At 40.7% G+C, this 144179-nt stretch overlaps 1 protein-coding gene, 1 long non-coding RNA gene and 1 pseudogene across 4 annotated transcripts; 2 read left to right on the forward strand and 1 right to left on the reverse strand.

Annotated features, from left to right (window-relative positions):
- Nucleotides 1-18205: 18205 nt before the first annotated feature.
- Nucleotides 18206-26519, reverse strand: TGIF1 (TGFB induced factor homeobox 1). 2 transcript variants are annotated; one of them, XM_042962298.1, is made up of 4 exons: nt 26146-26519; nt 25711-26034; nt 20074-20300; nt 18206-19273 (listed from the first exon to the last, which is right to left on the reverse strand). In XM_042962298.1, exons 2-4 carry the CDS (start codon nt 25724-25726, stop codon nt 18698-18700), a joined length of 819 nt encoding a protein of 272 aa, XP_042818232.1. In that variant the 5' UTR covers nt 25727-26034; nt 26146-26519; the 3' UTR covers nt 18206-18697. The 2 variants fall into 2 exon arrangements, with proteins under 2 accessions (XP_042818232.1, XP_042818231.1); XM_042962297.1 differs by lacking the exons at nt 25711-26034; nt 26146-26519 and adding an exon at nt 24445-24586.
- Nucleotides 26520-27854: 1335 nt separating this feature from the next.
- LOC107180293 lies at nt 27855-79553 on the forward strand. Of its 2 annotated transcripts, none has more exons than XR_006209971.1 (5): nt 27855-28328; nt 29024-29156; nt 72674-72806; nt 73400-73665; nt 79469-79553. It is a non-coding gene; the product is annotated as an uncharacterized LOC107180293 (long non-coding RNA). The 2 variants fall into 2 exon arrangements; XR_006209970.1 differs by having other exon boundaries at nt 29024-29091.
- A 10010-nt stretch (nt 79554-89563) lies between these two features.
- LOC102970931 lies at nt 89564-90014 on the forward strand (annotated as a pseudogene).
- Nucleotides 90015-144179: the final 54165 nt, after the last annotated feature.

Genomic DNA, 144179 nt, shown 5'->3' on the forward strand with positions numbered 1-144179 from the left:
GAATTTGTGTGAAAGTTTTATAATCCAGGAAAAGCCTATCTATTAAATTATATTTGTCAATACCTTAGAAATTATTGAGCATTTCCCCCACACACTGATCTTATTTTTTAAGATTTCATTTTTATGTAACATGAAGCTCAAACTCACAAGATCAGAGTGAGCCAGGCATTTATAAGGTACGTCACAAGCATCGGTTTCACCGTTCATCAGTCCGGCCCTAGTTCAGGAGCCGGGGGATTTGCCTCTCCACCACCACTGAACCTGCCTTGTTTGGGAGTGCACGAGTTGGGATGTCCACGCAGGGCCCAGTTTGTTTGGAGTTGTATTTTTATTTTATTTTATTTTTTAATTTTTTTTAAAAAGTTCGTTCAGTTTTTTGAGAGAGACAGAGCGTGAGTGGGGGAGGGGAAGAAAGAGAAGGAGACGCAGAATCTGAAGCACCCTCCAGGCTGTGAGCGGTCAGCACAGAGCCGGATGCGGGGCTCGAACCCACAAACTGTGAGATCATGACCTGAGCTGGAGTCGGCCGCTTAACTGACCGAGCCACACAGGCGCCCCCGTTTGGAGTGCTGTATGCAGGGTGAGCCATGGGCAGTGTGTACTGGCAGCTGAAGGGAATGGCCTCAGTATCACAGGAGGGTGATTGTCTCCACAGCAAAGCCCAAGATCAGGTGCAAATGGTAACTTGCGTGGCCTTGGCTTGGAGATTTCCAACTGCCTGACCCTTTCTCTTCTACATCCTTGTTTTTTTGTTTTTTTTTTTTATTTTTTTACGTTTATTTATTTTTGAGACAGAGAGAGACAGAGCATGAACCGGGGAGGGGCAGAGAGAGAGGGAGACACAGAATCGGAAGCAGGCTCCAGGCTCCGAGCCATCAGCCCAGAGCCTGACGTGGGACTCGAACTCGCGGACCACGAGATCCTGACCTGAGCCGAAGTCGGACGCTCAACCGACTGAGCCACCCAGGCGCCCCATCTTCTACCTCCTTGTTAACACCTCTCATCACCAGCTCCCCCCAAACCCCCCATCCCCCAGGCCACCGTGTCTTCCCCTCCCCATGGCAGCTGTGATGGCACCTCACCTCACTGCCTCATCTTACCCCACCCGCCAGACTCTTCTGCTTTCAGCTACTGTTAGGGCATAAACCCAAGCCTCCCTGTTCCTCTCTCTCTCTTTTGATTCTCAAAAGTGTACCTTGACGGTAAAACCAATGAACAAAATGTACGTGTGTTTCTTTGCACTTCTGCCATCACACGCCTCATGGTCCTCAAGCCCTGTGGATGCTTCAGGCTAAACCCAGAAGAAGCCACACAAAAAATTGTGAAGGAGAAAAACACGTAAAGTCTTATTCTTTTTTTTTTTTTTTTTTTTTTTTTTTACACAGATAAATGTTGTTGTCTCCATTTACACACGAAGGCACTTTGAGGAGCTTCCAAAGTGGCTGTACCATATTGCATTTGCCACCAACAATGATAAGAGTTCTATTGCTCCACATCCTTGCAGCACTCGGTGATATCACTGTTCCAGATTTTTGCCATTTTAATAGGTGTGTAGTGTTATTTCATATTTGTTTTAATTGCATCATTTGACTGTTTGAAGTCCAGCTTGGATACTTCTAGGTGGTGTCATGGACTGAATTGTGTCTCCCCAAAAATGTGTATGTTGAACTCCTTACCTCCAGTGTGATGGTATTTGAACATGGGGCCTTTGGGAGGTAACTGGGATTAGAAGAGGTCATGATTGGATGAGTGCCCTTATAAGAAGAGACACCGGAGGCCATGTTTGTTCTCTCTCCCATGGGAAGACACAGTAATAAGGTGGCCATCCGCAAGCTGGGAAGAGAGGTCTCACCAGAACCTGACTACAGTGGCATCCTGATTTTGGACCCCTCAGCCTCCAGAACTGTAAGAGCTATATTTCTTTTATTTAAGACACTGTCTATGCTATTTTGTTATAGCAGCCTGAGCTAAAACCAATGTATTGTAAACATAGGAAACGATTGGTTCATCTTTCCATTGGCTGTAAATTAGTGCCTCGCAGAAAAAACTAATGCAAACTTGGTTGAAAATACATTAGATAAAGATGATAAGTTTTAAAAAATTATAAATGAAAAATGCCATGTATTTCAAATCATGTATCTAATAAGAGGTTAATATCCAGTATATATAAAGAACTCCCACAACTTAGCCACCACCAAAAATGAATAACCTAATTTAAAAATGAGCAAAGGCCTTGAATAGACATTTCTCCAAAGATATGCAAATGGCCAATAAGCACATTAAATGGCACTCATCATCACTAATCATTAGAAAATGCAAGTCAAAACCACAAAGACACCACTTGTGCCCATTAAAGTGGCTACTATCAGAAAACAGAAATTAACAAATGTTGCTAAGGATGGAGAAGAAACTGAAACTCTTGTGCATTAGAGATGAGAATGTGGAACGCTGTAGCCACTATGGAAAACAGTATGATAGACCTTCAAAAAGTAAAAAATAGAATTACCATATGATACAGCAATTTCTCTTCTGGGAAATACCCAGAAAGAATACACAGAGAATGGAAAACAGTGTCTCAAGGAGATATTTGTACAGCCCTGTCCAAAGAAGCATTATTCAAAATAACGAACAGGTAGAAGCAACCCCATGTCCATCGACACACAAATGAATAAACAAAATGTGGTAGATACATACAATGGAATATCCTTCAACCTTTTAAAAAAGGAAGGAAATTCTGACAGGCTACAACATGGAAGAACCTTGAAGACATGATGCTAAGTGAAATACGCCAGTCACAATCAGGCCAAATACTGTGTGATCCTGCTTAAATGAGAGACTTTAGTCAAATTCATGGAGACAGGAAGTAGAAATGCTGGTTAAAAAGGGCTAGAGGCAGGGGGAATGGGAAGCTATGGCTTAATAGGTACAGAGTGTCAGTTTTGCAAGATGAGTTCTGGAGATGGATGATGGTGATGATTGAGCAACAACATGAGCGTGTTTATTGCCACAGAACTGTACATGTAAAAGTGGTTAAGATGGTAAATTTTATGTTATATGTATTCTACAACAATTCCCAAAAGAATGAAATGTTATCACATAATAACTAAGTGCTCTAAGAAAGAATTACTCTTTGGTGAATGTCTACAGGGTCTTTAAAAAATGCTCTACCCGTAATCTACTGTGTTTGTACGACGTTTATGGTTTAGGAAGCACATCAGCATCTACTACCTCATTTACCCTTACAAAATCTCTGTGAGGCAGAGAAGGAATATGTTATTCTCATCTTAGAAGAAATTGACGCTCAGATAAGGTCATGGAGCTAGGAAACTGCAGAGTCAGCAATGAGTGTTCTGTCTCTAAAACGGGAGCCAATCCACTCTTAGAAGCACGTGGCTGTCTCCAGGGGCTTATGGTGTGTCACAGGACAGGTGGTTTTAACTCAGTTGGTTCATAAGCCTCACCAACTGGCCAGTGTCACAGGTTTGTTTTTCTGTATAGCCCAGTTCACTTTACTGCACCTTATGGTCAGAGACAGTGGGTCTAACTCTGGCCAACAGGATACTCTTTTTTTCCCACTACAAGAAACAGACTCTTTTTCTTTCTTTTCTTTTTTTTTTTTTAAATTTCTTTATTTTTGAGAGAGAGAGAGAGAGAGAGAGAGCAAGTCAGTGAGAGGAAGAGAGAGAGAATCCCATGCAGGCTCCACACTGTCAGCACAGAGGCCGAAGCGGGACTGGAGCTCCCCTGAAATGGGACGTGAGCTCACCTGATGTGGGGCTCGAACTCATGAACCGTGAGATCATGACCTGACCCAAAGTCAGATGCTTAATGGACTGAGCCACCCAGGCACCCCTCAAGTGGATACTCTTAGCAACAATTCTATATGGATGAAAAATTTGGATAGACATTCCCTTACTGCTACTGGGAAACTCCAAGCGCTTGCTGGAGATACGTGAGTGTTAGATGTGCAAGAGAATCTGAGCCTTGGACAATGCAGCCAGTTATAATTAAGAGGCAAGGTAACTAGACCTGGTTTAAACAATAAAATAATTTCATAGGCTCCCATAAGTGCCAAGTTGAAAAACCATACAAGCCCCAGGTTTAGAATTCTCTACAGGTTTCTGGTAGAATCAGGGCTCCTGGACTCCACTCACTTGCTTGGGCCCTCTTTCAAGCATTGGCCTCCTCTGCCTGTCACAATGGCTCAGTGGACACAGCCGTGGTCTCATTTCCACACATGCGGTGTCCAAGAGGAGAGACTGGCTTTGTCCCAGCATGCCACGCATGACTTTCATTCTGATCAGACCAGTAAAGTGCCATGCCTCAGCCAGTCATTGAGGTCAGAGCAACAAGTTCACCAAGAGATTTAGCTCAAGTCCTGTGCTTGCCTCTACAGGCTGGGAATAGTCACTTTTCCCTTCATCATATGGAAATGAAAAATTTATGCCATTAGAAAGGAGAAAGGGGAAATGGCTCCCAGGGAGGAACCAACAAGTATCTACCACAGCAAAACTTCCCAGGCAGCGTGTTTTGGCCCAGAGAGTGACCAAGTAAGGTACACTGAGTGCTCAGCAGGCCTTAGAGCCCCAGGCAAGGTTAGGGGCAGCTGGGGTTCCCAGGAAGGCTCTCCAGCCTTGAGCTGAGCATAGCAGTATATGCTACACAACGTGACCGCTTTCTATGTCTGCCATGATAAGAAAGGATTGAGAAATACTGGACTACCAACTCGTTTTGATGGTTCTCAATCCGTAAAAGCAATTTATCAACCAAGTTAATAGATTTAAGCAAGCTTCTCCTGAAAGTACTCTTTTTGCGAACTACAATCCTATCTTCAATTTCCATTTCCAGAAAAGGTTGTGCAAAAACTAGTTTGGATACCACCTAATCTAGATTTGGGTCTGAATACAGGGTAAAGTAGGAGCCCCTGGGTGGCTCAGTTGGTTGAGTGTCCGGCTTCAGCTCAGGTCATGATCTCGTGTGAAACATACATCAGGCTCTAAGCTGTCAACACAGAACCTGAGTGGGATCCTCTGTCTCCCTCTCGCCCGTGCTGGCCTGTGGCTTACTTGTGGTGAACCTTCAACATACACTGACCGTGAGACATAGAAGGAAAGGGAAAGAAAGGGTAACCCGGATTTCCTTTCCTTCTGTGGTTTCACCCAGACCTTTAGCAGCATTGATGGAACCTGGCTCTTCCTCACTTCCCTCATCTTTCCTTCGTTCCAGAAGCCCTGGCCATAGAATCCAGGTGACTTTCCAGTTAGAAATAAAGTCTAGGGTAGGAAATACGGAAGTCGAGCCAGGGCTATTCATGGACATGCCATATGCAGTTGCACAGGGCTCCATACTCAGGACAGCCCTGTGCTTGGTTTAATGCTCTTTCTAACCACCTTAAAATTAGGGGTGCCCGGGTGGCTCAGTCAGTCGGTCAAGCGTACAACTTTTGATTTCGACTCAGATCATGATCTCACGGTTCACGGATTCGAGCCCTGAATGAGGCTCCTCGCTGAGAGTAGGGAGCCTGCTTGGGATACTCTCTCTCTCCCTCTCTCTCTGCCCCTCCCCCACTCGCGTGCTCACTCTCTCTAAATAAGTAAATAAACTTTAAAAAATTACTTTAACCATCTTAAAATTCTTAATGGTTGTATGCCTTTGAATTTGTGTTTTGTAAGTCCAATGAGACAGCAGTGGATGTTAATGAGCAGAGGAGTTACAGGTCGCATGTGTCCTTGCCGGCCCTTTCTCATGTAGTCAGCAGTCCCCTGCCCCAGGAGCACGGGATGCCAGTGGACTCACTGAAGATCCCTACTGGAGATAGCAGGAGATCAGGGAGACCCAAAGTGGGTGCCGGTTAAGGAGCTTAGGTTTACAACCGAGTAGCAGGAAGGGCTCACAGCCCCAAGAAGCCGTGTTTTCCATTCGAGCCAGAAAGAAAGCAGTGGTATTTGAAGAGTCATGAATGAATAAGGAACCCTATCAGGTACTTTTCTGCTCTTGTTACTTCCCTGTCTTAGCCAACCACTTACTTTGAAGATAGTGACATTAAAGGAAAGGGAAAGGAAGGAAGACCCAGAGTTCCTTCTCCTTTCAGGCCTTTCTTGTTCAGTAAGCCAAAGGTAGAGAATGTTGGTAGGATGTGGGCACATTAAGAAGTGGAAAAAAAAAAAAAAAAAACAGATAAAAAACAGATTAGCTACTTTTACACAGCATTTCCACTCTTCCAGTTACCACAGGATATATGTGCATGTAACAGGCTACAAAACAGAAACGGTGTCATCTGGGTGATTCTGTATATGTTTTACTGTTTCCATTTAAAGCGGGCATTGCACCCTATAATGATGAACAGTAAAAATTCATGCTAATAACTTAAAATTGTAGTTTTTCTTTGCCTAAAATAATATTAAATGGCAAATGGAAAACACCGTGACAGGACAACAGAAAGGAAAACACGTTAGATTTCAAGTAGTTTTAATGGTATTTTTTTATTGTTCTTTGAAGGGGCCCCACATGTGTACTTTGCATTCGGCCTTATGAGTTACGGAGCTGGTCCTGGCTGGAGCCCAGATAGCTGTACTTGAAGGCCTCCCACCAGGAGATCCCGATGCACTGCCAGAGTATAGAACCTGGTGTCCCTTTCCCCGGCTTCCTAGGTCTCTATTCTTGCCAGCCCGCCCCCCCCCCCCAACCCCCTGCCACCTTTGCCTCATAGAGTCCTGAACACAAAATAAACGTTCTTTGTGCACACAAGTTGTCTGACCTGCATAGCTGAGACTCCCTTTCTCTCAAGTGACACTCACACTGTGCTTCAAACATCCTTAACGTGAAAGTATACAGTTTGCCCAGCTATTCTGAAAGGACAGCTGTTTTATTTTTTTTTTTTTTATTTTTTTATTTAAAAAAAAATTTTTTTTAACGTTTATTTATTTTTGAGACAGAGAGAGACAGAGCATGAACGGGGGAGGGGCAGAGAGAGAGGGAGACACAGAATCTGAAACAGGCTCCAGGCTCTGAGCTGTCAGCACAGAGCCTGACGTGGGGCTTGAACTCACAAACCGCGAGATCATGACCTGAGCTGAAGTCGGCCGCTTAACCAACTGAGCCACCCAGGCGCCCCAGGACAGCTGTTTTAAAAGCCCTACATCCTAGGGCGCCTGGGTGGCTCGGTCACTTAAGTGTCCAACTCTTGGTTTCAGATCAGGTTATGATCTCGAAGTTTGTGAGTTCGAGCCCTGTGTGGGCTTTATGCTGACAGCACAGAACCTGCTTGGGATTCTGTCTCCCTCTCTCTCTGCCCCTCCCCTACTCATTCTCTACCTCTCTCTCAAGAATAAATAAACATTTTTTAAAAATAAAAATAAAATAAAAGCCCTACATCCTAATTTGCAAGGCTTCACATTTTTATTCCCTGGAGTCTTAAGGTTCTTTCCTATCCGGTTTCCAAATGCCCCCCTGGATTCTTGCTAAGTTTATAATAATTACAGTCATTTTCTTAATCAACTATAGATTTTCCTGGAGCTCTGTCATCCTCAGAAAATCCTTAAGATCCTCCAGGCTCTCTCTCCAGTGAAGAGCAAACGTGACCATTGGTCTCTGGCAGGGCAGGCCTGGTGCTCTGCACCCCTCTTCTCACCTCCACCTCCCTCTCAGGGCACCCCCCCTCCTATCCCCACCTCCCCTCCCCACCCTGCTACATCACTTATGCCAAAACAAAACACTTGGCCTCTCCAATTTAATAGTTTCACATAGATTTTCTCCTCCCTACATGGAAACATCATCCCTGAAAGGCAACGTTTCATCATGTTGAGACCCCAATGGTAAATATGTATTTATTTATTTATTTATTTATTTATTTATTTATTCATGAGACAGAAAGAGTGTGAGTGAACAATGGGCAGAGAAAGAGGGAGACAGAATCCCACCAGGGGCAGAGAGAGAGAGAGAGAGAGAGAGAGAGACAGAGAGAGAGAGAGAGAGAGAGGGAGAGAAGTGGGGCATTGACTCACCCAATGCGGGCCTCGAACTCACGAACCCATGAGATCATGACCTGAGCCAAAGTCGGATGCTTAACCAACCGAGTCACCCAGGTGCCCCCCCCAATAGTAAACGTTTTATTTGCATTCCGTCACACAGTAAATCCTTTACTTGTGATCAATATCTTGCAGACCTTTTACTGATTTCAAATAAACTACAATGTTTTCAGATCTATATGTATTATTGTTTATGTCCTTAGAAGGTTAGTGCTTTCAGAGGCTGAGCAGATCCTCTATATAACCTACCCTCTGCTTTACCGGTGAGAAAACCCGCTTCGAGAAGCTAGTGTTATGCTGGCCTAGTACCACACTTAGTTCCTCTGAAGTCCGGCTCAGTGCTCTTCCACCTGTATCAGGGGGCAGCTTCAGTTGTGTATCAAAGTCACAAAAGGCAAGAAGCCTGTGGGTTGGTAAAGGCACTGGCACCCAGTGGGGTGGCGCCTGGCGGGTCCAAGGGGATGGAAGCTCCCGGCTCCAGATTCTTCTGGACCTCACCCAATGTACCCCTTCATTTAGCTGTTCATCTGTATCCTTTATATTGTCCTTTATAACAAGCTGACAAAGGGGCACCTAGTGGCTCAGTTGGTTAAGCATGTAACTTCAGCTCAGGTTATTATCTCACAGTTCATGAGACAGCACAGCTCTGTGCTTACAGCTCAGAGCCTGGAGCCTGCTTCAAATTCTGTGTTTCCCTCTCTCTCTGACCCTTCCCCGCTCACTCTCTGCCTCTGTCCGTCTCTCTCTTTCTGTCTTTCTCAAAAATACATACACATTAAAAAAAAAATTATAATAAGCTGACAAACAAATTTAAACAGGGGGATAAAGAAAGAGAAAAGGAGAACAAAGAGCAAAGAAAGAAGAGTTGAAGGAGAGACATTGTCCTCAAGTAACTAGGGAATGAAGCAAAAGCAAGACATTCAAGAATAGACAAATGTGGGGCGCCTGGGTGGCTCGGTCGGTTGAGCGTCCAACTTCGGCTCAGGTCACGATCTCACGGTCCCTGGGTTCGAGCCCCGCGTCGGGCTCTGTGCTGACAGCTCAGAGCCTGGAGCCTGTTTCAGATTCTGTGTCTCCCTCTCTCTGTGACCCTCCCCCGTTCATGCTCTGTCTCTCTCTGTCTCAAAAAGAAATAAACGTTAAAAAAAATTAAAAAAAAAAAAAAAAGAATAGACAAATGAGGTTCTATTTGACTAGTTATTGCTTCTAGTAAAAGACCAACTGTGGTATATTAAAAATATTCTCGGGGCACCTGAGTGGCTCAGTCGGCTAAGTGTCCAACTTTGGCTCAGGTCATGATCTCGCGGTTTGTTGGTTCGAGCCCCGCGTCAGGCTCTTTGCTGATGGCTTGGAGCCTGGAGCCTGCTTCGGATTCTGTGTCTCCTTCTCTCTCTGCCCCTCGCCGACTTGTGCTCTGTCTCTCAAAAATAAATAAATATAAAAAAATTAAAAAAATAAAAAATAAAAAAAAATAAAAAAAAATAAAAATATTCTCTGGAGGATAAACAAGGAGATGAGGGGAGTCAGTTTTGGAGAAGTCACATCACATAACTTGAAAAGGTTAACTAATAGACGACCCCAGTTTTCTCCTCTCATCTCAATGACCCCGAAAAGTCCTTCTACCTCCAAGAAAACAAATTATGCCTCTGTTTCTGTCACTGTCATCATACATTTAGCTTTGTTCACCAGAACAACAACAACAACAAAAATCACAAAAGGCAAAATGAGATCTCTTCAGAGTATTTCTCTTAAGCGAACCCACAGGAAAGAGAAAGCAAATCTCTCTGGATGGTCAGCCCCTTAGTAAGGAAGAACTGGTGTTATTTTGAACTTCGCAGGAATGGAGGTAGAAATTCAAACCGCTTTGTCTGAGAGACAGAGGATGAATACCTTCTTCAGCAGGGCCACCACTCTCTCTAGCCTACAACCTGTTTCTGAAGCTTTCACACCACTTTTCCTGAATAACAAGAGAGAAGAAAGGAAGACGGCACTAAGAGTGGGGGAAGGAAATTGAACGGCAGCTATTGTAAGAAAGGCAGCCAGGAGGTGGGAAGAACAGGAAGGGTGGAGTTGGCCGGACCAGATCAAAGGCTGCAGCTGGTATGGGAGCGTTCACCTGCCAGGAGGCAATGTGGAAGCCGGGACTCTGAACCCGGCCCAGGTAATGGTGGGTGTGGAGAGGTAGATTCCTTCTATCTAACATGCACTGACAACATGTATTTGTAGGTCAATCTGCTTTGCTCTAAAACTTTTAAGGGTTTCCACTTTAGGTATTTATTTTGACCAGACGTAGAGGTGAAACCCAGGCTTCGCGCGATGCCAAGTAACTTGCTTGAGACTTCACAAGTTCAATTTCTCTTTCACCTACACCCCCACTTGTTCTAAAATACCTCCCAATGCAATGTCAAAAATAGAGCATTTTTTAAGAATCCAAAGGCAGGGGCACAAAATCTTGGAGGCCAAAACTGTATGGGCTTTGAAAGGGCAATGAAGCCCAAGGGTAAGTCTTATCTTGTAGTTGAGTGTCAAAAGGCTGAGAGATCAACTTAAAAAAAGAAGACCAGGAATGCCTGGGTGGCTCAGTCAGTTAATCATACGATTCTTGATTTCGGCTTAGGTCATGATCTTGTGGGTTCATGGATTTGAGCCCCGTGTTGGGCTCTGTGCTGGCTGTGCAGAGCCTGCTTGGGATTCTCTCTCTCCCTCTCTCTGCTCTTCCCCACTCACGCTGTCTTCGTCTCTCTCAAAATAATTAAATAAAAACTTTAAAAAAATAATAATGAATAAAAATTTAAAAAGAAGACTGGATGTTATCTGACCATTCATGCTTGAGGTGGTGAGATGCTCTTGAAATATAAATATGTCTTGGGATCCCCTGGTAAGGGACATTGTTATGTTTGTAACTCAACGCTCCCAATCCACTGTCAGAGTCCCAACTAATATCCACATCTGTTGTCTGTGTGTCATCTTCATGGACAGAATCTGTCACATTTACTAGCTGCTTTACTGATAACAGAGTTCCCCTAAACTGAAGTATTACTTCCAGCATCAGGCCAGCAGGCATTGATTTACATAATCACATAAATGTCACTGCAAATGAGCCCAAGAAACCATTTGCAGAGATTGAGTTACAAAAAGGAGGAATCCCTGTACCTGGATGCAGGTTTAACAGTATGACAGTCAGTATAATCGTGGAAAACGCCCTTCAAGGAAAACATGCTGTTATGTGAACCCAGTGGGCAGATGTAGAGACAGGAAGGCTGAGATTAGAGTCTGCTTTACAGTTCTTTTGAAGTTTGCGGAGCCAAGTCGGGAAGCCAGAGAGGCTCTCGGGGAGCTGATCAAAGGTACCTCTGCAGTTCACGTTAACACGGAGTTGGTGAATCAGAGCGCACCTGCCTGTGAATAGCAACACGTTTCACCAAATAAAGTCAACGTTTTAGTCAAGCTTCGAGGTGGCAGTCCATTAGAAAACTTGCACAAAGTTTTTTCCTGCTATATCTTAGGTTCTCTGAAAGGGAAATAATGTTCTGCTTTGTTTTCTTTGCTTGGAGGTATTTATTTTAAAGCTGATCTTTGCCCCCTGGTGTGTACCATTTAAGACCTCTGGCTCTAATCAGCTTACACGGCCTGGCTTCAAAAAAGGTGATGTTTTTGGGTTGGAGGAGAGAAGAGTGGAAAGGCACTGTCATAAATCTTCACTTTCCATTTAAAAGGAGTGTTTGTTACTTCTTGAAGCTATGCCTTCATCCCAGAGAAGTCTTAGAAGACTTAATTTTTGTACAGAGGAAATTGAAAGGAGCAGCACAGAGTAACTATAGACACTAGGATAAGTCTAAAGTTTCTGAGTCAAAAAACAAAACAAAACAAAACAAAAAACAAAAAATCACTCCAAACAAACACGTACTTAAAAAAAAGTAGTAGCCCCGAGGTTGCAGGCTCAGAAAGCTGATACTTAGAAAGGGAAATGAAATGCACTGAATCAGAGATTAGGTGTCAAGACTTACACAGAGAAGCTATAAGACCGATTTCTTGGCATTGGAGAGTTCATTATTTCAGGCTCCGGCTAGTCTTAGGATTTAGGAAATCAAGAGGATGTGTCAATTCCGGCAAGTCTCCCTGAGAAGCAGAGATGGCCAAAGGGTAAAGCAATGGGTGTCGGCAGGGAGTTTGATAAGACAGCAGAAAAATAAATTGAGGTACTTAGAAAATAAAAGCTGCATGTGATCATCTGCCAAAGCAGCCATCAAATCTTTATTGAACAACAGTATGATAAAAATGGGACAGTTCCAAGTTCTTTCGTTTTAGGCATAGTGTGTGGAAGGAGGGAGAGCTTTGCAGAATCACCTAGTGAATGCAGGCTCTATTAGCCAGTAACCACAGACAAGTTGAATTTGGGTGAGTCCCAGTTTCCTTAGCTGCATCATGGGAATAACCTCTCCCATCAGGGTTGTAAGGACTAAATGAGATATGCATATAAACTGTCCGATAAGTATTACAATACTAATAAAGCAAATAATATATAGTGTTCAGTAAATTCTGTTCTTTTTCTTTCCTAATTAATCTCACATTTTTCATTGTAATATTGGGTTTACAGATGATATATTTATAGAAAACATTACAACTGAAAGGACTGTTGATGAGTAATGTTCTAGACTGTGGAGATTTACTATACACATAAGCTGGGGGGAAATGTTAACTAATGTAATACACATTAGCTTTTCACAGAATCATTTGAGTAAATCAAATTTCAAAACAAAAATCATTGGCAAGAACTTTAAGCAACGAAACATTAATGATCAGATAGAGTAACAAGTCAAAAGGTAGCAAGACAGATTTTTTTTGAAAAAAAATATGCGACAAGTTAAATGACTATCTTTTGCTTATCTATTTATAGTCTGTGAAAGCCCTATCCTCACATTAAAATTATAGAATTAATTTATAATATAGTTTATAAAACTATATTAAAAATATATGCAATAATTTGAAATAATGCAGCTCTTCCAAGAGCTGAATTTGTCCTTAGATCATAAAATAGACTGATCCAATCAAATGTGAATAGATTCAAGTTGCAGTAATTTTATTTATAAAAAAAATATTTTGAGATATTAGAAAACAACAACAAACCCAAGCTTCCTAAGGTAACAGTTTTCTTCTGAAACCCCTCTACGGTTTCATTTTCCTTACCTGTATGCTATTAGTTAAATGTCTGTCTATAAATACGTTCCCAGTGCTCGGGGCGCCTAGGTGGCTCAGTCAGTTAAGCGTCTGGCTTCAGCTCAGGTCATGATCTTGTGGTTCGTGAGTTTGAGCCCCGCGTTGGGCTCTGTGCTGACAGCTTGGAGCCTGCTTCAGATTCCGTGTTTCCCTCTCTCTGTGCTCCTCCCCCACTTACTTGCTGTCTCTCAAAAATGAATTACATTGAAAAAAAAATTTTTTAATGAATTTACAAATACGTTCCCACCATGGGATTTGGTTTCATTTGCAAGTCAACCATACAGTGCTTCAAAGCTGGCATGTTCTATTAATGTCATAAAACATTTCACTCAAAAACTGTTTCCTTCACATTTGATGAAATCCTTGTAGTACCTATTGCTGTATTCATCACTTTATCATGCTTTCCTTATTTATTAGCTGTTCTTTTGTGACCATCAACCATAAATTGCCACTATTTCTTCGGCCACAAAGTATCTGTTGAGTATTTTTTCAGTCTCTGAATCATAAAACTCATCTCAGATGGCAGTCCATTTTTGTTAGGGGTCAAGATTCGACATATCCTTCTCTTAATGAGTTTAATGAGACCTAAACCTGATTTCGGAACATTGCTTTTTACTCTGGCCAATTTTCCAGAGATAAACTTTATTTTTTCATTTGATACAAATGCATGTTCATCTTCCTGCAGTATTAGGACTATTTGTTAGTGGCTTAGTTTTACATGTTGCAAGGACTGTATTTATTATACTATAGTATGAACCCAGTGTCAAATACCAAATTACGTTAAACTCTAATTGCCCAACTTGACCTAAATGATAATTCTTCATCAAATTACATTTTTTTTTACAAAAATTGTCTAATATTTCAACAAAAAGAAAAACAGTAATTTTCTTAAAGTATGGATAGAGAATGAATTGTCAACTCCTAGTGTTCTACTTATGTAGAGAAACAGTGGCTAATAAACCAAGCCACAAGTTTTCGTTTATTTGTTTGGTTTTTAAGCTTCCCAGGTGATTCCAATGTGCAGATAAATTTGAGAACTCTTTAAAGTAACTACAGTAAAATTCTAGTTTCTAGTAATGGTGGAGCCATTTCTTTTCTTTTCAGACTAACTTCCCTATAGGCAATGATAGCAAAATGTGAACAAAAAATTAAACAGAAAGCTATTGGAGGCCTGGAGAGTGACCTAAAGCAGGTAGAAACTAGAGGGTTGTTTACCCTTACAAGAAGGGAACTTCAGGGGATAAGACATGCAAGCTGTGGCTTGCTGCCTGAGGGCTCTCCTCCTCCTTCAAAAGGCTAGAAGGTGGCAGAAAACTGCAGCCTCGGTGGCCTGAGATATTAAGGGCAGAGTTGGAGTTGGCAGAGCAGATGGAAAGTTAGGAGAGGAATCCTGGAAAGGAGGGAAAAAAAGGAACAAATCTCAAACTCTGAATCTAAACTGTCCAAATCCTCGGTCGGCTTGTGCAGGGAGATCCCAGTGCACTCACTTGAAAGGCAACAGCTGGAAGCTGAAAGAACTGATCAGACATTTGAGCTACTATTTACTACAGGAAAAACAGATTTTGAAGTTTCAGCCCAGCCAAATGAACGGCCTGCCAGAACAAAAATAACATTCTTTAGAGGAATGTAGCAGAATCCAGAATCCTTATTAATGTATCATCTATAATGTCCAACATATAGTAAAAAATCACCAGACTAGCAAAAAAATAATATGACCTTTCCTGAAGCAAAGGGCAGTCAGGGACTCTGATTATGACATGTTAATTAACAAATACTTAAAGCCCCTATTATAAATAGCTCATAAGAAAATATACTTGTAATTAATAAACTGATGGGGAAATCTCAACAGAGAAATAGAATAAAAAAGAACCAAATGAAAATTATATATGCAAAAAATATAGTAACTGAATGAAAATTCACTGGAGACAGTAATTAGTGAATTAAAAATACCTTCATACATGGGGCGCCTGTGTGACTCAGTTGGTTAAGCATTCCATTCTTGATTTCAGCTCAGGACATGACTTCAAGGTTCCTGAGGTAGAGCCCCTGCATCAGGCTCTGTGCTTACAGGGTAGAGCTTGCTTGGGATTCCCTCTCCCTCTCTCTGCCCCTCCCCCACTTATACTCGCTCTCTCCCTCTCTCTCTCCTAATAAATAACATTTTTTAAAAAACTTAATACAAATTATTCAATTTGAAAAATAAAGAAATAAAAGAATGAAGAAAAACAGCCTGGAGACATGTAGGACAATGTTAAGTGATTAATATAAATCTACTAAAGCTCTAGAGAGAAGAAAGCAGAAAAAAAAAAATAATGGCCAAAATTTCTCAAATTTGGTAAAAAACAAAATAAAACAAAGCATCAACCTACAGTTTCAATAAGTTCAACAAACCCCAAGCAGCACAAACAAAACCATACCTAAGCACATCATAATCAAACTGCTAAAATACAAAAAGAGCCAGAGAAAGACATTACATACAAGAAAATAATGATACAAGTGACAAATTGATGTATCATCCCAAACAATGGAAGCCAGAAAACAAATGCCTTTAAAGTGATGGAAAAAAAACAAAACAAAAAGCAAAAACCATCAACCCAGAATTCTATCTTTAGTGCAACTGTCCTTCAAAGATGAAAGTAAAATAAAAGTTATTTTCAATGAACAAAAACAGACAATTTGTCACAAGCAGGCCTGCACAGTTCTCAAGGAAATTCTTTAAGCTGAAGAGAAATGATAACATGTCTTTTGGATTCACAGGAAGAGCACCAGAAATGATCAATATTTAACAAATATAAAAATCTATACACATTCCCGTTTCCTTTAATTTTCAAAGAAACGTGGGCTTGTTGAAAACAAAAATTAGACCATTTTACTATCAGATTATGTATCTAGCTATAATATACATATAAAACAAAAGGACTGAATGAATTATACTGTTTAAGTGCTATATTTTATATGAGGGTATATAAGCCCTAAATAGATTGTGATAATTTAAAGATGTATATTGTAATCCCCAGAACAACCATTAAAAAAGAGTATAGTTTATAAGCCAATAGAAAAATTAAAAGGAAATACTAGAAATATTCAATTAACCTGAAAGAAGGCAGGAAAAGAGAAACAGAGGGAGAAAAAACCTAAATGGAAAGTAAATCCAAACATATCAAAAATTATATTAAATATATGTAACACTGTATGTTACCTAACTGGAATTAAAATGAAAACTTAAAAAAGGAAACAAAAAATTAAAAATAAATCAAGTATACACACCAAGTAAAAGGCAGAGATTGTTAGCTAGATTTAAAAAAAGCAAAACTCAACAGTATCCTATCTAAAAGGGATGCACTTTAAACACAAAAACACAAATAGCTTAAAAGTAAGTAAATGAAAAAAGATCATGTAAATACTAAGCACAAAATTCATTTCTATTTGGCTTCAACAGTTATGTGGCCTTTTACACTTGGCATTCCAGTTACATATACCTGTTTTGGTTTTTTTAATGGTTTACATTTATTACACACCAGTTATTATCAACCAGGATATATATCAACCTCAAGAGGGAAAAAAAGCTCAAATAAAACAGGCAGTTTGGGAGGACCTTTTTTTTTTTGTAAACCTTTGGGCTTCATCTGAGCCTTGACATTTTTCTTTTAAATCACTCCCAGGGTTCCTTCTCTCCCCCTGCTAGTATGATTAATGAAACATCTTAACCGGGGAAGTCTTTCAGGATTTGCTGGTCTCCCTTATCTGTACTCAAAGAATTTCAGCCTTTGATCTAGCTGTTAGAGCAGGTAATGAGTCTTAGTTTTCTTTGTTCATTTCATTTTTATTTTATACCTTCCTTTTATTTACTTTACTATTCTTCCTTCCTTTCCGTTTTTTTTTTGGTTTATATCTATTTCTGTGCCCCTGAGGTAGCTGGCACCAGCCCACTGATGGCTCAGCACAGGCTACATCACCACACCTTCAGCTCTTATTTTTTTACACCTCTTAGTTGTCCTGATCCATGTTTCTTTCCTACTTACAAGCCTTTGAGTTTAGCTCTTTCTACAGTAGGGACTTCCTTAATAGGTTTACAAAGTTAGACACACTTAAATTTGGAAGTTTTTCCACTTTCTTTCAACAGTACAGAGGCCGTGACGTTCTCTCAAAGTTAGACAATTCATAGCTGGAGCAGGGCTGGAAAGTACATGACTATAATAACAAAGAAACCTCATACTAAGCATGACTCCAAAGAATGGTTTTGTGGCATGTGACAACTCTGGTCAACCATGTAAGTGAAAGGAACACCACCAATTCCCTTCTGGCTATCCTGGCCTCGTAAGTAATTGTCTATCCCAACAAACTCCGCTTGTGTATGGCACCAGTTTTCACCAACTGTGACCTTACAAAACAAACCTCATACACTAACAATCCCGTGGAAGACAGAACCCCACTGTTTTAATCACTTAAGAAAATGCTTTAGGTTTTCAAAGGTGATTTCCGTACAAATTAAGGCTATATTTGAATGTAGAGACTAACCTACCCGTACCAGTTAATAAAGATTAATTTAAAGGGTAATGTGAAAGAGGGGAATGCTGAGGGACTGCTTGGGTTGTTTGCTTCTGAAAACTTAAGCCATAATCAGGTGCTTCGAGACCTTGTTTCAACACCGGCCACGTCCTAAAATATGCAGGACAGATCACCAAGGGATTTAGTGGTTAGCTAAGCACCGACGGAATGATTCATTTCAATGTGTCATTCAGTTTTAAGTAAAGATTTAAGGGCCTGCTTATAGCTCCTATCAAGAGTAAATATCACACATCCTGTTTATACATACTAGCTTGTTGTCCACGGTTCTTCAAAGAGCTGGTGACACCCCCTAAGTCACACTCCACCCTACCCCCAACTTCCTGCTCATTGGGTGCTACATTCCTATTCCTTTTTAAGTACCTCCTCAATAAAATACTCTGCATTACAGTAAATTTTAAAGAAAATATTTTATTATGTCATGAAAAAAAGGTGTCAATCAACTAGATTCATACTTGTTTGAAAAAAACTGAAGATTTATTAATTAGACAGTATGTGGGCATCCTGTTCCTCGTGGGAATGAGAAGATGCTATAGGTTCTCTAAGTATTGCACAGTCTGGGGGAAAAAAAACCAACAAAAAAAGGGAAGGGGGGAGAGAGAGAGAGAGAGAGGGAAAAATCACATGATCTTGGGAACCATCTCACATTATGAATAATCTACCAAGAAACATTTAAAAAAGAAAACCCTTTGTTTCTACAGTAGCTTTGAGTTTATAGTTCTTGGAATGACTGTATTCCACTGAAGACATCTCAGTAACAGGAAGCTTCACTTTAGCAATCCCATGTGCAAATATTAATAAAAAAATATATAAAATAATGCAGTTCATCTCTTGCCATCACCCCGACAATCATAACATTTGTGAAAATTGTTTTGCTTGAAAAAGGGTTAAGCTGTAAGTTTAGCCTGAAGCTCCATCTCTGCAGCCCGTTTGAGTGCAACATCCACTAGAAGCTGAAATCCACTAAAATCCTGGTTGAGGTCCGGTGGAGTAGGGGGAGGAGTGTTGAAAAGACCACTCTGTGTATTTGTACTTGGTCCAGATTTACACGTGTCCTCTGGGTACATGAGGGAGGTGTCTGTAAAGCTGCTGGCTGCTATCTGCTGTATATCTGTGTTTTGTCCCACACCAACTGGCTGGCAGAGAGAGAAAGGCACGTCCTTCAATGCAGTCACAGTGGTATGACAAATCACTGATGGGCGAGCCAATATTGATCCTGGGGATGATGACTTGGGGGACAGTGGTCTCCCCAGGGCTGGGTTTGGTCCAGCTGAACAGGAATGAAACGGGCTCTCCTCTAGAGCTGGTATGAAGTTTTTGATGCCCATTGCTGACTCCACAGAGCTCGCTTCAGAAATCTTGGCCCCACGGCGGGAAATTGTGAACTGATTTGGATCTTTGCCATCTTTCCTCAGCATGTCTGGGAGGAGCCTGCGGCGGGCGTTGATGAACCAGTTACAGACCTGAAACCATACAGGTACGCTTTAACACTCAGCAAACATGTTCTGAGAACCTTCTGCGGGATGCCTAATTGATCTCTCTCTCTGCATTAAAGAAGGCGTGAAAAGGCTTAAATCGGAACTTCCAAAGTTACTTCAAGGTATTTGAGCTCAGCCAAGAAAAGAGAGCTGCTTCCTGCCATAAACCTCTTCCTTTTCTAATACAAATTCCCTTTTTCATCTCATCATCCTTAAGCCTTTTCAGGAGGAAGAAAAGGATAAAAATTCTCAAATGTCTGAAAATGATTTTAGGGAGAGAAGTTTACCCTTTAACGCTCCCCCAGAACTAACCTATTACCTACTGCCCCAGCATTTAAGTTAATCAACTACAGGAAAACTTTTCCTGTATGAAAAGAGCCACTCCTCCCGGTTACTGATTTTTCCCAGTTCAAATGACTGTGTCAACAGGCATAACATGAATTACCTCACTGAAGTCTGTCCTTGTTTAAATATCAAACCAGTTTCCTGGGCAATAGAGACAGATTTAACCTCCTCTTTATGTTTGCTGCATAAAAGAAGGCTCTTTTAGGCATTAAAGGAAATGTTGTTTGACAGATGACTGTCAAGTGGTTTCTGTTTCTCTAAATAGCCAGTTATTAGCTTTCAGCACTATAAAGTTTATAAGAAAAAGATACTCCTTCCTTTTTTTTTTTTTTTCAGTGGGGAGGCATTTCATGATTTGATATACAGGAATGCTATAAAATGACTTTGGAAAGGAAAAGAGACAACCCATGTGCATACACTTCCTGTTCCTTTTTCCTTACCTGTAGTGTAGACAGGTGTGTTTGTTGGGACAGTAATGCTTTTTCTTGCTCCGAGGGATAGGCGTTGTATCGGTGCTCATACAGCCAATCACGGAGAATCTGAACAGACTCTTTGGGCAGGTTGCCTCTGCGCCTTCTCTTGCCTGCACCAGCAGAAGAAGAAAGGTCCAGGGGGATATCCATGTTGTCATCATCCTCCGTCTCACTGCCGGACGCTACCACAACACCTGGTAAAGGACAAAGGTCAGCCATCAACCGCTTTTCTCAGGGGAGCACCTACGGCAAAAGCTTCTCTCTTGACCATTGAGTGTGTAACCATGTTTTCTCAGCTGCCAAGAGCCAAGTACAGGACCAGTGTCTTCCGTCTGGAAATTTCTGAGCACATGGCAAAGCCTCAAGCGTAATTTGACTAGTGGCACATTACAGATTCTCCACCAATTGTTAGATGCCCTCTCATACGCACTTTCCTGTAGAATTTAACTTTTTACATTCCTTTGGAATGATGCTCAGAAAAGTCTAGTGCAGCAGAGACAGAGCTGCGCTCAAAGTGAATAGTCTGTCACACACGAAACAGGAAAGGTGTTAGAGCAGATGGAATGTGTCTAGCCACCTTCTCTGAGGTCATTGCTAACTTAGGAAAAACAATCCAAGTGTCCTAATGTACATTTTAAATGCTATTCTTCCTCCTTCGTTCATTGAGGATTTTAAATAAAAAGGCAGAGTCATGCATTTTTTCCATGGCTATGAGGGGAAAAAAAAAATCACAGTTGGTATTCTAAAGGCAAAATACATTTAACATTTTCTGCGAACTCCATGGTCATTTCTTTTTCATTGCTACCTACATTTCTTCAAAACTTAGGCAACTACTTTTCACAGACAGCATTGGTCAACCTTTTACTAAATACAACCAATCACTGAAGTTTTCAGTTTCGTTACACAAAAATATTTTTCTACTACTAGCACTTGAGTAAGAGGTCAAAAGATACCTCAGACTGATTACATTTTTAAATTCCTATAAATTTCAACTGGCAGTTTAATCGGAATCTAGAATACTAGATACCAGTAAGTAGAGTTCAGTCTTAAATTATTACATGACAAAGAAAATGGAATACGTAATCCCCAGAGTTAACTCCCTTTGTAAGTACTTTAATCCTACCAGAAATTTTAAGAATTCACAAGCCATAGAGAATATTTGCATCACATATGATAGACTGGGGTCAACAAAAATTCAGATCTGGCCCTTAACATTTAAACATAATTTTGAACTTCAAAACCACAACTGGCAATTCTGAATGACTGAGAACTCTGTTTTGAAAACAATCTAGAATTTTTAAAATGTAAAAGCATACCATGCTTAGAAATACCAGTATTTCTATATAAAGAAAATTAAAATAACACGAAATGGAAAGGTACGCATTCTTGACTTTGTAGAGGCAACTCAGAGTGGTTTGCCCTGATAAAAAATAAAAACAATGTTCCCCATAGTGATAACCCATTTGATGCATTAAAAAAAATTTTTTTTAACCCATCCTTTTAAAGCATTTGAACACTCAAAAAGCTACTCATTCAAAGATTTGTTTATGAGCTGGCGCACAATTAATTGAGTCTGACTTGGTGACACATTTTTAGTTTTGGACTGCAGGGGGCAGACGGTACTGGAGGGAGTATCCACAGAAAACGCAGGAACCTTCCAAAGACAAAGTAAAGCAAGTTCTAACAAAAGAGTAGGATGATCTTGCAAATTCACTTTAGCTCAAGGCTTAACAAATGGCTATCAATAAAACACACAAGAATCCTAAATTTTAACCGCAGGGTATTTGATGTTCCCCTTCCCAGAAGAAGAAACTGCTTTAAAAAAAAAAAAGTTTACAAAAAAAAGAGGCACATTTAAAACTGAAACTGCTTTCACTGTGAAGATGAGAGACTTTTAAACCCTTTATTGAAATTTGGGTAAAGAGCTATTAATAAAAAAAAAAAAAACCTTAAGAAATTATAAATGAGTTCCTGTTTTACATTTACTTTGATAAATAAAGCAATCTAACTTTTTAAAAATGTGTCAAGTAATTGAATGACTAAGGCAAATTTAAATAAAGCAATTTGTTTAAACTCTTCAACGTCTGAAAAGCCAGACATTCTTCTGGAGGCTATAATCCCCCTCCCCCGCTTTTAAACTAGAAAAAGTGTGAAAATTTGCTCATTGAACAGTGGTGAATTCCCAACTGTAAGCTGGTAATAACAAAGAGTTTGAGACAAACAAACAAACAAAAAAAACTCTGAAGCCTGCCCTTTGATCTGCTTGTTTAGTTTGACAAGAAGCCTGATCTTTCAGAATAGGTTAGTGACACACAAAAGCAGGTTTCAGTTAAGCAACGCTAAACTGCACTGCGACTTTACTCTGTTCTCAGTTCATTTAAATAAATGAATGCCAGGCCTCTGGACCTCTTAACAAATATTTCCAATATGTGCACAAAAGCTGAAGTAACAGGAAGTTAAGACTTCAGCTCCTTGGCCACACCAGCTGATATTTCACGGCAACAAACCACGTTTGCTGCTGTCAGGACTGTTTTCATTAAAACTCTCCCTCCGGATTGTGGCTCAGCTTGGAAAAACAAAAAGACTTTTCCACGTTACTCATTTCCTATTGTAACAGAGCTTTTGAAAAGTTTCCCGGTTACCGCCTGTTTCCAAAGGTCCTGCTCTGCTTACACTTTAAAAAATGTGGTGGTGGGGGAGGGAGATCACAAGCCTCTTTTACTCCATCCACATACAAGGAAATGTTTAGAAAGCCACAAGATGGCCTATGGATCCCACAGCTCTAAAAATCAATCTTTTCTTATTAGGAACTGGGGGTGGGGGGTGGCGAGGGAAGGCCAGAGACACAGTGGTTGTGAAGTTGGACTTTTAAAAATATCTAGAAGAGGCTAGAGAAGAATCTACAAATAGGAATAATCGAAGGAAAAGTTCAAGCGTACAATTAGGAAAAAGGAAACCTAACCTAACAACTTTCCTGATCAGAGTATCTCAGGAGATGCCGCAGAAATCGTGGTTAACACCCCAGGCACAGACTCCAAGGTGCGCTGGGCTGGACCCAGCCAGCAGTAAGCAATTCTAAAGCAAGAATTCCAAATTGTCAGGAACTAGGTGCAAAAAGACGTCGGGGATTTTCCTCACGGAATCGCCTTTGCTTGTTCTAAAGCTATTTGCTGGGTGAGAAGATCTTTTTGGCACCCTCAGCTTTCTAAAGACGAGATACTATTATCACCAACCAGGACGAAATCCCCAGCTCTGCGATGGAGTTTAAGGTGCTTTTGTTTTCAAGAAAACTTGAAAAGATTTTCACAGACTTTTCTAAGAGACTGCAGTCCAACTCCACGAGCCAGGCGGGGCAGATTTCTTCCCGGGTCCTGGCTGAGCAGACCGGGAACGCGGGCCCCCTCCGAGGTCGTTTTAGGAAGGGGGCGGGGAGGCAGGACGGAGGAGGACTAGAGGAGAGGGAGGAGCCCGGGAGGGAGGATAGCCAGGGAGCTTTTGTTCTTGCGAGTTCCGCAGCCCCAGCTGAAATCGGCCCCTCCAACTGTACAACCTGAGGGCTTCGGGAGTTTCCGATTACAAGAAGAAACTTAGAAGCGCGGCCGTGAACCCCAACATTCTGAGGGGTCTGCCCGCCCCCCCTAGGGTTTGCCGGGAAAACCTAAAAAGGGAAAGAAACCGGGCAATCTCAGCAGTCTCGGCTCCCCCGCACGAGCTCGGAACCAGTCGCAAAGTTTCCCCTCCAACACGTCACCTTTCATTGTTTCCGTGAGCCGGCGCTCAGGAGCAGGACCGTGCGCCCCCGGGACCGCTGACCCCTAATACTCCCAGCCCGCGGCCGGAGAGTCCCAGCCTCGTTTCTCTGCTGGGGGGCGGGGGGAGGGGGGAAGACCCGGAGGCATCCGAAGGGGGCTCCGGGGGTGGCGGGACGAGGAGCGCCGGGGCAGAGTACCCGAGGGGGCGCCCCGGGGAGGACCCGCCAGGCTGCTGAATACCTTCCCCACCCGAGCCCGAACAATGGGGGGAGCCCGCCCCCGGCGGAAGCCCAGCTTTGCTTTCGGCTCACAAGAACGACTTTTCCAAAACAAAACCCCCAAACCCCTAAGTGACTCCCGTCAGTTCCACTGGGAGAGGGAGAACGCCTTCCAATAGGGATCTAGACCCGTCAGTCCTTGTTGAGGTGACACAGCCTACCAGACACCACTTTGGGCGCTCCCCGCACGCGTTTCTCACCGAGCCCTGTTTAACATCCGAGCCTCTAAGCCCCCACGTTCTCACTGTCCCCCGGAGAGGGGACGCTGGGTGTCCTACCCCCAAATACTGACTACCCTGGGTTTTGACCTTCGCTTTTACTCTCGCTGGGAAGGCACGGGTTGGGAAGCTCCGCGCGTTGGGAAGCCACTCGCCCAGCATGAAAGGTACACAACACCAAGATGAAAACGTGGCCGAGGGCACCCTCCCGGGTTGAAGGCCGCCCCATCAACAATACTGGGTTTTCACTATATCCGCTGGACTAGTCTGAAAGAATGTGGAGTTACAAAAACTCGGGGACGCTCCTGGGCATGCGCAGCAGCGCCCCCCCCCCAACCCACCCCCGCGCTGGCTTCCCTGAGCGATTAACTTCTGTTTTGAACCACTCCACATAAATCACAACAGAAAAGCCAACTCTGGCTCACCACGGAACGTTCGGGGTACCTCCCAGCCAGGGACCCAAAAGTTAACTTCAAAGGGGAGTTAACATTCTTTGACCTTTCGGGGCGGTGGGTTGTTTTTTTTCTTTCTTTCTGTGTATTTTGTTTTTAAACCAGACTGACGGCAAGTTTTAGTTGTAACGCTTCCAGGACGCTTCGTGGAAACAATGACAGACTCACTCTGTGCACTTACAACCAAGCCTGCTTGTCACACTTGGACTCGTTCTGACCACACGCCGCTTTAAGCTGTTTGCCCGCAGTCCTAACTCTTCATCTCGCCCCAAATTCATCGTGGGAAAACTTTTAGAGGCTGGGAGTTTTTACAAGTCTAGCTTTCCAAAGCTACCGATACCCGAGGGCGGTTTGGGGGGCCAGAGGCGCATTCTTTCGATTGTGAAAACACCCCATCCCCAGCGAAGATCGTGCCGGGGCCCAGCTGGGAGGGAGTGGGGGCCCGGGAGCCCAACTTTCAGACAAAGGCGACGCCGCTCGGTGGTCCCGACCGCCCCGGGTCCAGCCCGGGAGAATCGGGGCAGGGGTCCCCCCGACCTGGGCCCACACCCCCGCTCGCAAGAGCCAGAGAGAAGCCACGCGGCTGCTCCGCGGAGCGTGGGGTGGCGGCTGAGACAATGAAACTTGGAGGCGCACAAACAAGGCGCTGAGCGTGTTTCTTGACAACGTGCCAGCAGCGTGGAGAGGCCCGTCTCCCCACAACAGCCCCTCGTGTTGTGTCTAGAAGGAAAACAGCAACTGCCATTTCAGACGCAGCCTCAACAAAGAGAACGGCCGCGGTTTCTGCCTGAGAGCCCCGGGCTGAAAAGTCCACCAAGTCACTCTCGCCCCAAGCCTGGCGGGGCCCCGCGAGCACGTTTCCCCGGACCCGCACCCGTGGCGCGCACAGCCCGTGGAGTCTTACCTTTCTTGCTTTTCATTCTGGAGCTTCCCTTCCAGCGCTAGGCGATGCTGGGGTCTCGAGGGGCCAAGAGCGGGGGTGGAGGGGGCAAGCGATTGTCCTCCTTCCCCGCAGACTCTCCCCTAACTTATAGGACGCGCTCAGCCGTTATTGCTAATCAAGGCTCTCGGATCCCAGGCGCTCGCTCCTTGGGTGGAATTCAAGTGACACTTGGGCTTCCTCCTGTCGGGATCTTCTGGCAGTCGTCCGGGGGCTCTCCTTCGCCCAACTCGCTCCCCTCCCCACTCGTCTCCTTTGTTCCCCGCTCCTGCTCGGCGTACCTCGGCGCTGTCAGAGTGAGAGAGGCGAAGAGGGAAGGTACAGGAGGTCCTGCCTCCGCCCCCAGCCGCCCGCCCAGTCCCCCGCCCGCCCCGCTGCTCCTCCGCCCCTCCCCCGCACCTTCCAGGCAGGGAGGCCGGCACCGAGAGCCCCGGCCGCGCTGCCTCACTCCGCGCCTGGCTAGCCGCTGTCACCCGTCGCTCGTGGGGGCTGCTGAGCCCAGAAACCCGATCCTTCCTCCCTGCAGCGCGCACGCCGCCCGCATCCCTCGCTCGGCGGCGGCGGCTGCACCAGCCTAATGCCTGGGTTTCTCCTTTGGGCCTTTCTTCCTTGGGCTGGCGAGGGTGCGTTTGGTTAGGAAATTGCAACAGATGGAAAAATGCTGCCCCCTCCTCCACCCCAGGGAAGAAAAGGCTTCCCTCTCGTTTTTGACAGCTGCCCCAAACTCCACCGTCCCTCTCTAGCCGCAAGGAGAAGACAGCTGCTTCTGATTCAAGGGGCGGGGCACCGTAGGAAAAGTATTCAGGACAAGAACCAACTTCTTCCAGAATGCGCGGCTGCCATTGACACGCGGGCGCGGCGCGTCGCACCCTGCTCCTCCCGGGGCTCTTCCTCCAACAGCGACGGCGGGGTGGGGGAGGAGAGTGAGACACAGACACCCCAGGCGAATGTCTGTTACCCCGGGCTAAAGCTGCGAGTTCCGGAATGGATTGCACGGCAGTTTCAAAATCTAACACGTTGCGGACAGACACTTGTCATGCTCACATGCTCTTTAAAAGTCTCAGCCTGGGGACTGCCCGGGCGCGCGCCCGCCTGGCTGCAAATCGGCCTGAAACCCCCACCCTCCGACCCCGGCAGTGCCGCCTTTAAGGGAAGGGGGCGACCACACTGGGGCTGCTCATATGTTTCGATAAACAGTCTACTTTTAGGACTTAAACCCTGTTAGGGGACCCTTTCTCCCCTCGGGTAATTTCAAACAGAAACTAGCCATTGAGCAAACACATGTTCCTGTTAGTTTATTTTGGTTGAGAGTTAGGACTCCAACAGGAGTTCCTTGATGAGATTACCCTTTTAAAAGACCAGATGCTGTTTGGCTGATTTCAAGAAACGCCTGCCCCCTCCCCGCCCTCTCCACTGGGTCTAGTTTTCGCGTGTGTGTCCCGTTGTTTTGAAGTAAACGAACTGTCGCATGCCTCTCTAAGACTTTCCCCATCACTTAAAAAAAAAAACAAAAACAAAAACACCCAAACCGTAAATAAACCTAGTAGAGACGTCAGCGCCTGAGTCTGCCTCCAGTTTCGGCTCTGTGCTGTTTTTGTTTTGTAACCTCGATGGAGAAGCCGGCAGGAAAAGCTCCGTGGAAATAAGGTTAAACCCGAGAAGGGCTGAGGCGGCCAAACGATGACTAACTAGACTTTGGAGCCTCTGTTTCAGGATCACACTGAAAATTAAAGCCAGCCTCCCACCCACTCGCCCTCCCAAAAAAAAGACACCTCCGCCTCGAGAGTGAATTAAGGCCAGAGTTTACAAAGCTTGGGTGGTTTTACCAATTACAGGACTTAAAATGAATAAACAAGGAAAAAAGCGTCATTCTAAGAAGGCAGCAACCTTATGACTTTTTTTTTCTTCTGTGGTTTGCCGACTGCTCGGCACCTATGAGAGCACACATCTAAAACGGCAGAGGGGGGGGAAACATGGTCCTAGGGGAAACCACCAGCCTGGAAGCTAGTCTGCAACTTGCTGGAGCGCAGTTCCTTCCCTGGGCCTGGCTGGAGATGAATCAGCTGCTGCGCCCGAGTGCGGGACAGATGTGGGGCGGGGAGCGAGCGGGAGGCCGCCCGTTAGAGGGCCGCGGCGTCCTAGCATTTGAAGGATTGTTTGTTGCTGGGATTGGTGGCTCGGATCCGTTGGTGAACTGGAGAGGAGGGAGGAGAGACGCAGGAAGGAGGAGTCGGGGGCCGGCCGACGCTGCGACTCCGCGGTCTGAGTGGCAGGAGCCTAGTCTGGAAGCGGGCGGTTACTGGGGAGACGCTTTGTTTGCTAACTTCGAAAGCTGCTTCGGCTGCCTCGGCGGCTTTCGAAGCCACTCAACAAAACACGCCTTCGGGTCGGCTTAACCCTCCCCCTGCCCGCTTACAGAAGCCCGGCACAAAAATGTTTCCGTCGGCGTGCTTATCCTTGGCCACGCGGTGGCTCTCATTAGGTACACAAAGGTATCTTTTTCCTCGTCGAAGTGAGCTTGGCTAATTACTGCGATTCTCAGGCAACCGGGATGGAAACCGAGAGTTGAAGCGACTTTATAGGTAGAAAGCAGACTTTACAGGGGGAGGGGGAGGGGCGGGGAGAATTAAAAGCCTCTTTCAAATTGCAAAGAGGAAAAAAAAGCCGAACTTTAAACTCTCTTGCTGGAGGTCCGGCTTGATCCGGCCAATGCTCACCTTTTGCTCGAACGAATCCTATCAAAACTGTTATTAAATCTGGAGAGATGCTCCCAAGAGGAACACGGGCACCATTCCGTGTGAGGGCTCTCCAGTGGATTCTCCGACCTCCATCCCCACCCCCAACCCCACCCCCATGGCCTGTCTCAAACTTGTTTGGGGCTTTGGATTGTTGTTGCATTCTGGGAAGAAAGTGCCTGGAGTCTGCATAACAGGGAAGAAAAACAGCCCAAAAAAGTGGGCTCGGAAAAACCAGCAATTGCTTAGGATATTTTTTGTTTATTTGCTTTTCTCAAGGTGGAAAAACAAGTTTCAATTCTGGCTCTGTCAGTCCCTTTATGTCCCAGGCAGGGCCTCTCCATAAAACTGTTCCAATGACTTTTGAGTTCCTTTTCAGTGCTAAAAGAAATGATATGGATTCGCTTTTGCTGCCTATTATTTGCTGAATTCATATTCATGTTAAATTGGAAAATTATGTGAGTAAAAGTGAGAAAGTGCTTTCGTGCTGGAGAAAGCTGCCGATAAACGTTTTTCACCATTATTTATTTTTTTCCCTCCAGGCACACATAGTTCCATTTGGTGTCATCTTTTGAAGCTGCCTCAAGGCCAAGAAAAGACACAGAGTTGTGTAAGTTAAGTTACTCTTCACAGCCTGCAAACCCTTCAAAGGCAAAAACTCAGAAACTTAGAAAGGTAAATGAGCCAGGAAAGTGTGTCAATATGTGCAGTTAATTTTTATATCTATACCAGGTCTATCAAGCTATCAGAGAAGTATTTACTTCATTCATCTACTGAACAGCCATTGATGGGGCACAGTTTCCCTCCAGCAAGAATGGCGTCTCACAGTTGCTGGACCCCTTTGGCTTCTAGTTTCTGGGGAGCAGATACTTTTATGAAGTATGCACACTGCAGGGCTCCAAACACCACGCTATAATCATCTTTTCACATCTCAGGTCAGAGGGTCTTGGGCTGCTTAAGGGAGAAGTTGGCCATTGTCTTTTCAAGGGCCTGGGTTACAACCATCTTGTGGTGATTTTATCTATCAGGATTTCTCTCCTCACCTCAGTTACATGAATAATGTAAAACTGTGCTACTACTTTTGTTTGTAATCACTTTTCTCCTGGGCACTTCCTTTCTCAGTCTTTTCCCCTCTCTAGTCCAGTCCTCATTGCTCACTACCTACAGGGGGTTTGGAATCAAGGGGGCAGAGCAAAAAGATTATTTGTGGAACACAGCTTTCCCCCCCTTTATTCTCAACAGCATGGATCTGTATTGTGCTTTCCAGTTTATGAAACACTATTTTTTTAAGTTTATTTTTTTGAGAGAGAGAGAGCGAGCCGGGGAGGGACAGAGAGAGAGAGAGGGAGAGAGAGAATCTCAAGCAGGCTCTGCACTGTCGGCACAGAGCCTGATGTGGGGCTGGAACTCATGAACTGCTAGATCATGACCTGAACCGAAACCAAGAAGGGACACTCAACCGGCTGAGCCACCCAGGCACCCCAGAACACTTATTTAAATTATCTCGTTTAATACATGAACTCTAAGTGGGTTATTTTTTACCCCTTAAAGTCAAGTAACAACAAATATAACAGAACTGAAAGGTATAAAACCAAGTGTTGAACATAGATTATTTGGCTTTAAATCAGGTGATCTCTGTCATTCTTTGGAGGGGTGAAAAGCAGAGACTGACTAACCACAGATTACACACCAGGGCCTCCTGAATGGGGGTGGGGAGGGAGTGGTGGGGGGGGTGGTTCTAAAATCCCCCTCTTCTCTGAAATCTATCTGTAGTTTTGCAAGCGGCTGTCTTCCAACCTGCCTGCTTTTTGTACTTTTCTTTCCCTTTCCCCATTTTTAAATTAAAAAAAAAAAGTTATTCTCAAAACTTAAGTAAGAAAGCCATACAAAGTGAAACATGAAAGCTCTCTTACTTGTCCCCTTCACTTCCCCTAGGCACACATGTGTAGGACACACACTGTTACTTTTTGTTTTCAAGTCCCCTCCACCGTGGCTGGGCCCACTCCACTCTGCTATAAGTCTCGCTGTTTTTCACCAGTCAAAATTTGGCTTAAATGTCACCTCAGAGAAGTCTTCTGTGACCGCTTGACCTGAATTTAGGTTCCCCCCCACCCCCACCATCTAGTTCAGGGTTTCTCAACCACAGCCCTATTAATATTTGGGGTTGGATAATTCTTTGTTGTGGGGGCTGTCCTGTGCATTGTTAAGCAGCATCCCTGGCTGCTAACCAACACTTGCCTGTAACACCCTCCGCACCAAGTTGTGACAAATAAAAACATCTCTAGACATTGCCAGATGTCCTCCAGAGGGGATGGAAATGGTGTGGAGGAAGGGAGGAGGCAGGGATTGCCGCCAGTTGAGAACCACAGATCTACGCTCAACTGTTTCTTTGTTTCTTGCATAGCCACAATTTTTAATTACTTTGCTTATTTGACTATTAACTTGTTTATTTTCCTCTGATTCCCCTACTAAACTGTATGCTCATTATTAAATCTTCATGCACTGAGCACAATGCCTCACACATCATAGGTACCCAATAAATATTTATTAAACAAAATAATGCATGAAAATGAGGCTCTAAGGGGGTGCACCTGGCTGGCTCAGTCAGTAGAGCATGTGACTCCTGATCTCAGGGTAGTGAGTTCAAGGAAGGAAGGAAGGAAAAAGAAAAAAATTGAGACTGTAAGAATCATTAATAAAAAGAATACAATCATTTATTAAATATAGCATGCCAGGGAGTATGCAAACACTTCACCTATTTAGTCTTATTTATTACTGAAAACAATCTTAAGACGTATTCCTTGTTATTACCCCATCTGACAGAGGAAGTTGTTGGAGTCTGGGGAAATGACATAATTTGTCCTGTCATTCTGACCCCCGGTCAATGATCCAAACAATAATGATATTCTGCAATGTTTTTTTCATTTATGTAACAATTTGTTTAGTGATGAGTATTTAAATAATTTCTAATTTGTGACTAGTTAGTCAAATTATATTTGAAATATAAAAGCTATAAAAAGGTAGTCCAATTATATTTGAAATATTTAGCAATTGAGAGAACATGTGCATCATCCAATTCGAAGGAACTCCTCCTGATTGTAAACTCCTGTGTCTCAGCAGAATGTCAGCTTGTGTACAGATCTTTTGGGGCTTGAGTCCCTTTGTAGGAGTCCCTGGGTGGTATGGCTGGGTCAAAGGCATGTGCATTCAAAATTTTCATAGATATTGCCAAATTAGCCCTCAAATCATCTTCCCTATTTAAAATCCCACCAAAGGGATGCGAGAAAACTTTTCTCTATGCCCTCAGTAACACTGCATATTATTAATCAATTTCATATTTGTCAATCACCTAGGCAAATAAATGGCACCTAATTTTTATAAGGTTTACATTTCTTTGAGAAAGTGAGCACATTTTTGTGTATTTATTGGCCATTTTTATGTCTTCTTTTTTCCTATTTATGACTTGTGTCAAATATTCTATTGTATTGGTTATTTTTATGTTCTTTTTTCTTCTTTTTTAAGAAGCAGTCTGTTTTGGGGTTAGCTTTAAAGCTCATCTAAAAAGAGTGAGTTAATGTTGAGGGAACAAGGTTAGGTGAAACAATAATGAAGGGAGGCAGCATGTCTGTTTTTAAAAAATATATATGTTGTTTGGAATAAGTACCATATTTATGCAGTAAGAATAGGAGTTCAGGAATATCATATCTGTTTTTAACATATTCCCTTTCTCCCCTTTCCATCAAAAGGGTTAATCTATTCACGTGTTTCCATTTTATCACCATTACCTCTTCCCAACACTGTGGAGGACCCATTTATAATAGCAATAAAATGATGAAATATCTAGGAATAAATTTAACAAGAAATATGTGCAAGTTTTATGAAGGAAACTTTAAAACCCTACTGAGGGACATAAAGGAAGCCTTCAGTAAAATAAAAGATATAATTTATTCTTTCTAGCAAGATTCAATAGTGAAGGTATAAAGATGTTTATTTTCCCCAAATCAATCTTTAAATTTAAAGCAATTTCCATTAAAATACCAAGAGGATTTTTAAAAACTGCCACAGTTCATCAAAATAAAATAGCTCATAGGGCGCCTGGGTGCCTCAGTCGGTTAAGGGTTCGACTTCGGCTCAGGTCATGATCTCACAGTTCGTGAGTTCGAGCCTGCGTCGGGCTCTGTGCTGACAGCTCAGAGCCTGGAGACTGCCTCGGATTCTGTGTCTCCCTCTGTCTCTGTCCCTGCCCCACTCATGCTCTGTCTCTCTCTGTCTCTCAAAAAATGATTAAATGTTAAAAAAAAATTTTAATAAAATAAAAAAAAACAAAATTAAACAGCTCACAATAGCCAGGGAAATGCTGAAAGAGAAAAGTAGAGATGGAAGCCCCTCCAGATAAAGTATTTTATGTATGTATGTATGTATGTATGTATGTATGTATTTATGTATGTATGTATGTATGTATTTTTAAAGTTTATTTATTTTGAGAGAAACAGAGACAGCACAAGCTGGGGAGGGTCAGAGAGAGAGGGAGAGAAAGAGAATCCCAAGGAGGCTCTGCACCATGAGTGCAGAGCCGGACATGGGGCTCGAACTCACAAACGGTGAGATCTTGACCTCAGCCAAAACCAGGAGTCGGACGCTTAACCCACTGAGCCACCCAGGCGCCCCTAAAGTATGTTTAGAAGTTCATAGTAATTAAAATGTAAAAGTTTTGTACTGAGAATAAAAAAAAAAAGAAAAGAAAGAATCATGAGACAGATTAGAACATATACAGAGATTTAGATTTTGGCAAAGGGGTCTTTTCAGATCAGGGATAAATTGAATGAGGGCAATTGACTACCGTCAGTTAAAAATAAAGCTGAATCAAAAAAATAAAAATAAAAAAAAAATAAAGTTGAATCTTCCATCTCACCTTCTTTAACAAAAATAAAATTCACCGGAATCAAAGATTAAAATGTTACAGTAATTAAAAAGGCACCTACACATGTTCTAGAACAGTGGTTCTCCAGGCATAGTGTGGGTGGCAATTTTTCCTCCCAGGGGACATTTGACAGTGTCTGGAAACATTTTTGGTGAGCACAACCAGAGAGCAGGGAATGCTACTGGTATCCAGTGTAAAGAGGCCAGGGATGCTGCTAGGCACCCTCCCCGCCTAGGACAGACCACAGCAAAAACTCCCCTGCCCACAGTGCCCAGGTTGACACAACCTGTTCTAGAAGAAGACATAAATATGATCTCAGAGTGAGAGAGGCCTTTTTAGTCAGGCTGTAAAATCAAGAAACAATAAAAGATATAAACATAAATAAACTTAAATTTCAGGAAAAATTCCATACATTTTCCAAAAACAAAGAAAATGGGAAACAATGCTTGCAGCTCATGTCAAGCACATGACCAATTTACCTAATTTATGAAAAACTCATACAAACTGTAGGAAAGAAGAAAGAACTCTGCTTTTCTTTTCTTTTTTATTTTTTTAACGTTTATTTATTTGAGAGAGACAGTGCAAACAGGGGAGGGGCAGAGAGAGAGGGAGACACAGAATCAAAAGCAGGCTCTGCACTCTGGGCTCCGGGCTCCAGGCTCCAAGCTATCAGTACAGAGCCCGATGCGGGGCTTGAACCCACGAACCGTGAGATCATGACCCGAGCCAAAGTCAGACGTTTAACTGAGTGAGCCACCCAGGTGCCCCAAGAACCCTGTTTTTAAAAAGTTGGGCAAAGTCTGTAGATAGGCAGTTCATCAGAAAAAGGTATTCCAAAAAAAAAGAAGAAAATTTTATGTGGAAGTCATTACAACAATGAAGTAAATTAGATTGAGTTGATATGGAAAGATTAATAAAATATATTGATAAGGGTTTTGTTTTTTTTTTTAGCAAGACAAAACAATTATTCCTTTTGTATAAAGTATTTCATGCCTATATATTTTGGAATGAAACTCAAATATTAAGAAAGTATTCACAACGGCTACTTCTGGAGGAAGAAAGGGAAGGGAATATTATGCATCATAAGGGGGCTATTACTTTTTTTCATCTTGTGCTTTTTTTGTACAAGCCTGCGAAGAGAGAGAGAGAGGTAAGATTGAGTTAGAGAGGCAAGCATGCAATCATTGACTGGTGCAGAAGGCCTACATCATTTTATTTTACCTTCACTTACTCCTTCTTCAGCACTCTTGCTTTCTTTATGTATGTCTGCATTTCTCACCTGTACTTTCCTTTTCTCTTAAGAACTTCTTTTAACATTTCTTGCAAGGCAGGTCTACCATCATCATTTTTAATGACTAAATAATAGTCCATTGTGACTGTAGATATCATTTATGTACCAATCCTCCTATATTGGACATTTAGGTTTTGTTCTGGTTTGAGGTAGAGGGGATTTTTGAAGATCCTGTATAGAAATAAGCAGGGATCTAAAATAGGAGACTGAAGTTGTATTTGGGGCCTTTAAGTCTGGGTCTTTGGTCCAGGAGCCATGGGTGGTTAATCATTAGCAAGTGTGAATAACCCCCAGTGACACCCTGGGAGCTCATTATTCATTGCCTTTTACGGGACATAATAACAAAGGCTGTCAAACCATTTACATTGTTGAACTGGATGACCAAATCTGCAAAATTAGAAAGATTAATCCTGATGCAGGTAATTTTTACAGAAAATTTGGCCAAGCATTACAGCATGTAATGTAAATGTAAAAACAGGGCAAGATGCTTTTCCACAAACCAAATTAATACATGCTATCGGTGTACGAATAGAGTCAGCATATCCCCTGAAAGGCATGGAACGTTTAAGTAAAGGCTTTCTCTTCTACTGGCATATTTGTAAAAGGGAACAATCTGTTATCTCCTGAAGTGTTTCAGCAGGCCTCCACAGGATGTCATGAAAAAGCGAAAACAATTCTTCCATATTACCTTAAAAGGCAGGAAAACATATTCATGTCCACGCTACTTAGATATACTTTATTTTTTAAACTTAGGCATATTTTATTTTTCCAACCCGTTTTGGAAGCTGTCCTCAGCAACACACTTACAGAGTAGATTAGCAGGGCTCCTCTTCCAGGGTGAAAGAAATGTATAAATCATTCCCTATTTGGGGGCGCCTGGGTGGCTCAGTCGGTTGAGCTTCTAACTTAGGCTTAGGTCATGATCTTGTGGGTCAGAGTTTGAGCCCCGTGTCGGGCTCTGTGCTGACAGCTCAGAGCCTGGAGCCTGATTTGGATTGTGTCTGTCTGTCTGTCTGTCTGTCTCTCGCTCTCTGCCCCTCCCCCACTCATGCTTTCTCTCTCTCTCTCAAAAATAAACATTAAAAAAAAAAATCAGTCCCTATTTTTCTCTTCCCTTCTGCTTGTGCTTGGCAACAATGCACACATGTGTCTACTAGTCCTGAATAAAAATTTTTAAAAGACCTGAAAAATAGCCAGGTGACCTCAGAAACAAAGACTTTGTCATGACTAGAATGTCGTTGTTTTGCTTTTTTTACTTTCTATTATGGAAAATTGAAATATGTCTCATATGGAGATCCCAGTGTAAAGAATCCCCAAATACCCATCGCCTAGATGCAACAATTATCAACCCAAGGCCACACTCTTGCTTCATCTGTGTCCTCACATACTCCCTTCTCTCCTGTATTATTTTGAAGCAAATACCAGACATCATATCATCTCTGGATAAGCTCTTACAGTTAATGTTCTGGCTGGCAACTCCTTATTCCCTAGTTTAAATGGTTTGTTTACTAATGGGACTAAGAAGTCCCAGAATTATGCCCTATTGTATTTTCCTTTCTAGCTATTTCTGTTCCTATGGTTAAACGTTCTCTTCTTGCCAGGGAGAACAATTACGTTTTATCCATAGATAGTATTTTAAGGCTTTTAGCTCTGCTAGCCTCTTTTAGACCAATAACTGAGGTAAATTTTCTTTTTTGGACAGTCCTACCCTCAAATACTTATTTCCATTTCTCCTATTTGAACAGTCAGACTGTGTGTCCTGACTTTTTTTGGTTCAGGCAACATGTCCACCAAATCAGTATCTCACTTTGAGATCTCTAGAAATACCGTTTTATTTACTGACCCTAAAGAAATGAATTACTTTAAAAAATTAATGTCTACAAATGATTTTAGGGCCAATTATTTCCTCTTTGGGTACTGTGTGTGTGTGTGTGTGTGTGTGTGTGTGAGAGAGAGAGAGAGAGAGAGAGAGAGAGAGAGAGAGACAAGAATAGGGAGATGGGGGAGTAAAGTCTAGAAAGCTTTGATACATCTAGTGTGGAGGTGTTTTCAGCCAGGACAGCCAGATGGTAACATGAAAACACACATGGGCCTTATTCCACAATGTAGAAACATAACATTCTGACCATTAGATTTGAAAACAGTAGTATTTCAGATAGCTGAGCTGTTTTTACTTTCTTCCTCCCTCCCTTCCTTCTCTTTCTATCTCTCTTTGTCTCTGTCTGTCTGCCTGTCTCTCTCTCTCTCACTATTCTTGGACACATTATCCCTCATTGGAAACCAGCAATCTGTGATTTGTTCTAAATATTTTGTACTTTGCAAGAATCCCATTTAGTTTTAAACATTAAACAAAGCAACCATTTCAAAAAATGTTCCAGATTTCATGAATTAGGTTCACTTTATTTTCATCTAATAAAGTCCTATGTTCATCTACCAGCTTCTTTATGGGAAAGAGTATAGAAAAATCCTACACAAACTTCTACTTCATCAGTCACTGGTCGCTTCTTATTTGTCTGATTGCAAAGTGCATTTTTCAAATGGATTAATTATTCTGTAACCAGTGCGCTTTGCCTTCTGTTGACATTTTGCGGAGCCTCCAAGAATTCTTGAGACACCCCCCCACCCCCAACCCCCAGTCTGAGATACAAGCCCTTCTGTGTAGCTTTGGAAATCCAATTCACAAAATAAAGCCCCGTTTTTTCATACTAATGATACTGTTTAGGAAAATTTCCTTTCTGACAGAACTTAAATGTACATTTGTTTTTCCCATTTCTCGCTCTTGAACCTCCCAAAATATGTATCTTATTTTGTAAATTGTAACTTGCATGAAAAATGCAAAAAAAAAAAACAACACAAAAAAAACAAAAACCAACAAAACTCACCCTCTAATCCAGTAAAAAAAAATCACGCGAATTTAGTTTGTTAGACTTCAAGTTGGGTAAAGAAGATTTCACGAAGTTATTGTTAAGGAATCTTTATCTGGTAACATGTGGTCTAAGCTAGGAAAAAAACTTACAATCCTGGCAGGGGAAGTTGACATTCATTCCTCATGTATTAGCCCATGAGTTGTAGGATAGAAGCCTCCCCCCGCCACCCCACCTCCAATCACACAGAGCAGTCATCCCAGCTACAGATTGCTCTTGAGAAACAAAGCCTAGAAGGATTGGGGGACATTCAGGAGTTTGTACTCTTTCTTCCACATTAATAAAATTGAAGATTTATTTTCTTTTACCTCGGGGTCTCTAGAGCTACACTCTAACCATCCACTCCAGACATTATCCCAATGGCATAGAAACAAATCAAAAATAAAATTGGGTACTTTTAGGATTCAGCTTCATTTGTTATATCGTCTGTTTATCACCCTAAATGTAAATAATGCCTATACCCACGCTGTGAGATTATGCCGCCCTCTCTCTTGCAATTTACTGCAGTGAGCTTGGACTTACTTTTATCATCATAAACACCAGTAGGTGTTATTTTTTAAGTTAAAGACCTTGGTATCAGGTTCTAGGTGCAATGAGAGGTTCTGCATGGAAACTGAAATAGTGGTATTCGTCACTTGGCAAACATTGGCAAAAAATGGCAAATATTCTTGATTGTTCACTATGTGTAAAGTGTTAAGCTGGTTGATATGAAAGCTAAGCAAGTGAAGAACAATAGATAATGTGCTTGGGAGTTCAAAGGAGGAGAAAAGAGGAGTAGTGCAGTGAATTTCAAAAGTGGAAGAAAGTAGGATTGGCAAGGATTTGAGGAAAAGGAGGCCTTTTGTTCAAAGCTGGTGAGAGAACAGCTCACCAATGTATGTCTGAAGTCTTAAAAATGGGTGCACTCTTCGGGGGATTTATTCTAAGGTTCAGTGGTCTAATTTGGCAGATACAGAAAGCAGGTTCGTGGAAGGTAAGCTTTGAAAGGTATATTGAGGTCAAACTGCTAGACTGAGGTGGGGGTACGGGGCCTCATTCTGTAGGAAATGAAGACCTTTTGGCAACACTTCTGGAAGACGAAGTTCACGGTTGTCTCCAGAATGAATCAGAGGCAAAGAGTCTGGTTATTAGGCTTTTAAAAAATTGAAGGCCTGACATTTCATTGTGGCTGTGAAAGGGTACTTGAAGTTTCTAAAAAATAAGACAAGATTTATTGTGCCTTGATATTTGATGCTGTACAGTGTTACTATAAACACTTAAAGCATAGAAGACACTTTACCATTGTTTATACTATTAAAAAAATAATGAATAACCTAGATGAGAACACGAGCCTACTTCAGGCCAGGCTGGTGCCAGAATTCAGACTGCCTAAGTCGGCTATTTTACTTTGCTTTAATTTTCCTGTTCACACTGCAGAGGTCAAAGGGTGCAACAGGGAAAGGCTTGCAAAATGCTTGATTTCTCAGGGTCACCATCCTTGGGATGGCGGCAAGCAGGCTGTTGGCTCATTACTGTAGTGACTGAGATTACTTCCTGAGCCAGCTCGTAACTATTATTTAAATAGGCTGTTTCTTACTGTGATTGGCAAGATGTTACAAGATCCCTGGTCCGGAAGGAGGCTGTTCCTTAAATGTTTTGTTGAATGAACCTGCAGTCTGTAATCAGTTCTGGGGAAGGAGCGCTGGTGTTGTGGGGTTAAAATATAAATCTGGGGCTGTCAACCCTCATTCCCTTTTTTTGTATGTGTGGTAAAATGCACATAATGTAAAAATGACCATTTTAAGCAATTTTAAGTGTACAATTCAGCGGCATTAAGTACATTCACAGTGTTGCAACCAGCACAGCACATTTTCCTTGATACTAAGCTGAAAGTCCATACCCACTGAACACTAACCCCCATTTGCCCCCTCCCCAGCCCCTAGCAACCTCTATTCTACTTTCTATCTGTATGACTTTACTACTTTACTACTTACATGAGGGTATAAGTCAATCATATAGTATTTGTGCTTTTGAGTCTGGCTTAGTCCACTTAGTATAATGTCTTTAAGGTCCACCCATGTTAGAACATGTGTCTGAATGTCATTATTTTCTCATTTACTTTTGTTTTGTGATTTTTTATTTTAATATACTTTCAGCCTTATCAAAAAAAAAAAAAAGTAGTAAGAATAGTACAAAGCAGGGGCGCCTGGGTGGCTCAGTTGGTTAAGCATCTGACTTCAACTCAGGTCATGATCTCGCGGTTTTTGAGTTCGAGCCCTGCTTCAGGCTCTGTGCTGACAGCTCAGAGCCTGGAGCCTGCTTCGGATTCTGTGTCTCCCTCTCTCTCTGCCCCTTCCCTGCTCTCTCTCTCTCTCTCTCTCTCTCAAAAATAAACATTAATTTTTTTTTAATTTTTAAAAAAGAATAGTACAAAACACTCTCATATACTCTTCACCACCCAGGTTCTTTAGATTTGGTTCATTGTTCACACACACACAATCATTTCCCACATATATATCCATTTTCCTTGAATGAGTTGAGAATAGGTTGCAGATATGTTACCCCTTGAGCACAAAATACTGCAGTGTGTATTTCCTAAGAACAAGGACTTCCTCTTACAGAATACAGTTATAACATTAGGAAACTAACATTGATATAATGCTATTACCTAAAATATGGACCAAATTCATATTTTGCTAGTTGTCAAAGAATGTTTTTCATAAGAAAGCAAAAATTTCTAGACTTAAGACCCAATCTAGAATCACACATTTTATATAGTCAGTATATCTCTTCAGTCTCCATTCATCTGGAACAGACTGTCTTGGTCATTCATGACTTTGGCATTTTTGAAGAGTAAAAGCCTCTTATTTTCCAGCAGCACACTCACTTTGGCATTTTCTCATGTTTCCTCATAATTAAATTGAGGCTGGGCATTTTAAAAAATTTATTTAAATCCAAGTTAGTTAACATATAGTGTACTAATGATCTCAGTAATAGAATCTACTGACTCATCACTTACATATAACACCCAGTGCTCATCCCAACAAGTGCCCTCCTTAATGCCCCTCACCCATTTAGCCCATCCCCCCACCCAACACCCCTCAGTTTGTTCTCTGTATTTAAGAGTCTCTTACGGTTTGTCTGCCTCTCTCTTTTTATCTTATTTGTCCTTCTCTTCCCGTATGTTGATCTGTTGTATTTCTTAAATTCCATGCGAGTGAAATCATGTATCTGTCTTTCTCTGACTGACTTATTTCACTTAGCCTAATACACTCTAGTTCCATCCATGTTGTTACAAATGGCAAGATTTCATTCTCTTTGATTGCAGAGTTATATTCCATTGTATATATTTACCACATCTTCTTTATCCATTTGTCAGTCAATGGACATTTAGACTCTCTCCATACTTTGGTTATTGTGGATAGTTGAGCCTGGGCATTTTTGACAGATGTATCACAAAAAGTGACATTATGTCCTGCTCAGTACATCATATTAGGTGGCACTTGATTTCAATGCTGACTTGTAATGTTAGCTTTAATTATTTGGTTAAGGTGGTGTCTAATCCATTATGATTCTAGCTTGAATCAAATATTACTGTCATATTTATCAATTTCTCACACCATAATTTCTTTTACATTTATTTGTTGGCATTCTACTATTGTTGGCATTCTACTAAGAGCTTTTCCTTTCCCCATTTTTTTGCTTGCTTGTTTATTTATATCAATATAGATTTGTGGAGTCCTTCTATTCAGTGGGTTATAACTGATCACTGTTATTTTGATGATCAGATTGTCTCCTATTTGGCCAGTGGGAGCTCCTCAAACTGACTCCCTTATCCTTTTGACTTGACACTGTCTTTTTTTTAGGACTTTCTTGTTTTTTGGTATGGGACCCATATTGATTTTCAGTGACCTGGCCCTGGAATCAATCATTTTTCCAAGAAATGCTAGTTATTTTCAGTAGAGAAAGTATTTAGAAACCAAGACCTGGGCTCTAAGTGTGCTTAGAACTACTGGAGTGTCAGTACTTTTAAGACCTATGAGAGGAGGCAGAGATAGAATGCACACAGAGACGTGCATGCACACATCCACACTCACACACGCACCCATACATATACACACCCATATCCACATACAGAAAACCATGAATTCGTACTGATACCTTCAATTTCAATCCAACACCACAGGACTCATTCCAGTCCTCCTGGTATTCACAGTTTTATGCTCTTCTCTGACAGGGAGAAAACTGTGTCCCCTTGCTCTCAAGGCAATTAGCACATGTTCAATTCTGGAATACATCAGCCACACCTCTGTGAAGAACAAACCTACTATTATTTCTTTTTTAAGTTCATTCATCCATTTTGGGGGAGAGAGAGAGAGAGAGAGAGAGAGAGAGAGACCACAAGCAGGGCAGGGACAGAGAGAGGGAGAGAGAGAATCCCAAGCAGGCGCTGTCAGCACAGAGCCCAACATAGGGCTCTATCTCACAAACTGAGATTATGACCTGAGCCAAAATCAAGAGTCCGACACCATCCAGGCACCCCCAAACCTAATATTATAATTCAATTTTATTTATTTGTTTGTTTGTTTATCTATTTTAGTCTGAGGGTATAAGGTCAAAATACTGCATTCAAAAGTTTACTTGAGTTAGTTCTCTATTCAACCCTCTTTAACATGACTGTTATTCTTTTGAAATACATTTAGGTTTATTTTTGAAATTCATATTCTATTTTATGGTTGCCCCACATTCTTTTGACTCTATCATCATTTTTTTTTTGTATATGAAACATTAGCATGGTTCCAAAATCAATACTAAGTGAAAAGTTTACCTAGAGAAGGGTCAATCCTGCAGGTTCCTCCTACCATGTAGGTAACCCCACTAGGTTAACCCAGATTATTGGTTTCTCGTCTTTCCTGTGTTTCTTTTTGCAAAAAAATAATTAGATATATGTATGTTTCTTTATTATACAATAGACAGTACACTACAGATCAGCAATTTTCAAACTTTTTAGTCTCAGGGTCTCTTCACGCTATTAAAAATTATTGAAGAAACAAAGAGCTTTTGTTTATGTGGGTGACATCCATTATATTTACTGCATTAGAAGTTAAAATTGAGAAACTGTAAAAACATTGACTAGTTCAACTAAAATTAACAGTAATAAGCTCCTAAAATGTAAATATATCATATTTTTTGTGAAAAATGATGCCACTTTCTCAAATAAAAAAAATAGAAGATGGCATTGTTTTATATTTTTTTGCAAATCTCTTTAATGTCTGGCTTAATAGAATACAGCTGGCTTCTCTGCTTCTTTAAGTGATCTCTTGCAGTATATTGTTTAGGTAGAAGCATATAAAGAAAACCTAGCCTCAAACAGATCTGTTGTTGGAAAAGGGAAGAGTATTTTTAACAGTGTTTTCAGATATTGTTCATGTCCTCTGATACTACTCTAAACACAATAGTGATGAATGAAAAAGTTATAAATATGGCATATATTAATTCAACTATATCAATAATCACTTTAGGGGTGCCTGGGTGGCTCAGTCGGTTAGGTGTCTGACTCACTCAGGTCATGATCTCACGGTTCGTGGGATCGAGCCCCACATCCCCACATCAGGCTCTGTGCTGACAGCATGGAGCCTGTTTGGGGTTCTCTCTCCCTCTCTCTCTCTCTCTCTGCCCTTCCCCTGCTCACACAAGCTCTCTCTCAAAATAAATAAATAAACATCAAAAAAAAAAAAAAAAGAATATGTTCTGGAAATCACTCACTATCAGTTTATAGATATCAACCTTACTATTTTTTTTTTTAACAGTTCCAGAGTACTCCATTGTATAGGTGTACCATACTTCAATTATTTTCTTATGTTTGGACATTTAGGGTGTAATTACAAATAATTTTGCAATGAACAATCTCATGCATATTTGTTTTCATGTTACTGAAGATGTATGCTGAAGATAACTTCCTGGATGTGCAATTGCTGTGTCAAAAATAAATACGTGTCTGTTTTGTTGGATATTGCCAAATTCCAGTTCACAATGCAAATACCAATTTGCATTTCTACCAGCAATGAATAGGAGTTCCTGTTTCTTCCCAACCTCACAACAAACTATAATGCAGAAGACAGACACATAAATTAATGATATATTAAACCCATAGGCTATCTCTGAAGCTGACACCAACCTTTTCTAAGAAATTTCTTTTCAAATACCAGCCTATTGGATTAAGTAGACCCTAGTCAAAGCTGGGCCAGATTCCCTATTCTGGAAACTCTGGAATTAGAACAGAGGTCCCATTCTGTCTCTGTTAGGAAATGATGTAAAAAGTTGGGGTCAACTCAATCACATTGGGTCATATACCAACCAAAGCAGAGAAAACTGGTCTGTAGAAGCATAGATGAGAATAACCTCATTTCCTGATATCTTCTCTAATTCCCATTTTAGATCCTGCAAGGGCTGGTTGAACTTAGATTCCAAGTAGATTATAGTAGAGATTGGATTATAGTAGAGACTTGCTACACATTATTATTCCCTGATATTGTTGCTGATTGGCTACTTATAATAAAAAAGAATCACAATGAAGGAAAAGAGTTACAATGCAATGAGATATGATAGTTGATCAGAAGCTTGCATTAATTAGGCTATAAGCTTTATTTGCTCTAACAAAGACCCAAATAAACATGAAAGAGATGCATTTCTCTCTTTATCAGTTTGAACATAAGCACTCCAGGGCTAATACGGCAACTCTGAGGTGCTGAGGGTCACACCCCTTCTATTTTGTTATTCCACCCTGGCTGCTCTCTTGTAACCTACAATGCCTACTTCAGCTCTTGCTTCCTCAAGAGAGGAAGGAATAAGGGAGCCATGCCTATTTCTTTTAATAGCTTAAAAATATATGGTATATATGAATTCTTGTCACATCCCATTAACTAGAAGCAAGTTACATGTTCTAACCCAGCTATGCTAAGGAGGTTGAGAAATATAGCCTTTGATGGAATGACCATATGCTAATCTAAAATTTGATAATTCTATTGCTAGAGGGAGAGGGGAAAATGCATACAGTCTCAGCCACAACCCACCCACGATAACCCAATTACACACACTCAGCCTTCTTCCTACATATAAAACACACTTGTCCCCTGTTCAAGTGAAACAACCCAAATTTCCATCTGGCCACTGCATTCAGTTCAAAATCTAGGATCTCTGTGACATGCATTCCCCCATCAGGACTCTCTGGGACTGTTTCATGTGAGCATCTTCTGAAAAACAGATTATCTGTCCTCCCCACCTCCACTCACCAAAAAGAGTGATGAATTAGGAATGGGATCCTAAGAAACTTCTTTTGGAAAAACAAAGAAAGGGAAGGAAACAGCAATCATTGAACGGCAATGGTGTAATGCTTGCTAAGGCGAAAGGCTCCCTGCACTGGCACTTAAGTGTGTTTCTCCATTAGACTCGAGCTCTGCCAGACAATCTCCTTCTTTATTGCTCACTGTGGCCTTCAGCTTTGCCTCTGAAAGGTTCTTCCATCAATCATGCTTCATAGCCACATCTGAAGTGGTATTGAAGGGTAATGCTCTTGTGTAGGTTCAGTTGTGGGAGCCCTGGGGATTGAAGAATTACTAGTTCTTGAGGGCCAGTCTTGTGGATTCTTAATACATTTCTGGTATATTTCCTTCCATTCAACTCCATGGTCAAGTAACCACAACCACACATCATGTCTGGAAAGCCCGAAGAGTCTCCTCTTTTACACACATGGCTCACACCCGCACTCAAAATATGATGGATAACCTGATGCTATGTGAAGCAACTGGCTTAGGTTGGGAAGCAACCAAACTTTATTAATCTGGCTGGCTCCTGTTGACTGGTAAAGAGCACATGAGAAAGGTTTCACCAAACCTCCCTCCTTAGAAATGTATTCCATTTCACTCTGCTTTCAAACCTAACTCTTGCCTGGACTCATCCCTCTCATAGGACTTAGCGAAAGACAGAGAGAGCAGTCAACATACATAAACATTCTGACCTTCCTCAAACACTTCTCCTCGAGCTGTGAGCCTGACTGGATGAGCACTGCCTTCCAAGATATTGCAGGACATAATTTGTCTGAAATTAATACAGCTACTGCCGCTTTCTTTTGGGAGGGTTTAACATGGTATATCTTTCTCCATCTCTTCACTTTTAATCTGTCTTTATATTTAATCTTACAGACAACATATTGCTAGGTCTTGTTACTATATCCACGCTGACAGTCTCTCTTTTAATTGGTATTTTTAGATCATTCACATTTAAAGTGATTATTATTTTTTTTTAATAATGTTTCATTTATTTTTGAGACAGAGAGAGAGTGTGAGCAGGGAGGGGCAGAGAGAGAGAGAGGGAGATACAGAATCCAAAGCAGGCTCAGGCTCCAAGCTATCAGTACAGAGCCTGACACATGGCTCCAACTCATGAACCATGAGATCATGACCTGAGCTGAAGTCAGACACTTAACCAACTGAGCCACCCAGGCACCCCTAAAGTGATTATTGATATAGTTGAATTAATATATGCCATATTTGTAACTTTTTTATTCATTGTTCTCTTGTTCTTTATTTTCATGTGGGGGCAGGGGTGGGGTTTGGTTCTTTGTTTTGGTTTGGTTTTTTGGTGTCTACACCCAATGTAAGACTCTAGCTCATGACCCTGAGATCAAGAGTCTAGTATGCTCCACCGACTGAGCCAGCCAGGCATCACAGCCTTCTCTGATTTTAACTGAGCATTTTATATGATTCAGTTTTTCTCTCCTCTCATAGTGTATCAATTATAGTTCTTAAAAAGAATTTTTTAGGGGTTGGGGCGCCTGGGTGGCTCAGTCAGTTGAGCGTCTGACTTCAGTTCAGGTCATGATCTCGCAGTTCGTGAGTTGGAGCCCCACGTCAGGCTCTGTGCTGACAGCTCAGAGCCTGGAGCCTGGTTCCAATTCTGCGTCTCCCTCTCTCTCTGCCCCTCCCCCGCTCATGCTCTGTCTCTCTCTCCCAAAAATAAACATTTAAAAAAATTTTTTTTAATAAAAAAAGATTTGCTCCCTGTCTCAAATTTTCTGCAGTTTGAATATAATATGCCCGTGTGTATGTTTTTGTTATTTATCTCGTGTGGTATTCTGTGAGCTCCTGAATCTGTGGTTTGGTGTCTCATAAATTTTGGAAAATTCTCAGCAATTATTAGTTTAAGTCTTTTTTCTGTTTTTTCCTTTTTTGGGAATTGCAATCACTATATGTGACACCTTTTGTAATTGTCCCATAATATTTGGATATCCTGTTACATCTTTTTGATTCTTTTCTTCTCTTTGTTTTTCAGTCTGGGAAGTTTCCATTCACATATCTTCAAGTTCACTGATTTCTTTTTTCATGTGAAGTCTATTGATGAGCCCATCAAAGGCATTCTTCAGTCTTCATTTCTGCCGTAGTGGTTTTGATTTCTAATATTTTGTTTTGATTCTTTCTTTGAGTTTCCATCTCTCTGCTCTTATCTGTTCTTAAGTTGTCTCCCTTCTGTATGAGACCTCTTGACATATTATTCATAGTTATTTTAAATTCCTGGTCTGATAATTTCAGAATCTCTGTGAAATCTAGTAGCTACATTAAAAAAAAAAAAAAGTAAAAAGAAACAGGTAAAATTAATTTTAATAATATATTTTTACTTAGCCTAATATATCTAAAACATTACTATTCAGCATATAACCAATATAAAAATCATTATTTAATTTTATTTAATTTTTTTTGCACTAGTTCTTTGAACCTCGGTATGGGTGATGATGATGACGATGATTTTAAGATTTCATTTTTAAGCAATCTCTACACCCAACATGGGGCTTAAATTCACAACCCTGAGATCAAGAGTCACATGCTCCACCAACTAAGCCAGCCTAGGACCCCTTCAGTGTATATTATTAACTTATAGCACATCTCAAGTAGGAATGTCATTTTAAGTGCTCCATGGCCACATGTGGCTAGAGGCTACCATATTGAACAGCTTGGTTATAAGAAATCTCTCTTTCTTTCTTTTCTTTTTTCTTTTTTTAATGTTTTTATTATTATTATTTAATTTTGAGAGAGAGAAACAGAGAGCATGAGTGGGAAAGGGCAGAGAGAGAGAGAGTGTGAAGCACAGAATCTGAACCAGGCTCCAGGCTCTGAGGCTGTCAGCACAGAGCCCAATGCAGGGCTCGAACTCATGAACCATGAGATCGTGACCTAAGCCAAAGTCAGGTGCTTACCACCCAGGTGCCCCAGAAATCTCTATTTCTGATTCTTGCAATCTGAAACCACAAACTCTGTGATGAGATTAATTTTTATTTATTTTTTTAAAGTTTATTTACTTATTTTGGGGAGAGAGAGAGAGAGAGAGAGAGAGAGCAAGCATGAATGGGGGAGGGGCAGAGACAGAGGAACAGAAAGAATCCCAGGCAGGCTCCCAAGAGAATCCCAAGCTGTGCAGAGCACTGTCAGGGTGAAGCCCAACATGGGGCTCCATCTCACAAATCGTGAGATCGTGACCTGAGCCAAAATCAAGAGTCAGATGCTTAACTGACTGAGCCACCCAGGCACCCCAAGACTAATTTTTTTATTAAAAAGTTTTTAATGTTTATTTATTTTTGAGAGACAGAGACAGAATATGAGTGGGAGAGGGGCAGAGGGAGAGGGAGATAGAGGATCTGAAGTGGGCTCCATGCTGACGGCAGAGAGCCCAATGTGGACCTTGAAGTCCTGAACCGTGAGATCATGACCTGAGCCGAAGTTGGATGCTTAACTGACTGAGCCACCCAGGTGCCTGCCCCAAGATTAATTTTTTTATATTATAGTCAAAAACATATAATATATGTTTAAGTTAGTCAAAATTATAGTCAAAAACATATAGTCAAAACATATAATTTAATTATAATTTAATTATAGTCAAAAACATATAATACAAAATGTACTGTCTTAACCATTTTAAATGTACACTTCAGTGGTGTTCTGTATACTAACATTGTTGGGCCATCAGTCTCCAGACCTCTTTTCATGTTGGAAAACTGAAACTTTATACCCATTAAACAGCTCTCCATTTCCCTCTTCCCCAACCCCTGGTAACCACCATTCTGCTTCCTGTTTCTATGAATTTGTCTACTGTAGACACCTCATATAAATGGAATCAAAACATATGTGTCCCAGAAGTGGGACTGCTCGATCATATGGTAGTTCTACTTTTATTAATTTTTTGTGGAACAGCCACATTTTTTCCCATAGCAGCTGCATTACCACTGACAGTGCACAAGGGTTCCAACCTCTCCACATCCTTACCAATACTTTAATGTTCTGTTTTTTTAATGTTTAATAGTAGCCATCCTCCTATCAGTGGGTAGAACATGACATGATGTGGTATCTCTCACTGTGATTTTGATTTCCATTTGTTTTCTCTTTTTTAGGTAGGCTCTATGCCCATGTGGGGCTTGAAATCAGGTCCCTGAGATTAAGAGTCACATGCTCTACTGAATGAGCCAGCCAGGTCCCCCTGCACTCTCTAATGATTAGTGATATTAAGCATCTTTTCATATGTTTGTTGGCCATTTGCATATCATCGTTAGAGAAATGTCTATTCAGGTCATTCACCCATTTTTTAATCGAGTTTATTGTTGTTGAGTTGGAAACTACTTTTTATATGCAGCACATACAATCAGATGCATGTTTAGGGTAGTCTCAGGTGGATTACTAGTCTTATGCATTGTATTTAGCAACACATAAGATCGACACAAAGAAAAAAGGATCATAGAAAGGATATAAACAAACCAACAAAAAAACAAAATAGAAAGCACTCTTCTGATCTAACACAACCATGGCCCTCTACATCTGGTATATGGCAGTTCTGGTTGCCAAAGGTCAATGAAGAGATAATTAAGCTCAATAAGGCCCAGAGATCTGTGGAATGGGGAACCAACTAAAGCAGAAGTTACAATCTGGTCACCATTTTCATCAATATTTCCCTATAGCACTTTAAGTATTTAAGACATCTGGAATACATTTTGTTATTTAATCTAATTTTGTTGTTTTCCAAATGGTTATCCAGTTCTCAACATCACTGACTGAATAATTCATTCTGTCAACCATCCTAACTTGAAAAGCTACCTTTTTTTATATGCTTAAATCTTATATGAATTTGAGCCTGCTTTTGGTATACCCAGCCTACTCCATTATTCTTGTACCACAGTATTACAGTATTTCAACTATTGTAGCTTTATAATATCTGAGGGAGCATCTATTAATTGATTCCTTCTGAGTTTTAGTAATAATTCCTTCACCCTCAATTTTAGCTAAACATGTATCTATGGCTGGCAGATACAGATCACAGCCTGCCTTGATCATAGACTGGTGTGGTGTGTGACCAGGATGAAGCCCATAGAGAATGGAAATGAAGTGTGCAACTTCCTGGTCATCTCCTTAGAAACAAATGTACTTGTTCTGGAGTCTCCTGTGGGCTAGAATAGGGATATGGAGGTTAGCCAGCTTCTACCAAATGGAAAGGATATTAACCCAGATAATAGCAGCACGAGGTGAAAGCAATCTGTCTCCCTAAATAACTGTGGAATACAGCTTCATCATAACACTGGACCTTTCACCTTGAGACAGTTTGGGGAGATTTAAAAACTCTTCCATCTTATTTGAGCCCTATAGTTTGTGTCTCTTTGCTTATAACCTAATTAACAAATGGTTTTAAGAATAACTTTTTTTCCTATTCCAAATGTAATCTATATCAATTGTAGAAAATTCAGAAACCAGTAAACAAATATATACTGAAAATTAAAATGTAAAAAAAAAGAAAAAAAGAAACCATTGAGTGAAAAGAAGAAATACACATTTCCACTTCTTCATAATTACGCAGACACAATTATTACAAAATTAAATATTTGGGGGTGTATATTTCTGTTTGCTGTGGTGATTTCTAAAGTGATACACAAATATATAGACAATCGATATTTATAGTCACATAGTTATAGGGAAATGAATATATCTATATACAACAAAAATGGGATTTTACTCCATATGTTGAATTGTGATATACTTTTTTGCACCTGACAGTGTATATCATGAACTTCTCCATGTTATGAAATATTCCTCTCGATGTAGTATAATTTATTTAACAGAACATTCATCATTGGACATCTAGATTCTATAAATTTTTAGCCATCTTAAATAATATTGAAATAAAGACTTTTGTAGAAATATACTTGTGTTCATCCATGATGACTCGGGATAAATTACAACAAGTGAGATTTCTCAGTCAAGGAATATGGAAAATTCTATGATTTTTTTTTTTTTTTTTTTTTTTTTTTTTTTACATGCACTGTCAAATTTCCCTTTAGAAAGAATATGGAAGTGTAGTTAGAAGAGTATCACTTCTCTTTGGCCTTTCTGACATTAGGTATGGTGAGTTTTTAATTAGCAATTCCTCTTTTTTTGTTGTTGTTTTCAAAGATATTTTAAAGGGAAGTTGGGAGAGACTTCAATGGTGTATGTTGGTAAAAGGAAATTGTGGGCCTAAACAGAATGGGTGTTGAGGCCTAAAGAAGACACAGGGATGGGCCACCTCTTTATTTAATTTCATTGATAGAGCCAAGAGACCACTACAAATAGTATCACGAGGAAGAACCAAATAAAATCCATGGTAAACAGGATCACTAGTCCAACTGGGGCTAGACTTGGAGATGAAGCTTAGCTACAAAGCCAGGAAACTTAGGGGAGAGGGGAGAGGAGAAGGTTTGAAGCATGAGGATCATGCTAGAGTGGCATGGAACATGCTAGAACAAGTGAGAGTAGTTCCTGAATTAGTAGTGTGGTAGAGAGCATCAATTCTAGACTCAGACTGTCTAGCTGCACAATAAGCGTTAGGGATTATTGTTATCATTACTGCAACTGACTAAGCATCATATACTCATGTCCACCGAAGGTATGAGGGTTCAGGAACATTTAAGAGATGATAACTATTTAATATTTTACTATATAATTATGACCAATTCAGTGAAGCATGAAACAAACATAGGAGACATAACCCTCAGAAAGGAGTAGACAAATCTCATTTTGTATAAACGATATGATTGTGTATTTAGAAAACCTAAGGGAATTAATGAGTGCTCAGGAATGAACTGTGTGACCTTGGGCATGTTACTTCATCTCACTGAACTTCAGTTTTTTCATTTATAAATTAGGATAACAGTGATAAATAACTAGAGGATTACTGTGAAGATTCAACAGGAAAATACATGTAAACACAGAATATAGTGCCTGCCATCTGGCAACTGTTCAGTACTACTATAATTTTATCACTTCTTATTGTTATTTTTATTATGGCAACTATAAAGGACAAATTTTTAGTAGGATAGTAACTTTCTTGTATATCATCTATAAACAGCTAAACTGTGATGGAGAGAAAAGTCTCTTTTTATAGTATGAAAAAAAAACCTTATAAAATTCTTTATGTAAAACATACTAGACTCTATGAAGAAAATTCCAAAATGTACTCAGAGAAAAATAATAATCTGAGTAAGTGAATGGAACTACCATCTTCCTGAATGAAAAAGCTCAGTATTATAAAATGTCGGATTTAACAAAATCCCAGTCAAATCTCAATTTAAAAGGGGCACCTGGGTGGCAGCATCTAACTGTTGATCTCAGCTCAGGTCTTGATCTCAGGGTTGTGAGTTCAAGCCCCATGTTGGGCTCCATGCTGGGCAGGGAGCCTACTTAAAAATTTTCAATTCAAGTTTGGGGACAGAATTTTACCCTAATGATCCTAATCTCTGTGTTGGAATGAGTGGCAAACAAGATGAGTCTGGGGCAGTAATTAGCAAACTTGATTGCATTAAGACCCAGGTTGCAAAGGATAAAAATGTTCACTTGCTACATTATACTCTTTCTCTCTCTCTCCCTCTCTCTCTCTCTCTCTCTTTTAAGATTTTTATTTTTAAGTAATCTCTACACCCAACATGGGGCTCGAACTTACAACCCCATATCAGGGGTGGAATGCTCTAGGAACTCAGCCAGCCAGGCACACCCACATTTTCCTCTATCAACATGAAAATAGTTATACTGATTCAATGAAAAAAAAATCTCTTATTCTTCCTACCCTATTAAAAAATGCCAATGAGAAAATAAACATTTCTTTTTAGTCACTACCTTCTTGCTATCTGGGGGTATTGAAGAATTAAGAATCTTTTATCCCTACATTTCTGTGCTCACCAAGTGACATTCAATGAAATTTCTCTTTCACACTGGAAAAAACCTTGTAAGGTAGGGTTTATTTATTATCAGCTCTACTTTATAGACAGAAAAACAGATACTCACCGAATAAAGCTTGACCATGCCAAAGAGTGAGTCGCTGGCAAAGGCCAGAATTCCTACACTCCATTGACTATAACTTTCTCCGTGAATCTAATGAGCCAGACCCTGTGCCTGATACTGCGGATGCAGACCTCGCACACCTGGATCCTTCTTGACCCAGGCTCCTCCTACCCCTGTGGACAAGGGCAGGGTGAGCCCCCAGGGCAGCGACCTGGGCACCTAGCTCCCTCCGTGAAGGGCGGTCTCTTCCACCAGGTCCTGGCCTTTCCCTGCTGAGGCAAATCCTTGCTGTCCTAGAGACTTCTTTCCTCCTTGTAACAGATAAAATGTTTTTGAACGATTCCTGGCCTTTGTTTCCTTACGATAAGCTGGTTTCTGTTTCCTGAACTCTTTCCACCCTGGGGCAAGGGCGAGAGTCACCTCCGGAAGAAAGAGGATGTGATGAAGGGGAATGTTCTGTCAGACAGGAAGAGGAGGGGCAAAGCCTGCCCTTTTTCCTAGGGTCATTGCAGAAGGGGGACGTATTGCAGTGCATGTTTAGGCTTGTTGCGATTTTCTTTCTGGGCTGAGCCGAAGTCACACACTGTGGTGGGGACAGAGGAGAATGGAATATGGGTTCCCAGACTGCTGTTGGTTCTCAAGAAGGGTCACCAGGGCCAGACCTTCCCGTAGGCGGGTCCCAAGGGGGCAAACTTGGGAGGACCCACTGGGGAGGGGCTTACCTATAGGTGCAGAGGATGTGACTGTAGGGGAGAGAGCCCCTGGGCACTTGACTAGCAGCAGACTTTACAGAGCACGCATGGGACATTGTCTCTGAGGTCAGAGGAGGCCTGGACACTGCACCATACAAGCACCTTTTATCTGGAAGACATCAAGAAAATACGTAAGTCCTGCCGGTTTCCCCAGAAGAAGAAAAGGTGGATGAGACTACATTTAAGAGATAAGAGTATTTTAGGGACGCCTGGGTGGCTGAGTCCATTAGGCCTGGGCCTCCTGATTTCCCCTCAGGTCATGATCTCACGTTGCTCATGGGTTGGGACAGCATGGAGGCTGCTTCAGGTTCTCTCTCTTCCTTTCTCTCTGCCCCTCTCCCCTCTCTAAAGAAATAAATAAACTTTAAAAAAGAGAGAGAGAGAGTATTTACTTAACCAGATAAAGATTTTTATCAGCCCTAATGGGAAGCTGAACTTTGAATGGACCAATTGTTTACACTGAAACAAACCTGCATAATTGGGAAGAAATGGAAATATTGTAAAGAAATAAAATCAAGCTTTCCTCTTGATACCTGAGAAATGAAAAGGGCAGAGTGGGAGAGGGAAGTCAGCTTGCCAATGAGCAGTCAAAAGGAAAACAAACTTGAAATTTTTTTTGCACATCTGAGTTGTATACTTTCACAGTCTTGCTGCATTCTGTTTCCTCCATGTTGTAGGAACTGAAAGGTTGCATTTAAAATACATTGGGCCTTTGGGAGCCAGGAGCATACACACAGCTCATGGATTTCAGGATGATTATCACTATCTCTAGAGAAATTAATTACTGCAAAATAGCAGTTACCACAGTGGTTACTTATAGGTTTCTTCTGTGTGTGCAATTTATTACAAATGTTGGGGTGGGGCGGGGGCGGGGGGGAGATCATTCAAAAGGAAAAAAATAAAGTTACTGCCTCATGATAATTGACCATAGCTTTCCTGGTCAATCTATAAAAAATATATCTGTGTAATCCTCCATCAATATTTAACCTAATTAAATGAACTCTTCTGAGACTGTGTCCTTCTCTCTTCTAGGTAATAAGCCTTTGTGTTTTTATAATGGTCTAGAATTTACCTTTTCTATCTGATGCATCGAGTTAATCTTGTGACATAGGGGGAAAGGTACCATTATCTCCATTTTACAAATCAGGAAATCATCAAAGAAGTCATAGGATTGCTCATGGTTGTAGAACCATCATGTAAATAAGAGAAATAATGTGCAAACCCGGGCCTTGTGCGTGCTAGTCCAGTGTTCAGCATCAGTGATTTCCAGGAAGTTATTTCTGGAAACTTCTTCCTCTCAACATGTAAGACAGGATTGGATCAGCCATTCTGATTCAAATGGGAATGAGGTAGAATCTGGGGTCCTGGCTACTCCCTCCCACTCCCTGGAGTGCTTCCATGGAGGTGTCCCTGCAGCACCCCAGGACTTCACTGAAAGCAATCTGAAAACCACTGCCCTGCACCATGCTTCTCCCAAACCACTTCAGCCTCCCCCATTTCCAACTATAATTACTCTGTTGAGAACACAGAGCCCAGCATCAACTTGTGAGACGAGTAATTTGGGGCGCAGAGTAAATCGCAAAAATAACAGTATGGTGAGAAGAAACAGACCAGCTGAATTTAAAGACATAGATATTGGGGCGCCTGGGTGGCTCAGTCGGTTAAGCGGCCGACTTCGGCTCAGGTCACGATCTCGCGGTCCGTGAGTTCAAGCCCCGCGTCGGGCTCTGTGCTGACAGCTCAGAGCCTGGAGCCTGTTTCAGATTCTGTGTCTCCCTCTCTCCGACCCTCCCCCGTTCATGCTCTGTCTCTCTCTGACTCAAAAAGAAATAAACGTTAAAAAAATTAAAAATAAATAAATAAATAAAGACATAGATATGGTTTAATTGCCCCTGTATAGTATACCACCATTGCTGTCAGCTCAAGTGCCTTGGGGCAATTGATTGTTGAAATATTGTGACCGTCCATGATGCAAGCATTCAGCTGCCCGGTCAGAACTGAGACTAATGAGGACAAGTCTCCTGGTGCAAACATCCGTTGCCCACTAAGGCTGTGTGCCCTACAACTGAATGAGAAAGTGGGGGTGGTCAAGAGAGGAAATTCTACAAAAGGTGACAGCAGCAAGACTGTCAACAGATCCCTCTGACCCGGTTCCCATTGAGGCTGGCCACATATGAACTCCATACAGTAGTCCAAAGGAGTATGCCGATGAGGAGAAGAAGGCCTTTTGTCAGAAACTCTGTCCCAATCCAACCAGTCGTAAAGCTGCTTCACAAGAAAGGAGAGACTTGGGGCTCTGCGCACATTCTTGGTGACCCCACTCCTGGACAAAGAATTTCACAAAGGAACTCTTTGTAGGAGGACTCTGTCCCACCTTGTGCCTACCACCTCTGAAAACATAATTTTAAAATGTTTCATTATTAAAATACATCCCCTAACTTAAAAATAAAAGTCGAATTGTAGAGAAGGGTTAATAAAGAACAGCAGTCCCCCCTCCAAGAGGGAAAGTTCTTTTTAACTATTCTAGTCACTTCTATTTTTATTCTTATGGTGATCGCCTCATTTCTTTAAATACTATATTAACATTGCTATTTCTTGATGTAGTATTTTCTGAAATTATTTGTTGACTTCCTACCATGAAAGATGAAGATTTAGCTTGGCTCTCTTTCCCAATAGATTTGTGTTCTTTTTTTTTTTTTTAAGTTTTTATTTTAATTCCAGTTAGTTAACATGGAGTATAGTATTAGTTTCAGGTGTGCAATATAGTGATTCAACACTATCATGCATGACCCGGTGCTCATCACAACAAGTGCACTCCTTAATCTCCATCACCTATTTCATACTCCTCCCCTCCTTCTCTCCTCTGATAACCATCAGTTTGTTCTCTATAATTAAGATTCTGTTTCTGGGTTTGTCTCTCTCTTTTTTTCTTTGCTTCTCTGTTTTGTTTCTTAAACTCCACATAGTGAAATCATATGGTATTTGTCTTTCTCTGATTAACTTATTTCATTTAGTATTATGCTTTCTAGCTCCACCCAAGTTGTTGCAAATGGCAAGATTTCATTCTTTTTAATGCTGAATAATATTCCATTGTACATCTATACCACCTCTTTTTTTTTTAATTTTTTAAATTTTTATTTATTTATTTTTGAGAGAGAGAGAGAGAAAGAGCAAGCAGAAGAGGGACAGAGAGAAAGAGAGAGACACAGAATCTGAAGCAGGCTTCAGGGTCTGAGCTGTCAGCTCAGAGCTTGATGCGGAGCTTGAATCCATGAACCATGAGATCATGACTGGAGCCAAAGTTGGACACTTAACCAACTGAGCCACCCAGGTGCCCCTATACCACATCTTCTTTATCCATTCATCAGCCAGTAGACAGGTGGACTGCTTCCAATTTGTGTTCTTATTTTGAGTTCCTCTCAGTTACATTTATAATTATATGTTTTAAGTTATTATTATTTATCTATTTTAATTTTTTTTAAGTTGGATCCACACCCAGCATGGGGCCAGAATTCACAACCCTGAGATCTAGAGTCAAAAGTTCCACTGACTGAGCCAGCCAGGAACCCCCTACATTTATCATTTTATTTTATTTTTTTTTTCAATTTTTTTTTCAACGTTTTTTATTTATTTTTGGGACAGAGAGAGACAGAGCATGAACGGGGGAGGGGCAGAGAGAGAGGGAGACACAGAATCGGAAACAGGCTCCAGGCTCCGAGCCATCAGCCCAGAGCCTGACGCGGGGCTCGAGCTCACGGACCGCGAGATCGTGACCTGGCTGAAGTCGGACGCTTAACCGACTGCGCCACCCAGGCGCCCCTACATTTAATTCATTTTAAATGAGCACCTTCATTTCTTGTTATGTCAGCTATTGACATTATCTCTTTTCTCTCCATTTTCTTTCACCTCTCCTCTTGATTTCCATCACTCAAGTCTGCCATATATACTTTCATATTGTCAATGACCATGACCTTTACATTCTGCTCTGAAACTAAAGTTGACTCTTGAACAGTAAGGGTTTGAGCTATGCAGGTCCATTCATATGCAGATTAAAAAAAAATACAGTACAGTATTATAAATGTCTTTCTTTTCCTTATTAACTTATTAACAACATTTTCTTTTCTCTAGCTTACTTTATTGTAAGAATACAGTGTATAATACATACGACATACAAGACATTTTTAATCCACTGTTTATGTTACTGGTAAAGCTTCCTGTCAACAGTAGGCTATTAGTAGTTAAATTCTGGGGGAGTAAAAATTTTTACGAGGGTTTTTGACTGCATGGCAATTGGTGCACCTAACCCCCACGTTGTTCCAGAGTCAACTATGTAAGTAAATCTTTAGATTAATTCGAAGAGTTGAAAATCAGTTAACTATGTTTATTATATTATAACAAGGACAGATGCTCTTGGTTTGCCACCTGGCATCCATCCCATCCTCACTTGACAGAACCTAACAGGACCCTGAGTTTTTCAAGTGTCTGCCCTCATCCACTTAGCCAAAATTTCCAGCAGAGGTCAGCTCTATTTTCAGCCAAACAAAGGATCCCACGTGAGCTATTCAGTGTTTCTCAAACTTGAATAGGCATCAGAATGACCTGGAAGGCTTGGTAAAGCACAGCCTGCTGAGCTACATTCACAGATATTCTGACTCAGTAGATCTGGGGTGTGGCCCAAGGATTTGAATTTCCAGCAAAATTCTAGGTGATGCTAATTCTGCTAGTATGGGGACCTTACTTTGAGACTCACTGGTCTAAGTGAAGCATGGTCATTGCATTAATTAGGATATTGCTCTGGCTGTTTAATAGTGATCAGAATTAATGGACAGAAGTTCATTTCTTTATCACATAAAATTCTAAACTAGTAGGAGTGTAAGCTTAGCTTCATGAGAGCACCTTGGTGCCAGGTTCCTTCTGTCTGTTGCTGTCATCTCCTTAGGAATTGCCCTCATCTTCATGTTTGAAGCTGACTCGCTACCACTAAACCTTTGTGCTTGCTGAAGGGAAAGCATGAGGCAGTGGAGAGCATACAACTTTTTTTTTTTTTAAAGACTTTATTTTTAAGTGATCTCCATACCAAATGTGAGGCTTGAACTCACAACCCTGAGGTCAAGTTGCATGCTCTACCGACTGAGCCAGCTAGTCACCTCCATACAACTTGTTTTCTTTTTTTTTTCCTTTTAAGTAGGCTCCATGCCCAACTTGGGGCTTGAACTCATGACCCTGAGATCTAGAGTCACATCCTGTACTGACTGAGCTAGCCAGTCACGCCTCACCCCCCGATTATAACTCTTTTTTAAAGGAATAATCTAGAAATTGCCCACACGTCTCCAATCACATCCTATTGGCCAGAACTTAGTCACATGGCTACACGTAGGAACAAGGGAGGCTGGGAAAGGTGGCTCCTACTTTGGTGATTATGTATCCAGATAAAATTCACGGGAGTTCTATTATAGAAAGGGAAGAAGAAGAGAATGAATATCAAGTAGCAATTAATCTCTCCAGTAGTGGTTCCATTCTCCTTTCCAGCAATTGTTTCAAGGTACACATGACACACTTTTGGCCAATTGAGACAAGAAAAGATGTCAGGTGAGGACTTCTGGGAAAGTTTTCTTCTCTCCAGGAGAGACATGGCATCTTCTCTGGGGTTCTATCATGTTGGTGTGAACCTTAAAAAAGAGCAGTGGGCATCTTGCTACTGAGAGAAGAGCCAGCTTTTGAATAAAGCTTACAAAGTAAAGCTGGCAGAGGGAAAGATGGAAAGAACATATGTGCTTGATGAAGACCCAGAACCACTGGGTTAACCAGTCAGCCTGAAACTTCCCTGCCTACAGTGCCCCTGTTATGTCAGATAAAAAATTCCTTCTTCTTTAAGCCACATTGGTTTTTCTATAGTTTGGAGCCAAACCATCCACATGAATAATGTGGCTTTCTAATTGTTTTTCTTTCTTTTTATTTTTGCATTGTTGGCATCTTTGTATTAGCCTAAAATCACAAAGTTAGTATGAGACACTCAGCCCCTTCCCTTTTTCCCCAGATAATTTCCTCCTAGCCTCTTGCTTACTGGCCAGGTCTGCTACCCAGCTGTCACCCTGAGACTTCCCTTAATTGCTTTCCTCATTGGAAACCACCATTTCCTGCATGCCAGTGCTTTTCCTTGGCTTATTCCTTTGTCTTGCAGAGGCATATTGCCAAGTAACTTCCTAAGAAAAGATGTGGGAAGTGAATTTTCTGAGTCCTTGCATGTTGGGATTGGTAGGCAGATTGGCTTCCTTCTCAGGTATGGCCTCTCCATGCATCCTTCAGGCTGGAATTACCTTCACTGTGTTTCTCTGGTTACAACTTTCTTCTTTGTCTTCCAGAAATTTATTGAAAGATTTAGATCACCGATGGCCCTTTCCTCATCTCTTGATTGCTCCTCAATTATACCTCTTTATTTCTTTATTGTCATTTTAATGAGGCCTTAAGAAAAAGATCACATAAATATGTCATTCCTCCATCTTGAAGCAGAAGTTTTATCCCCTTTTAATAAGACTAATAAATAATTCAGACTTTGAAACCAGGTCATTAGATTGGATAATTCACGTTTCAGTATTCTGTGAAAGAACATCATCTTACTATTTCTCAAAAAAACACTTTTTTCAGCACGGTCAAGATAAAATTAAATGAACAAACTGTATTTGTCTGGGAATTTTCACCCACTCACTTTCCTGAATTTTCTTCAAATTACAATCAGGGAACTAGAGTTTCTACTGCCTATTTTCCATTAGTTATGAAAAAAAAATTTTTTTTTTAACCATTACTGCCAAAAGTGTGGCTGAACATCCAGGTCACTAGAAATTTACAGTTCTAAAACGTGTGTGTGTGTGTGTGTGTGTGTGTGTGTGTGTGTGTGAAAATAGTTTTTCACTATTCAATTGAAATTCAGTATTTTTTTCAATAATTACATTGAAAAGAAAGAAAAGAGCTCTTAACTTTCATAAACACGTCAAATAAACGTAAGAAAAAGCCCATGTCAACAGATAAAATGGAAAGAACATGTAAACAGTAATATCAAAATGATGAATATTAATGGACCACTTAAATGAGCTCATATGTAAAGGCTGCAAATCAGCCTTTCTTGAGAGCCTACTATGTGCTTTGTAACTTTCATATGTTTCATGATAATTGCTCTCAATCTTGTGAGGATCTTATTTCTATTGCTAAAGAAACAGACTAAAGTAATTACCTTACATAAAGTCACACAGGAAAGAATTGGTTGGGTCAGGGTTCATGTCCACTTTTGCTGAACCCCAAAGTCTGTGCCCTTTGCACTTCATCATTCCGTAACATAGGTGAGTGCATCCATTCCAATCTGTATTCATTTCCTAGGACCTTTGTAACAAAGTGCCACAGATGGGTGTCTTAAAACAACAGAAAGTCATTCTCTTACAGTTTTGGAGGCTAGAATTCAGAAATACAAGGTGTTGGCAGGGTTGTGCTCTCTCAAAGGCTCTTGGAGAGAATCCATCCCATGCTTTTCTCTTAGCTTCCGGGGTCATAGGCAATCCATGGTGTTCCTTGGTATACAGCTGCTCATCACTCTGCTTTTTTTCTTCTGTGGTCACATGGCATTCTCCCTGTGTGTGTTTGTCTTCAAATGGTCATCTTCTTACAAGGATGTCAGTCAGAATTGATCCAGTACTCCCCACCCCCCCCACCCCCTGATCCCCAGCTCAAGTATGACCTCATCTTAGGTATTTATTTAATAATTTACGGGGCGCCTGGGTGGCTCAGTCGGTTAAGCGTCTGACTTCCGCGCAGGTCATGATTTCGCAGTCTGTGAGTTCGAGCCCCGCGTCGGGCTCTGGGCTGATGGCTCCCAGCCTGGAGCCTGCTTCTGATTCTGTGTCTCCCTCTCTCTCTGCCCCTCCCCCGTTCATGCTCTGTCTCTCTCTGTCTCAAGAAAAAAAAAAAAAAAAAAAAAGTTAAAAAAAGTTAAAAAAATAATTTACTTATTTTATTTTATTTTATTTTATTTTATTTTATTTTATTTTAATCCCAGTTAGTTAACATATAGTGTAATAATGGTGTCAGGAGTAGAATTTAGTGATTCATCACTTACATAGACACTCAGTGCTTATCCCAACAAGTGCCCTCCTTAATGCCCATCACCCATTTAGTCCATCCCCCAACCCAACACCCCACCAACAACCCTGTTTGTTCTCTGTACTTAAGAGTCTCTTATGGTTTGCCTCTCTTGCTGTTTTTATCTTATTTTTCCTTCCTTTCCTCTATGTTCATCTGTTGTGTTTCCTAAATTCCATATATGAGTGAAATCATATGATATCTGTCTTTCTCTGACTGACTTATTTCACTTAGCAGAATATACTCTAGTTCCATCCATGTTGTTGCAGATGGCAAGATTTCATTCTTATTGATTGCCAAGTAATAATCCAACTAATTATATTTTTAATTTCCAAAGGTCACATTCTGAGGTCCAGGGAGTTAAGATTTCAACATATCTTTTTGGGGTGACACAATTCAATCCATAACATTATATAAGTTGGGTTTTCTCCTCTATAAAGGCTCTATTTCAACCATTTGCTCATGAACAAAGGTAGTATTAGTGTTGAGGAAGAAAAGTTTTCCATTACCCTTCAAAGTTCTTTTGGCTGGTCTAAAAATTAAGTTGACATGAGACAGGTTAACAGTAGCAAATAAAATTTGATTTCTTATGTACAGAGGCTCTATAAGAATATAAGGCCCACAAGCAGTTAGACAATGGAGGCTTCTATGACTTCCAGAGCTAAGGACAAAAAGGTAGGGGTGTGGGACCTCAAAGGGAAGACAATTCACAGGAAGATAAAAAAGAGTAAATATTTGATAAACAAATGTTGGCTGGGTCACACAGGAATAGTTGGACATAGAAAGGAATTTTAACAGACTTTGCTAAGCTTCTCCTTGTCTACCATACCTACTTTATATACACTGTAGTTATCCATTACAATAGCTCCTTTCCAGAAGCAGGTCCTCTAACTAAATTCTTTCAGGCAGTTAGGGGGAAGATCAAGGGTTCTTACTGAGCCTTATGTTTTTTTGTTTGGTTTTTTAAATATCAGCCTAAAATAATCCATCTGCCAAAGAGACATATTGCAGGGTGGTGATTTTGCTCCCCTACATTAGCTAAAAATTCTAACATAAAATTAGCTTACACAATATTCTAAAAATATGGTAAAATTATTATTGAAAGAAACCTGATCTGTAAGTGTTAAATCTGTATTAGAATCATATTATTGAAATATTTCATTTCAATGGATAATTTTTATTTGTGTTAAATTTTTCACACATTAAAATATACCCAGGAGTTATTGTTATCACATTAGAAGTAATTGAACTACATTAATTCCTCCAAAAGAGTCTCGCCAAAAGTGATTTCAGGGTATTTAAACAATGCATTGTGATGACAACTAGGTCTTTTAGAATGTAAAGATTACCTTCAGTATACTGCCCTTTTTGTAGACTCTGAAGCATGACTAAAATAAGTGTGGAGCTCATCTCAATGCCAAGTCTAATTATTATCACTTAAATATTTAAAGTTTTATTGTTTCATTGCTGATGGTTCTTCCAGAAACTTTTAGCTGCTCATTGACACTAGATGTACGTGCTGTGTACTAATGTTTTATTTCTTTGAATAAACAGTAGATTTTTTTTGAGAGAGAGAGAGAGAGGGAGCACAAGCAGGGGAAGGGCAGAAAGAGGGGGACAGAGGATCCAAAGCAGGCTTTGTGTGGGCTTTGCATGGGCTTTGTGCTGACCACAGCGAACCCGATGTGGGACTGGAACTCAAAAACCGCAAGATCAGGACCTGAGCCCAAGTTGGATGCTCAGCTGACTGAGCCACCCAGGTGCCCCTGCATAGATAGTAGATTATACCAAAGATTAAGACAGGGGTATTTCACAAATGCAAATAAATAAAGGATGATTTTGATGATTAAGGTACCTACTGTATTCTTTATAAAAGGGAATGTCTACGGAATTTGAATTCCCCTGGCTGGAACAATGATCTCTGTAGACTATAGCACAGGGCCCCTTTCAGGTGTCTAAAATTATCAAGAGGGACAAAGTCATAGTTGCAAAAGGGCACACATTTACATGTGCCTTGCATAAATCATTTTGCTCATGCTGCAGTTCTGTTACTTCTGTGGTTTCATTTCCCTTAACTTACTATCGATCACCAACCCCCTTCTTCCAGAGTGACAGTTTTAGTGTGAGGCAATATCATTTTCTGGTTATCCAAGTTGTTCTTCTAAGATTCCAGACATATGGAAGTTCATCCGTTTAGCAAAAGTAACCCGACTCCTCCCCAGGCCCTCCAGCTTTTCAACTGAGGAGTGCGAACATTTCTATTTAAAACGTACATGCTCGGCCTGAAGCTTCTAGCCTGCTTGTAGGCAAGTCCACTTTCCTCCCCAGCTATTTCTGAGTATCCTTGGGGTGGGTGAGGGTTGCTTATCCTTTCCACATTCCACTCTGGTCATCACTTCTCACCTCCCTCCCACCACCCTCTGGGCTTCTTTGTCATTCATCGCTCCCATTTCACAAACATTTCTCCACAACTTGCCCCTCTCTCTGATCTGATCTCTTCCCCTCTTACTCCACGTGCAGAGCCCTTTCTCATATTTCTCAAAGGATGTAGAGCAAGGCGGCCATGTTAAACAAACTTTATCAAGGCTTGAAAATAACACAAAGGAACTATTTTACAGAAAAGGGAAACTGAAGCCTGGATTACCTATTACTGTCAGTAGCATCCATTGGCCACACCCTTCAGTTGGGGTTTTCTTGGGCCATCTGTTCTCTATCCGCCCCCCTCCCAGACCCCCACCCCCAGCCCACCTCTGTGTTGTCTGAGCCCACTTCCTCCTTTTCAGTTGCCCCACCTCCACCACCTTCAGGTAAAGGAAACAAATCTAATAATTAAAAAAAAAAAAAAAAAGAAAGAAAGAAAGAAAGAAAAAAAAGAAAAAAAAGAAAAAAAAAAGCTGTTCTCCAAATGAAGACCCCCCGCCCTTCTCTTACATCCTTGAAAGGCACATTAATAACAGCATTACATTCTCAAACAGCACCTACCAACCCATCCCAGTCTGAACCACAAGCATTGGGATTACTCAACTGCTAGCTCTCCCTGAGAACAATGGACAGAAAGGACTCATGAAAGGTCCCTCCTGGAACAAAATAAAGGTCTCTTTCAAGCTTTTGTGCAGAATGCAGACACTGCTCCAGTTTTACATCAGCACTTTAAAATTCTTCCTGCTACCAATATGTGTCAACACTACCTACTGAAGATCTATTATGGGTTAGGTACTACCGTGTTAGTGACGTGAGAGGTTCCAAAGAATAGGGACTTTCCCTGGCCTCCGGAGCTTCCATCAGTGGGACCACTCACTGAAAATGGATTCCAGTCCTGGTTCAGTCGTGTGTTAGCTGTGTGTCCTCGGATAGGTCACCTGAACTCTCAGAACTTTTGTAATCGCCACCTTTCGAATGGGGAGGAAAATACTAGCCTCCGATATGCTTTCAGGGTTTTGCAGGAAGTGAGAATATAAGAAAGTAAGCACTTATAAAATTGTATGCAAATGCACACTGTTATGATTACTAAGTCTCAATCTATCCTAAGAGATTCTTAGGATGGGCAGTTGTCCTGTGGAAAGTAGTTTTTGTGGATTCTGGGATGTTTCTGGAAGCTGGTTGGAAGCTGGAAGGAAGAAAGAGACACCTTTGAACACAGTCATATATAATATCCAAAGTGATTATGCCAGGGTCCCAGTGTATGGAGGTATTAAAAATAAAATAACAATTAAACAATTCTTTAAATGAGATACAATAATAATTAAACTCCAAAAGGAAGCCCAAGGAGTGAGCTCTGTAGGTGAGCACTGAGCATAAAAATTGGAGCTCCAGTCTCCTGGGTGCAAAACCTTCCACTATCAGCAAGACTTCGATGGAGATACTGAAATTTTCTTTGCCTCTATTTCCTCATTTGTAAAAAAAAAAAAAAACGTGCCATTACAGCTCCCATTTCATAGTATTTCTGTGAGGATTAATTAAGCTAATACGTGTAAGGCCTGTAGAAGTTTACATGAGAAATGGCATAACACAACAAATGTTAACCACTGTTATATCTGGAGAGTTTAATGATGGTTTGCCCCAGATTTGAGACTTTTCTTTTTTTTAATGTTTACTTATTTTTGAGAGAGAGAGAGAGACAGAGTACGAGCAGGGAAGGGAGAGAGAGGGAGATACAGAATCCGAAGCAGGCTCCAGGCTCTGAGCGGTCAGCACAGAGCCCGATGCGGGGCTCCAACCCGCGAACCATGAGATCATAACCTGAGCCGAAGTCAGATGCTTAACTGACTGAGCCACCCAGGCACCCCTGAGGAGACTTTACTACTTAAGGTCAGAATGCTTAACTGAAACCTTTGAGTGTGATGATTGTATTTTATTTATTTATTATTGTTGTTTTAAGTAAGCTCAATACCCAGTGTGGGGCTTGAACTCACAACCCCAAGATCAAGAGTCACATGCTCTACTGACTGAACCAGGCTGGCACCCCTATGATTGTACTTTATGTGTCTGCTAGTGAATGATGTGAACTAACCCCAATAATCCTTCCCTTCTCATTCTACCTTGCAAGGTCCTTCAGCGTAAGCCGTTGTACATCTATCGATTACTGTTGGACAGCTATAAAACGTCTCAGTTTTTATTCACTCTCTCCTCATTTGTGCACCAGATATCATGCTGTCACTGTGGCTCTCTTTGTAACAGTATTCTGCTTGTGTCTCCAGAGACAGGGCTGAGAAAGAAGTAGAATTGTCTTAGAAACAAAGCTTTCATTGAATATTCTCAAATGCTGTGTATGTATGTGTGTGCGCATGTATGTGTGTTCTCTGTTGTTTTGTTGACTCATATCCAGCTGGTGGTCAGCTTTTCTTCCTAGACTTTCTTCCTTGGTTCCATCTGACCAATGCTTTCCCGGTTTGTGTGTTTATGGAATTTATTCGTTCCTTATCCACAAAAATCTACCTCTGTAACCTCAAAATGTATGTGGGTGTGCCTGTCAGGGACGAACAGTAGAGCGTTGTGTCTTGGAGCCAACCTATACTCCGTATGAGATCCCAGGACAAGAGCATTTACTCTGGGCCAAATGTCATTTACAAATACAAAAAGCTGGTCCCTTAGTTGAATGACCTCCAGACTCTCTGGGGTGAGGAAATGGGCAAGGTTGGTAGGCAGTTTCAGGTTGAACCTGTTTGGTTTCTTTTCGCTGCGGCAAGGTGACCACGGTTGAGGGTTTTGCTTTCCCTGCTCTGGAGTTTGAGAGCTTCCCTGGTGAACTTGGAGGTGAATGAGGTAACTGTCTCACTTTATCCTAACAGGGGCTGCTTTGTAACCCAGACAGCCAGTCTAGTATTCTAGCGAGCCAGGGGCATGTTCTCAAAGAGACACGTACTCGCGAGAGCATCACCTTCCCTGTGCCAAAGTACCTGGTGAGCTTCAGAATTGTAAATCAGCCGTGTGCAATGCCAACAAAGGGAACTAACCTGTGACTCAGTATTTTTAACAGAATGCAAGAACCTGCGATGTGTTCGTCTGCTCTGGGATCATCTGGAACCCTCTTTCACAACACTGATGCTGAGAAGCATATGCTTCCTTGCCTTCCTTTCCTGTTTCTAGAACTCCTTTGATTGGCATTTTCCAGGACTACACCCCCCCTCCCTTCCTTTCTTCTTGTCTTTAGTTTTAACTTTATACCTCCCTTTTTAAAATGCACATTATGTTCATACAATATGTGGTGTATTTAGAAATTTTATCCTGCTTTTCTTTAAACTTAGTGTATTTTGAGCATTCCCCCATGAAATTAAATTTTTTTGGAAACATAACTCTTGATGATTATATAATATGAGAACTTATGTACTATGATTCTTTAACTGTTATTTTTTTTTGACATTTGGACTGTCACTTTTCAATATTGCATTTAATTCAGATGTTGGCTAGCTCTTTTATCTGTGTGGGATGACTCCGGGCAAGTCCCCTGCTAACTATGACACAAAATTTTAAAAAGTCATATTAATTGATAAATTAATAAAAGTGTGCCATTCAGGTAGGCCTGCTGTAGGGAAGAAAAATATTTTTCCCCTATCCATCTTAGTTTTAGTGGCTGGGCCCTGCAAATCAGACTGACAAATTGATTAACAAGAGAAAAATGGAGGTTTACTAACGTATGCATTGTACACGTGGGAGTACTCTGTGATGAGTAACTCAAAGAGAATTTATTTAGCATTTAAAAAAATTTTTTTTAATGTTTATTTATTTTTAAGAGACAGAGAGAGACAGAGTGAAAATGGCGGAAGGGCAGAAAGAGAGGGAGACACAGAATCCGAAACAGGCTCCAGGCTCTGAGCTGTCAGCACAGAGCTGGATGCGGGGCTCGAACCCACGAACTGTGAGATCATCACCTGAGCGGAAGTCAGAGGCTTAACTGACTGAGCCACCCAGGTGCCCCTATTTAGCATTTTAAAAAATATTTATTCATTTTTGAGAGAGAATGGGGGTGGGGCAGAGAGAGAAAACCCCAGGCAGGCTCTGCGCTTTCAGTAAGGAGCCTGACATGGGGCTCGAACCCACAAACCATGAGATCACGACTTGAGCTGAAATCAAGAGTTTGATTCCTAACCAGCTGAGACACCCACGCGCCCCTATGTAGCATCTTTTTTTTTTTAATTTTTTTTAATGTTTATTTTTGAGACAGGGGGAGACAGGGTGCGAGTGGGGGAGGAGCAGAGAGAGAGGGAGACATAGAATCCGAAACAGGCTCCAGGCTCCGAGTTGTCAGCACAGAGCCCGATGCAGGGCTTGAACCCACTAACTGTGAGATCATGACCTGAGCCAAAGTAGGATGCTCAACCAACTGAGCCACCCAGGCGCCCCCTTATGTAACATCTTAATAATAATTCTGTAGAATAATTTTGTGGAAATGCGACAAAAGAAAATGACTCTGAGCTCCTAGTGGTGGCAAATTGCAAGAAAGCAAATAAATCGGGAAACTAAGGAAGATAAAGGCTAGTTAATAAAGTTTGTTATGTAGATTCCTCTGGCATCATCTCCAGGCTGATAAGGGCCTAGGGTTGTCTCTGGGGGTTAATTTCTCTCCTCTCTGGTAAAGATGGGAAGGAGGGGAGCACCTTTACAAACTGATGCCTTGCTTTTTGGCAAATGGGGGGAAAGCAGAGAGCTTTTCGTGTATCTCTTTGTTCTCAGTGGTGCTCAGCTCAAGATAATCCTTATGCCAAGTGGCACATTTTAGGGCACGTCCTACTACACTTCACTGTGCTTAATGCCAGTCATCTTCACTAGTGTGGGATCCTCTTCTAAGGAGACTTCTGCCTCTGAGGGCCAAACTTAACCGTCCTCATCTGAACCCATGAACCCCCCTGTACCAGTCACAACTGACAGAACCAGGTGGACATCGAGCCAAGTGCAGGCCAGAGGCAATGGTATGGGCCAGTGGGAGAGGACAGCTGGGTCAAACTGAGAAGCCATGAGAGCAGGAAGCAGTTACCTGAGGGAGGTAAAGGTGAGAAGATGCAGAGAGAGAAGTGATGAGGAAGAAAACACAGTGGGAGACAGAGAGCCTGGAGATTTGAGTTTCAAACCTGGTTCAGCCTCTTGACCTTGAGGAATTTACTTAACTCCTTCAAACCTCACTGTTCTCACCTGTAAATGGAGATAATCACACTTAGCTCATAGGCTTTGGGGGAGGATTAGAGATAGTGTGTATAGAGGGTATATGACAGAATAGGACCTCACCAAATGGTAGCTATTACTAAGCATAAAAGTATCTTTTAGAAAGGAAATAAATACAGTAGCATCTTCTAAAATCATCACTTATAATAAAGAATAAACTATATGGAGGAAGTAAAGAGTTTATACAACACAATAGCTAGATTTTAAGTTCTTAAAACATAGCCTGTTTTAATGACAGGTTTGTAGTCGGTACTTAGCACAGTGCCTGACAAATCTTAAGTGTTCAGTGAACGCGTATTGCCTTTAGCAAATAGCTTCAAAGCAAGATTTTTCTTGGACTCCAGTACCACTCAGATACCCAGTTGACTGAGCATTTTTACTGATTTAATCACCCTGCCATGACTTGCCTCAGTGTAACTCACTGAGCCCCTTGCATGAGGAATCACTGCTACAATTCGTTTCACTCTGAGAGGCTGGGGTTTATTAGGTCATTTTTTTTCCCTTCAGTCTATTCCCTATTCCTTTTCATTCTCATTTGCTCTGTAGTTTCTACCATATTTCACAAGCTACAAACAAAAGACCTTTCATAAAAGTAACTTCCTACTGTAACTTCTCCCCCCGAAATCTGCTGAGAAGACAAAAAACAATCACAAAAGAGATGAAAACACAAGCCAGGCTAGTTCCCCAAATCTTTAATAGGATACCAATATTGATATTAGGTGAAAAGTTTCCCCAAGGTCCTGGAAGTAACCCTTCACTCAAGGAAGGATGAGCCAGGGAGGGAGAGGGAACATTTCCATATCAAAGAGTGTGAGGTATGTAAACACCTGTTGTTTTTGTCTTCTCAGAGCAACAACACTCGCTACTCCAGGGAGCTGGTCTTCCCAGAGCCCATAGGATTCCCATGGGAATGATGATGGGGGTAGGCATTCCATCCAATCACGACTCCCCAGCCATGTTAACACAATGAGATTGGGCACTGACCCAAGCAAATCCAATCTTATTTATTTCAAGGGATTTGATATATGAAATATTGGGAAAGAGAGGGAGTCTCTCATTTTTATACCATGAATTATATGGTTATACATATGATTGGTACTACCAGGAGTCATATTTTCTACATAGAATGCATTTATTTGTATCAGAAGAGAATTAGGTCACATAGGGGAACAGAGAGAAAAAAAAAAGCAGAGACAAACATAACCTGAGAGGAAAAGTGGGAAATATAATCTTGATGACATCATTTAAACACCTGAATGCAGCTGTGACTAAACCCTTTGTTTGGGAGAGTGGATCCTAAGAGTAGGAAATGAGTGCTAACGTCCCCACCTCCACCCACTTCTGGCTCCAGGCTTGGTAAGTTGGTAAAAATGTCTTATTAAAGAAAGAGGGAAGTTACTGTGCACAAATACAAGGAAGGAGGGGATGAGGAGCAGAAGTGGAAAAAGAATAATGAGAGAAGAAGATGATCCAGTCCTGTGATAGGAACCCCTCCTTACAGCTTTTCAAATTTTAACCAGATTCAATGAAAGGTCATTAAATATCAACGTCAGTCCATTTCTGGGAGAAATTTAAAAAAAATTTTTTTAAAAAGGGTATGTAGTTTTGTATGCTCATAGTTTTGTATCTATGACATATGGAGAAAGAGAGATACAGGATTTAGTTGATATTGTGAAGTCTTTGATCTTTTATAGGTCCTGAAGTTGACTGGGAACTAAACCAGTTATTTAGATCTTCAAAGGGCCAAGAGGCCTTAGCTAACATCTGAATTATAGATATGAAAAGAAAGAGGAAGATTCAAGACACACATAATAAGTGTTCCTAGGGAAGAGAACCTATATATATATATATATATATATATATATATATTCACAGTTGGTAAAAGAAGATTCTCCTGAAAGAAGAAACCTAAATCTTCAGGTTAAAACAAGACATCAAGGAGTGGCTGAGTGGCTCGGTCAGTTGAGTGTCGGACTTCGGCTCAAGTCATGATCTCATGGTCCATGAGTTGGAGCCCCACATTGGGCTCACTGCTGTCAATGCAGAGCCCGCTTTGGATCTTCTGTCTTTCTCTCTCTGCCCCTCTCCTGCTTGCCCCGCATTTGCGCACGTGTGCGCCCTCTCTCTCAAAAATAAATAAGCATTAAAAAAGAAAACATCAAGAAAACAGTGATAAGATCAAGACAAGATCAAAAAGTGATCAAGGTCAAGACATCTCCTGATGAATTTCAAGTATGAAAAAAGTGTTACAAGCATCCAGGAATGACTTGTCACCTTTAAAGAAAAATAATATATATCAGGCAAGTCTTGGATGTCTATCCACAGAGACACTAGAAACAAGGTAATGGAGCAGTGTTGCAAAGAAAAAAATATGATACAGAATTCTTAGCCTAGCCAGGATATCTTCCAAATGTAAAGCCTTGAGAAACACAATCTTAAATATGTAAGAGCTTTGTAAATTTTAGTATTAATAAAATGTTTCTGAAAAATCTACTTAAAAATAACCCTGCTGGGGCGCCTGGGTGGCGCAGTCGGTTAAGCGTCCGACTTCAGCCAGGTCATGATCTCGCGGTCTGTGAGTTCGAGCCCCGCGTCAGGCTCTGGGCTGATGGCTCGGAGCCTGGAGCCTGCTTCCGATTCTGTGTCTCCCTCTCTCTCTGCCCCTCCCCCGTTCATGCTCTGTCTCTCTCTGTCCCAAAAATAAATAAAAAACGTTGAAAAAAAAATTAAAAAAAACACAAAAAACCCTGCTATCTGAGAGAATAATCAAATTTAGAATTTATAAGTTAAGAAGCTACAATGGAGATAGATTAGCAATAAATACTGTAGTCTACTAAACAGAATTAAATAATTTAAAACTGTGGTACCCATTGCTCCTGAATATTGTGATTATGGCTTCTGAAAGAAATATGTTTTTATTATTTTATTTTATTATTTTTAAAAATATTTATTTAAGTAATCTCTACACCAATGTGGGGCTCAAATTCATGACCTCGAGATCAAGAGTCGCACACACTTCTGATGGAATTAGTCAGGTGCCCCTGTTTTTATTATTTTACACAATGAAAATATAAGACTAATTTGGCAATAATAGATGGAGATAAAAAAAAAAATCCCAGAATATGCCAACTAAAAGCAAAACATTTGTAGCTGGTTCACGGTGATAGACTAAACAGACATGTTCCCCTTCCTCCCCAGGATCCTCTGAGAAGGTGGAAAAGAAGCCGAAAGACAATTCAATGGCAAGAGTGCTGGAAAGTGGAGAAAGAGCATAGACCACAAAGTTGGAAGTATTCATGGAAGACAGAAGAGTTTGCAGGGACAAAAAAAAGTAAGTAATACCACAACCCCAAATATCAGAAGTAAGAGAGATTTGTCCCTGGGGAAGCATCTGGAGAGGCTCTACGCTCAGAGACAAGAAATCTAGCACAGTGGGGACACCTGGGTGGCCCAGTCAATTAAGCAACCGCCTTCTGCTCAGGTCACAATCTCATGGTTCATGGGTTTGAGCCCCGCATTGGGGACTGTGCTGACAGTGCAGAGCCTGCTTCAGATCTTCTGTCTCCCTCTCTCTCTCTCCCCAAAATAAATAAACATTAAAAAAAAAATTAAAGGGGCGCCTGGGTGACTAGGTTGAGCGTCAGACTTCGGCTCAGGTCGTGATCTCAAGTTCCTGGGTTCAGGGCCCGTGTCGGACTCTGTGCTGACAGCTCAGAGCCTGGAACTTGCTTCAGATTCTGTGTCTCCCTCTCTCTCTGCCCCTCCTCTGCTTGCACTCTGTCTCTCTCTCTTTCAAATGTAAAATAAACATTAAAAAATTTGTTTTAATTAAAAAAACATCCAGCACACTTGGAGAGGGGGTGACATCAGGCCAGGTCTAGCCTTTGAGGGGACTGGCAGCTTCTATTTCCTTTCCTCTTGGAGCTCTTGGAACCCAGCTACCTCTCCGAACCCAGAAACCGCTCTGTAAAAAGCACAGGCCACGTGGGAAGGCCACCTGAAGGTGCTACAGTCAACAGACCCAGCTAAACTTCCAGCCCCCAGCAAGCGCCCGAGAGTGAGCCATCTGAATGACACAGCCCTCGGGAAAGCTCAGAAGAATCCGAGTCAGCTCACCTCTCACAGAGCAGAAGCCTGACCCAGCAGAGCCCAGTCAACCCACAGAATCACTGGAAATTGTACAACCGTATGTAAGTGTTGAAAATACTGATAATGAAAGAGAATACTATAATGAATACATATTGGGAGCTGAAAAGGGAAGGAGACTTAAAAGATATGGAAGGAATCAAGACGGCAATATACTTTAAAGTGTTAATTATAACCTCCAGAAAAACAAACCCAGAAAATCTTAAGTTATTTCTGGAAAGTGGGACTACGGGTAGGAAAAATTCAGAAAGTAGTTTATATTTTTTATTATACACTCTTCTTTGTTTTTCCTTTTTTTTCTTTTGCCATGTAAGTCTACTTCCTTATGATTATTATTTTTTAATTTTTTAAATGTCTTTATTTTATTGTTGAGAGAGACAGAGCACTAGTCGGGGAGTGGCAGAGGGCGGGGGGTGGGGGTGACACAGAATCTGAAGCAGGCTCTAGGCTCTGAGCTGTCTGTCTGCACAGAGCCTGACGCGGGGCTCGAATTCACAGACTGTGGGATCATGACCTGAGCTGAAGTCGGATGCTTAACTCACTGAGCCACGCAGGCGCCCCTACTTCCTTATTATTTTTAAGAAACCTAGTTAGAAAGTTATATTTAATGCATAAAAATAAAGGAAAGAAATAGAACAAAATAGTTTCTTCCTTTTAAAAATTTTATCAATTTATATTATTATATATAATAAATATAAATAAGTATAATATAAAAATATTTTAAAAATCAATTTATATGTATAAAGACTGATTAAGTGAAAATACAAAACCCAACCATCTGTACACTGAAAATAAAAGATGTCAGAAAGACTAAAAATGAAAGAAGGCAAAAGTGTAGTCAGCCAATTCAAGAAAAAGAAAGTAATAGCGAGATGTTTAATTTAAGGCAAAAAGAAATACGTAAGACAAAGAGGTTCACTTAATAATAATTAAAGATATTTATGCGCAATGAATAAGTAAACATCATGGAACTTTATACAACACATAAAGCATCAAAATATATGAAGCACAAACTTCAAGAGGTAGAATAAGAAGCAACAAAAATATAAAAACTGAACAATTAACACCCTTTTCTCAGATAGTATTAAGAAAAACTAAGATAAAAGAGGATAAAATAATGATTAAAAGGTTAAATAGGTATGTGTTAAAGACTATGAGGGGCACCTGGGTGGCTTAGTCAGTTAAGCATCTGACTCTTGGTTTCAGCTCAGGTCACAGTCTCGTGGTTTGTGACATCAAGAGCCCCATGTCGAGATCTGCACTGACACTGTGTGGCCTACTTGGGATTCTCTCTCTCCCTCTCTTTCCATCCCTCCCCGACTCATGCACGCACACGCGCTCTCTCTCAAAATATATAAATAAACATTTAAAAAAAAGATTATGAAAAAATAGAAGAAACTTTTCTTGCTCTTAACAAGAGTTTAGGGAAAGGGGCAAGGAGATGATAAACTTTGCATTTATACATCTTTAGTATATTGTCATACTTCATATAGCAAACATTTATACATTATTGTTGAAATATGAAAAACATCAAATAGAGAAAATTTAGAACAGTTTATAAACCTGGGTACATTTTCAAACACATTTTCTTTGAAAACATTAAGAAATTATTACTGTGGTTTACTGTAAATATTGCACAAAGAACACCTCAAAAATATCCCCAAAGAAGAGAGTATGGCCTGCTTTTTTCTTCTGACAGCAATGTAATTTAAAAAATGTAATAAAAAAGATAATTAGCAATAAAAGTGGGCAAAGCAAAGCTCAACAGATTGGAAATTTTATTATGATCAGTAGAAAAGAATAAAATAGTAGTAATAATGATAATATTGGAAATAGTAATAATACAGATCAAAACACATGAGGCAAAATATACCAAGAGGAAACTTCATGACCTCCAATGCCTTCATTCCTTATCAAGGAAAAGGAAGAATTTTTCAATAAGTAAACAACTAAAAAAGTGTTTAAAGAATGACAAGAATATTCCAAAGAAAGAATAGCAACGAAACAAATGAACTAGAAAACGTGTTACATAACTAACCAGTTCTTAGAACACAAGAACTAAACAAAACCTACCCCAGGAAGTGTAATAAAGGTACTTAGGCCATCATGGGAAAAATTGGAGAAAGCATAAATACACAGAAAACAAGGAAGGAGGAAAATCCAGACCGGCCCCACCATTCCACCCGCTAGTCTGTAACTCATGGTAAGGACTCCATTTCTTCAGGTGCTTCATTTGTGAGAGTTACAGTTCAGGAGACTCTGGAATTAACCCTTATAGATGAAAATGCTGAGCAGTGAGTGGAGAGTGAAACAATAGCCATATTGATATGAAGTCCTAGGGGCAGGATGTTTCTGTGGTAGTGCTTAAGATTAAGAGACACACAATAGTTAGTAAACTAAGAAAACCTGACTTCCAGCAACAGGTTTTGTTATGGAGAAAGACGAAATCCTCATCTGATTGGCTGTCCATCAACCAGCCGCTCAGGCACCTTTTGAAATGGTGGATGAAGCTACAATTGATGTGATCAGCAGTAGACAAGAGGCATCTGCTCAAAGTCAAACAGAAAACTGTGCTACTTCTTTATTCTGGAGTATGACGTCATTATCGTATTCTTATGTTGGGAAAATATGATTTAATTCAGCCACATCTTGGTAGGTTTTCCTGAACATCACTTTTATTTCTCTATAGGAGATAAATTATCTGGTATATGTGCATAAGCAAAGTGCATTTCTTTTGGTTTTCTTTCATTAAGTTCAATGGTCACAGTAGTAAAAATCAACAAGAAAAAGAATCCATTCTAAGAAAATGCTACTTTTTCCCATAAGTAGTGTGCTCATTCAACTTTTTATAATTTCATTAGGGTTAACAACAACAACATTTATATGCCTTTCTTCACAAAATAAAAATCAATGTTTTCTTTGTATCATTATTAAAACTAAGGTTTAATTCATAATCTTCTGTGTGTGTATATAGGTCTATGAAAGAAAAAAACACGTAAGGGAAATTGATTCTAGAATCTGGATAGTCGTTCCTACATATTATGGATCTTCATGTTCAAATACATTTCTAGTTTAAATTCCAAGTATTTTGGTTATTTAGAATTTAGAATTTTGGGGTACCTGCCCGGCTCAGTCGATAGAGCATGCAACTCTTGATCTTACGGTTATGAGTTCAAGCCTCATGTTGGGTGTAAAGATTACTTAAAAATAAAATCTAGGGGCGCCTGGGTGGCTCAGTCGGTTGAGCGGCCGACTTCGGCTCAGGTCATGATCTCACAGTCCGTGAGTTCGAGCCCCGCGTCGGGCTCTGTGCTGACAGCTCGGAGCCTGGAGCCTGTTTCGGATTCTGTGTCTCCCTCTCTCTGACCCTCCCCCATTCATGCTCTGTCTCTGTCTCAAAAATAAAAATAAACATTAAAAAAAATAATAAATTAAAAAAAAAATAAATAAAATCTAAAAAAAAATTATTTAAAATTTCATTAGTAATTATGTTAGAGTATTGGGCTCTGAAAATGTGCTCTATATACTTTCCACTCTTAAATTTTATCAATAGGTTCTTTCTTGCCTGATAATAAATTCCACTGACACTGGAAAGGTATCCATGTGAAAGGTATAACATTCAATATGCAGCTATTGGGGTGCCCAGGTGGCCCAGGTGGCTCAGTCTGTCAAGTGTCCAACTTCAGCTCAGGTCATGATCTCGCGGTTTGTGGGCTTGAGCCCTGCATTGGGCTCTGTGCTGACAGCTCAGAGCCTGGAGCTGCTTCGGATTCTGTGTGTGTGTGTCTCTCTCCCTGCCCCTCCCCAACTTGCACTCTGTCTTTCTCTCAAAAATAAATGGACATTAAAAAAAAATTTTTTTTAATGCAGCTATTAAGGTACTTTGTTCATTTTATTATTGTAGCCTCCATAATCTACCTTATTTGTTTCCTGTGTGATTTATGAAAGACTGAAAACATATTTTAAAATATCCTGTATGTCAATATTATATCTATTAATTTCTGTTTTGGTTATTATATATTTTGACACAATCTTATTCACAGTTCAAAGGAATATGAACTATAACCTTTATTAACATATTCGACAGTGGCTTCCTTTCAGGAGTAGAACTGGGTCCATGGCCAGAGCAAATGCAGAACTAAACTTTTAACTTTATAATATTCTGTATTATCTCTGCTTCCCAACCCTGTCCATGTTGTTTCTATTTTTCAAAGATAAAGAAATAGGCAAAATATAAAATAAAGTAAAATAAAACAGTCATTTGTATGTTAATGCTTTATACTTTTACCTCTACGCTGCATGATATTGGTATGATATTTCTTGCTTTATGTATTTATTCTTTGCATAGGATTGCCTGATAAATATTTGGCCATCTTACAGTTTATATCAGAAACTATAGGATCATCCAATGTTACAAAATTTGTTACTATAGGGGCCCCTGGGTGGCTCAGTCTGTTGAGAGTCTGACGTTGGCTCAGGTCATGATCTCGCAGTCGGTGAGTTCGAGCCCCACATCAGGCTTGCTGCTCTCAGCACTTAGTTGGTTCGGATCTTCTGTCCTCCTCTCTTTCTGTCCATCCCCTGCTCATATTCTCTCTCTCAAAAATAAATAAAACATTAAAAACAAATTTTTTAAAAAAGGAGAAAATTTGTTACTATAACATTATATTGTTAAACAAGGAGGCTGTCGGATTGAAGTGGCTCTTAAGCCCTGTGGCCTGCACAAGCAAACCAAAACCTAATCCTGGAAATACTTCAAGGTACAAAATTGAAACCTAAGGACAGCCAATCACAGTCAAGTAGGCTTTCCGATAGAACCAATCAATGATTTCCTTTCTTTGCCTTTGCACTCTATGTAATTCTTTCCCTGAGCTTCCTGATGGAGCGTCCCTAAATACTTCTTGTTTGGCACTGACAGATTTGAATTGATTTTTCCTCAAATGAACTCTTAAATTTTTTTATATACTTCAAGTCATCTTTTAACAATATTAATAAGTCCAGTAAGTCTTTTATATTTATTTTTGAGAGAGACAGAGACAAAGAGACAGTGTAAGTGGAGGAAGGGGCAGAGAGAGAGACAGAGACAGAATCTGAAGCAGGATCGACACTCAGAGCTGTCAGCACAGAGAGCGACCTGGGACTCAAATCCACAAACTGCGAGATCATGACCTGAGCTGAAGTGGGACATTTAATAGACTGAGCCTCCCAGATGCCCCTAATGTTTATTTATTTCTGAGAGTGAGCCAGGGAGGGGCAGAGAGAGAGGGAGACAGAGGAACTGAAGCAGGCTCAGCACTGACAGCAGAGAGCCCAATGCAGGGTCTGAACACACGAACTGTGAGATCATGACCTGTGCCCAAGTCAAATGCTTAACTGACTGGGCCACCCAGGCACCCCTATTCTTTATTTTTTTAAAAGAATGACCCCTATAGCTCTAAAAGAACCTTTTTTTTTTTTTTTTTTTTTAGTAGGCTCCACACCCAATGTGGGGCTTGAACTCACAATATTCAGGTCAGCGGTTGCATGCTGTACCCACGGAGCCAGCAAGGCACTCCTCCAATACATCTTTTTTTTTTTTTTTTTCCCAATATATCTTTTAAAAAGCAGTATATGCTAGAGGGCATTCAATACAATTCAGAAAACTAGGAAAAGAAAGACACTGTCTTAATCATGTTACCTTTACTCTTTTCTGTCACTTAATTTTAGGGTGTCCCTATTAATACCATAGAGTTGGAGATGGATGCTGTCTTCTGATTCAGTCTGGGAATCTTTATCTTTTCATAGGAAGTTTAACCTATTTATACTCATTGGTATAACTAATATGGCGATCTTTCTGGTTATTTTCAGGCGATTCAAACAAATCTGCATTTCTGTAAATGACAAAGCCGAAAGAGATATGGAGCCCTCCTTAACTCTCCAACTCTATTCAAGATAAAAGGTATAGACTTTTGCATTTCTTAAACAATGGGTTCCCTTACCTTTACTACTCTAATAATCCAGGGGGTTGTTACTTAAATATTTTTATATCATGTGTCTTTTCCTTCAATAGCTCCATGAATACAGGTACAAAAATTCTTCATAAAATATTAGCAAAGAGAATTCAACACTTAAGAAAAGGATAATATATCATCACAAAGATATGCAAGAGTGGCCTAACAGTCAAAAAATGAATCAGTGTAACTCACTGTATTAACAACAATGCAAAGAGGAAAAATACTGTATGAACATTTCAAAAAATGCAAAAAAGGGCACATGTTTGATCTTGTATTACAGTCCCACTAACACCTGAAGCTGTTTTTGTTTGTTTTTAGTCTATTTTCTCTCTGTTGTTCAGTTGGGTAATGTCTTTTTTTTTTTTTTTTAATGTTTATTTTTGAGAGAGAGAGAGAGCACAAGCAGGGGAGGGGCAGAGACAGAGGGGGACAAGAGGATCCAAAGCTGGCTCCACACTGACAGCAGATGAAGGGCTCAAACTTGTGAACTGTGAGATCATGATCTGAGCTAAAGTCAGCCACTTAACCGTCTGAGCCACCCAGGCACCCCCAGTTGGGTGATTTCTTTTGTTCTATCTTCAAGTTCACTGAGTGTTCAGCTCATTCCATCCTGCTATTGAGCCCTTCTGTGAGTTTTTTTTTCATTTTGGTTATTGTATATTTCAGCATTCCCCAGCTAAAATAACAATACAGGAAGGAAAAGATTGTAACCTGCAAGGACTAAAGGTATAGGATGGGAGCCAGACAACAGATATCCAGGAATGCTCACAATGGGGGAAACTTATAAAGGAGTTTTCACTACCTTAGCAAAAAAGCTGGGTCCGCTGCCAGTTTTTGGCACAGCAAAATGTCAAGGAGAAGTAAGATGATTCTGTCTATAGAAACTGAGAGGATCAGGACTCATAGGCACCAGGTAAGGTCCTATAGAATACGGGTATCATACGCAGAGCCGGGGAAATGTACACCTTTTATCTTGGGAAGTGATCCCAGTGGTGGGAGGCACTGAAAAGAGTGAAATAGGGTGACAACTGCATTTTCACTGTTCTGGGAAATTGGAGTTTAATCTTGCTGGAACGTCTTTGAGGAGCCATATATAATTCACCTCAGAATTGTTCACTGGAAGGATAGAAGAAGAGAATATTCATCAATAAGCTCCCCACCCCAACGTCCAAGGTTGTCCTGTGGCATGCTACGTCTCTGTACTTCCAACTTGCATGGGTTTCCCAATGGCCAGGCAGCAACTCGCTGGTGGCTGCAGATATTGAAGCACTTACGAGCAAAAATCATGATGTATTCATAATCCTGAAGATCCCTCTGGCCTTAAAATTCCATGACCCCAGTTGTGTCTTCCCACTGACCATCCAACCACACCAAATGGTAACCCAGGTCAAATGTTTGCACTTTAAAACAGTTTCCTTAGGAAATTTAAAACACGGAACTTACAATGATTCCTTTTCCAATGTATTTTTACCAAAAGAATAATCTCTGGGAAGAAAATCTAATGGTGTTACTTTTCTATTTCATGTAGTCAAAAATACCTAGAGTTTGAAGTACTAGAAAATAAGTTATGAGTCTGAATATAGACTCTTACCAGACTGGGTAACAGCAAAGACAATTTAAGCAAAAACACAAATAAATGAAACATATGGTAAGGACCCTTTTAATGCAATTTCCCCAAAACTTTTTATGTTGAATACTTTTAAACTTACAGAAAAGTTAGAAGAATATTTCTGTGTGTGTGTATGTGTGTGTGTGTTTAAGTAATTCCTACACCCAGTGTGGAGCTCAAACTTAATGCCATCAGTCAAGATCAAGAATCTGAGTGCTCTACGGCCTGTGCCAGCCAGGCGCCCGTCCAAAACCTGCAGGGATAGCTCAAAGATCTCCCTGGTACCCATTCCCTTGATTCACGAATGCCTAACATTTGGCCACTTCTGCTTCCTCTCTCTTTCTCTTTCTCCGTCTGTCTCTCTGGATCATTTCTCTGAATCATTTGAAAGTAACTCGCAGACATCACTGCACTATATTCCTAACCACTTAATCCCTAACTCCTAAGAAAAAGGACCTTTTCCTGCATATACCATGATCATATACAAGAAGTTTAACATTGGTATAATATTATCTAATAATCATTTATGATGAAAATATTCAAAATAACAGCAGTAGAGGAGGAGAAAATATCTTCTTCTACCCATCTTAGGTTCCCCAGCTGGGACCTAGTAAATTAGACTGGCCAAAGACAGATTAACAAAAGAAGAACAAAGAGAAATTTGTTAACATGTATGCTGCTCGTGTCTGCATGGGAGCACCTACCATGAGTAGTCCAGAAGGGTGATTAAAACTCAGGCTCATGTACCATCTTAGGCTAAAAAAAGGAAAAGTGGCTTTGGCTTTTGGGCGGGGAATGCAAGTTGTAAGAAGGTTACCTTAAACTATGGTAAACTAGGGTTGTTTAGTAAGGTTTGTGATGCAGATTTAGGTCAGCACTTTCTCCTTGGATAAGAATTGGAAGAGACTTCCTCTTCCTGCTATGGGAAGGGAGAGGCATCTTTACAAATGGAAATTTCCATTTCTTTTACAGAAGGAAAACTTGTGCCTCATTTTTCAAGCTTTTCCTGCCTCTGCTATTAGCTCAAAGGATCCACCCCAATATATGCCAACAGAGGCATATATTGGGGTGACAGAGTCACAGCCAAAAATCCTATTTCCCCAATTGTTCCAAAAACACTCTTTATAGATTTTTTTTTTCCTCTTTTTAATCCATGACCCAATCTAACATCATGTACTATTTTAATGGTCATGTAGCTTTTGTTTCCCTTAATCTTAGTGTACTGCCTTTTCCCCTCCTTTTTTTTTAGGTTTATTTATTTTGAGAGAGAGCCTACATGGTACACACACAAGTGGGGGAGGGGCAGAAAGTGAGAGGGAGAGAGAGAATCCAAAGTAAGGTACAACATGTAAAGAGTTCAGGCCTATTGTTTTATATGATGCATCAGAATTAAACTAAGATTAATCGCTTCAACTGAAGTGTTGGGTGTTCAGCATCTTTTAGTGGACTCCTATGTTTTTTTGACTTGTTCCCATTCACCTTTATTTGTTTTTTAAGTTTATTTATTTATGTTGACAGAGAGCACACAAGCATGAGCAGGGAAGGGGTGGGGGGGAAGGTGGGGAAGAATCCCAAGCAGGCTCCTCATTGTCAGCTCCGAGCCCATAGCTGGAAGTAGGGCTTGATCCCACTAACCAGGAGATGGTGACCTGAGCCGAAATCAAGAGTTGGTCACTTAACCAACTGAGCCACCTGGCGACCCTACACGCACTAAAGTGTTTAAAAAACACTTTCTTAATTGCTGCTCCAATAAGATGACAGTGATCCAGGCCCACCTTTTGCTTTTCCTACTCCAAACCTGAAGTCAACCAGGGAATCCATCCCTTTCAGAGGGAACAGATTTTGGATTACTGTGTTTTAATGTATGGCATTTGTATGCTGCAAAAAAAAAAAAAAAGTAGTTCTGGATAGGCTGGAGAACTGTGATGATTTATCTCATGATCTACTTTCTCCAGCAGGTATCAATTACATTATAGTTGCTAATTATGGAAATAATCTCTAACAATTGGTTTTAAAAAAGATTAGCGTCAGCCCTGTTAAATTAATTAAACAAGGAGGCCATTAGACTGAGGTGGCTTTAATGCCTTAGTGGCCTACTTAAGCAAACAAAACTAACACCTGAAATACCTAAGGTTAAGACATCAAAAACTTAAAGACAACCAATCACAAACAGCCAACTAGGCTTTAAGCTGTAGCCAATCAAATAATTTCCTTACTTTGCTTCTGTCTTTATAAAAGTCTTGTCCCAGCTCCTGTGGGTGAAAAACTCCTAAGAACTCCCAGTTTGGCACTGTCTGATTCAAATCCGTTTTTGCTCAAATAAACTTAAAATTTTTAGTATGCTTCAGTTTATCTCTTAACAGCCTTAACGTCGCCTCTGTAACTTTGACAAAATACTTGCTCACGGGATTGATATAGATTATTCAAAGTTATGAGATTCAGAGGACATGTTTAAAAAACAGTTTGTATTCTGGGGTGCTTGAGTGGCTCATTTGGTTAAGTGTCCAACTTTGGTGCAGGCCATGATCTCAAGATTTGTGAGTTCAAGTTCCACATTGGACTCTGCTGTCAGCACACAGCCTGCTTTGGATCCTCTATCTCCCTCTTTCTGCCTTCTTCCCTTTCCCTCTCAAAAATGAATAAGCGTTAAAAAAAACCTTTTTTTTAACGCTTATTCATTTTTGAGAGACGGAGACAGAGCATGAGTGGGGTAGGGGCTGAGAGCGAGGGAGACACAGAATCTGAGGTAGGCTACAGGCTCTGAGCTGTCAGCACAGAGCCCGATGTGGGGCTGGAACTAATGGACTGTGAGATCATGACCTGAGCTGAAGTCGGAGGCTTAACTGAGCCACCCAGGTGCCCCTCAAAAATAAATAAACATTTAAAAATTTTTTAAAAAATAATTTGTATTCCAAATGAATGATCTTATTTTATGATCTTGAAATTTTCTTCTAAGTCAATGTTACATGATTTTGCAGTGAATGGCAGTGACCCCTACTGGGATTGGTCATGTAATCATTCACTTAATTGAATGATTCATTGACTATGACACTTAGGACAATTATTTCTGCTACATTATGATATTGTCTGTGTAATGCAGTGACTGAGCTGTACCTAATGCATGAGAAATCCCTGAGTGCTGAGTCATGAGAGCAACTGAACTGTACAAACTCTTGCTTGTACATGATTTTAGTAGTCTGAATATTTAAGGAGTTAACAATAATGTTTCAGACATTTGCCCATTTACCCAGTTTATTTTTGTCTTTCTTGGGGAAGGGGGATGGGAAGCTATTGATATCTTAATGCATGGAGGGATTAGGAGAACACTCTACTTTAATGACACCATTGCTGGATACACATATGGCCTCTTTTCAGTCTGAAAACTTTTTAAGCTTTTTAGAAGATTTGTCTCTGTTAGAGATACTGATGAATCTAAAATCCCCCTCTTTTAAAATCCACTTACACTCGAAAAGGGTATGTTTTTGTTTGTTTTACGTAAAATAAACATAAAATTTATGATGTTAACCACTTTTAGTTGTGCAGTTCGGTGGCATTAAGGGCATTCACACTGTGGTGCAAAGAAGAAGGTGTGGCTTTAAGTGGTGGTCTTTGCTTGTTCGGATTCTGTCAGTCACAGGGGGAAGACTGCTTGAACATGCTTTATTATGGTTTACATACAGCAAAGACAGGAGTCCAGGTACATAGCATCCCATCCTAATTGGTAGGTACTACTTTAATGTGAACAAATACTACATATAAAATAAGGAAACTTTATTTTTATTTATTTATTTATTTATTTATTTATTTTATTTAAAAAAATTTTTTTTAACGCTTATTTATTTTTGAGACAGAGAGAGACAGAGCATGAACGGGGGAGGGTCAGAGAGAGGGAGACACAGAATCTGAAACAGGCTCCAGGCTCTGAGCTGTCAGCACAGAGCCCGATGCGGGGCTTGAACTCACTGACCGCGAGATCATGACCTGAGCCAAAGTCGGCCGCTTAACTGACTGAGCCACCCAGGCGCCCCAAAATAAGGAAACTTTAAATAGAAATAACTTTTAATTGTATAAACCAATGTAGAAATAGACAACAAAATCTTTTTGAATCTAATACATAAATGGATAAATGATATAAACAATTCATGAAATATAATAGTAATCCTAGAAACATGAATAACAAAAGAGCAAAAACTTTTGTGCTTTTTTTTTTTAACATTTGTTTATTTTTGAGCGCGAGCGGGGGAGGGGCAGAGAGACAGGGAGACACAGAATCGGAAGCAGGCTCCAGGCTCTGAGCTGTCAGCACAGAGCCCGATGTGGGGCTCAAACTCACGAACTGTGAGATCATGACCTGAGCTGCAGTCAGACACTTAACCAGCTGAGCTACCTAGGCACCCCAACTTTTGTACTTAATTATATGTCAAGCACTGTTTCGACCAAGAAGCACTTCATTTCTATTAAGTTACTTAATCATCATAACAACCCTATGAAGTAGACACTTGTGTATCAGAGAAGCTGTGTGGTGTTAAGAACATTGCTACTGGAACCAGAATTCATAACCTGGGCTTCAATTCTGGTCTGCTATTTACTTGCTATGTGGTCCTGGGAGAGTTCCTTCACCTCTCTGTGCCTTAGTTTCATTTTTAGAAAAATGGGGACTGTGCCAATCATAGTACCTACCTTACAGGATTGTTGGGAAGATTAAATAAATCGCTATTTATAAAACACTTGAAAACGTGAACCGGATCTGTCTGATTTCAAAGCTCTTAACCACTCCACTATGCACTATGCTGTTCTACTCGCTCAGTGCACAAATATTTACTGAAAGCAATGCTAGGCACCATGCTAGGTGCTAGGAAAGCCCCAAATCTTTCCCATCCTAAAACTTACAATAGGAAAACTTGTTCAGCCTCAACATACTCAAAAAATAAAAACAAAAACTGTTCACTGCTAAAAGCCAGTATCGACATGAGTTTACTGAGGTAATATTCTCATGTACAATAAAGGAATATGAACTTAGCACAGTTATTTTAGCAAAAAATCCAGACAATGGTATTTAAAGTCATAAAAATATTTGCATCATTTATTCCATGAACCTCAAAGCAAAAATCCAAAATGTAAAACCATATTTACAGAGGTGTTTGTTATAGTATCATTTATTAAAGGAAAAGAAGAAAAACCCAGAGAGTTTATCAACAGGGAAATTAAAAAAAAAATTTTGTTTTTACGATTATTTATTTTTGAGAGACAGAGCACTAGTGGGGGAGGGGCAGAGAGAGAGAGGGCAAGACACAGAATCCAAAGCAGGGTCCAGGCTCTGAGCTGTCAGCACAGAGCCCAATGCGGGGCTTGAACTCACAAACCATGAGATCACGACCTGAGCCAAAGTCAGATGCCTAACCAATTGAGCCACCCAGGCGCCCCCAACAGGGAAATTTTAAATAAATTATAATGCAAGCCACTTATAGCGGTGTCATGCAGTATAAGAAAATTCAACAGAATAATTGTGGCAGGCAGAATAGTGATTCCCCAAAGACATCCATATCCTATCCCCAGAATCTCTGACTATGATAGGTTACACATGACAAGAGGGAATGAAGGTGGCTAATCAGATGACTTTAAAATCGGGAGATTGTTTCGGATTATCCACATGAGCCTAATGGAATCACGTGAGTTCTTAAAAATGGAAGAGGGGGGCAGAAGGGTCAGTGTCAGAGATATGTTGTGAGAAATATTTGATCCGTGTAGCTGGCTTTGAAAATGGAAAAAGGGGCCATCAACCAAGGAATGTGCCCAAGGAATGTGGGCAGCCTCTAGAAGCTAGAAAAGGCAAGGAATTAAATTGTCCCCTAGAGCTTCCAAAAAGGAATGTAGCCCTGCCAACCTTTTGATTTTAGCCCAGTGAGACCCATTTTGGACTTCAGACCTCCAGAACTGTAAGATAATGCATTTGTGTTTTTTTAAGCTACAAAATTTGTGGCAATTTGTTACAATAGCAGTGAGAAATTAATATAAAAATCTTGGGTGAGAAGGCATCTAAAGTTTGCTCTGTGCTCCTAGGCTGCACCCCAACTGCCTTTTCAAAGGCAGTGCCATCATCCTTGATCTAAGCCATGAGCTTTAACAGAGGCTTGGAAGAGGGGAAATGGGGGGTGGAGGTATGGCGGGCTCCTGGCCTCCAACTGAATTTTCTGATAAACCCTCCAGTTTCCTTCCTTTAAGATAACTATCCTTAATTTGACAGATCGTTTGGCTTTTCAAATTCTGGCAGGCTTCAGACAACCAAATATGCAATTTTGGATTTCCTCCTGGAAACAAAAAGGACATCTGTAAGGAAAGCTATATGATTTCTTCCCCCTTTCTTTTCAGATGGCCCTCCTTCAGTTAAATCTGTCTTACCGTAGCCCCTTTCCAAAGGCTAAAGATGTATCTAACAGCTGGAATTTTTCCTACCAATGTCACAAATGCTGCAGTCCCAGTATACAAAAATCCCAGTTTAACCAATAGTTCTCCTACTGTGAGCCAGGGATGCCCAACTTCCCAGGAGAGACCAGTGGCACCCTCCAGCCTACCCCCAAACCCACCCAATTCCATATGTAAGATCTGTTGCCTGACACTCTATTCCCTAATGCCAAATTCTTTATAGATTAGGATTCAACTAAAAACGTATGTTAACATACAGGGGCGCCTGGCGGGCCCAGTTGGAAGGACATGGGACTCTTGACCTTGGGGTGTAGAAATTACTTAAATAAAAACTTAAAAAAAATAGAAATAAAAATTAAAACATATATTAATTCAAACTATCTTTAAAAAGACAAAAAGAACCTATCTTAAAGGACTTTGATAATAATAGAGGTGACATTACAAATCAGTATGAGGAAGGTGCCTTCAATAGGATATTGATTTTTAATAAATAGCATTTCTAATAAATCCTGCTAAAACAACTGATTAGCCACATGGAAATTTTAAAAAACAAAAGTAAGGCCTTACCTCATAAGCATATGCAAAAAGTGAATTCCAGGTGAACTAAAAACCTAAATGTAAAAAGAAACATTTTTATTTATTTATATATTTTAAGATTTTGTTTTTGGGGTGCCTGGGTGGCTCAGTTGGTTAAGCGTCCGACTTTGGCTCGGGTCATGATCTCATGGTTCGTGGGTTTGAGCCCTGTGCTGGGCTCTGTGCTGATAGCTCAGAGCCTGGACCCTACTTTGGATTCTGTGTCTCCCTTTCTCTCTCTGCTCCTCTCCAACTCACACTGTCTCTCTCTCTCAAAAATAAATAAACATTAAAAAGAAAAAAAAAAGATTTTATTTTTAAATGATCTCTAGACCCAATGTGGGGCTGGAACTCACAACACCAAGATCAAGAGTCACATGCTGTACCACTGAGCCAACCAGGCATCACAAAAAGAAAAACTGAAAAATTTTTGAATTTAAAAATAGAGAAGAATTTCTTACTTAAGATATAAAAAATCATAAACTTTCAGAAAAGAGTGATACATTTAATTACATTAAAAATCTTCATTCCAGGGGTGCCTGGGTGGCTCAGTCGGTTAAGCATCCGACTTCAGCTCAGGTCATGATCTCACGGTCCGTGAGTTCGAGCCCTGCATTGGGCTCTGGGCTGATGGCTCAGAGCCTGGAGCCTGCTTCGGATTCTGTGTCTCCCTCTCTCTCTGCCCCTCCCCCGTTCATGCTCTGTCTCTCTCTGTCTCAAAAATAAATAAACGTTAAAAAAATTAAAAAAATAAAGTAAAATAAAAATCTTCATTCTGTTCAACAAAAAGATATATATATATCTTTTATTATTAATTAATTAATTTATTAATTTATTAAGCAGCAGGCAAAAGTTTTTTAGAGTATTTACAGAGAGAGGACATTCAAAAGTGAATGCCCCTTATTTTTTCAAAACTTTTTAAAAGTTTATTTATTTTGAGACAGAGAGAGGGAGGGAGGGTTAGAGATGGAGAGAGAGACTCCCAAGCAGACTCTGCACTGTCAGTGTGGAGCCGGATGCAGGGCTTGAATCAACACACTGTGAGATCATGACCTGAGACGAAATCAAGAATCAGACACTTAACCAACTGAGCCACCCAGGCGCCCCTAAAAATAAATATTTTGAAAGTAAAAAAATTAAATGAGTCACACATGAGATAAGATCAATTCAATATATTTAGCTAACAAAGAATCAGTACACAGAATACATTGAGAAACAAATCTCAGAAATTAACCAGAAAAATACAAATAATGCCACAGAAAATTGAACAAAAGCCATCAATGAAGAATTCGCAGATGGGAATGGACGGTGGCCAGCTGGGGACCCAGCTGCCCCAGTGCAATGGCTGATGAGCTAACTGAAGAACAGATTACTGACGTCAAGAAGCCTTCTCCCAATTTGACAAAGATGATCACGGCACCATCGCAACAAAGGAACTTGGAACTCGGAACAGTCAAGAGGTCACTGAGTCAGAACCCGACAGAAGCTGAATTGCAGGATGTGATCAACAAAGCGGACGTTGACAATAATGGCACCATTGACTTCCCAGAATTTTTGACTGCGATGGCTAGGAAGATGAAAGACACAGACAATAAAGAAGGAATCGTGAGGCATTCTGAGTCTGACAAGGATGGCCCTGGTTACCTCAGGGTGCAGAACTACATTTTGTCATGACACACTGGGGAGAAAAACTAACAGATGAAGAAGTAGATGAAATGATCAAGAAGCACCTACTGATGGAGATGGATAAGCCGACTATGAAGAATTCATACAGATGATGACCGCAGAATGAAGACCTACTTTGAACTTTTTTCTAAGATTTCATTTTTAAGTAATCTCTATACCCAACGTGGGGCTCGAACTTATAATCCTGAGATCGAGAGTCACATGCCTTACCAACTGAGCCAGCGAGGCACCCCCTACTTTCCATTTTTCCCCCTTTCTAGAAGAATCAAATAGAATCTTTTACTTACATCTTGCAAAAAAAAAAAAAAATTTACTCATTCTATTTCTATATGCCAAACTGCACGTCAAAAGTACCTTCTGTTCCACACACAAAACCTGCATATATTGGTTGGTGGTTTTGTTCCCTAGAGATTGAGCTACACGTCAGTTTCACAGTATAAATACTTGTACTACCTTAATGAGAAGGAAGCACTTAGTGGACTCCTTGCAGTTCCATTGGCCAAGGACTGACACACTGTTCGGGCTGCCCAGTTTTTCATGCATGTAGCTTGACAATTGAGCCCAGTCAGGCATTTGTGTTAAAAAATGAAAAAACAAATTCAAGGCCTATTTAAATGGGATCTAGTTCAATTTGTTACTATAAATTGTCATAGCTGGGGGCACCTGGGTGGCTCAGTTGATTAAGCATCCGACTCTTGGGGTTGGCTCAGTTTATGATCTCATGGTTCATGGGTTCTAGCCCTGTGTCGGGTTCTGTGCTGACAGCGTGGAGCCTGCTTGGGATTCTCTCTCTCCCTCTCTCTCTGCCCCTCCCCTGCTTTCTCTCTCTCTCTCTCAAAATAAATAAACATTTAAAAAAATTATAAATTGTCATAGCTCGTTACCTGCAAAAAACCCACTTATTTATAAATAGTTTCCCTCAGGACGTTGTGCAGAAAAATGGGTGCAGGATAAACTGTGTAGACAGAGTAGGATGGTTCTCTGGCCCTTCTGTGTGCCCTGACTCATGGTGACAGTGACACACCCTGGTGGCATGCTGTATGTGTCGGGTTTAGCATTGTCTGAATTATACTAGAGTGAAATGGGTGTCAGGTTATCACCATTCACAAAAATTTTTAAAAAGAAACCTTTACCAAAGGAGCATCTTCTGACCCTTTATTTTTTTTAATCCTTTCTTTCTTTCCTTTTTTTTTTTCCTGGGCGGGGGGGGCAAGTGAGTGAGGGGCAGAGAGAGAGAATCCCATGCAGGCTCTGCACTGCCAGCATGGAGGTGTGGATCTCAAAGTGGGGCATGAGGTCACTCGAAGTGGGGCTCGATCTCACTCAGTGCAGGGTGTGAACTCACGATGAACTCTGAAATCATGACCTGAGGGAAAGTCAGATGCTTAACAGACTGACCCACCCAGGTGCCCCTGACTCTGTTTTTTAAAACCTTCTGAACCATGACTGGGAGCCAGCAGAGAAGGCTGGGGGTTGTGGACATCAGCACAACCATCAACATTGCTGTTTAAGAAATTACAATTTACATCCATTCCAAATTGCAAATTCTAGTCTCCCCCTCCGATCCCCCTGCAATAAAAGGACTATTAACTTAAAACAAACAAAAGAATTCACAGATGAGGAAACCCACATGCCTGATAAACATGAAAAGATTCTCACCCTCATGATAATAAGAGAAATGCAAATTTGAAACACAAAATCCCTGGGCACCTGGATGGCTCCGTTGGTTAAGCCTCCAACTTCGGCTCAGGTCATGATCTCACAGTTCGTGAGTTCGAGCCCCATGTAGGGCTCTGTGCTGATAACCTGGAGCCTGCTTCAGATTCTGTGTCTCCCTCTCTCTGCCATTCCCCACCCCTCCACCCCCCCCGCCACTCACAATCTGTCTCTCTCTCAAAAATAAATAAACATTTTTTTTTAAGTTTTTATTTATTTTTGCGACAGAGAGAGACAGAACATGGGCAGAGGAGGGCCAGAGAGAGAGGGAGACACAGAATCGGAAGCAGGCTCCAGGCTCTGAGCTGTCAGCCCAGAGCCCGACGCGGGGCTTGAACTCACGAGCTGTGAGATCATGACCTGAGCCAAAGTCAGACGCTTAACCGACAAGCCACCCAGGCGCCCCAATAAATAAACATTTGAAAAGATAATAAAAAAAAATCCACAAGATCCTAGTTTATGCTCATGAATTAGCAAAAGTTTTGGTTCTGACAATACCAAGTGTTGGTGAGGGTATGGAGCCGCTAGAACTCTCATCGACCCTCGATGGGGGTCCAGCTTTTTTAAGACCAGAGTTTGGTAGGAGGGGGCTGGGTTGAGGATGGGCATCGCCTATGGCAGGAACAGTGATTCTTAACTTAGCTCAGGCTGGTTTCCCTCAGCAGAGTGACATGAATGATGGCAGAAACTGAGGTTTTGTGCTTCCATTTTAAAGTCAAATGGTAGGAAATAGTACCAAGAACAGTAATGAGACCGACTGTCTATAAATGTAAAGGCAAACTCTGCTTGGCCCTGCTTCAGTCACAGGCTTTCTTTAGGTATGTTCCCCAGGACACGGGGCTACTGTTATCAGCTCAGGCAGAGTCATGTACCGGCTTCTGTGTTGTTTTTTAAAAAATGTTTATTCATTTATTTTGAGAGAGAGAGACACGTGCATGCATGTGCAGAGGAGGGCAGAGAGAGAGGGAGAGAAGGAATCCCAAGCAGGCTCTCCACTGTCAGCACAGAGCCCAATGCAGGACTCAATCCCACGAATCGTGAGATCATGACCTGAGTCATAATCAGGAGTAAAACACTTAACCAACTGAACCACCCAGGTGGTTCAAACCACCCAGGCTCCTTTGACCAGACAGGGCTAGGGCCTTATGTGATGTGTGACAGTTACATCCATACCATCCAGAATCAGGGAGAGGTAGGCTCCCAGAAGGAAAGGAAGGTTTGGGGCAAATTCAAACTCAAATTCAAAACACAGATGTTCATTATAGCATCAAACTAAACATTCTGTTTTGTGATCTTTCTTCCTTTACCCACAATTACTAATATCACATAAACGTTTCTCAGGAAGGGATTTATTTTTAATTTTTTTTTTAAACTGAGCTTGTCAAGAAGGAAAAAGTTTTCCTCTACCCTCTTAGCTTCAGGTACTAGAGGCCTGTGAAGTAAACCAAAAAAAAAGGCAGGTTAACGGGGAAAAGACATACATTTTAATTAATATTCACATGCATGGGAGTTCACAGAAAAGCAGTGAAACTCCAAGAACTGGTTAGACTCGGGATTTATATTCCCTTTTAAGGAAGGAAAGAAGCTTTAGGCTGCAAGGGATGATAAATCATGGGAAAGTGACCAGCAAATATATGGGACAAATAATGGAAGATACTGGTTATTTTTAGTAAGGTGTGTTTATGCAAACTCCTCTCAGTGCCAGCCCCTCATCTATAGTGATAAGAGTCACTCTCTTTCTGGTGAAAGGGAGGGGAGACACCTTCACAATGGGAAATTTATGCCCTGCTTTTAAGCAAATAAGAAGAGGGCCAGAAACCTTCATGCATCTGTTGATTCTCAGCTGCCTTTAGCTAAAAATAATCCTTATGCCAAAGTGACATATTTTGGGGTGGCATATTCTGATCCCCATCAAGGTACAATTTACAGACAGGAATATTCACCGTTTCTGGTATTTAGTTCTAAGAGTTTTGACAAACAAATTCGCTGGTAACCAACACCACAACCAAGATAGAGAAAGTTTCACCACACCCCTCCCGCCACCCATGTCACTTTAGCGACATGACCCAAATCTCAAAGAATCAGCAGATCCAGCCTCATGGTCCCCCTTTATGGGCGGGATACCCTGACTGGAGCACCTCCCCACTCCTGGGGTCACCTGGGTGTGGGGACCGAAGGGCCCTCAGAATGATCACGCCCAGTGAAAAGAGAGGGTTCCTTCAAACGCAGGAATACTGTACAGAGGAAAGTTATAGCTTCCGTGACAGTCTCCAAGCAAACAGACTTTATGTAAGTAAACTCATGTGAACTTGAGCAGGGCCCTTCTAATCTCTGGGCCAGATTTTCTCACTGGCAAAAGAATGATCAGAAGTCTACACTCGCTTTAAGGGGTATGTCTCTAACATGCATAAATCCTTAAATCTGACAGCCTTTGTGAACTCAGCCTCAGCGAACCCTCCATGCCTGTGTCTTCTTCCCAAAATGCCCACCACTCCTTCATTGAGGAGTTATAATTAGAAGAATAAATAATTTTTATGTTAATCATTTGGAGGCCAGATACGATAAGGAGGCATCCTAAAAGGTGAATTTTATGATCAATATCTGGTGTCCAACAGCCCACTGCCGAGGACCCGTAGCTTGGGAATCACGTACCCCGCTCAGCAGGCAGGCGGAAGGAGCCCGGGGTAACATCTGTGCTGGGGGAGGCGCACCGCCGCGCACATAGGACCCTCCCCCCAGCTTCATGGTGGCCCTGAGCCCAGCCTGCACTCCCCCCACCCCAGAAGATGGCAGTGATTCAGGAGTTCTATGCCTGGCACCCAGCGTTCTGAGGTGTTGGGCAGTGAGTCTTTACCGCGTGCAGACCGAGAGCACAGGCAGCAACAGGAAAGCCCCGTAAGAAAATTTAATTGCCACGTGTCCCTAGATTCAGAAGACACTCATCTGCAGCTCTCTCCCAGGGGAGTCGCTTCTGTACCAAACTCATCGGTTGACTTTTGAATTTTTGTTTCAGAGGCTGACCTTTTACTTTTTATTTATTTTTTAATGTTAATGTTTATTTATTTTTGAGAGAGAGAGAGAGAGAGAGAGAGCGCGCACCAGTGAGCAGAGGGGCAGAGAGAGAGGGAGACACAGAATCTGAAGCAGGCTCCAGGCTCTGAGCTGTCAGCACAGAGCCAGGAGCCAAAGTCAGATACTTAACCAACTGAACCACACAGGCGTCCCTAATTTTTATTTTTTTAAATGTGTATTTATCTATTTTGAGAGAAAGAGAGAGAGAGTATGTGTGTGAGTGGGGGAAGGGCAGAGAGAGAGGGAGAGAGTGAATCCCAAGCGGGCTCTGCACTGTCAGCACAACACAAAGCAGGGCTTAAATCCCCAAACCGTGAGATCATGACCTGAGCTGGAATCAAGAGTTGGATGCTTAAGCCACTAAGCCATCCACCTGCCGGGGAGGCTGACCTTTAATAGCCTTGTCTGTGGTTCTCAAGAAGCTGGTGCTAAACACGAGTAAGACAATCTTCTCCCCAGAAGTGAGAGAGAAAGACATCTCAACCGTGGCTCTTCTGCCGTAGGCTGTAATGGAAAGTCAGGTGGCCAGGTGTAATGGCCACCTGGGAGGGAAAGATTTCCCTCTATATGGGACATCAGAAAGTACGCTCCATTTTTTTTTTAATTTTTTTTAAATGTTTATTTATTTTTGAGACAGAGAGAGACAGAGCATGAGTGGGGGAGGGGCAGAGAGAGAGGGAGACACAGGATCAGAAGCAGGCTCCGGGCTCTGAGCCATCAGCCCAGAGCCCGACACGGGGCTCGAACTCACGAACCGTGAGATCGTGACCTGAGCTGAAGTCGGACGCTCAACCGACTGAGCCACCCAGGCGCCCCTATGCTCCATTAAAGGTAGAGACTTGAGGGGCACCTGGGTGGCTCAGTTGGTTGAGCATCCACTCACTTGATTTCAGCTCAGGTCATGATCTCATGTTTGTGAGAGCAAGCCCCACGTTGGACTTGGTGCTGACAGTATGGAGCCTGTTTGGGATTCTCTCTTTTCCTCTCTCTTTGGCCCTGCCTGGCTCACATGTGCATTCTCTCTCTCTCTCTCTCTCTCAAAAATAAATAAATAAATGTAAAAGTAGATAGAGACTTGATCTGTTTGTTTTGTTTAGGAGCTTGAGGTTTCCCCAGCTCCTTAAGACAGTGCCCAACATGTGGGAGAGATCTGACAAAAAACTGAACAAAACAAGTGGTATCTGACTTGACTCTTGACCAGTGAGGACTGTTCCAGGCAGGATCAGCATTTGCAAAGGCACAACACGATGAAGACCTTTGGAATTTGCTGCTTTTAAGATGTCTGATGTACTTCCCTCGTTCTTAGCCCCAAACGCAAACCTGTGTTGGGAGAAAATCCCATGTTTAAAATGTGATCTCTGGTGGTAGTTTGGACTACAGAATGAATTCTTCAGGAAGTTAGTAAAACTGATTCTTGGAATGAATAACTGTTCTGAAATACTCTCTGATTTAGACCTCAAATACTTCTTGCTTTCTGCCTGTCAGATGCATGGTACCATTGTAATTCTTCACTCCCACTGAAGTGTAGGTGTGGCCATATGACTTACTTTGCCCTCCCAAAATGTAAAAGGGCATAATGGATACTCTAAGAGTCCCTACTCTGCTCAGTAGATGTGTAGCATAAGCAAGAAATGAGCCTTTGTGTTATAAGCCATCACACATCCTCACATTCCATTGGTGAATCTTCACTGAAGCCCTGTGAGGAAGGTGCCGTTCCAATTTCCAAATAAGGAAAATGAGGCTTACTCATAGCCAACATGCCTCTGGACCTGTGTTCTCCACTGTGACAGCCACCAGCCACATGTAGCTTCTGAGTACTTGAAATGTGGCTGGTCCAAATTGAGATGTACTAACCAGATTCAAAATGTAAGTGTGAAATACATACCAGATTCAAAAATGCTATGAAATAAAGAATGGGAAATATTGCATTAGTAGTTTATGTTGAGTACATGATGAATTAATATTTTGTTATTTATTTATTTTTAAGATTTTTCATTTTCAAGTAATCTCCATACCCAACTTGGGGCTGAAACTCACAACCCCAAGATCAAGAGTCACATGCTTCACCAAATGAGCCATCCAGACATCCTGATGAAATATTTTAGACACATTGGGTTAAATAAAATATGTTATTAAAATTAGCTTCACCTGTTTATTTTTACTTTTTTCCTCCAATTTTTTATTTAAATTCCAGCTAGTTAACACACATTGCAATGTTAGTTTCATTTTTATTTTTGCTTTTTAAAAATAGGATTACTTAAAAAAAATAAAACTACATAGGTAGCCTGTGTGAGCAGCTTGCACTATATTTCTTTTGGATCCCGCTGGTTCATAGGTTACAGATTGAGGAAGCAGAGACTGGAGGCCCTAAATCTAGGGCTCTCTCTGGTCTACAATCCTTTCCCCTCTGGAGCTGTTTTATTTGGTGTTGGTGGTTTAGCTGACAGCTCATCTACATGTATTTATTCACGGATTCATACAACAAATATTTATTGAACAGTTACTGTATGCAAAGCATGTGGGAGAGTGTTATGATTTTGCTCTGCCCAGAACTCCCAGTCCTGCTGAGGTTAGAAGTCTTGTGCATGGAAAACTGATAAATGGCCAAGTTGGAAGTTAAACGAGATGCTAAAATAGGAATGCTGTTCAGGAAGGGAAATGTGAACTGGATTGGAGTAATAAAAATAATAATAAATAAATAAAGGCCTGTTTGAAGACCATCCTGCTCAGCTTTAAAATGCAATTTGCTCCTTGAACTTTCCTAAATAATCACAACCTAGGTAAACTAAGCAAGTCTGTATGTTAACTCATTTCTTCTGCTCCTCTGCTTGCTGATACTTTAAGAAGTCTGTCTGTGTACTTTATATATTATTTATTTTTATTATTAAAGTGTAGTTGACATACAAAGTTATATGAGTTTCAGGTGCACAACACAGAGATTCAACAATTCTATACATCACTGAATGCTCAAAGTCTGTGTACTTTATTATTTATTTAAATTTGTTTTTTAAATTTATATCCAAATTAGTTAGCATATAGTGCAACAATGATTTCAGGAATAGATTCCTTAATGCTCCTTCCCCATTTAGCCCATCCCCCCTCCCACAACCCCTCCAGTAACCCTGTTTGTTCTCCATATCTAAGAGTCTCTTCTGTTTTGTCCCCCTCCCTGTCTTTATATTATTTTTGTTTCCCTTCCCTTGTGTTCATCTGTTTTGTCTTTAAAGTCCTCATATGAGTGAAGTCATATGATTTTTGTCTTTCTCTGACTAATTTCATTTGGCATAATACCCTCCAGTGCCATTCACGTAGTTGCAAATGGCAAGATTTCATTCTTTTTGATTGCCGAGTAATACTCCATGGTGTGTGTGTGTATGTATATATATATATACATATATATATATATATATATGTATATATATATATACACCACATCTTCTTTATCCATTCATCCATCGATGGACATTTAGGCTCTTTGCATACTTTGGCTATTGTTGATAGTGCTGGTATAAACATGGGGGTACATGTGTCCCTTTGAAATAGCATACCTGTATCCCTTGGATAAATGCCTAGTAGTGCAATTGCTGGGCCATAGGGTAGTTCTATTTTTAATTTTCTGAGGAACTCCCATACTGTTTTCCAGAGTGGCTGCATCAGGTTGCATTCCCACCAGCAGTGCAAAAGAGATCCTCTTTCTCCGCATCCTCGCCAACATCTGTTGTTGCCTTGAGTTGTTAATGTTAGCCATTCTGACAGGTGTGAGGTGCTATCTCATTGTGGTTTTGATTTGTATTTCCCTGATGATGAATGACGTTGAGCATTTTTTTCATGTGTCGGTTGGCCATCTGGATGTCTTCTTTGGAGAAGTGTCTGTTCGTGTCTTTTGCCCATTTCTTCACTGGATTATTTGTTTTTTGGGTGTTGAGTTTGGTAAGTTCTTTATAGATTTTGGATAGTAACCCTTTATCTGATATGTTGTTTGCAAATATCTTCTCCCATTCTGTCGGTTGCCTTTTAGTTTTGCTGATTGTTTCCTTCACTGTGCAGAAGGTTTTTATTTTGATGAGGTCCCAATAGTTCATTTTTGCTTTTGTTTCCCTTGCCTCTGAAGATGTGTTGAGGAAGAAGTTGCTACTGCTGAGATCAAAGAGGTTTTTGCCTTCTTTCTCCTCGAGGATTTTGATGGCTTCCTGTCTTATATTTAGGTCTTTCATCCATTTTGAGTTTGTTTTTGTGTATGGTGTAAGAAAGTGGTCCAGGTTCATTCTTCTGTATTTTGTCAAATGCTTTCTCTGCATCTGTTGAGAGGATCTTATGGTTCTTGTCCTTTCTTTCATTGATGTGATGAATCACATTGATTGGTTTGTGGATATTGAACCAGCCCTGCATCCCAGGTATAAATCCCACTTGGTCTTGGTGAATAATTTTTTTAATGTATTGTTGGATCCGGTTGGCTAATATCTTGTTGAGGATTTTTGCATCCATGTTCATCAGGGAAATTGGTCTATAGTTCTCCTTTTTAGTGGGGTCTCTGGTTTTGGAATCAAGATAATGCTGGCTTCATAGAAAGAGTTTGGAAATTTTCCTCCCATTTCTATTTTTTGGAACAGCTTCAAGAGACTAGGTATTCAATAGAGGATAGGAAGAGAACTCTTCCTTAAATGTTTGGTAGCATTCCTCTGGAAAGCCATCTGGCCCCAGACTCGTTTTTTGGAGAGATTTTTGATTACTAATGCAATTTCTTTACTGCTTATGGGTCTGTTCAACTCTTCTATTTTTCCCATTTCAGTTTTGATAGTGTATATGTTTCTAGGAATTTGTCCATTTCTTTCAGATTGCCCATTCTATTGGCATGTAATTGCTCATAATATTCTCTTATTATTGATTTTATTTCTGCTGTGTTGGTTGTGATCTCTCCTCTTTCATTCTTGATTTTATTTATTTGGGTCCTTTCCTTTTTCTTTGTGATCAAACTGGCAAGGTGTTTATCAATTTTGTTAATTCTTTCAAAGAACCAGCTTTCCAAGAACCATTGATCTGTTCTACTATTTTGTTGTTGTTGTTGTTTCGATAGCATTAATTTTTGCGCTAAACTTTACTATTTCCTGTCTTCTGCTGGTTTAGGGTCTTGTTTGCTGTTCTTTCTCCAGCTCTTTAAGGTGTAAGGTTAGGTTGTGTATCTGAGATCTTTCTTCCTTCTTTAGGAAGGCCTGGATTGCTATATACTTTCCTCTTATGACTGCCTTTCCTGCATCCCAGAGGTTTTGGGTTGTGGTGTTATGATTTTCATTGGCTTCCATGAACTTTTTAATTTCCTCTTTAGCTTCTTGGTTAGCTCATTCATTCTTTAGTAGGATGTTCTTTAGTTTCCAAGTATTTGTTACCTTTCCAAATTTTTTCTTGTGGTTGATTTCAAGTTTCATAGTGCTGTGGTCTGAAAACATGCACGGTATGATCTTGATCTTTTTGTACTTGTTGAGGGCTGATTTGTGTCCCAGTATGTGGTCTATTCTGGAAAACGTTCTGTGTGCACTGGAGAAGAATGTATATTCCACTGCTTTAGGATGAAATGTTCTGAATATATCTGTTAAGTCCATCTGGTCCAATGTGTCATTCAAAGCCATTGTTTCCTTGTTGATTTTTTTATTAGAAGATCTGTCTATTGCTGTGAGTGGGGTCTTGAAGTCCCCTACTATTATGGTATTACTATCAATGAGTTTCTTTATGTTTGTGATTAATTGATTTATATATTTGGGTGCATCCACACTTGGCACATAAATGTTTACAATTGTTAGGTGTTCTTGGTGGATAGATCCCTTGATTATGATATAATGCCCTTCTGCATCTCTTGGTACAGTCTTTATTTTAAAGTCTAGATTGTCTGATGTAAGTATGGCTACTCCGGCTTTCTTTTGTTGACCATTAGCATGATAGATGGTTCTCCATCCCCTTACTTTCAATCTGAAGGTGTTTTTAGGTCTAAAGTGGGTCTCTTGTAAACAGTATATAGATGGATCTTGGTTTCTTATCCATTCTGTTACCCTGTGTCTTTTGATTGGAGCATTGAGTCCATTGATGTTTAGAGTGAGTACTGAAAGATATGAATTTATTGCCATTATGATGCTTGTAGAGTTGGAGTTTCTGGTGGTGTTCTCTGATCCTTTCTAGTCTTTGTTGCTTTTGTTTTATATATTTATATATTATATATATATATTTTATATATTTTTGGGTCCTTTCCTTTTTATATATATATATATTTTATATATATATAATATATATATAAATATATTATATATAACATATATAATATATTTTATATATAATATATACTTTATATACATAATATATTTTATATATATAAATATATAATATATATTATATATATATATATATTTTTTTTTTTTTTTCCCATCTTTTCTCCCCTCAGAGAGTCCCCCTTAAAATTTCTTGCAGGGCTGGTTTAGTGGTCACAAACTCCTTTAATTTTTGTTTGCCTGGGAAACTTTTTATCTCTCCTTCTGTTTTGAATGACAGCCTTGCTGGATAAAGAATTCTTGGCTGTTGGGGCGCCTGGGTGGCTCAGTTGGTTGGGCGGCCGACTTCAGCTCAGGTCATGATTTTGCGGTCCGTGAGTTCGAGCCCCGCGTCGGGCTCTGTGCTGACAGCTCAGAGCCTGGAGCCTGTTTCTGATTCTGTGTCTCCCTCTCTCTGACCCTCCCCCATTCATGCTCTGTCTCTCTCTCTATCTCAAAAATAAAAATAAAAGTTAAAAATTTTTTTTTAAAAAAGAATTCTTGGCTGCATATGTTTCACATTGAATATATTCTGCCACTCCTTTCTGGTCTGCCAAGTTTCTGTGGATAGGTCTGCTGCAGACCTGATCTGTCTTCCCTTGTAGGTTAAGGATTTTTTTTCCCTTGCTGCTTTCATGATTCTCTCTTTGCCTGATTATTTTGTGAATTTGACTATGATATGCCTAGTTAATGGTCGGTTTTTGTTGAATCTAGTGGGAGTCCTCTGTACTTCCTGGATTTTGATGTCTGTGTCTTTCCCCAGGTTAGGAAAGTTTTCCAATATAATTTGCTCACATACCCCTTCTACCCCTATTTCTCTCTGTTCCTCTTCTGGGACCCTATGATTCTGATATTGTTCCTTTTTAATGAGTCACTGATTTCTCTAATTCTTAAATTGTGCTCTTTTGCCTTAGTTTCCCTCTTTTTTTCTGCTTCATTATTCTCCATAAGTTTGTCTTCGATATCACTGATTTTCTGTTCTGCCTCATCCATCCTTGCCTCCGTGGCATCCATTCGAGATTGCAGCTCAGTTATAGCATTTTTTATTTTATCCTAACTAGCTTTACCTCTTTTATCCGCAGAAAGGGATTCTAATCTATTTTCGACTCCAGCTAGCATTCTTATCATCGGGATTCTAAATTCTGGTTCAGACATCTTATCTCTGTGTTAGTTAAGTCCCTGGCTGTTGTTCTTCCTGCTCTTTATTTTGGGGTGGATTCCTTGGTTTCATTGTTTTGAAGAGAGAAAAGGAATTAATGAAGTGAAAAAATTAAAATTAAAAAAATATTAAAATTTAAAAATTGAAAACAAACACACACACACAAAATCTAATAAATGAAGCTAGATCCTAGGTGTGTTTTGGTATGGGTGTTGAAAGCGGCTTGATAGATTAGAGAATAAAAGGGGAAATAAGAAAAAAAGAAAATCGTTTGAAAATTTTAAAAAATGAATATACTGAAGTAGACTAAAATGAAATGATGGAAGTAAAATAGAATTTGAAAAAAATTTACACAGAAGTAAAAAATACAGTAGAGAAAAATTAAAAATATTAATAAAAATTGAAAATAAAAATGAATTTTTTCTTTCTGTATTCAAGAAAAAGAAAAAAAATGAAAAAGAGAAAAAAGAAAAAAAAGAAAGAAAACTGAATAGATGGACCAGTGAACAGACTGAAATGTGACTGAAATTACTTCATTCTCCCCTAGAAGTCAAACTATGAAGCACTTTATAGTCCATAAACTAAGCAGGCGGAGAGACTAGTGTTCCTGAAGAGCGAGGTTAGCCCAGCTCGGTGGGACTTAGTGTAATGACTCCGTTCTCCACTAGATGGCGCTGCTTCGCTTACTGGGGTGGATTGCCGTGGTGCTTGTAGGTGCATATGCGCATGCGCGGGAGCCGTGAAAATGGCGTCACCCAGGTACCCAGTCTCTAGTATCTCAACTCTGTTCTCCCTGATGGGCAATCACTCGTCCTTTGTCTTCGGCTTCCATCCACTCCCCGCTTTTACGCAGTCTGTGACCAAGCCCCAGGCAGCACCTCCCTCCTGAGTTTTGTCTCCGATGCGGCTGTTTTTTCCGACCCCTTACTTCTGAAGGACTGCGGCTTTGCCCAGCTCTGCTTCTCTGCTGAGGGTCTCACGGAGCAATGGCCGCGGGCCAGCCACACCCAGGAATGTTCGCAGGGCCGTGCTTTTGCCGATGCCCAGAGGCTGCAGCCGGGTGCCAGCCCGCCCCAGAAAGAGTTCGTGAGATCGTGTAGCAGCAGCGTTTCAGGGATTATGGAAAATCACGACACGCATCTGGCACCAGGCTTTACCTTTAATGACCTTGTTCCAGCACCAGCAAATGTGGTTGTTCTCCCAGGTCCACTGGGGCCTTGCCTTTGGGGGACCGACACAGCCTCCACCAGGTGTCCTCCCAGCAGGGGAACCGCCTCCCCCCGTGTGACCTGAAGAACCCTGGACTCCACTCTGCTCCTGGGGATTCGCCTTTCTTACCAGGTATGGAGCTGTGGAGTTTCAGACTCTGCCCTCCCCCCGTTTATAGTCTTAATGGAATTTAAGCCCTCTCCTTTCTCCTTTCTCCCTTTTTAGTTCAGCCCCTGTGGCTGTTTCCACTTTTCCACTTTCTCTCCAGCTGTTTTTTTGGGGGGTGCTTTTCCTGTATTCTCCCCCCACCCCATCTCTGTTCACTCTCCGCCCGCAAAACCACCTCCCTTCCTGCGGCTTCTCGCTCCCCAAGTTCACCTCTCCATGCTGCGTACATGCTGAATTCTGTGGTTCAGGTTGTGCAGATTGTTGTGTTAATCCTCAGATGAGTTTTCTAGGTATGCAGGATGGTTTAGTATTGGTCTGGTTTAGTGCTGGTTGGTATTTTATGGACGTGAGACACGTAAAAAGCTTCCGTGCTGTTCCGCCATCTTGGCTCCTCCAGTCTGTGTACTTTAGATGCAAGTACTTAACACTGGGGGGATGGGGAGGGACACTAAAGAATTCTGCTTCGTTTTGTCCCAGTTAAGGGACTGAAAAATAACAACATTGATGCCATATGTCAAAAGTGAAAATAACTGGACAATTCTAAATTTTCATTCTTATTTTTCTAAGTTTATTTATTTATTTGAAAGAGAGGGTCAGAGAGAGAATCCCACGGAGGCTCCACATTGTCACTGCGGAGCCCAGCACAGGGCTCAATCCCACCACCGGGGAGATCATGACCTGAGCTGAAGTCAGATGCTTAACCAACTGAGCCACCCATGCCCCTAAATTTTCATTCTTAAATGATTACTGAAAGGATTATTAAATCTAAAATGTGAGCTGATAAACCATGACCACATTTTCATTTCTTAATAATTCAATTCTCATGTCAAACCCTTTGATTTCTATATGCCTTTTAATTAAACCTTGTGTCTGATAAGGCTTTTTCTTGATCTTTTTTAAGCCAAGTACCCTCTGCCAGTGATTTACACAGTGTGATCTACGGTCAATATTGTCAATTGTCAATATTGGAGATAATTTGCCCCAGCCCAGATCTATGGAGTCAGAGCTTCAGGGGGTGTGGCCTGAGAATCTGTGTTTTTTCCAGGTGATTCCTATGCACCCTAAAGTTAGAAAGACACTGCAACTAGTCTAGCATATGAACAACTTGATGTCTTGCATTCCTCCGACAAGATCAAAGGGCAGGAGGGTTGAGGTCTAGAAAACATTTTGAAAGTCCTCCAACAGTCAAGGGGAGCGGAGAGGATTATTCATAATCCCTTGGTGCCAAGAAATCTGGAACTTCCGAAGCTGTGGGCTAATGCATCTTGCAATAGTTATTCAGCATGCAGGAAATCCCTCCTCCTACAGTGCCAGTGGCACAAGGAGTCTTGGCATCCTTAAAAAAAACGAAGTTGGGATTTTTTCAGGTTACCCAAGGACTTCTGATTTCCGGCTTTGTTATCTGAAAGTAAGCAAAATTATTATACTCTTTTCCTTCTTCAAGGTGGATGACTGTACCTGGTAATTGTTCTTAATGGCAAAAATAAAACAGTGGTTTGAGGAGAGATATTGAGCAAATGGTTCAGGAAAACAGATCTCGTAAAAGACCATTCCTTCCTGGCAAGAAGAGAGCAACCTAGAAGGGCGTTGATGCAGCATTTCCTCGAAAGAACAGCCTCTTTGCATCCCAGATGTAGCTTGAATTCCCTTTCGTTTGGGGCATTGAGCAGATCTGGGTACTTTTATTTTTTAACGTTTTGTTCTATAATTCATTTTAGACTTACAAGAAGTTACAAAAATGGTACAGTGACTTCCTGGGTACTCTTCGTCTAGCTTCCCTCAATGATAACATCTTACATAACCATAAAGTATTATCAAAACCAGGAAATTGAAATTTGTACAATGTTATTAGCTATACTACAAACTTGGCCTTTTTTGCGTGTGGTTATCTAGACAAGATGGCTCAGGAGCCACCTTGGGAAGTATCTTACAATACACACTGGATGTGTACCCAGCACACGGCATGAAACACTAGCTTCACTTCAAACTCCATGAACATTCATAAGAGCAGCCACAGTGCCCTGTGGAAGGTAGCAACATATTCTTTTCTGTAAGGATTAGCCATAATATCTCTGCACAGCTGTGGTTTTGGGTTCAAGTTTTCTGAGGGCTGCAAACAAGTATCAAAGAGCCTGCATGTTGCCTTGTGCAGTTAATAAAAACAGGTCCTTACATTTCTATAGGGTTTTAGATTTATAAAACCTTTACACGTATCTTACTGTATTGACCTCTTGCAATCAATGCAGGGCATTAGGAACCATACTATAATTTTATATTTTATAGGTTAGGAAACTGAATGTCAGAGAGGTTAAAAGAGTTGGGCCCATGCATAGATTCTGGTGATCTCTTCATTCTAATGCCTCTTTTATTTTTTCTACTCTCCACATATTTTGTTGTTTTAATTTTTTTATTAAGCATTTTGATGAATCAAATGATTCTATAAGGTTTATTGTGAAAACAAACAGTCTCTTACACAGCCCTTGCTTCCTCGCTCTGGTTAACAATCCCCAGAAGGAACCACTCACACTTTTAACCACAACTTTTTGTCCTTATCTTCACATCTCTAATAACATGCTTGTACCACTATTTGTTGATTTTTTTACTTCTGGGCACTATATCTACCAATTTCCCACATTGGAAGGTGAGGATTTTGTGTTCTGTCATTAACTTTTCCACTGCGCCTATATCATACACATGTGACCAACCCCACCCCCTACTCAAGGTATATCACAATCTGGGGTATATTGGTATTTGGGGATTTCTTTTTTGTGACTATAAATGCTAGTCACTGCTGATTAAGTCATAGTATACGATGATTACTCCTCAACTTTATATTCTCCCTGGAGTTAGTAATTGTCAAGATTTTTTCCTCTTTGCTTAGTTTTCTAAGCAACTTACTCATATCTAAAATATTTCATTATATTTCCCATCGTCTAAATCCCTTGTCAATATAAGTGATTTTCTATCAGTTTCATCTTCTTGGAATTTTCTCTCCCCAACTGTTTTGACCTCCTCTTTGCTAGGCTGGTTACTATCTAGGCTCACAACAAAACTATCATCTTGGATTTCCTCCACTTTTTTCCTGGGGATTCTTTTTACAGCTCTCTTTTGTTGGATTCCCTGAATTCTTTCTTGGTTTATTCACTCATTTTGGTAGAGTACTTCCTTGGGTATCTTCCCCTAATATCTTCCAAGGGTAGTTGGAGATAAATGTTTTGGGACTTTGCATATGTGGAGACATTTTTATTCTAGTCTCATATTTAATTGATAATTTGTCTGGAGATAGAATTTTGAATCTAAGTATTATTTTCCTGAGAATTTTTAAATTACTTTATTCTCTTTGTTTACAATGTGGCCATTAAGAAATCTAGAGTCATTCTAATACCAGATTATTTATAAGGAATCTGGGTTTTTTTTTTTTCCTTTTTGGAATTTTTTTTTAAAGTTTCTATTATTTATTTATTTGGAGAGAGGGAGAGAGAGAGAGAAAGAATGTGTGGGGGAGGGGCAGAGAGACAGAGAGAGAGGGAGAGGGAGAATCCCAAGCAGGCTCCACACTGTCAGTGCAGAGCCCGATGTGGGACTCAATCCCACAAACCATGAGATCATGACCTGAGCCGAAATCAAGAGTCAGACACTTAATAGACTGAGTCACCCAGATGCCCCTCCTTTTTGGAAGTTTTCAAGGTCATGCTCTCTCCCTCATTTCACAGTGATGTGCCTTTGAGTATTGCTATTTTCATCTATTGTGCTGGGCACTTGGTGAGCCCTTTCCATCTGAAAACTCTTGTATGTTGGTTATGAGAAATGTTCTTGAGTTATTTCTTTGTTTTATCCCTCCATTTGATCTGTTCTGTCTTCTTTCTCAAATTCCTTATATTTATTTGCTGGACATTCTGTATTCGGTCCCAATTTTCTTGCCTTTTTTATTTTCTTTCTCTATGTCTTCCCCCCTCTCTCCTCCTCCTCCCCCCCCCCCCACTTTCTGAGACATTTCTTAAATCTTATATCTCCTCTAGTGAGTGTTATTTTTTTTTAATGCTCTTCATTGATTCCAAGGTGTACATTTTTTCAAGATTTTAAAGCCTCTAAAATCAGGATTTTTTTCATAAATAATGGCCCATTACAATGACTGTTGTCCAGGCAGTAGTCATAGCACCATTGTCATTGCTTATACAAACTTGTCATCTCACATGAGTTATAAGCATTGTTGATACCACACATGTCAAGAAATGTAGTTGAAGGCAAGGAAAATGCCAAATGCCTTGGAATAAACGCAAGAAATATCAAAGCAACAAGGAGCTCGTGTGACCAACTTGTACCTTGTGCAAGATTATCACTGAAGCCTTGAACTTCAGCTGGTCAGAAGCTTCCTGCTGACTTTGAAGAGAAGTGCATGACATCCAGTAATGTACAGTTCAATCAAGAAAAGATGAAACTATGATGTAAGTAAAAAAATACAGTGCTAGAGTTAAAATTGGAAAGATAGATATCAGTAGCTTGGGAAAAAGTCCCTAAGATTCCAGTGGAGTAACTGGCTAAGAAATGATGCATTTCTGTACTCTAATGGCATGAAGAAAGAAATTCAATAAAGGAGAAAAGATGTCAGTGATTCTGACTTGGGAAGTGGTTTCAGAAGATTCAAATTCTGAATATGAAGATGTTTAGGAAGTAATGCATTTTTCTTATATTTTCATACAAACACAATGGTGATGAGATATAATACATCTATCTCTAAGCCATATTAAAAGTTTTTCAGTAGGTAAAAATAAAAATTGTGCATTTTTAAACAGTAGTAAAAAAATAATCTTATGATTGGTGCCATGTTAGAGATGGGTATTTTCTATTTCTAAGAGCTGTTTTTTTTCTGAAATTTTTGGTGACATCCTGTTCTTGTTTCATGGATAAAATATTTTATCATCTCTGGGAGGACATTAATGACTGTTTTTTAAAGTTTTCATTAATATGTATAATCTGGATCTCCTCTGAATTGATTCCCCACCCCCACTCCACTGATGTTTAGAACTACATTTTTCATATACATAATTCCCCTTCAAATGTCTGATAACAAAAGTTTAGCACTAATAAGCTGTTTGGACTCTCTGTAGACTAGTAAGTCTTGGGCTTTCCTAAAGGCTGAGCTTCATTCTTGGCTGAGGATCATTCTTGGCTTCAGAATTTAAAAATAAATTTTTTTTTAATGTTTATTTATTTTTGAGAGAGAGAGAGAGAGAGCAAGTTAGGGAGGGGCAGAGAGAGAGGAAGACACAGAATCTGAAGCAGGCTCCAGGCTCTGAGCTGTCAGCACAGAGCCTGATACATGGCTTGAACTCAAGAACCATGAGATCATGACCTAAGCAGAAGAAGTTGGACGCTCAACCAACTGAGCCACCCAGGTGCCCCTTTGCTTCAGAATTTTTTTAGGTATTTTCTCTGTAATTGTTACTTGCTTGGGAGGTTTATGCCTGACAGCTAGGATTCAGGAAGCAAGTTTGGTCCTCTGACAAGGTGGGGTAGGATATTCATCCCACTGAAGGTTTGGGGGAGGAGGCTTGAGATGTGACCCTCCTGTCTTCATTATCTCCTGTATTGGACTGGTGTGGCCATTTCTCTCATTGTCTAGTGCTATCCATGGAAAATCAGGCTTCCTCTTATGGAGGGCAAAGTCAGTTCACTTTTTCTTCTGCTTTCTGCCTCCCGGTATTTTGTGGCTATTGTCTTCTCTGTTATTCTCTTTGTTCTGAGGGTTTACGGCTTTTGTTTGTCCTTTTGCCATACTTTCAGTTGTGTTTCTGGAAGGAGAAGCTATAAATGTGTGTGTTCTGTCTTTAAACAGAATCTCTTCATATTCTCCTGCTTAATTGGAATATTTTCCAAATAAGTTGTATAATTTTCTTTAATGTTAATATTTCTAGATATTTCTTTTCTTTTTTGACCTCTTCACTTTATACTCTCCGAACCATAATCCTTTTATTTTGTTTTGTTTTGTTTAGAGCGGAGAAAATAATTTAGGAAAGAATAGAAGGAAATGGGAAGGAAGACAACTTTAGGTGGTATTTTATTTAATTCCCACAAAACCCAGCAAGTCAGGCACAAGCATCCAATGTGAGAGAAAGCTCAGAGAGGTTACATACCTGCCTCAGAATTTCATCAAGCAGATCCTAGAATAACGTTTAGACTCTTGACTCTGATTTTCCTTGCTCTTTCTGTCATTCTAAGTACCCTGTCAAATGTCCTTGGTATCTGAGACAATATTCTTTTTCAAGCCACATTCTAGATCCTTCCATTCATTTCACAGCTATGGCAGAACACATTCCCTTCTTCCCATTCTCTCAACCAAAGGCAACTCACATAGCGTTTTACCAGCCCCTTGTTTCCTCCAACCTGTAACACCAACCAGTTGTAGATCACCAATCTCAGTCAAGACTTCATGGTGGAAACCTATGAAGTTTTGGGGTTTGTTTCCCAACTGAGAAATGGAAGTGTTGATATATAGACATTTCCAGTGATCCACACAGGTGAACATCTTCTCTGACTGGCAGGCCTAAAATGGAGTCAGTCATTCTGATTATCCATGTCAAAGTGAGCTGGGTCAGTGGGGCCTGAAGCCAGACTGTCCTTAAGAGTTCAGCTGGGAGTGGAGTATGCTGGGCCTGAGGGACAGGGATCCACAGGCTGAGATCTGAATAGGAAAGGGTTGCAGCTAAAGACTTAAGGGGCAATCACCAAAAGGGATCTATTAGACAAGACACACTTTGAGGTGGTCAGCCTGCCACATTGTCAGCATCTGGAGTGAGAGGAAGGACTGTTAGTTTACTAAGAATAGGACCAAACTGGCAGGTATGATACAGGGCACTCAGTTAAATTTGAATTTCAGATAAGCAACTGATCATTCTTCAGTATGAGTGTGTCCTATGCAATATGTGAGACATGATTATACAAAAACTATTCTGTTGTTTATCTGAAATTTGAATTTAATTGGGTATCATGCATTTTTATTTGCTAAACCTAGCAACCTTAAGTAAGGAGTAGATGTGTGCAGCCTCCAGATATACTTAGAACTACAAACCACCTTGAAGGCTTTCTTGAAACAAAATCTTAGAAGGAAGCCAAATATATTAAAAAAGCAATGAATCCGCTCAAGTTTAAGCAAGGATGGGGCCTCTCTCCCATCAGCCTTCTTTCTCCCTCCTACTTTCCTACAGTGACTTGAGGCACCACAGCCAGAAGGACAATTTCCTGAAGGGCATGCATAACTTCTTCCTCTCAGGAGGAGATGGGTTTCTTGGGTTATCTGTGCGGGCCCCTTAGGAAGTACTGCCATGTCCGTCAGTGGAAATGTTAGAATAAGTGTTGACCAGTAGTGACAGCCTGACTTACGAGAGCTGAAAGCGTAAGTGCTGGTGACAGGACTCTGTCCCCTGAAGTAATGGGGCTCAGGTGGGCAGTACAGGCTTTCAGTTGGCTTCATCCTAGAAGGTGCCAATGTGGATGGTTTTGCAGACCTTCTCTAGTGTCTAGGGGATCTGATACATGAGCCGCTGAATGGGGTCTAGATAATACCAGTATAATCATGGAGGGGAAGAAGTATATACTTTCCTAAAGTGGCACCATTTTTTTTAAATGCAATCCTTTTTTTTTTAAAGTTTATTTTACGTACTTTGAGAGAGAGAATGTGTGCACACAGGGGAGGAGCACAGAGAGAGAGAGAGAGAGAGAGAGAGAGAGAGGGAGAGAGAGAATCCCAAACAAGCTCTGTGCTGTTAGGGCAGAGCCTAACAATATCAAGAGCCAGATGCTCAACTGACTGAGCCACCCAAGTGCCTCTAAAGTGGCACTATTTAATGGAGGACAGCATGGTATGATTTAGCACATGACATTTATTTTTTTAATTTTTAAAAATCTTTTATTTATTTTTGAGAGTGAGAGTGGGAGTGGGAGTGGGGGAGGGACAGAGAGAGAGGGGAACAGAAGATCCCAAGCAGGCTTTGCACTGACAGCAGCAAGCCTGATGTGGGGCTCGAACTCACAAACTGAGATCATGACCTGAGCCAATGTCAGATGCTCGATGAACTGAGCTACCCAGGGGCCCCTGATTTATCACATGACATTTATTACTTCTGATACTTATCTTTTTAAGAACATTGTTTGTAATATATGCCAAAGATTCAAGATTAGTTCAAGACTCACAGGAGTAGAGAAAAAAATAGGACTATATTTGAAATTCCTAAGTATACTTACAATAATACGAATTATTATAGCATATCAATAGATCTTATAGTCAGCCGGGGAATCACTGCAGCACTGGATAGTATATCTTGCATTCAACTGATATCTACTTAATGAAATTTTGCAGCATAAAGGATATTCGTGACAGTGTATAATATTTTGCACTGATAGAACCAGGAAAGACAAAGAGGACAGATGATCAATGTAAATGAAAAAAAATGCATATATGTCATGAAACCACACAAACGATAAAGCTTTTGTCTTCTGTCCCAAACAGAATGGTCTTCAATCCAAGACAGATGCAGAAAAGAGCATCTAGCTGCTTAACATGAGAGCAGGGTTGTCGGCTTAGATAAATGACACCCCAGAGTCCTGAAAGAAGTTGCAGATGTGATCACAGGGCAATCCGACAGGGAGGAATTGGGGAAACAGAGAGCCGGCAAAAGACCGGAGATGGGCAAATGAGTTCCAGATTTTCCAGCCCAACAGGAAAAGCGACTTATGGATCTGTGCACTGGTGAAGTTTAATGCTGAGCTTCAGCGAAACTCCAATGAATGATTAAAGGGGCTTTGTGCGTATTTATTAAAGAAAAGTGGTGACTGCTAGGCACTCTCTTGAGTTCCCTGAAATCTGAGCTCAGGCCAACCAACCTTGTTTCCATTTTGTAGCACTTGACTGGAGGAACAGGAAAATATTGTAGTCAGAAATGACTTATTTGAGCAAGACATTTGCCAGGAGTCTCTCATGACATCCTTGTGTACAGGAAATGTGGACTGCTGATTCCAGGACCCACTGTGTTCCAGTTTTCACTACATAAGACTTCAGTCTCAAAGGTGCAAAGAAATAAAATGATCGTAACAGGAATACTTAGAAATGAACTTTAAAAAAAAACTAATGACTTTTTGATGTGAGATAGTCACACTCAAATATCTTTCCTCACTTGGGTTAGTTTGCTAGGATGGCAATAACAAAATATCACAGACTGGGGGACTTAAACAAGAGAAATTTATTTTCTCACAGCTCTGGAGGCTGAAGTCCAAGGTCAAGGTATCAACAGTGTTGGTTTCTCCTGAGGCCCTTTTCCTTGGCTTGTAGATGGCCCTCTTCTCCCTGTGTCTTCCCATGGTCTTTCCTCTGTGTGTCTGTGCCCTAATCTCCTCTTCTGGGGCGCCTGGGTAGCTCAGTTGGTTAAGCATCTGACTCTGGATTTTGGCACAGGTCATGATCTCAAGGTTTGTGAGTTCAAGTCCCTCATTGGGATCTGTGCTGACAGCATGGAGCCTGCTTGGAATTCTCTCTCACTCTCTGTCTCTGCCCCTCTCCTATTCATGCTCTCTCTCTCTCAAAATAAATAAATAAACATTTAAAAAAAAATCTCATCTTCCTGGGGTGCCTGGGTGGCTCAGTCGGTTAAGCGGCCGACTTCGGCTCAGGTCATGATCTCGCGGTCCGTGAGTTCGAGCCCCGCGTCGGGTTCTGTGCTGACAGCTCAGAGCCTGGAGCCTGTTTCAGATTCAGTGTCTCCCTCTCTCTGACCCTCCCCCGTTCATGCTCTGTCTCTCTCTGTCTCAAAAATAAATAAATGTTTAAAAAAAAATTTTTTTAAATAAAATCTCATCTTCTTATTAGGCACCAGTCATATTGGATTATAGCCCACTCTGATGGCTTCTTTTAAACTTGCAGGAGGCATTACCCTATCTTCAAATAGTCACTGTCTAAGGTACTGGAGGTTAGGACTCCACATAGGAATTCCAGGGGACATAATTTAGCTCATAACATCACTTTACACTAGCATCTGTCCCAACCCAAATCACCAACTCCTTTGTCTGTTGATGGCTTGCTGATTTTCTTGTATAATACATTACTAAAAATAGGCACTATAATATTAAATGCTTACTATGTGCCAGGCACTGTTTTATGTGCATTACCCATATGTACTCACTTAATACTATTAAAGCCCCTTAAGGTGAATATTATTAATTCATTTTATAGAATTGAGGCTCTTGGTCAGGTAGGATTTCAACCTGGATGAGCTGGATCCAGAATCCATTTAAATAGTTATCTTATTTTAAGGGATTCAAATCAACTGTGAAGTGAAATTATAAATCTCGCAAAAGATGCTGGACTTCAAGAAGTCTTTCAGAGAATTGTTTGGAGGAAATCCAAAATAGAAAATAAAAAAAAGAGATCTGGAAGAGTCAGACTTAATTGAGGAAGAAAAGATTCACAAAGCCCTCAAAGGACCACAGAAATGAATTACTTGACTATAAAAGGAAAAGTAAGGATGTCAAGACAATGAATCAAGCCTTCTAATATTTTTGCAGAAATGACTGTCTTTATGATGATAATCTGAATGCCAAAAATGAGATGAAGATGACCACACCTTGCTGTCATAGTTTTGTCAGAAGGTCTCCCTCCTCTCATAACATAACAAGACTCAAGCCATTCTTCTTTGTTCTCAGAACTGATGCACTATTGCCACCATAACTGAAATTTTGTTAACTTGCAAGTAAAATGAATTCATTTGCAAGACGTTTGCTTTTTTTTTTTTTAAGATTCATTCCAATAAAACATTATTTTCAATATTTAATGGATTTTTTTTCTGTTTTAAATGGTGTTAAGTGGGTTTTTTTTTTTCAGGATTATTTATGCTCAGCCAATGACCTTCTATATTATTTCAGCTGATTAAACAACTGCACCCAGAAATTATTAACTGATTAGTGTCAAATTGGAGATAAGTGTTTCTGATGATATACCTTGGGGATTCTTGTTTTATATTTTAATGTTTACTTTGGTAAAGAGCTATCAGGCATGCTTATTTAATAAGTTGGTGTTGAAAACCTGGGAGGGATGGCTTATATGACAGATAACAGCAAGGTCCACGATTTCAGGGCTAGAACATGAATTAAAACTGCAAGAAGAGGGATGCCTGGGTGGCTCAGTCAGTTAAGTCTCCGACCTCAGCTCAGGTCATGATCTCATGGTCTGTGAGTTCAAGCCCCACATCGGGCTCTGTGCTGACAGTTCAGAGCCTGGATCTGCATTAGATTTTGTGTCTTCCTCTCTCTCTGCCCCTCCCCTGCTCGCACTCTGTCTCTCTCTCAAAAAATAAACATTAAAAAAATTTTTGAAATAAACATTAAAAAAACTCTAAGAAGAATTTTAACTAGAAAACAATGCATTTAGGTTAAACAGTGTCTATTTCATGAATACAGGAGAGAAAAGAACTGGCCAGACTGCAGACTCAAAAGCATGATCTAAATGTTTGATGACATTCCTAGATTAAGCTAAATAATCCTAGTTTATCACATCCTAGCTATTATCTGGGGTCTTGTGCTCCTTCATAGATATCATTAAAAACAACAGCACAGCAAAACTGTTGTAAACTGGAGTGCAGCCAGGATATCAAGATATTGTCAAACCATGTCCTATAGAAAATATCAAGTCCTTAGGAAATGATACAAAGAGATATATAGGAGCCATTTTCACATATTTGTCAGCGGCTTTCAGATATTTGGAATGTGGAGAAGACAGTAGCTTGCTGTGGATTGTTCTAGGGAACCCAGGGTGAAATAGTCAAAAGGTATATTTGGGTTTAACATATAGAAGAGCTTGTAACACTTCAAGGAAACAGTAACCTTTTTGTCCCTTGATTTCCTTCAGCACTGTTTTGTAGTTTTCAGGGTCTTTTGCCTCCTTGGCTAAGTTGATTCATACCTATTTTATTCTTTTTGATGCTAATGTCAATGGAATTGGTTCCTTCATTTCTTTTCTTGGATTGTCTATTTTTCTCCATGATAGATTAGTTTGGACTGTTCTAGAATTTCATAAAAATGTAATCATACAGCATGAACTCTTGTGTAAGGCTGCTTTCATTGTGCCTAATTGTTTTGAGTTTCATCCGTACTGTTGACTATTTCAGTAATTCATCACTTTCTATTGCCCTATGGAATTGCATTGCATGAGTAGACTACAGCTTGTTTAGCCAGTCCCATGTTAATGGATGCCTGACTATTTTCAGTTTGGGGTTATTGTGAAGAAAGCTTCTATAACTGTTCCTGTACAATTGTGTGGATATGTGTTTTCAGCTCTCTTGAGCAAGGACCTGGGACTGGAATTGCTGGGTCATAGGCTAGGTGTATGCTTAGTTTATAAAGAAACTGTCAGAGCTTTTCCCAAAGTGGTTGAGGTAAATGTATTATTTATTTAAAAAAATTTTTTTTTAATGTTTATTTTTGAGAGAGAGAGAGAGTGTGTGAGCAGGGGAGGGGCAGAGAGAGAGGGAGACACAGAATCTGAAGCAGGCTCTAGGCTCTGAGCGGTCAGCACAGGGCCCAATGCAGGGCTTGAACTCACAGACCCTGAGGTCATGACTTGAGCTGAAGTTGGACGCTTAACCAAGCCACCCAGGCGCCCCATATTTTTTAAATTTTAGTAATTTTTTCTTCAGTTTTGTAAGGTGGGTCTCTCTCTCCCTTTTTTTAAGTTTATTTATTTATTTTGAGAGACACAAAGAGCAAGTGGGGGAGGGACAGAAAGCAAGGTGGACAGAGGATCCGAAGCAGGCTCTGTGCTGACAGCAGAGAGTCAGAAGTAGGGCTCAAAGACTCGAATTCATGAACCACGAGATCATGACCTGAGCCAAAGTCAGACACTTAACTGACTGAGCCACCCAGGCCCCCCCTTAAGGTGGGTCTCTTAATGGTCACCACCTGCCATTCAGTGCCTGCCTCGTCCTGGTGTTAGGCCCTTGGCCAGGGAAGGAAGCCATTGGTCTCTGGGAAATAAAGTCTGGGTGCAGCACCTCTCACAAAAGGAGGGTTTCTGGTCACAAAAGTTTATGGCTCAGGTGATCCCAGGGGTTCTTCCAGGCTCATTCACACTGCCATGCTCAATGCACTTCATATCCCTTTTTATTTGGTCTGAATTGCCTATCAAGCATTTTTGTATTCAAAGACACATGTTCTGGAGGATTCAATAAAACCCTTTTCATTATGAATGTGATAGCAGATGCAGCCTTGTGCATCATGTGTTCTACTTGACCCTTGTGAGTTGGAAAAGGATACTTTTATGTTTCAACTTTAAATCTTAAAGCGGAAATACAGTCTGAACCTCTAGTCTGTATAACTGACATTTTCCCACCTACTGGAGCACAAGGCAGTAGGTAGTTTGGGGCAACTGAGATACAGTGAGATTGTTTCTCTCCCAATGAGGCTGTTAACCACCTATGGGAGAGCTCCCTTCTCAGGGTTATTTGGTGAGTCAAAGGGTCTTTGTGCATGTAGAACTTAGAACATTTCTAGAGGACTGACCAGAGTAAGATAAGACGCCGGAGAGGACATTGCCACAAAGTATTTCCCAAGGCTTCCTGCTACTGGTTGTGACTAATTTTGTTATAGGCAAAATCCATCTTCTAGAAGTACATTGGTTAAGATTAGGCTCAGAAAAAGTTCAAAATATCAATAATTTAAACAAGGTAGAAGTCTTTCTCTCTCACATAGCAGTCCAGAAGCCAGCAGCAGCCCAGGGCTATGATAGCTCCATGATGGCATTCCAAGGCTCATTCCAATAGATGTGAGAAGGCCGAAAACACTCCCAGAGCTCCAGAAGAGAGAACTGAGCAAACTCTGCCTTTTTTTTTTTCCAATTGAAGTATAGTTGATACACAGTGTTACATTAGTTTCATGAGTATAACACAGTGATTTGATGAGTCTATACATTATTTACTCTAAAAGAAAAAATGTTTCTCCTAAGCCAGATGTTAAGCACTGGTAGTATTAACAAAGAACATGTGCCTTTTTCGGATAAGGAGACATCTTGGCTGTACTAGATACTGATGCTTACCTCTGGTTGGCCTCAGCTCTTGGTTACATGGCCACACTGAACAGCAGGGAAGGCTAACATATAGAACCTAAAAACTGCGGTTCTGTTATTAAACTAAAAGGGAAAAATGAGTGTTAGGAGGGGATTATTAATCTCTGCCATAGCAGCACTGGAGCAGATAAGTTAGTCTCCACATCTGCACCATCCAGTATGGCAGCCAGCAACCACATATGCTGCTAAGCACTTGAAATATGGCACATCCAAAGTGGGATATGTTGTAACTATAAAATATACACAGAATTTCAAAAACTCAGTATGAAAAAAAAGGATGTAAAATATCTGTTTTTATATTGATTACATATTGAAATGATAGTATTTGGATATATTAAGTAAAATATGTTATTAAAATTAATTTCACCTGTTTCTTTTCACTTTTTTTTAATGTGGCTACTAGAAAGTGTAAAATGATATATATGCCCCACATTATATTTCTTTCCTTTTTTTTTTTTTCTTTTTTTAAGAAAGAGGGCACATGCAAGTTGGAGAGGGAGTAGAGGGAGACAGAAAGAGAATCTTAAGCAGGCTCCATGCTCAGCCCTGAGACAGCCTCTATGCTGACAGCTCAGAGCCTGGAGCCTGCTTTGGATACTGTGTCTCCCTCTCTTGCTCCTCCCCATTCTCTCTCTCTCTCTCTCTGTCTCAAAAATAAATAAACATTAAACAAATTTTTTTAAAGGCATATGGGTAACTCAGTCGGTTAAGCAACTTCGGCTCAGGTCATGATCTCATGGCTTGTGGGTGTGAGTCCCACCACAGGCTCTGTGCTGAAAGCTCACAACCTAGAGCCCACTTCAGATTCTGTGTCTCCCCCTCTTTCTCTGCCCTCCCCCACTTGCACTCTGTCTCTCTGTCTCTGTCTCTCTCTCAAAAAATAATTAATATGGGAATGTGAGCTGGTGCAGCCACTCTGGAAAACAGTATGGAGTTTCCTCAAAAAACTAAAAATAGAACTACCCTACAATCCAGCAATTGTACTACTAGTTATTTATCCAAGGAATACAGGTGTGCTGTTTTGAAGGGACACATGCACCCCCATCTTTATAGCAGCACTATCAACAACAGCCAAAGTATGGAAAGAGCCCAAATATCCATCGATGGATGAATGGATAAAGAAGATATATATACACACAATGGAGTATTACTTGGCAATCAAAAAGAATGAAATCTTGCCATTTGCAACTATGTGGATGGAACTGGAGGGTATTATGTTAACTGAAATTAGTCAGAGAAAGACAAAAATCACACGATTTCACTCATATTAAGACAAAACAGATGAACATAAGGGAAGGGAAACAAAAATAATATAAAAACAGGGAGGGGGACAAAACATAAGAGACTCATAAATATGGAGAACAAACTGAGGGTTGCTGGAGGGATTGTGGGAGGGTGGATGGGCTAAATGGGTAAGGGGCACTAAGGAATCTACTCCTGAAATCATTGTTGCACTATATGCTAACTAATTTGGATGTAAATTTAAAAAAAAATTTTTAATTAAAAAAAAAAAAACTATTCAGGAAATACCAATGTTCATAAAAAAGTGAGGATATGAGAACCCCCATGAACAAATTAGCAGGGATATACACTAGTGCCTCCATGATGCAATGTAATCTGGAAAACTTGGTCAAAATAAATATATGCATACCCTAAAAAAATTAATAAACATTAAAAAAAATTTTTTTGAAGTTTTAAGTTTAGATTCTCTAAAACTTTGTATATAAATTCAACTGAATTTGGCTATGCCTGGCCATATTTAAATACCTAGCCATTCTGTTTTCCTTTACACATAGGACAGGAATTATAGGATTCCTACCAATTTCAGCCATCTACTAATAATAGAACTTGTTAATATTTAGAGTTAAATAATCAAGATACAAAATATAAATGTGGGTAAGGGAAGAATTACTACTGCCCAATGGACAGTCTCGGGTTGGAGATGTTAAGTACTATTTTTATGGAAGCCTGGGGAATGCTGTCATTACTAATAATCATAAACAAGTAATCACAATGACTGTGGAAGTCTTTTTGCACCTGGGAAATGGCCCCCCAAAGAAGTAATATCATACCACTCTGAACCTGCTTAGACAGTTAGGCATGGAAATTTTATGATTGTAGTGTCTCATTGTTTCCCACTTGGAGTGTGAATATGCTTGTGTCGTGACACAAAGGGGTTAATTTTCTTTTAGAAGGAGGGTGGCGCGCTAGGGCCTGGAGGCGACAGGCTTTGAACAACTATTCCTTTGGCAAGTTTTACTGGTGTAAGAGAATGAATGTCACTATTGCACATGGATTTTTGTGTATGTGCCTAAAGTTCAGTCTTTTTCATTTTATGATGGTATTCAGTAGTAAAGCTGGAGCTATTTCGTCTCTCAGCTGAAACCAGCCTACCAGGGATATGAATTCCCTTTTCTAAGGTACAAAATTCCTGAAGCCTACAAAGGCCCATTGAGGAATTGTCATGTCAAAAAGTTCTAGAACAGGAAGAGACCTTAGAGCTGTCATTCCAGCTCTGCCTTGTCACACGTGAAGAATGTGACCCTCAGAAAACAATCCACCGCTGGGAACTATGACAGAACTAGGCTAACACCCATTTCTTTCTACCTCTCTCTTGAAGGACAGATATGTATCATTTTCACTTCTGACTATAAAAGCAGGCACACATAGTATGGATATAATACCTAAAATATCTCACTATGTTAATTAAATAAGTGTGTGCTTTTTTTTTTTTTTAAGTTTATTTATTTATTTTGAGAGAGGCAGAGATGAGTGGGGGAAGGGCAGAGAGAGAGAGAATCCCAAGCACACTCAGCCCTGTCAGCACAGAGCATGACCTGAGCTGAAACCAAGAGTCTGCTGCTTAACTGACTGAGCCGTCCAGGCGCCCCAATAAATGTGTGCTTTTAAATATGAAGTTACAGTTTGTTCTCAGCCTGCAGTCACACAAACATACACAAATCCTCGCTTCTCCACCTGTCTTCCTCCAGCCTTTACCACTAAGTGGGCACCCTCTGCCAAGGGAAGAAAACTCTCTGCTTTCCAGGATCCAAGTTTTGAGGAGGGGTGAAAGGGGCTGGGGAGAGGGAAGGACATAACCGGGATGCTGGAACTAGGTACGCAGCTAGAACCCATTTCTCCACTTTCTCAGCCCAGTAGTTTACACAACACTTTTTTCCCCTAGTGTTTATTATTAAGGGAGAGAGAGAGAGAGAACAAACAGGGAAGGGGCAGAGAGAGAGGGAGACAGAATCCGAAACAGGCTCTATGCTTCGAGCTGTCAGCACAGAGCCAGATGTGGAGCTCCAACCCACAGAACCATGAGATCATGACCTGAGCTGATGTGGGATGCTTAACCGACTGAGCCACCCAGGCACCCCAGTCTACACAACTTTTAATTGTTTCTTTCACTAGGGAAGAACAATAATAAAATTCCCTTTACACCCTGGTACGCTGCCTTGAATTCTATCAGACACATTAAATTCCTTACATGGTTTCACATACAATGTTTTTCTTTAGAGAAAGAAGTTCAGCTCTGTGGTCTAAGGAGGCGGGAAAGCTAAGGCATCTAAGGGAAACTATACTATGTACACTTTTTTTTCTTTTTCTTTTAGTTTTTGGAGTAGGGTTGCCAGATAAAATACAGAACGCCTAGTTACATTTGAATTGATAACACGGACATACTCATTTAAAAAACCCCATTATTCATTGTTTATCCGCAATGCAAATATCACTGGGCGTGCTGCGTTTCTATTGGCTATCTCAGGCAGCTGGTGGGCGGCGCCCAGCTGAGCTCCTTTCCCTGCCTCAGAGCTCGCTCAGCTTCAGGCAGCGGGTTATTTGCCAGGCTTTGCTTTGGGAGTTGGTTTGAAGTTATTTGGATTTGATGACCTTCTCTCTTTCTCCTTTGTGCAGGAATCCATCGACCAAGACAGCTAGGGGAAGTGGTAACCAGATACTGCTTTCTAGAAACTATTAAATAAGCAGTCACAGTCTCTTTTTCTCCATCTTGCTTCAGTCTTGGGGACAGGATCATTCGGATATAGCCACTCTGCCTCCTTATTTTAAAATTCTATTTTGCATACTCTTTACTGGAGCGGAGTATCATTCTTTAGAGTGGTGTTTAGTCAAAAGCCCCATTATTCAGTTATATTAAACACTTAACTGTCTGATGTATTTCTTCTGGGACATGTGAGCAGGTGAGGAACAGTCTCTCTCTTATAGCAGTGGGGATTCGGTGCATTTCTGCAGCTAGAGTCAGGGCCTTTTCTGCTGTCTTCCTGGTAGTCCCAGCTGGGCACAGCACCTGGGCACCCAGTGAGTCTGGGCAGTAACAAGCACATGGCCTCCAGCACCTGTTGGCTTTGCCACCTGCTACCTGTGCATCCAAACACAGTGACTTAACCTCTCCGTGCCTCATTTTCACCTCTATAAAATGAGGATAATGTTGAACAGTGCTCAGTAAATATCTGTCAAATCAGTAGATCAACCTTCTATTCTAGGCAGTTCCTGTTCTCTCTAGAAGCCATTAGTTAAGTGGTTATCACTGTGCCACCTAACCTACAAGATTCCTAAAGGGATGAGTTAATAACTCTGGAAGAGTACAGGTTTAGAGAATTTGGCCATTTTATATGGGGAAAATATAAATTGTTATCATCAGGGATGGATCCTTTTTAAAAATCTGAAAAATTTTAAATCACAAGAAGGATATGGAGAGATGGAAGTACCCTTTGCATTCCCGGGTAACACAGGGAAACTGGTGACTCCAAAGTATTGACGCGCTGAGCTACTCTGAGTGAGTGGTCCACTGTGATTACTCTGAAGCAGGGCAGGTCCCAATTTATCCTGCTTCTCCTGCAAAGCTGATTTCCCTTCCTTCCCCCCAGGATATTATCACCAAACTGGCAAAGATAAGATAACAATTAAATCTGAAAATTCAACACCCACAGCACTAATATAAGACAATCAATTGTGTTGTCCTGTGCCAGCAGGTGTGGAGGTATAGGAGGGGCAAGCTTCTTTATCAGGACAGATGAAATGCAGATAATGGTAGAAAGTATCTAAAACACTGAAGCACTAAATTAATTGATGCGAATGTCTGCTTTCAACACTAGGGGCCATCATTTTTTAGGCCCTATCAATGGTCGTGGGTGTCCAGTTGGAGTAGAGTCTGAACACAGTTTTAAAAAGCTCTAGGGGTTAGGGGTGCCAGGCTGGCTCAGTCAGTAGAGCGTGCGACTCTTGATCTCGAGCCCAACATTGGGTGTGGAAGCCTGCTTAAAATATAAATAAATAAATAAATAAATAGCTCTAGGGGTTAGGTGGAACTAAGTTGGTATATTCTAAATCCCACACTTATGTTATTTTATTTAATCTTAGCAAAAGCTCTACTTGTTAGTTTCTATCTTTCTTAACTATGAGAAATTGAGACCCAGGGAGGTTGCTCCCTCCCACAGCTAGTGTGGGTACGACCTCCTGTGAGGCGAGGCCTGTGTGCCTCCAAAGACCAGATGCTTACTATATATACTGTTACCAATACCTACTAAGTGTTTCTACGGGCTCAAAGAGACCAAAGAGAGTTCGAAGTCCTCTGCCCTGCCTTGGGGTTCTGCCTTAAAAAAAATTTGTTTTAACTGTTGTAAAATATACTGAAATGCTACCACTTTAACTATATTTCAATAGCATGCAATTCAGTGGCATTGGGTACATTCACGATGTTGTACAACCGTCATCACTATCCATTTCAGAACCTGTTTCTTTTTTTTTTTAATCATTCCAAACAGAAGATTCTTCTTTCTTAATAGGAATTTTCTGGCCACAAATAATGAATCATGTGGTTGGATCTAAGAGGCTTTTTTTTTTTTTAAGTTGGCTCCACGCCCAATGTGGGGCCAGTTAGGTGCCTCAGGTGGCTTTAAAAAAAAAAAAATTATTTAGAGGCACCTGGTGGCTCAGTTGGTTGAGTGTCTGATTCTTGATTTCGGCTCAGGTCATGATCCCAGGGTCATGGGCTCGAGCCCTGCTCAGTGTGGAGCCTGCTTAAGATTCCCTCTCTCCCTCTGCCCCTCTCTACCACTGTGCTTTGCATAGTTGTCCAACCTCTAATTGCACTTTGAATCTGGCCACTATCTCTCAGCATCCCCTCAGGCTGACCTGACTGCAGCAGGGCATCTCCCACACAGAGCACAGCCTCTGTCAGTTCCTCTCAAAACCTCCCCTGAGACCCTCAATTCACCGAGCAAAATGTGAGTTATCACATGCAACATCCACCAATGGAGTCCTGCCCAGAGTGATTCCTTGTAAGACCTTGACAGGAAATGCATGGGTTGCCTATTCTGTAGCCCAGTTTTGGTCCAGACAGGGACCCAAGAAAGAAGATTGGGATGCCATGTATATGAGACTCATGGCCAGAGAGTATATATGCCCCTCTCTTTATTTTAGCAAAAAGGGCCCCAGGAGTGAGTGCAAGGAAAGAATGAGGCGCTCCAGGCTGAATAGTGGAGAAAGCCATTTACAGCTTGGGCCCTAGATAGACCTCTTCCTCACATTGAGAAGACTCTAGAAACCTCTGTCCTGTTATAGTGTGGGAAGGATCTCAGAGGTGGCTGAGGGAGCTCAGAGAGAGGCCAAGAGCCAACTGGGCAGAAAACAGAGACTAGGTTATTCCTGGGCAGATAGTAAAGAAGGCAGGCATTCTACAAAATCATCTCCAGAGTAGTTTCTGAAAACTCCATCTTAAAATCTACACTTTGAGCAATTGTAAACAGAGATGGAGAATTGGTGACATAGGAAACAATCTTTCAAGAGGGGACAGTAGGACACAGTTCCTGACACAGGGCTCCTAAACCATGGTAATTTCCTACGTGATAAGAACACTGGGAGCATCTTTTGTCCCAGTGTTTGGTCTTTAACCCTGGTTCCTGACACTGGCTCCTAAATCCCTTGGAATTTCCTGGGTGATGGGAATGTCTTTTGTTCTAATGAGACAATTCTTGATGGGCTCCTGGGTGGCTTCAGGAAAGGGGCTGGTCACCAGAAAGACCTAGTCAAGATTAGAAGCTTGGAACTTTTAGCACCACCCCCATCCTCTGGGAAGAGGGGGTAGGGCTGGAGATTGAGTTAATGATAGATCATGCCTATGTGAGGAAGCCTCCATGAAAACACCAAAAATATGGTGGTGGGAGAGCTTCCAGGTTGGTGAATGCATCTATATGGTTGGAGGGTGATACACCCCAACTCTAAGGGTATAGAAGCTTCTGTTCTCAGAGTCGCCTTCCAGATCTTGCCCTATGTACCCCTTCATCTGGCTATTCATTTGAATCCTTTAAAATATCCTTTATAATAAATTGACAGTAGTAGGTAAACTATTTTCCTGTGTTCTTTGAGCCATTCAAGCAAATTATTGAACCCAAGGATGGTGTCATGAAAACCTCTAATTTGTAGCCAAGTCAGATCGAAGTTCTGAGTGACTTGAAGACCTACGACTAGCAACTGGTGTCTGAATTGAGGGCAGTTTTGTGGGACTGAGCCCTTAACCCCTAGGGTCTGTGTTAAGTCATTTACTGCCTGAATTCAGTTGAATTGTAGGACACCCAGCTGGTGTCAGAGAATTGGTCAGTATGGGAAAACCCACACCTCTGGAGTCAGAATTATTGTATATGAGAGTAAAGGAAAATACAGTGTGTTTTTCCCAGACAGCCACACAGAAATAGGTCAACAGAACCTTGACTACAAAAGAAAAATAAAAGGAAAAAGTATACTTGAACTGTAATAGAACAAAGACAACCCTCCCAAATTAGTTTCAGTGGAGACAAATTGGAAGTTGGCACAAGAAACTTACTTTGTATTATAGTGTGTTGCATGTTTATATTAAGTTTAAGATAAGCTGTGGATTGTACTTATTCCTTGGTGTGCATTCATTCCTGATTAACTCCTTTTGTTGCTTTATCAAGTCTGATTTTGAAGTTCCCTTTAGAGGGGGTGTGCCTAGGTGGCTCAGTTGGTTAAGCGTCATGATCTCACAGTTCATGAGATCAAGCCCTGTGTCAGGCTCTGTGCTGACAGCTTGGGATTCTCTATCTCCCTCTCTCTCTGCCCCTGGCCCACTCGCATGCACTCTCTCTCATGGCGACTCTCTCTCTCAAAATAAACAAACAATTTAAAGCTCCCTCTAGAGGGCAGCTGGCTGGCTCAGTTGGTAGGGCATGCTACTCTTGATCTTGGTGTTGTAAGTTTGGGTGCCACGTTGGGTTTAGAGATTACTTGAAAATAAAATCTTAGAGGAAGCTGGGTGGCTCAGTTGGTTAAGCATCCAACTCTTGATTTTGGCTCTGGTCATAATCTCATGGTTTGTGAGTTTGAGCCCCACATCGGATTCTGCACTGTCAGCGCAGATCTGCTTAAGATTCCTTCTCTGCCCCTCCCTGCTCATGCTCTCTCTTTCAAAATAAATAAATAAGCATTTAAAAATAAAGTCTTTTGGGGTGCCTGGGTGGCTCAGTCGGTTAAACATCTGACTTCGGCTCAGGTCATGATCTCGCAGTTCGTGAGTTCAAGCCCTGTGTCGGGCTCTGTGTTGACAGCTCGGAGCCTGGAGCCTGCTTCCGATTCTGTCTCCCTCTCTCTCTGTTCTTCCCCCACTCATGCTCTGTCTCTCCCTTCTTCAAAAATAAATAAACATTAAAAAAATTAAAAAATAAAATAAAATCTTTTAAAAATAATAAATTCTAAAAAATTCCCTCTAGATATTTGATCTAGGTAACTCTTTGGATCAGAAAGCTTCCTTTGACTATGGAAGCCAAGAGGATAGTTTCAAGAGTTGAGAGGTGTAAGCAGTTCCTCTTACGTTCTGATGACTTAGCCATATTTCTTTCTTTCCGTGTGGACCACACGAGGCACATGGTTGGAAGGATGGGGAGGCTAAGGAACAGGTCTGCAGGTATTGGGACAAGTTCATGAGCATACCAGGCATCATAAAGATTGGGAACCCTCAAAAAGAGGATCACCATATTCAACTGTGAAAACCATAGAAAGATGATCTGTTGGTGAAGAGGCTAGAAATTAAAGCCTTATTCTGCCAATTACTGAGCAGGGTCACCGGCCCAAGGACAAAAGTTTTGAGTAGACTAAGCTGTCAGAGTCTCACAGTTATAACATCACCTTTCCTAACTTCCTTAAGGAATAGGTGAGCCTGCACATACCTGACAATGCAAAGCCCTATCTAAATGCAACACATTGTTCAATAAGCACATGTGTATATGAGTATATTTGTTTGGGTTTAGCTGGCCCTGAGTTGTATTTATTATTTAGTTCCCAAGGGCAAGGACCATATGATGCAAATGTGTGCTATATATGAATTAGCTCAAAATGATTCTGCAATTATTAGCCTTAAAAGACAAGTTCTATAAGTAAATTTTGTAAAACAAACTTTAAGTCTGTCATCTCTATGAAACATTCTTATTTGGGTAAACAGAGGCTTACCAGGTTTACAAAGGATTTCACAATACAGGCAGTGCAGCATCCAGAAAGATCTTTGTTGTCTTTATAAACTGCTGTTAGCATTAGACTTTCCCAAAGGACTAGTCTCCCTACAGCATCACAGAACTGGCTGGCCTCTGTCTGGTCTGGGGTCCATTCTTTGTAGAATTACGACATTGTCAAGGGCATCCAAAGGTGAACAGTTTCTCAGATTGTTATTCACACTAATCAAATTCACAAGAGATAGTGTAGTATCTAGTATAAAATAGAATATCAATTAAATCAATTGATTTATTAAAATAGAATACCAATTAATTGATAGAAATATCAGTAGGACAGATATTCATGTTTGCTGATTGGCACATTCATTCCCTAAAGACAAAATTATGAGTAAGTCTCCCTGCAGAGCACAGAATCAGAACAAAGGAGGGTAGGGAAGTACCTAGTGCCACTGAACTGTCATAGCCTGGGCCATCCATTCCCAGCTCAGGTGACTCTATCACACCCACCAATGCGGACTCACCTCATCCCTCCCTGTGAGGTGGCTAAATTAGTATAGTTGGTTGGGGCCAGGTTTTAAAAAAGGAAACAGAGGATTAAAATGCCAGAATGGGGGCGCCTGGGTGGCTCAGTCGGTTAAGCATCTGACTTCGGCTCAGGTCATGATCTCGTGTTCCGTGAGTTCGAGCCCTGCGTCGGGCTCTGTGCTGACTGCTCAGAGCCTGGAGCCTGTTTTAGATTCTGTGTCTTCCTCTTTCTCTGACCCTCCCCCATTCATGCTGTCTCCCCCTGTCTCAAAAATAAAATAAACGTTAAAAAAAAAAAATTAAAAAAAAAATAAATAAATAAAATGCCAGAATGAATTGTATTAAGAAGGAAACGGGGTACCTGGGTGCTTAGTCGGTTGAACAATTGACTCTTGATTTTGGCTCAGGTCATGAACTCAGGGTCGAGGGACCGAGTCCTGTGTCGGTCCCCACGCTGAGTGTGGAGCCTGCTTGAGATTCTCTCTCCTTCTCCCTCTGCCCCTCTCTTTCTGCCCCTCTCCCCAACTCTTGCTCTCTCTCTTTAAAAAAAAAAAAAAAAAAAAAGGAAGGAAGGAAGGAAGGGAAGGGAAAAACAAAGAACTGGGTCTATGTGAAAAAAATGTGTCTCTTATAGTGATTACTTTCCAAAAAATGTGTGAATGTCACTTCTATTGAGACCCTGACATCTTTTATTTATTTAATATATATTTATTGGGTACCTGTTCTGTGCCAACAATTTTTCTCATAGAGATTACAGTGCGGGGGAGGATTCTGGGAGAGATTTAAAAAGGAAATAAGCAATAAATGAAAAGACAGCTGAGATAACACAGGTACTAAATAAATAAGGTACCCATTGGGACTCTCCTTTTTCTAGTCCCAGTGTATCTGGTGACAGCACTCTTGATCCAGGTATAGCTCTCAATGTGCTCATCCAGCTCCACTATCCTGGCATTATGCCTGGCCCACTTGGTGACACGTCATCTCTTAGATGGATCCTTTGCAAAGCCACTGCCTGTCCAGTTTTTCTCTTCTACTTTTCAACTCCTCGTGGTGCATACTACCCACCTACACTCTTGAAACAGTTCTGTGATTTTTTTATTCTCTAAAAAGATATCTGAAGATAATAAGGCAAAATATCACCTAAATGTATGTGATTATCAAGGGCCTGAATGAAGAAAACTAGCAGAAGTTCAAAGCTAGAGGAAATTCTGGAACCGATCTTCTCAATTCCCCCATTTTCTCATGGATAAATTAAGATCCAAAAAAGCTGTGACTTGTTCATGGTCAAAGTTATTCAGTAACAGATCTAGCTCTAAAAATCTGGATCTTAGACCCCCTGTCCAGTACTCTGTTACTTTGTCATGCAGCCTCTTTGTTATGGACTGAATACTCATGTCCCCCCTCAAAATTCATATGTTGACACCCGAATCCCTAATTACGATAGTATTTGGAGGTGGGGTCTTTAGAAGGTCATAGGGGTAGAAGAAGTCATGAGGGTGGGGTGCCCGTGGTGACATATTGACTTTATAAAAAGAGAAGGAGACTCCCCCCATGATATGCATGCACCATGGAAAGGTCATGTGAGGACACAGCAAAAAGAAGACCATCTACAAGCCAAGAAAAGCACTTTTACCAGAAACTAAACAAGCCTTATTCTTGGACTTCCATCCTCCAGGGTTAAGACACCTAGTCTGTGGTATTTTGTTATGGCAGTCCACGCAGACAAGACACTGTCTAAAAGAAAATCACACCTAAGAGGACACAGAGAACACTTTTTTTTATGTTGTCAGATGCATCATCATTTGGTTATTCTATAGTTCTATAACACAGCAGGTGTGGGGAAAACTGATGAAAACATTTTCATATGAAAGAATTAAGGAGTTCTATTATTCACTGGGATAAAAATTTTAAAGCATTTCGTGCAGTTTTAATAAAGTCTTACCAGAGGAGGTAAGAGTCTGAAGGGGGACATGTCAAAGGGGCTGAAGGGAAGATCAATATTAGCAAAAGGAGGAAGAAGGAGTGGAGATAATAAAAAGGGAGAGATCTTAGAGGAACTAATTTAGGGAGATCTTAAGTTTCCTGAAGGGGCCACTGAAGTTCCAAATGATCCTTAGTATAAAACCACACCAATAAGAAAGGAAAAAGACGATCAGCACTATAGCAGTGGAGCATATTAGAGAAAGGGGTTGGAGAAGGTGGAGGGTTTCGGTCAACTGAGAAATTCTCATGAAAGGCAAGTTGGGAGAATGGAGAGGTCTCCAAAAAAAGTCAGAAAAAACTTTCAGCCCAAGAAGTATATCTTAAGCAAAGAAGCCTGGGACTCTAACTCAACTTCTGAGAGTATACCCCTTTAAAACATGACTTAAACCAATGTTTTTATGGCTTATATATGGACATAAGACACATGCCCCAAGAAGGCACAGAATATGCAGCTCGCGTATCCAAAGATAACCAAGGAGAAAAATAGCAAGAATTCTCATTGCCGTAAGCAGTAAGAATGGTGTTTAGGTATTTGTGACTTCAACTTCCTACAAATATGAGACACCTCCAGTCACAGACCCACTAATCCATGATACTGAGAGGGAATTCTCAACACTCAAAGGCAATGGGGAGACAACAAGGGTCCTTATGGGCTGGGATCCTGTAGGACTTAAACTTCAACAGACCTCCTGAATGCTGGCAACAGTTGGTAGGAAAGTGTTGCTTGTGGACCTCATATGTCAGCCCCTAACATGATGGTTGGTTGCCTCTGAGCACAGACTCAAATATCTGTGCTGCCCAGCAGGTGGAAAACCAAAGAGAATCCTCTCTCTGGAATCAAGCCAAGCTCTCAGGACATAAAATCAAATCGGAAGAACCTCACCCAGATTTATTGGTGACCCACAGCAAAGCTTATCACCAGTCTAGTGAGAATTGTAAACTAAGTGGTCTGTGAAGCTCAAACAATAGGCTTATAAGACACATGCCTGTGTTCTACACTATGATTTATGACAGACAACAATACAAAAGACAGAGACAAAGGAACAGGACAAATGGCTATCTAAAATAAGAGCCTCAGGGTGTCTGGGTGGCTCAGTTGGTTAAGCATTCAATTCTTGATTTTGGTTTAAGTCACAATCTCACAGTTCATGAGACTGAGCCCCTAGTTGGGCTGTGCACTGGCAATGTAGATCCTGCTTGGGATTGTCTCTGTCTCTGTGTCTCTGTCTCTGTCTCTCTCTCCCTCTCCCCTGCTTGCACTCTCTCTCAAAATAAATAAATAAACATTAAAAATAAAATAAAATAAAATAAAATAAGAGTCAAAAATACCCAAAAATACCCCAAAATCTGTAGGCATACCTTGGTGATATTGCAGATTTGGTTCCAGAATAAAAGTGAATATCAAAATAAAGTATGTCAAATGAGTTTTTTGGCTTCCTAGTACATGTAAAAGTTATGGGAGAGGGGCAGAGGGATAGAAAGAATCTTAAGCAGGCTCCACGCTCAGCATGGAGCCCAACACAGGGCTTGATCCCATGACCCTGGGATCGTGGCCTGAGCCAAAATCAAGAGTTGGACACTCAACCAACTGAGCCACTCAGGTGCCCCTGATTGCACTACTAAGCATACAATAGCATTATATATATGTAATTTAATATATATATTTTCAGTGAGTCATGATCTTTTTGCTGGTGTCAGGTCTTGCCTCCATATTGTGGCAGCCAACTGATCAGGGTGATGGCTGTTGAAGGTTGGGGTGGCTGTGGCAACTTCTTAAGATAAGAATGAAGTTTGCTGCATTGATTGACTCTTCCTTTCATGAGCTATTTCTCTGTAGCACACAATGTTGTTTGACAGCATTTTACCTGCGGTAGAGCTTTAAAAATTGGAGTTAGTTCTCTCAAACCCTTGCCACTGCTTTATCAACGAAGTTGTTATGGAATATTCTAAATTCTTTGTTGTCATTTTAACAATCTTCCCAGCATCTTCACCAGGAGTAGATTCCAACTCAAGAAACCACTTATCTTTGCTCATCTATAAGAGGCAACTCCTCATCTATTAAAGTCTTATCATGATATTGCAGCAATCCAAATATAATAATGAAAAAGTTTAAAGTATTGCAAAAATTACCAAAATATGACACAGAGTCATAAATGGCATCAATGGACTTGTACAATGGAGCGTTGCCACAAACCTTCTATTTTTTAAAAAAACAATATCTTGCGACAATATTTGGGTGGCTCAATCAGTTAAACATTCCAACTCTTGATTTTTGGCTCAGGTCATGATCTCACAGTTGTGAAACTGAGGCCAGCATTGGGCTCACCACAGAGGTCGGAGCCGGCTTAGGGTTCTCTCTCTCCCCCATCTCTTTGCCCCTCCCCCATTCTCAGGCTTGCACTCTCTCTCTCCTCCCTGTCTCTCTCTCTCTCAAAATAAATAAATAAACCTAAAAAAAAAAAACCACATAATATCTGTGAAGCCCAATAAAGCCAATGGCAATAAAACAAGGTATGCCTGTTGTTCTAACCAAAAACTTTTCTCATATAAATCTAAAGTTTGGAAAATCCCTTTTAGAAAACACAAGGAAAGTCTCTTATCACCCTCGATGAATTGTACCTTGAGCAGAGATCTGGGAGTTTGATTGCTAAGAACGTTATCTTGGCTAGCTTGGTCAGAGGTCCTGGGATCTCAGCTGCAGTCTCCCAAATACACAGGGAGACCCGACCATCCCATCCTCATTACCAAAACCATCGGGAGGAAACTTTTCCTCTGCCTTAAATTCAAATGGTCATGGGCCTGAGAATTAACTGATAATAGACAGATTAACAGGAGAAAAGACAGGGTTTATTTACATGTGCACATGGGGGTGCTCGTGATGAGTACCAGATAGCCAAGAGGTAAAGGTCTATAGCCTAATTTAACATAAAAGGGGTGAATTTTGGTTTCAATGGGAAAGTACAAAAAAATTCTATTAGTCTTTTTGATGCTAATGGAGCTGAATTTGCACTTCCGGGTGCTAAAGATCAGTCTTCTCCCAAACAGGAAACTCCCTCAGAGAGTGTCAAAGACAGCTGTAGTTTCAGGAGGCTTTGGTTAAGTTTAGATATTGTTTCCTTCTGTGGCTGCTGGTTGTTCAGATGTTTTCAGTTTAAAGTGATTTTTTTTTAAGAGAAGGGGTGGTGGAAGGGCAGAGAGAGGGAGAGAGAATCCTAAGCAGTCTCCACACAGAGGCCTGAGGTGAGGCTGCATCCCACAAACTGTGAGATCGTGACCTAAGCTAAAATCAAGAGTCGAACACTGAACCGACCGAGCCACCCAGGCGCCCCTTCATGTGATTTTCCTTCCACTTTGGTGGGGTTCTAATCCCTTCATTGGCTACCCGTGTGAGTTGGGCATAACTGTTCTCTAATCTCCTGGTTAGAGAGTCCTAAACCATAGAAAGCTTGCTTTAAGAGAAGAATACCCCCTAAATTGAGAACCCAACCACAGGATTTCCTGTGCTTGTCTAGCATAAAACAGGTCAGCTGAATTACCTTGGAAGTTGTAAACCAATAGTCAGACAAATACAGAATTCAAATGAATGATATTTTAATACCACCAAAGCGTTAGGAGGTCCTGAGAATAAAAAAGAATGTAACAATCAAGCAATTTCAAAGTTCTTTAGAGAGTCAAGGAAATTACAGTTATATACCTTAAAAACCAAAGAAATGCAAAACCTAATTAAGTGGTGTGGGAGGGGCAAGACTCCTCCAAGGCAAGAATCAGAGTCTTTGTTTTGGGCCATTTGATCCATGCTTTTCTGAAATTAAGGGGTAATTGATATAGCAACTGCAAATACAATTCAGTCCCTCACAAATAAGAATTTAGTCGGATCCTGGCTTAAATATTCGGTGATTATGCAAAACCTCAAGCAATAATTACATGGGAAAATCGCAGATTGTATGGGAAGTGGCTTGCATCCCTAAGATGATTTGAGGGAACCAAATTCATGGTATTCATATTTTTGTTTAAAGGAATGTGTACATATTTGGTGTTTTATATACTTGTCATGTTTTAAGACAGTTGAAGTATTAGAATAACTGCCTTGTAAATCCAATTTAAAATGTGCAAATGCATAATTGATTTGGATATGATAAAATATAGCTCTAGAACTGAATTAAGAGAAATTCACATTCAATATGTTATAAGTTTTATTTAACACATCAGATTTATAAGAACTATTTATTCTTAGGACAATTTGGGGGCACCTGAGTGGCTCAGTTGGTTGAGCAACTCTTGATTTTGGCTCAGATTGTGATCCCAGGATCCAGGGATTGAGCCCCACTTTGGACTCTGCACTGAGCATGGAGCCTGCTTAGATTCTCTCTCTCTCTCTCTCTCTCTCTCTCTCTCTCTCTCTCTCTCTTTCTCTCTCTCCATCTGCCCCTCTCCCCTGCTCATGCCTCTCTCTTTTTCTAAAAAAAAATTAATGAACAGACCGCTTTAATCCAAGGCCTTCTTAAAGTCATTGCCAAACTTGTTAGAGTTGTAAAAATAGAATTTGTAAGCTAGATTTAAAAGCCCGAGGAAAGATTAGATTATGAGACTTGTATTTTAACGTATTGAATATTAATTCTTTCCTGCGCATAAAACCACCCCTGAGGACAACCCACAACTTACAGTTAACATAGATTGCTGTGAAGATCAAAAGCAATAACTACCATGAAACAATTCTGAAAACTCAGACATGCTCTGTAAATATAAGGGATGAAGGAGGCAGCTGTTGGCTTTCCAGCACCCAGTCTACTCCTCCAGTAGCTCTTGGTGATCCCACTCCCTTGGAAATGATTGGTTAGGAGAAAGCCTATTGCTGTGTCTTAGTGTGAGTCCGAAGATTTCAGTGACCATCTGGCGAGAGTACCCGACCTCAGGGTGAGGCCCATGCATCGTAGAGGAAAGAGCAGAGAAAGAGAAGGAAGCCGGAGCAGCAGTTAAGACAATACCTATGGCTAGTGGTGCCTGAGTGGCTCAGTCAGTTGAGTGTCTGACTTTGGCTCAGGTCATGATGTCACAGTTCACGGGTTCGAGCCCTGCGTCGGGCTCTGTGCTAACAGCTCAGAGCCTAGAGCCTGCTTTAGGTTCTATGTCTGCCCCTCCCCTACTCACACACACACACTCTCTCTCTCAAAAATAAATAAAACATTTTTTAAAAATTAAAAAAAAAAGATCATACCTATGGCTACTCAACCTCAAGATTTCATGTCATAGGGGCACCTGGGTGGCTGTTAGTTGAGTGTCTGACTCTTGATTTCAGCTCAGGTCATGACCTCGTGGTTCTTGTGTTTGAGCCCCACATAGGGCTCTGAGCTGATAGTGCAGAGCCCGCTTTGGGTTTTCTCTCTCTCCCTTGCTTTCTGCCCCTCCCCCACTCTCTCTCTCAGAATGGATGAATAAACTTTAAAAAATAAATAATAATATAAAATCTTAAAATGGCAAAAAAGATTTGTTATAATACATTTCCTCATTGTTTAAATGGATCTGATTTATGATTTTCTATTATTTTTAAAAACTTTTTAAAATGTTTATTTATTTTAAGAAAGAGAGAGAGCTGGGGGAGGGGCAGAGAGAAAGAATCCCAAGCAGGCTCTATACCATCAGCACAGAGCTCCACACGGGGTTCGAACCCACGAACTGTGAGACCATGACCTGAGCGAAATCAAAAGTCTGACGCTTAACCAACTGAGCCTCCCAGGTGCTTCAATTATGATTTTCTATTACTTGCATTTAATGGACATAAGAGGTTATTAAAATCCATAGGGCAGTGCTTTTCAACCATCTAAAGAGATAAGTAGCAGAACTGAATTTAATTTCACTTTCTAACCTTATGACCTTGAGTAAGTTTAGCCTCTGAGCTTCACTGTCTTAGAAGGTTGTTGCAGATATGAAGTAAAATCAGTAAGGTTTTAGTGTCAATTTCTTTAACTGTAATATAAAGATATTATTAGCAACAACCCAACTTAAAAATGGATGACCAACCTGAATAGCTATTTCTTAAAAGAAGATGTACAAATGGCCAATGAGTATATGAAGAAATGCTTGACATCACTAACCATCAGGGAGATGCAAATCAAAACCACAATGGGATATCACCTCACGCCAGTGAGAATGGTTATTTGACAAAAGACAACAAGTATTAGTGAGGATGTGGAGAGACTGGAACCCTTGTACACAGTTGGTGGGAATACAAAATGGCACATTTGCTCTGGAAAACAGTATGAAAATTCCTCAAAAAGTTAAAAATAGGAGGTGTCTGGTAGGCTCAGTTGGAAGAGTGTTTAACTCTTGATCTCAGGGTCACAGGTTAGAGCCCCATGTTGAGTATAGAGATTACTTAAAACAAACAAACAAACAAAAAAGTTAAAAATAGAACTACCATAATATCCAACAATCCCATTTCTGGGCACATACCCAAAAGAAAGGAAATCAGGATTAGCATTCCCACATTCGTTGCAGAACTACTTACAAGAGCTTAAATGTGGGAACAATCTAAATTTCCATCAACAGAGAAATGAATAAACACCCCCCCCCCCGACACACACACAGAGGAATATTATTCAACCTTTAAAAAGAGGAAATTCTGTCATTTGAGTTAACGTGGATAAACCTCAAGAACTTACACTAAGTGAAATAAGCCAGACACAGAGAGACAAATACTGCATGATCTGATCTGTTATGTGTGGAATCGAAAAGAGTTGAACTCATGGAACCAGAGAGAACGGTGGTCGCCAGGGGCTGGGGAGGGGAGGAAATTGAGAGATGTTGGTTAAAGAACACAAAGTTTCAGGTATGCAAGATCAATAAGTTCTGGAGATCTAATGTACAGCTCAATGCCTCTAGTTAATAATACTGTACTGTATACTTGAAATTTGCTGAAAGAGTAGATCTTATATGTTCTCACCACAAAACAAAAAGGTAATTATATAAGGTGATAGATATGTTAGTTGACTTGATTGTGGTAATTACTTCACCACATATACGTATATCAAACTATCACATTGTACATGTTAAGAATATGTAATTTTTTGTTTGTCAATTATACCTCAATAACATTGGGGGAAAACAAGATCTTAGAAGAATGCCCGGCGCATAGCCATTGCTATTATTGATACTTTCAGAATACCAAAACGGACCGCAAAAACCCTAAGGGAATGTGTCCCAACAGTTGGGCCTAAAGGATTTTCACAGCCATGGACATTCCCTCCAACTTCTCCACTCTCACCTATCTCTCCTGCCAGGTCTGCAGTGGACCATGTGGAGAATTTATGGGTCTTTGGAAATATTCCCCCAAGGGATTCTGGAGGTTAAAGCCAGCGAAGATGGAGTTCTTAAAGCTGTTTATCTGTCCCTCATTTTTCCCGGAAACGCTTATTGACACCAGGGATACATAGATGAACCTCACCCCCATAAACTCACAGTCCAGTGGAAGCAGAGATCAGTCAGTGGAAAAAGATCATTAACTCACACCAGGTGCTGGGAGGGAACTCTGCAGAGTGCATAATGAGGCACAAAGGAGAGAGAGGATTTTCTTCCTGGGGAAGTCGAGAAATGACTCAGAGGTGAAGTGATGGTGTGCTGCTGGTGGAATATTGAGTAAAAATATGGTAGGTGGATCGCAGGGGGAGGCGGGGCAGGGGAAGAGCTTCCGCAGAGGAGGTGAGCTTCTAAGGCCATGGCTTTCTACCCTGGCTGCACTTCAGAATCACCTGGGAAACTTCTGGCTCTTGGGCCTTACCCCAGAGCAGTTAAATTTGAATCTCTGAGGGGGAGCCTAGGAGGTAATTTTTTAAAAAACTTTTCACATGGTTTTAATTTTTAGCCAAGAGTGAGAATGAATGATCTAGGACAAGGAGTTTTAAAAAGGTGGGGCATGATGTGAGGTTGGGGAACATTCACTGGGAGGCAAGTTTGGGTTGGCAAGACTGGCAGAAGTCACATCATGAACAGTGGGAAAACATGCTGGGCAGGTAGCTTTGTTCCAGATTTAAACAACAACAACAACAACAACAACAACAACAACAACAACAAATGAAACACCACTATCTGCTGAGGGGCTGCTTTCATGGAGATGGTGGGATCAGCAGTAGAATAGACTCTTCAGCTTTGTTTCTTGAGTGAGTGAGTAATCCAGAAGTCCAGTCTTCATAAATTAGACCACTTAAGAATCTTTACCTGTTTCTCTGTTTTCCAATCCCCTAATCAAAAGTCTGGCCAGCTTTGTAGTGATCATGATCATTCGTTGAACAGATTTCAGAATTTTGCTAATTCTGTCTAGAAAGACATTTTCTCATCGACCTTTGACCTTGGACAAAGCTATAGCTACTTCCAATTTCAGCAGTTCATATTTCAAAGTATCTGAGTAACTAATATTTTCATTTTGTTAACATTCCTCAAATCTCCTACGTCTAGTGTGTAATTTGAGGAAGCAGTTGGACTTTTGAAGTGCTTGGCAGACCTCTTGTCTGGTGAATATTTTAGTACCTTCAGTAACCCTTCAAAATTGGCAATTCTCTCTCTAAAGATTTATTCAAGTACATGTGATAATTCGACATTAAAATGCTGCCAGATTTTGCATTTGCAAAGGTAACTTTGATAGTACAGTACCAACAAATGGGTTTTGTCAGCCATGAATGGATAAATGCAGCTGTTTACTCATGGGAAGGACAGAAAACTAAAATATGCCCATAGGTATATGACTTAAATTCTTATACTTACTCTTCTAAACTCTAAATAAATTAATTATATTTTATTGGGTTAAATAAAATACATTGCACACTATAGTATAAAAATCAAAAGTTTTAGAGTAGAGTTGTCCTAATAACTTCCGAGAATAGCCAATACTGTTAGATAAGAGAAGTGCCTGAAGCACTTTAATGAATTCATTTTAAAACCCTTGGAGGGGGGGTGGCTCCCGGGTGGCTCAATCAGTTAAGTGTCCAATTCTTGATTTTGGCTTAGGTCATGATCTCACCATCCAAGGGCTCAAGCCCCACATTGTTGGGTTTCGTGCTGTCAGCATAGAGCCCCTGGGATTCTTTGTCTTCCTCTCTCTTTCTCAAAGTAAACAAATAAACATTAAAAAAATAAAATAAAATCCCTTATCGGTCGGGGGTGGTGGGGGACCTGGCTGAGTCAGTCAGTAGAGCATGTGATTCTTGATCTCTGGATCATGAGTTCAAGCTCCACATTGGGTATAGAAATTACTTAAAAAAAAAAAAATAAAACACCTTATTGGGTAAGAAAAACCCATAGATATCTGAAATTCTTAATTTAACAAAATCTCAAAGCATTCTCTGTTTTTTTGTTTTGTCTTTTTTTTGTTTTGTTTTTTGTTGGTTTTTTTTTTTTTTTAATGTTTATTTATTTTTGAGACAGAGGGAGACAGAGTGTGAGTGGGGAAGGGCATAGAGAGGGAGACACAGAATCTGAAACAGGCTCCGGGCTCTGAGCTGTCAGCACAGAGCCCGACGCGGGGCTCGAACTCACGAACTGTGAAATCATGACCTGAGCTGAAGCTGGACGCTTAACCGACCGAGCCACCCAGGCGCCCCTTTTTTTTTTGTTTTTTTAACTAACTATTCAATTCATGTGAAGAGTATTCTCAAAACATAATCTGTAAACCTACTGGGAAAAATCTTTCCTAATTAAACACCAGATAGAAGATAAATTTGTGGAATTAGTATCCAGAAAGGAATAAATTCAAAAGAGGAGTGAATACATTCTTTTCAGTTCTACGTTTATCACACTATATACCATTCTCTAATTTATCTTAGTAAGAAATTAGCTTATTCAGTAAGATATTAGCAACACCTATTTTTACTTTACATTACCTAATGTATTTATTGATGTTTATCTATAAAGATATGAGCAGTGATTCATTTACTCAAATTTATTCAAAATTTTTTAAATTCAACATTTATATAAATGAAATTTAAAAACACATAGTCTTTTGTGACTGGCTTCTTTTACCCAAAGTTGTATATATTTGTTCATTTCACGCCTGTATCTGTTGTTCATTCATTCATTGCTACATAGTATTCTATTGTATGAATATGCTGTACTCTATGTCTTTTTTATAAAAGTGTTTATGGGGTGCCTGTGTGGCTTAGTTGGTTAAGCGTCTAACTTGGGGTCAGCTGATGATCTCATGGTTTGTGGGTTTTGAGCCCTGTGTCCAGCTCTGTGCTGACAGCTCAGAGCCCACAGAGTCTGGAGCCTACTTCTGATTCTGTGTCTTTCTCTCTGCCCCTCCCCGACTTGTGCTCTGTCTTTCTCTCTCAAAAAGAAATAGATGTTAAAAAAAGAGACAGTATGGTGGGAGAGGGGCAGAAAGAGAGGGAGAGAGAGAATCCCAAGCAGGCTCCACACTGTCAGCGCAGAGCCCAATGTGGGGCTCAATTCATAAACTGTGAGATCATGACTGAGTGAGCCGAAATCAAGAGCTGGCTGCCACCAGGCTCATGACTAAGCCACCCATGCACCTGTGTACTTTATTTCTTGATCTATTTGAGTTTTGATAGAGTTTGGGTAAACTGATTCCTTCTGCTTTGTTCTTTTCTTTCAAATTTGTTTCAGCAATTCTAGTTCCTTTGCCTTGTCTTATAAATTTTAGGCTAATCTTGTCTATATCTACAGGAATTGTGCTACTATTTGGTAAGAATTGTGTTAAACCTATATACCAGTTTGGGAAGAACCAACATTTGTGCTATGTTGAGGATCCAATCCATGAACACAGTACATGCTTTATAGGGTTTGACTATGTGGCTCCTTACCTGGCCCTCTGACTGGAGAGAATCTGCTTTTATTGTTGTTTTTGTTGTTTTGTCTGTGCCTGTTGGCATTTCTGGGTTGGTGGCTCCTTCAGCTCCACATCTTGGCAAGAAAGCAAACCCAGGGAACTCACCACCTGTTGTTCCTTGTGTCTTGAGGTCCCTAACTGGTCTGCCTTCCTCTCTGCACTTCTGAGAGTTTTCTTATATATGTTTTATATACAATATCCAGGGCTCGGGGTTGTACTTAGTGGGAGAATGGGCAAAAGTACATCTGCTCTATGTTTCCTGACACAAATATCTCTCTCTCATATTTTTAACATGTATTATCAGTGTTCTCTCCCAATGTTTGGTGGTAATATGAATTCCGTTTTGCAGATCTAATTATACTGAGAGAACCTTTTAAATTGACACATGTCGTCTTGTGTAACTGATGGAATAAATTAGGCTGGACCAATACAAATTGGGAAATAATTCTACCCCTCCCCCATTGACCCAGCTGACCTTGGATTCCAGCTTCACCCTCACCACCTCCTTCTTTTCCTTTCTTGTCTTCCTCTCTTCTCCTTCCTTCCTTCTCTACCTCTTCTCTTTGTTCCCAGGTTTCTTTGTGGTTACGTAAAAAATCAGGCCTGTGGCAAATATATTCTCAGATACTTTTTAGAGGGCTTAAATGACAATATTTATCAGTCAACTCTAGAGATTTGCTCATGGCAGATAGATGCTTATTTTTGTAGCTCAAAGGAAAGTTATAAAAACTCCTGGAGATTATTAGGATTTCTTGTGGGAGTAGTGAAAGTTAATTGTGTGTGATAATTTTTCAAGCAGTGAAGGTTTTCAAGTCTGAAATTGTATTTCAGGTGTGCCCAAACTAATGACTTTGAATCCATCACTAATTATTACTGAGTGTCATTTTTCCTCTCTGTAAATAGACATGTTCCTACCAGCTGTGTTCAAGGAAGTCTGGGAAACCAGATGCAAAATAACATGGTTGATATCCAACAATTATATTTCTGCCTGAAGCAATATCAAGATAGGGTATTGCACTTTGCTCTTCTTGAAGGATTAGCAGGTAGTTGTTAGGATGAACCCTCCGAGATCAGAGAGAAAACATACCTGAGTTAACCCGAGAAAACTCAAGTGTGTTCTGCAAAGCATAACCTGTTGTCCCTTTTAACCTGATTGTTCTGGGAGTTGCCTGATCACTCACTGTTCAAGTTTCAGGGCACAATGTAGCCAGTGAAGTGTACATTGTGTTTTCATCTCTATGAGTTAAGTTGCAGAAGATGTGCCCATTAGGACTTTTTTTTTTCCTGAAACTAAATGAGGGACTGAAACGCAATGCAAATGTAAGATGTATCTTGATAGTCTTTAGCAGCATAAGCAAATCTGGTTAATTGTTAAACCTCCAAAGTTATCATAGAATAAATTGACGGGCTGATAAATGCAAAACACCAAACACTTAAAAGATGAAAGGGACCTCTCTGTTAAGCTAAATATAAGGAAGTGCATTAAGATTGGTAATCTTATATCATTTAATTCTGATCTTAAAATCTAACTCTTACCATATTTTTATGTATAATTAACCAAAAACATAAAAGATTGGCAATGCCCAGTGTTGGCAAGGGTGGGAGGAAGTAGGTACTCAAATATGGTTGGTTGGAGGATAAATTGGTAAACCTTTTGGAAAAGTAATTTAACACAGTCTACCAAAATTTACAATGCACTCATCAAGACCCCTAGCTGGCTCAGTCGGTAGAGCCTGAGAATATTGATCTCAGGGGGTCATGAGTTTGAGTCCCATGTTGGGTATGGACTTAAAAAAAAAATGTATTCATCATTTGACCCAGTAATTCTACTAGTGAAATTATTTTAGCATATATTTGTATATATTTGTAAAAGTATGCCTATTCATATACATAGAGGGCTTTTTATTACAGTATTAATTGTAATGACAAAATTCTGGAAATAACCCAAACATCCATTAGTAGGAGACTGATTAAATAAATTATGATGCACAATGTTGAAGAGTGAGGTAAATTTGCATGTTTCATGTGAAAGATCTCCAAAGTATGTTATTTAGTGAAAAAAAGGCAAACTATAGATAGTATTTACTATGAAGTCATTTGTGTAAACATTTTAAAGTCTACATACATATTTGCATAAATATTTCTTAAAGGATAAGTAGTTATTCACACTAATTATATTTGGTGGAGAGGGAGAGGTCATTTTATGTCTTTCTATACTGTTTGAATTTGTTTCCATGTAATTTTTTATTTTTTAATAAATTACCTCTCCCGGGGCATCTGGGTGGCTCAGTCAGTTAAGTGTCAGACTTCTAATTTTGGCTAAGGTCATGATCTCATGGTTTGTAGGTTCAAGCCCCACATCAGGTTCTGCTCAGACAGCATGGAGCCTACTTGGGATCTTCTGTCTCCCTCTCTCTCTGCTCCTCCCCTGCTCATGTTTGCTCTCTTTCCCTCAAAACCAATAAATAAACTTAAAAAAAAAAAAATCACCTCTCCTTTAAGGACAGGCAACTGCCCAATTCATCCATTCAAAGAGTTTACAAAATTCAAACTTTTATAGTCTCATAATTTTAAAGTTGTGACTTCTTACCTCACAAATAAGAAAAGTGAGGCCCAGAATGTTCAGGTGACTTGGGTGAATGAGTTCAGGTGACAAAATCAGGAGAAGTCAAGTCTGCTGGCCCCTGGTCACGTGACTGATCATTGCACTTTGCTGCTTTGAGGCGTAGTCTCTGGGAAACTGCTCCAAATGCACCTGAAATTTCAATCAATTTAGATCTCATTGTTTTTTTGTTTTTTTAAATTTTTTTGATGTTTATTTTTGGGAGAGACAGAGTATGAGCAGGGGAGGAGCAGAGAGAGATGGAGACAGAATCCGAAGCAGGCTCCAGGCTCTGAGCTGTCAACAGAGCCTGACATGGGGCTCGAACTCACGAACCGTGAGATCATGACCTGAGCCAGTTGGATTTTAATTGACTGAGCCACCCAGGCACCCCTAGATCTCATTGTTAAACTACCATTGCTTGAAAAATACTATACTTCACATGTATTAAACAAAGGCCTCATAATTATTAAATGTTTTACATTTAATAAGTTTGAAGTAGGGGTACCTGGGTGATTAAGTTGGTTAAGCATCTGACTCTTGTTTTCGGCTCAGGTCATGATCTCACAGTCCGTGAGTTCGAGCTCCACATCGGGCTCTGCCCTAATAGTGCAGAGACTGCTTGGGATTCTCCCTGTCCCTCTCTCTCAAAATAAATAAACTTAAAAAAAAATTTTTTTTTTTTTTAACGTTTGAAGTAGCTAGCCTAAATGCATTGAAATAAACAATCTCCTCCAAACTGTGAGGGCCAGATACCCACCTGATTCACTGGCACCTGGATATACTTGCAACATATAGTACAGTATGTGAGTCCCCCATTGTAGCCACCAAACACAGCATGTGGCTCAAGAAATGCTCTTTGGGCCTCTTAATAAGCATAGTTTTAGGTCAAATCTGCACTGTCAGCACAGAGCCCAACAAGGGACTCAAACTCAGGAACTTTGAGATCATGACCTGAGCAGAAGTCGGATGCTTAACCAACTGAGCCACCAAGGCACCCCAAATCTTCACAGATTTTTAAGTTCTTTGTTAGGAAGATGTAACTTACATTTATTAATGGGCCCAAGTTGTAAGTGCTCAGCTTGATGAATTTTCACACACATACCTTGTAGCCGTCACCCAGC

Source organism: Panthera tigris, chromosome D3, assembly GCF_018350195.1.
Source record: "Panthera tigris isolate Pti1 chromosome D3, P.tigris_Pti1_mat1.1, whole genome shotgun sequence".
Classification (NCBI taxonomy): domain Eukaryota; kingdom Metazoa; phylum Chordata; class Mammalia; order Carnivora; family Felidae; genus Panthera; species Panthera tigris.

Coding starts and splice junctions, on each gene's coding strand:
- TGIF1 (XM_042962297.1), bottom strand. CDS start 24,583: ATGGGGCGGCCTTCAACCCGGGAGGGTGCCCTCGGCCACGTTTTCATC. Junction 20,301..24,444: donor CAGCGAGAGTAAAAGCGAAG/GTCAAAACCCAG, acceptor GTCCTTTACCAG/GTGTTGTGGTAGCGTCCGGC. Junction 19,274..20,073: donor CACACCTGTCTACACTACAG/GTAAGGAAAAAG, acceptor GTATGGTTTCAG/GTCTGTAACTGGTTCATCAA.